The sequence below is a fragment of the Camelus ferus genome, chromosome 27, assembly GCF_009834535.1.
Source record: "Camelus ferus isolate YT-003-E chromosome 27, BCGSAC_Cfer_1.0, whole genome shotgun sequence".
Taxonomy (NCBI): domain Eukaryota; kingdom Metazoa; phylum Chordata; class Mammalia; order Artiodactyla; family Camelidae; genus Camelus; species Camelus ferus.
Genome location: NC_045722.1, coordinates 300300 through 441415, shown reverse-complemented (window position 1 = coordinate 441415; position 141116 = coordinate 300300). Strand labels below are relative to the sequence as shown.

Sequence of the window (141116 nt, the reverse complement as noted above, 5' to 3'; positions counted from 1 at the left end):
AAGTGGACTGACCAGGCAGCAGGGCCTTGGAGACGTGATAGTGACAAAAACAGTGAGGAGCCACTGATGGACTTCAAAGACGGGACACAGATGGGTAAACACATTTACATTTCAGAAAGAGGGCAAGGGCTTCCTTGTGGGAAAGAGATGGAGAAGAACCAGCAGGGATGTGAGTAGCCCTGCAGGGAGGTGACTGCATGGTCCAGAGCCATCGCCATTAGAGATGAAGGTGACAGATGCCAAGGCCTTTAAGGAGTGAACACCAGGCCCTCACCACCCGAGCCCTCAGCCTCTTCTGCAGGGCACTGGGGCCCAGGGTGGGATGCTCAGCTTACTGGCCCACCTAAGGATGAAACAGCCACCTGGAGGCAGCGAGAAGTCCCTGCTTTGTCCTCCTAAAAACCACCTCCTCTTTGGCTGAGCTCAGACGTCTTGCTAAGTGGTGGGGGAGTCGGGGAGGGTGAAGAAGGGAGGCAAGTTCTCCTATTTCTGGGACTTTTTCCCATTTTTTTTTTGTGGGAAAGTGCCCTGCAGTTATCTGCACAGATTGTCCGATTGTCTGGCAGGAACCCCAGCTGGGGCCCTTTGGGGAGAAGAAATGCATGATTCAGCCAGTGAGATGGAGCCAGAAAGGTCTGCAATTGATGAAGGAGGCTGGAGGGAGGCTGGGGGTGGGGGGCGAGGAGTGAGGGGCAAGGATTCGTCCAGGCAACAGAGCTTTGGAGACCAGAGATGGCAAGGAGGCCAGAATGAAGCTGGCCAGTGCCCCGGGCATGCCAAGCAGAAGGCAGGCTCCTGTGCGCACTTCCTGGAGGCAAAGCTGCTCGGACAGAGAGCCAAGAAATAATAAGATGGGATTGATCGAGTGACTGATTCAGCAGTGGGCTTGCTCTTGGTCCAGGCCCAGTCTGGAAATTACAGGCCTGGGTTGTAGCTTCCGGGACAGCTACTGGAATCAGGGGCCTGCCGGTGACTGCGGTTGACAGCCGCATGGCCCTGCTTCATCTTCCTGCGCCACGGTCACCCACTGGAGGAGGGGCTCTCGCTCGCGGTCCAGGCTGGAGAGCTGCTCCCATGAAGACACCACCAGGGGTTGCCTGAGCAGCACAGGTGTCAGAGAACACTGCCTCTGCAATCCACTGCGAAGATCATCCTGGTCTCACCTGCGCCCACAGGACAAGGACTGATCCCAGTTCTACCACTGCTGTGTGGCTTGGAAAGTTCACTTCCCCTTTGTGAGCCTCAGTTTCCCAACCTGAAAATGGGGACAACAGCATCTGCTCTGGCTCACAAGACTGTTGTGATGGCCGAGGTTCAACACGTGGAAGGAAAACAGGACAAGGATGTAATGACCACAGTGTCTCAACTGCCCTTCACCTTGTGAGAAAAGGGCCTTTAACCCTGTTTTAGAAACAAGAAAGCAAAGGCTCACTGAGGCGAAGTATCTGACAAAGACCTAGTGGACGGTGAGCGGCTGAGCCAGCATTCCAGCTGCATCCACCGACCCCAAGACCAAGGTCTCCTCCATCCCCCACCCCGCAGCTGCCTGCGGGTTAGTCTGGAGCCAATCTGCATTTACAAAGGTTTTTAAAAAAATATTAGTCCTGAAATTCAGAACCAGAGACCACAGCTGCCTTGTTAATTTTCAGACTTAAAAGTAAGCAAGACTGCTAGGGTCAGCTCATAGCAACCTCTCCGTGAACTCCAACTAAATAAAATATCTGGAGATTTGTGTCCCCAAATCTGTGAAACAGGAGTAACATGGTTACAGTTGATTTTTTTTTTTCACAGAGATCACCAAGTAGCCGGAACTTTAGCGATCGGGTATTTCCCCCACCCCCATCTGACAGATGAGGAGACTGAGGTCCCAGAGGGGAGGGGCCAGCGCTGTGTCGTCACTTGTCCAGTCAGAGGCAGAGCTGGGATGAGAGCTTGCGTCTTCCTTCTCCGGTGACGGCCTTTCCAAAATAGCAGCTGCCTCACGGATTCATCTCCTGTGACTGGGTGATCTCAGCAAGTGAGGGGTGAGACTTGCAAGGAGCCATTCAGTAGGTCCCAGGAGTCCTTGCCTCTGCTAAGGTGCTCGGGGCTCTGTAGACGAAGGTTCAGGGCTCACGCTCACCCCCACCAGCTCCCACCAGCTATCCTTCCTCAACCCTCGCGGCTCCGCAGCTCCATCTTTGTGCTCTGGCCTGTCCGTCAGCTCCTCCTCCACCCACTCCTCCCTGGCCCCCGCCTCAGTTTCCCCCACTGATGCCCTCCTGTCCATGTGACCAGTTTTCACGCTTCCTTTAGCAGACTCATTCTCCCTGCTCCATGCAGCTTATCCCAGGCTTTCTAGACCTCTCTTCCTTCTCTGAACCAGGATAATAATAATTATTATTATTATGACAATAATAATGGCCGTGTGTATTGACAATTACTGTTACAGTAACTAACATTTACTGAAGTTTCACACATGCAAATGCTGCGCAGAGACCACCTCGTGCAAACCCCAGGGGCATCACTGCTCCTCAGCGGCTGCTGCGTTTATCCCCATTTTGAAGGGAGGAGGATACAGGGGATCTGGGGTTTAAGGGACTTACCCAAGGTCCCACGGCTCGTCAGGGCTGGCTGTGTGAGTCGGGAGCCTTGCTCTCACGTCTGCCTGCCTACCTCTGGGGCTGGACCTGCCGCTCCTCGGTCTCCACCACCCATCCTGTCCGACCCTCTCGAGGGAAGAACAGTCAAACACCTGCTCTCTCAGTCTCACCAGTTCTGGAGAGTTAGGCAGAACTGGCTCTCAGAAAAGACCGTCTTTGACTTGCCTTTCAGAGAAGGACCCTGTGCTTCTGAGAATCAGGAAGACTTAAGTCAGCCTGGTGCCTCTGCTAGACAGTTCCACACTCTCAGAAGACCAGGGTCTCTTTTTGTAGTAGCCGAATAAGTAAATAAACGTAATTACTTTCCCCCCAAAAACATAAACAAACAAATAAATAACAACGGAGCATTTAGGTTTATCTGTGAGATTCAGGTCTTTGTCATGAGAACCCGTCCCCCCGCCCCCAAGGTAGCACGGGGTGGGGTGCAGACAGCTTCAGGGGTCTGCTGTGCCTGGCTGAGAGCCCCTTGAGACATTCTGGGAGCTGGCTAGAGCAAGATCCCCAGAGGCCACACTCAAGGTCAGCCTAGGAGACCTCCTCTGCACTTGAGTGTCCTCCCCAAGGACAGGTGCTTGTGTCTGCAGCACCATCACATCTGTGCTTAAGAACTGCCCCTACTCCTCGTCACGTCCCCAGTGCCAGAGGCCATCTGGGCAAAGAGGACTCTCAGAGGTCATCTGACCCAGCTCCCTGGCTTTATTACTTTTACTTCTTGTAACACGTATCACATACACAGAAGTGCACAAGAGATGTGTGTAGTTTATGGAATTATGAAAAGGGACATCATTTGCACATCATCCACACTCAGAAATGACCATTACCACTCCATTAGAACTGCCCACCCCATTCCAGGTGCACACACTAGAGGTGATCGTGTCCTGATTTTTTTTTTTTATTGAAGTACAGTCAGTTACAATGTGTCAATTTCTGGTGCACAGCACAATGTCCCAGGCATGCATATACATACATATATTCATTTTCATTTTCTTTTTCATTAAAGGTTATTACAAGATATTGAACATAGTTCCCTGTGCTGCACAGAAGAAATTTTTAAATCTATTTTTATATGTAGTGGCTAACATTTGTAAATCTCAAACTCCCAAATTTAATCCCTTCCCGCCCCCTTTCCCTGGTAACCATAGATTGTTTACTATGTCTGCAAGTCCGTTTCTGTTTTATAGATGAGTCCATAGTGTCCTTTTTTTGTTTGTTTGTTTTTAGATTCTACGTATGAGTGATGTCATATGGTATTTTTCTTTCTCTTTCTGGCTTACTTCACTTAGAATGACAATCTCCAGGAACATCCATGTTGCTGCAAATGGTGTAATGTTGTTGGTTTTTATGGCTGAGTAGTATTCCATTGTATAAATAAAGCACCTCTTCTTTATCCAGTCATCTGTTGATGGACATTTAGGCTGTTTCCATGTCTTGGCTGTTGTATATGGTGCTGCTGTGAACATTGGAGTGCATGTGTCTTTTCGAATTAGAGTTCCCTCTGAAATCCCAGAAGCGGGATTGCTGGATCATATGGTAAGTCTATTTTTAGACTTTGAGGAATCTCCATACTGTTTTCCACAGTGGCTGCAACAAACTGTATTCCCACCAGCGGTGTAGGAGTGTTCCCTTTTCTCCACAGCCTCTCCAGCATTTATCGTTTGTGGACTTTTGAATGATGGCCATTCTGACTGGTGTGAGGTGATACCTCATTATAGTTTTGATTTGCATTTCTCTGATAATTAGTGACATTGAGCATTTTTTCATGTGCCTATTGGCCATTTGTATGTCTTTATTGGAGAATTGCTTGTTTAGGTCTTCTGCCCATTTTTGGATTAAGTTGTCTGTTTTTTTGTTATTAAGTTGTATGAGCTGTTTATATATTCTAGAAATTAAGCCTTTGTCAGTCGCATCATTTGCAAATATTTTCTCCCATTCTTTAGGTTGTCATTTCGTTTTGCTTATGGTTTCCTTTGCTGTGCAAAAGTTTATCAGTTTAATTAGGTCCATTTGTTTATTTTTGCTCATACTTCTGTTGCCCTAGGAGAACATTGCTAAGATTTATGTCAGAGACTGTTTTGCCCATGTTTTCTTCTAGGAGATTTATTATGTCTTGTCTTGTATTTAAGTCTTTAAGCCATTTTGAGTTTAACTTTGTGAATGGAGTGACGGAGTGTTCTAATGTCATTGACTTACATGCTGCTGTCCAGTTTTCCCAACACCACTTGCTGAAGAGCCTGTCTTCTCCATTCTATATTCTTGCCTCCTTTGTCAAAGATTAATTGACCATAGGTCTGTGGGTTTATTTCTGGGCTCTCTATTCTTTTCTATTGTCTGTTTTTATGCCTTGATTTTGGATTAATTGGTCTACCTTTGAAAATGGTTTAACCACCTAATATGTATTTATTATTATTATTGAGATATAATTCACATACCATAAATGTTGTCCTTTCAGAGTTAACAATCAGTAATTTCTTGCGTATTTATACGGTTGTACAACCATCATCTAAGTGCAGAACATTTTCCTCATCCCCAAAAGAAAGTTTGTACCCACTAGCAGTCACTCTCCATTCCTCTCTCCCCACAATCCCTAGACACCATTAATCTACTTTCTGTCTCTATAGATTTGCCTATTCTGGATGTTTTATGTCAGTAGATCATACAGTATATAACTTTTTGTGCCTGGCTTCTTTCACTAGCATAATGTGTTCAAGGCTCAGCCACTTAGCATGCATCATTTCTTCGTTCCTTTTCACGGCCCAGTAATATTCCACTGTGCAGATATACCACATTTTATTTATCTGTCCATCAAGAGGTGACAGATATTTGTGTTGTTTCCATTTCATAGCTATTATAATAATGCTGCTGTGAGCATTCATGTACAGTTTACTTATTCTTTATTGAGGTCACACTGGTTTACAACATTGTATCAGTCTATTGTGGTCAGAATCACACTTCCACTTCTCTGTACACTACTGCTTCCTACCACCAAAAACCTAACTTCCATCCATCACCTACAGCTGATCATGTACAGATTTTTGTATGAACATATGTTTTCAGTTCTCTTGGGTATATACCTAGAAGTGGAATTTGGGGGTCATATGGTAACTCTGTGTTTAATCATTTGAGGAACTGCCAAATATTTTTTTCAAAGTTTCTGCACCATTTTGCCGCCAACCATGTATATGTTCCAATTTCTCTCTAACATTACTTATGGTCTTTCTGTTTTATTATAGCGATCCTAGTGGCTGTGAGGTGGTATCTCACTGTGGGTTTGATTTGCATTTCCCTAATGACTAATGATGTTGAGCATCTTTTCATGAACTTATTGGCCATTTGTGTGTTTCTTTGGAGAAATGTCTATCCAAATCCTGTGCTCATTTTTTTAAAGTCAGATATGTGTTTTTAAAGAAAAAATTTCCACATGCAAAAGAATGAAGTTGGACTCCTGCATCACAATATATGCAAAAATTAAACTCAAAATGGATCAGAGACCTAAATGTAAGAGCTAAAATTATAAAACTCTCAGAAGAAAACATGTATAGCTCTTCATGACCTTGGATTAAAAGTGATTTCCTAGATATGACATGAAAAGTACAGATGACAAAAGAAAAAATGAATAAACTGAACATAATCAAAACTGAACTTTTTGTGCTTCATAGGACACCATCAAGAAATTGAACAAGGGGGAAATTTTTTTCAAATCATGTATTTGACAAAGAACTTGTATCTGGAACATATAAAGAACTATCACAATTCAATAATAAATGAGCCACTCAATTTTAAATAGGCAAAGGATCTAAACCTTCTGTTACTGGTAGACACTTGAGTTTTTGCACCTTGGGGCTACTACCAAGGGTGCTGTTGTGGACAATCTTGAGAGTGTTCCCTGACCCGCACGTGTTATCTGAGAGTGGGATGTGAGTTACGGGATTTGCACATGTTCAGCTCTGCTAGGTAATGCTAACCTGTTTCCCGAGTCACTTCTGCGGTTTGTACCCCCTCCAGCAGTGGAAGAGCTCTGTGGCTCCATATCCTCACCAGTACTAGGTATTGTCCCACTTTTACTTTTTGCCCATCTCATGAATATGCAATTGTGTCTCATTTTAATTTGTATTTCGCTAATGACTAAGAGATTGAGCCTCTTTTCCTCCACTTATAAGCCATTTATTTTTATTTGCCTATGAAGTCATTTTTTATAACGTTTTGTTTTCTGTGTACATTTTTGCCATTTTCAGTTGTTTGTCACCTTGTTCTTTTGTATTTATATGTTCCAGGTGTTTCTCCATCCTTTGTTAGTGTACATGCTGCCGTTACCTCTGCCAGTGTATAGTTTGTCCTTTTACTCCCTTTATGTTGTCCTCTGATGAACAAAAATTCTTAATTTTAACATAGTTAAATTTATCAATCTTTGTCTTTATGGTTTGTACTTATTGTATCTTATTCAAGAAGTTGTTTCCTACTCTGAGGTCATAAGGATGTTCTCCTATATCATCTTTGAATAGTTTTATAGTTTTTCCTTTTATATTTAAGCCTTTTTCCATCTGGAATTGATTTTGTGTATTCTGTAAGGTAGGAAACTAATTTTATTTCTTTCCATATGGATAACCAGTTGCCCTAGGACAGCAGATCTGCAATGTCTGGCCCGTCATAAATCAAGGCTGTGCACATGTGGGAGTTTATCTCTGAGCTCTTCGTTCTGTTTTATCTCTATGCTAATATCAACTGTCTTTATCACATAGTTGTGATGAACTCTGATGTCTGGCATGATGAGTCCTCCACCTGGTTTGTTGGGGTTTTTAAAATTGAAATGTTCTTGGCTCTTCTTGACTTTTTTGCTTTTCCATATAAGTTTGAGAATCAGCTTATTAAATTATTTTTTAAAAATACTGTTGGGATTTTAATTGGAATTATATTAAATTTGCATACTATTCATAATAGCCACAACATGGATGAACACTGGAAGTATCATGTAAGTGAAAGAAGCTACATTTATGGATCCATGTTGTAGTGTATGTCAGCTGTACATGTCAGTTTTTGTTGCCAAATAATAGTCACTGTATGGATGATAGTGAGTTTAATTTATCAGTTTATCAGCTGATGAACATGTGGGGTTTCCCCCCATTTTTTGGCTGTTACGAATAACGCTACTGTGAACATCCACTTACAAGATGCGTGTGGACGTGTGTTTTCATTTCTCTTGGAGTAGAAGTGCTGAATCATGTAGTAACTCCATGTGGCATGGTGGCTGTCCCATTTTCATTTTGCATTCCCACCAGCAGTGACGGAGAGTCCCAGCACTTTTTATTGTCTACTTCTGTTTTTTAATTTTAAACGTTATTATTCTGGTGGGTGTGAAGTTGTATCTCACTGTGATTTCAGTTTGCGTTGCTCTGATGGTTAATAATGTCGAGCATCTTCTCCTGTGCTTACTGGCCATTTATTTACATGTCTTCTTTGAAGAACTGACTGTTCACTTCCCGGCTCATTTTCTGTCGGGCTGTTTGTCTTTCTTACTGTCAGAGAGCTGTGATAGTTCTTTGTACTCTGGGTGCAAGTCCTTTATCAGATTTATGACTTGCAAAAATTTTCTTCCATTCTGAAAACTGACTTCTGCCTCCTTGATGGTGTCCTTTGAAACGCAGAGTTTTTAATTTTGGTAAGATGCAAGTTAATCTTCTCTTTTTATCACGTCTAAGATACCATTTTTTGACTCAAGGTCATGAAGATTTACACCCATGTTTTCTTCTAAGAGTTTTATAGTTTTGAGTTACACTTAGATCTATGATCTATGTTTTTAAACATTTTTATTGAGTTATAGTCATTTTACAATGTTGTGTCAAATTCCAGGGTAGAGCACAATTTTTCAGTTATACATGAACATACATATTTTCACTGTCACATTTTTTTTTTGCTGTGAGCCACCACAAGATCTTGTATATATTTCCCTGTGCTATACAGTATAATCTTGTCTATCTATTCTGCATATGCCTGTCAGTATCTACAAATTTTGAACTCCCAGTCTATTCCTTCCCAACCCCCTCCTCCTTGGCAACCACAAGTTTGTATTCTATGTCTATGAGTCTGTTTCTGTTTTGTATTTATGTTTTGTGTTTTTTTTTAGATTCCACATATGAGCGATCTCATTTGGTATTTTTCTTTCTCTTTCTGGCTTACTTCACTTAGAATGACATTCCGCAGGGACATCCATGTTGCTGCAAATGGCTTTCTCAGTTTTTATGGCTGAATAGTATTCCATTGTATAAATATACCACATCTTCTTTATCCAGTCATCTGTTGATGGACATTTAGGCTGTTTCCATGTCTTGGCTCTTGTAAATAGTGCTGCTACGAACATTGGGGTGAAGGTGTCATTTTGAAGTAGGGTTCCTTCTGGATATATGCCCAGGAGCGGGATTCCTCAGTCATATGGTAAGTCTATTCCTAGTCTTTTGAGGAATCTCCACACTGTTCTCCACAGTGGCTGCACCAAACTGCATTCTCACCAGCAGTGTAGGAGGGTTCCCTTTACTCCACAGCCTTTTAGAAAAGTATATTAAATTTTAGTCTTTTTTCTTTTCTAAGGAAATAATTTAAAGCCAGAAATTATAAATCAATTTTGTAGGGAAAACTCCCTACAAGTTTTTATACATAATAGTTTCACTACTGTTCAGTTATAAGTGTTTTATTTCCATTGTAATTTCTTTGTTGACCTATGACTTATTTAGTAGCATGGTATATTTAATTTTTTTAATGTATGGGTTTTCTTCTAATAATCTTTTGTTCTTTTTTTCTAATGCTATTGCATTGTGTTCAGAGAATATGATCTTTATGATACCAACTCTGAAACATTTTGAGACGAGTTTTGTAACCTGGTGTATGGTCAGTTTTCATAAATATTTCCCATATGTGCTTGAAAGTTTCTGTATTCTCTAATTGTTGGTTACAATGTTCTATATAAACCCATTAGATCAAAATTTGTACACTATACTATTACTGATTTTTAAAAAATTTTATTAGAAGTATTTATTAGAAGCAGTGTTTAAAAAATCTTTCACTATAGAATGTATTTGTCTATTTTTCGTTGTAGCTCCATGAATTTTTGCTTTATATGTTTTGAGGATATGTTATGTGCATACAAATGTAGAATTTCATATTTACTTTGTAGATTTTTCCATCATTATATACTATACCTCTGTAACTCGAAAATACTTTTGATCTTAAAGTTTGCTTTTGCCTTTTATTGACATAAACATTTCACATTTGTGTTCAGATTTATGTGCCTAGCATATTTTTTTCCACGCTGAGACTTGATTTTCCTTTGTTCTTTGCTTTAAATACACCTGGGGTAAACAGCGTATGATTGCCATATTCCTTTTTAATCTAGTCTGACAACTTCTCTCCTCTAACTTGAGTTTTGTCTGTGTACGTGTATTGTGTTTCCCGACATAGACTTGCTCCCAGTGTCTAATTACGCACTGTTTATTTCTCCTGCTTTGTTGTCTCTTTTCCCACTGTTTTCTTGCTTTCTTTCCCACTTATTGAGGGTTTCCTCCTTTTCCCCTTTACTTTATTAGAAGGTGTGTGTGCTTGTCTGTCTGTTTAGTGGTCGTCCTAGTTATCTGCACATGCGCATTGAACTTAACACAGGCTAGAGGTATTTTCTCCCTTCCTTCCAGGTAATCTAGAGCTCTTAGAATTCTTTACCTCTAATCATCTCTTCCTAATTCATTTGCTATTACTGTTCAGTATTCTAGTTTTAGCTGTTTCTTCTCCTACATAAATTAGTCTATATTATTGATATTTTATGCAGACAATTGTTTTCTGTTTACAAGTTTACAAATATCTTTGCTCATCATTCCTTCTCGAGTCTTAACCCTTCCATCTAGAACTCTTTTCTTCCTGCCTGAAGTGCGTGCTGTACGGTTTCCTGCAGTGGAGATTCTCAGCGACAAGCTCAGCTGTGTCTGCTGGGAAGTGACTCACGTTCCCCCGGCTCCTGGAGGGCGGCTTCCCGTGAGCAGGAGTCTACATGGCGGTTGTTTTCCCTCGACCTGTTTTTCTCTGTTAAAACACGAGCTGCCAAACTGTCTTTTCTCTCTGGCTGCTTTTGCAATATTTTCTATACATCTAGGCATGGGGTGTGTGTGTGTGTGTGTGTGTGTGTGTGTGTGTGTGTGTGTGTGTGTGTTTATTCCTTTGAAATTCATTAGGTTTTTCTGGATATAAAGAACAGAAGCTTTCAGCAATTCTGTACATTTATTGGTATTTACTCTTCAAATATTATCTCTTCCCATTTCCTCTGTTACCTCTTTCTGTAAACCAATCCAAAGTACGTTAAAACTTCTTGTTCTGTCTTCCACGTCTCTTATTACCTCCCTCTTCTTCATATTTTTTAGCTCTTTGTGTTGCTAGACGACGTTTGGCTGTTCTTCAAAACTATTTTCTAATTTACGAATTCTCTCTTCAATGTCTAATCTGCTCATTAACCAACTCACTTGGGTTTTTAGTTTCAGTTCTTACATTTTTCAGTCCTCAATCTAGTTGATTCTGTTTCAGACCTGCTTATTTCTTGCTCATATTGATAATATTTTAAATTTTCTTTGAACGTATTAAACTAGTTTTCCCGTCTGTCAATTCTGGGTTATGATGTCTTTATAGATCTGCTCCTGCTGTTTTTCCTGCTGCCCCTGCCTCTTGGTGCCTTATTTCCTTGCGTGTCTTGTTCTATTTTGTTTCTGTTGTGAAATGCTCGTTTTCCTTGGACGTGTATTTGTGGGAAGTCTTTGAGGGCTGGGTTTAAGTTTAGTTCCTCCAGAGATTATTTATATTTACTTCTTCCAACGTGGGACCACTTAAAATTAAATTCTCCATTTGAGGGTTTTGAACCAAACTGGGTATGAATTTGGACGTCAAAGTCACATAAAGTTCAGCTTATAGTTTTGAATTTTGAGAATTTTTCCCTTTCCAGCCACAATCAAGATATTTTAAACGCTAGATTCCATGTTCAACCCTCTTTGCAGAGTTCATTTCTTGTTTACAATGAAAATAAGCTTTTATAGGGATGTCCTAGCTTTATGCAAAGCGATCTGTCATTGTATTTTCCACCTTGGGTGCCCCTAGGCTTTCTGTAGTCCTTGCTTCTGTAAAACCATGAAACAGAAGCTCAAGATCCCCACATCTTCACAGAAACCCACAGTTCAAAAGAGAGCTTTGGCACCAATTTACATCCAAGGATTTGGGGTTTCATCTCATCTGTGATTTCTTACCTTTCTGCCAGCTCAGTGCTACAGTTTAAAAATTTTTTTTCTTCTTTGCATAGCATTGCCCATTACTTCACCTGATAGTCATTCATATTCTCCAGTTTACCATCTTGCAGGAGAAAGCAGTCTCCATCACTTTGCAAAAGAGGACTCTCAGGACGAGGAAGAAGCAACCAGCTCCCAGCCACAGATGCTGTGAAATGGGTCCACTGACAGCAGCGCTCACAGAAGGACCCCCAGGGCCAGGCCTGGCCTGGCCTGGCGGATTGTTTTCCGCGGCCACTGGGCAGCGTGGCCAGGAGAAGGCTCTGAGTTGTTGTTAAGGAGGGCCAGGGGTCCTTCCAAGCCTGCTGTTTCCCCAGCAGATTTATGTGCTCCTGCGCACCCCCGCCTTTCCCTCACCCTGACTCCCGAACACCTTGCTGAACACTCTCCCGTCTCTGCCCAAGAAGGAGAGAGGAGGCTGAGCTGAGCCTGCTGACTCGTCACCTTCATCACCTTGAGGGCTCGTAGCCACTCACTTCCTCTGCAGCCAGCCCTGAGCCGCACTCTTAGCTGCAGTGGCCCGTTCCATTCTCAAGCCGACTCCGAAGTGAAGAAGGGTTAGCTCACTCACCCAAGGTCCTCTGGGTAAGTGGTGCTGGGAATCTGACTGGCTCCGTCTGATTCCAGAGGCCGTGGTCCTAACCCCCTTATAGCACTTTATGACCTGAGTGACCGTTTGGATACTCTAATACAATGCTCTCCTTTTGCAAAGAAGGAAAACAGACTCAGAGAGGTAAAGCAATTGGCCCAAGGTCACACAGCCTATCAGTGGCAGTGCCAGGCTTGCATGATTTTCCCCTTGACGCCCCAGGAGCAGTAGGCAAGTGCGAAAGCCCCCCCCCCCCATACCTCCCAAGTGACCGCACTCTTCGGCCTGGACAGTTTGAAATCTGTTTCAATCACCCCACTTCCAGGAACCTGAGTGCTCTCAGTGGTGAGGAGAACCAGGGAGAGGAGAGAGCACAGGCGGGGGGAGAGCCCCACAGCAGCACCCCGTGAGGCCCTGACACCGGCCAGACTTTGGACACACAGGATCGAGAGGCGCCAGGCGCTCCCTGCACACCCCTGCACGCCCCGTGCGAGGAGGAGGCACACTCCCTGCCTCCTTCTCTGGGTCCTGCCCCAGCTGCCAGCCAGCTGCCTGCCGGCCGCCTGCCCACAGGGCTGCGGTCAGGCCAGCCTGGGAAGTATCGATGCTGCTGGATTTCCATCTTCCCGGCCAGCCTTGGAAGGCCCCCTCCCAGATCTCTGGGCTGCAAGCGAATTTGGAGGAAACTGCAGAGTTGGCTCTCTTTTCTGAAATCCTGTGGTGCACCAAGGCTGGAATGAAAGGCAGAGCTGCCAGGCCATGACACAGTCTCATTTAAAGACGAGAGCCCTTCTGGGCAAAAGTCAAGCTTCCCAAATGAATGAAGCATGCCAACGTCCAAAGACCAATGAAGGGGCAAGCGACGGCCTTTTCTCCCTGCTGGGCTCTGTTGTTCGTGTTGATGCTGCTTCGTTACTTTCCTCCTAGAAGCGATTATCTGAGGAAGTCGGTCCCTGCCCAGAGGAGGGTGTGGTACAGACCAGAAGAATAGTGTAGCGTTTGTGTGGGGTTGGGGAGGGCAAATAGGAGCCAGCTCAGGGAATAGCAGTGGTTCCAGGGAGGAGGGATCTCATGAGACATGATGTCTAAAAACATGCCCTCAGGCAGAGCTCAGGGACCCTGCTGACCGCCCAGCCCAGTGCCCTCATTCTACAAGCAAAGAAGCCAAGGCCAGCGAGGGGACCCTCCTGGGAGCACATCTCAGCGCGCGGCAGCTACAGCCTCCTCTTCCTCAGGGAAAGTCTTGGTTTGTTCAAAGTCTGACAATTGTCCGTCAGGAACCCCAGTAGGAAGTTCCTCTCCAGGGTGGAACACAGGGTCGTCAGCCCCAACTGTCGTTGGGGAGGGAGCTGGACATATTTCAGTGGGTTTGGGCATATTCCCAATGTCTTTATGGTCCACCCCCCACCCCTGGGGTTCTTCCCTTGATTTGCCCTTGGCACCGACCTCCTGTGCTGGAACAGCCCTCACCTCATACTGCCTTCTCCAGTCAGACTGCGACCTAAAGGCCATCTTCATGGTGCCAGCACCCTGCGACACAGTGACACTCAGTACGTGTCTGTTGAATGAATGAACACATAAGTGCATGGACGCATGTGTGTTTAGATGGATGAATGGACAAGCAAACCAGCACTTACCCGATGAACACAATCTCAGGTCAGCATCGTGGAGAGCTCCCAGCATCTGGAAACAAAAGGCGGATATTTGAATCTGAGCTCACTGTTGACCAGCCACAGGGCCTTATGCTGGCACTTGGCAATGGCTGCACTAGCCACGTGCCAGTCCCTGTGTTTAGTACTTAACCCACATTGCCTCATTCAAAACTCGCAAATAACCAATAATTAAGCGCCATTGTTCCTATTTTACAGGTGAAAAAACAAAAGTACAACAAGGTTAAGAAACAGTGACAAAAGCCCTGAAATTAAGGTCAATGTTATGTACCACCTTGGTGTCTGAGAAATTTAAGACCTCAAGTGTCCAAGCAGCAAGCTCCACTCTCCACTCTGCTATCACGGATGAGGTTCTCCAGCCAAACAAGTCTTCCTGTCAGATGTGCAATTCCAGTGTATCCCTGAAAAGCAGGTTCCAGTTCCCCACCAGCCCACAGAGTCACTCACACAACCATCACATCCTCCATACGCCCAAGCTGCTCCCGCAGCTCCTGCTGCAGAGGCGCTCGTCTGCTCCTGAGTGAACCCCCGTCTGGCCCGGGGTGGTGTGTCCTCCCCAGGCTGTGAGCAAAGATGACTAGTAGACAACTGCTGATCTCATCTGTCTCGTGGCAGGTATTGTGTGTTCCCCTATCCCCACAACCCCCCGACGGTAATCTCTCCCTCATGATGGGGTGAAGAGGAGGTGATTAAAACAGACACTTGGCAAAGATCACACAACCAGTGAGCCACAAAGCTGGGACTTTAACCCTAGCATCTGATGCCAGAGCCTCCAGCCTTTACTTTTGTGCCAGATGGCTCACAGTGAGCATTTGATAATTATGATCCCACTAGTCTGTAAGTATCACAGGATGAAGGTCAGTGTCTTGTTCAGAACCACATCCTCAGCACCTAGCAGAGCACCAGGAATAATAAAGGACTCAATAAGGTTTTGTCAAGTGATAAGTGGATGAATGAACATCACATTTCTAAACCTGTTTCCTCATCTGAAAAATGAGAATAATCATATCCATTTATGTTGCTAGAGACAGTTTTTATCAAAGAGGGTAAAATCTTTAGTTTTGGAAACAGATGACCTGGGTTTAAATCTAGGTTCGACTAACCATGTAACCTTAGATAGCCCTCAACACTCTGTAACTCAGTTCTGCCGTTGTAAAATGAGGATTATCATAGGCCCCACCTCATCAGGCTGTCATAAGGTCTAAATGAATTCGTGTATATGAACACTGTATGATGTTAGCCATTACTGTTGGTTTATGGGTTAGAATGCACGTATAAAAGACTCCAGGGGAACTGTGGAATGAATGGCTTGTGTTGTGGTGACCTCCTTACTCTCAGCCCACTGCGGTGGACACTATGGGCTGTCTGCCCAGCATCCATTCTGTTCCTTCTTTCTTCCTTCCTAACAGAACCCCAATTTTGTTGAGGAACTGGCCTCTCCCATGCATGAGCCAAGGGACGAGGGCCCCATTCCCAGCCAGGAACAGGTTATGACTAGTATTGTCCACTGTGGTCATTCTATTCCCTTTGCCAGTGACTGGTGTAGGAGAGGGCATGGGATCCAATTCTGCCCAATGGAAAATGAGGAGAAGTGCTCAGGGGCTTCCTGTGTTTCCTCTGGAGGTTTCCAGGGCTGGATGAGATAGAGGGAGCCTCAGCTGCCACCTGGTACCAGCCTAAGGATGATGAGGGAAAGAGGGAGGGGAGCGGCTGAGTCGTGATGGCCTCCGTCTGACATTCTTCCACCTCTAGGCTTAGTATTTTGTGATGGATGATACACTCAGTCGCTACTTAAGCCCATGTTGGTCCGGTTTCTACTGCTTGCAGACAAAGCATCACGGCTGATGTGATTCTTCTTGTACTTGGCATCCTCTGGCTCTTCCTGTTTTCGGTCAATTGTTCTCAGGTTTCTTCTCAGTCTCTCATCACTTTGAGTGCAGCTCCAATCTCTCTCTGTCTCTGTCTCTCTCAGCCTTAAGCTTTGGGAGAAGGGAAGGTGTCTGCTCTGCTTACCATTGTATCTCTAGGGCCTAGATCAGTGCCCTAAGCAGGACAGAGCAAATACTCAGTAAGTATTTGAACTAATATTTGAACTAATCTCCTAGGTAAGACGATGAAGTCACCATTCCAGGGAAGTTACTTTTAAATAGGAAATTCTAGGAGGCTCATCAGAAAATTCTTACTAAGTTTTATGAGATATTATTAAAGGTCATCTTGAGGAAATGATTTTGTCATATTTTGGATTATACTTCCAATATTGGCAGCTTGAGGAATGTAGACAAATTTTCTGTCTGAAGAGAATTCAAAAAACTGGACAAAATATTTTCCAAAAATCAGCTTGAAAGTATGGAAAAGCTATTACGGTAGTAAAAAAAAAAAAAAATGACTGGACTGAGGTGTGAAAGGGGAAGGAATCCCAGAAAGGGGAGCTCGGCTTTTGAGGCATCTGCAAATCCAGAAGATGCAACTGAGAAACTGGGAAACATTTTCTACAGTGTTTGTGGGCAGGAAAAGGGTTGTGGTTCAGGGTCTGCAAAAGTGGGGATCGTGGCTAACATCTAACACTTTTACACCCTTGTACATGAAGAGCTATGCCCTAAGAGTAAGGGTGAACTGCCAGGAGACCAGCCCTCACACAGACGGCAGCTCAGCTCCCAGACATCCGGGTATCCAAGAAAGTCTCGAGCCCAAAACATTACTAGCAGTAGTAACAATGCTCATGTGATCTGAATGGCCTTGGGAGCCGGGTAGAAGCAAATAATCCTTTTTGGAAGATAAACTTGAAGCTCTCAATTTATTTTTACAAACAGTTTTCAAGGACAATGAGCTACGCACAATCAAAGACAACCAGTCTTGTGAGCAAACAGGACGTCAGCTGTGAGGCTCAGGAGAGGCGACACACGATGGAAACAGACTGTAATGACTCCAGCTGAGCGAACCCAGGCTTCAAAATAACTATGCTTCTGGCGTTCAAGGAGATAAGAGACAAGATTTAACCTTTTAACGGAGAACTGTAAAGAGACAAATAGAAGTTCTCAAAGTAAAAAAATTAAAAAACCAAAAGTAAGAGCGTAAAGAATAGGTTTCGAGTCAGCTAGGGAAAGAGTGAGTAAATTGAAAGAGGAGGCAGAAAGATACCCAGAATGAACCACAGGAAGGGAAAAAATAACGGAATAATGCAAAGAGAGGATAAAAGATATGAGGAATGCTGCCTTAGTCCATTCAGGCTCCTATAACAAAAGTGCCGTAAGTGGGGAGGGTATGGCTCGTGGTAGAATGCATGCCTAGCATGCACAAGGTCGTGGGTTTGATCCCCAGCACCCCCATTAAATAAAAATAAATAAATAAACCTAATTACCTCCCCCCTCAAAAAAATAAAAATGTTTTAAATACTATAGACTATCTACATACTACTGTATATAAAAATACATAAACAACAAGGACCTGCTGTACAGCACAGGGGGCTATATTCAATATCTTGTAATAATTTATAACAGAAAGGAATCTGAAAATAATGTATGTGTGTATATGTACAACTGAATCACTTTGCTGTACACCAGAAACTAACATAACATTGTAAATCAACTATACTTTAAAAATTTTTTAAATACCATAGACTGGACGGCTTAAATAACAAACACTTGTTTCTCACAGCTCTGGAAGCTGGGGAGCCCAAGATCAAGGCCCCAGCGGATCTGGTGTCTGGCGAGGACCCACTTCCTGCTTCACAGCTGGCGCTTCTCGCTGTGCCTCACGTGGCAGAAGGGGCGAGAAGGCTCTCCGAGGTCTCCTTTCCGAGGGCACTAATCCCACTGGTGAGGGCTTCAGTTTCACCTCCCAAGTACTCCTCCTCATAAAGCCATCGTGTGCGGGGTTGGGATCTCAACACAGGAATTTTGAGGGGCCACACCGTTCAGTCTACAAGAGACACACTGATAAATTCTAATAAATGCTTCCTGGGGCCCCAGTGGTAAAGGAGAGAGAAAACGGGATGGACACACTGTTTGAAGAGGTAATGGCTGTTTCCCCACACTGATGACTAAATCCATAGGTAAAAGAAGCCAAATTAATCTCAGGAGGATAGATTTTAAAAAGTCTGCATTGTAGCAAAACTTCTTAAAGCCAAAATGAAAAAGAAAAATCTTACCGGCAGCTGTAGGAAAATTAGACATTTTAGCCGTCAAAGAAGTAATGGTTAAACTGACAGTTGACTTCTCATCACGACAAGAGTCAGAAGACAGTGGCGTCATGATTTCAATGTGATGGAAGAAAGACTACGAGCCCAGAGAGAACGTCCTGCAGGAATAAAAATGAAATCATGTTATTTTCGTGCAAACAAGAACTGAGAGAATTTGACACCAGAAAATCCATCCATAAAGGAAATACTAAATGGTATTCTTCTGGCAGAAGGAAAATGATTCCACATGGAAAGACAAAGATACGGGAAAAGCAACAAAAATGGTAAATATGTGGATAAGTCCAAATACTGACTGGCTGTAAGAAAATAATGAAGTCTCATGATGTTTAAAATATAAAGAGAATTAAAATAAACAAAATCAAATGCATCTAAGTCAGGAGAAGAGCAGCTGCAGGGCAAATGTTCCGAGGCCCCTGTGCTGTTGAGGAGGGGATAAAAGCACTTTGCAATGTTGGGCTTTCCTGAATCACAGATGCATGCTGGAGTCTCCCTGGAATCATTAACAAATGGCAAATGACTATATTACTTCCCGCCTAATGGAGGGGGAACTAGAATAAATACAAATAGCCTATGCAAAAGAAAGCAAGAAGGAAAAAAGAAAAGGAACATAAATCAGAAGGGACAAACAGAAAATACCAAGACAGCAGATTCAAACTCAAGCATAGTGATAGTTAAATTAGATGTAAATGGACCAAGTGCTCCAATTAAAACCGGTTTAGCTTATTAACCTTAAAAACAGCTAAATACTGCCGACGTGAGATGGGTCTAAAACACCAAGATACAGATGGGTTGAAAGCAAAAGAATGGAAAATGGTATTCCATGCAAACACTAGCCCAAAGAAAGTCTGCAACTATGTTAATAGCAGACAAAGTAGACATTAAGGCAGAAAGCAGTCCTGAAGGCAAAGGCCCACGTCTCTAGGGAGATACGACAGTTCTAAACGGGCGTGCAGCTGATGACGCAGCCTCAAACCTGATAAAGCAGACAGTGACAGAACTGCATGGAGGGACACAGGCTTCTACAGCCTTCGTGGGAGATTATTTTTGTTTTTATTTTTATAAGAAGAAATAGCACTTACTATGTGCCAGGAACTTTTCCAAACACCACATGTGTTAGCTCATTTAATCCTCACAGAAGCTGCATGAGGTAGATATTCTCACTTTGTAGGTGAGAATTCAGAAACACCAGGTGCTTAAGTAATTTGCCCAAAGTCGCCGAATTACTAAGAGTCAGATCTGAAACCAAGCATTCCAGCTCTAGAGGCTCACTGAAACGTGGTGGGAGACGTTAACACTGACCTTTCAGTAGCTGACGAAGACACAGGCAGGACTCCACGCGGGAGGCTGGCGTGCAGTCACGTGACCCCCTCTTCAGTGGTCCTGCGGAGCCCCAGTTTCACGGCGCGGTCTCGGAGCGGTGCTGTCTGGTAGTGAGCTGTGGGGAGGCTGGAATGCGGCCACACGTTTATAAGCTGGAAAATGCTGTACAAGTATTAGCTCTATTGCTTGACTCTTGGTCTTCTATGTTTATTTTTTGGTGATTTTATGGGTTTGTCATACCTACTTTTATTGTAATCTCTTCAGTCCTTATTATAAAAAAGACAGAATATAAATTAATAGGTGGTGGTGGTTGTGTCACAGCTTATACGGTTGGGTAAAAAGTGTTTGAGTAAATAGAATCCAAATTAAAGTTGATAAAAGGTCTCAGGCTGATGGTTCTTCGGCATGTTTCTCAGCCCACCGGGGATGGAATTCAGGAGTTCAGGCCCTGGGACATCGGTTCAGGCTTGCTGAAGGATGTATGAGCACAGAGCTGGGGTGGGACCTTGTGCAAGTCACTGACCTTCGGGCTGCTGTGTCCTCACTCATCCAGCAGTCACGCCACGCTGAATTGCCCCACTGCTCTCCCAGGGTGTCAGGGAGGGTTGCAGGGGACATAACTGGGAAAGTTCATTGAATTATATACAGGGCTAAACAAATGTCAGGCGTTGTTAAGAATCTCAAATGGTGTGGATAGCTCAACTACTCTGTTTATGCCATTTTGTGTGTTGTTAATAATAGAAGCTGACACTTATTGAGAGCTTCAGTGTGGCAGGGCTGTGCCAAGCCCTTTCTAGGCTGCATTCTACCCACTCCTCCAGCAACCCCAGGAGCAGACTGGTCCAGGGTGCTGCCACCAGATTACCTGCAAGTGTCCTTGAGCAAGTTATGACCCTCCCTCCTTTCTGCCTTGGTTTCCTCATCTGTCCAATGGGAACGATGAGGGCAGCAACTTCACAGAGCTGCTGTGAGGCTTCAGCGAGTTAATACATGTCAAGTGCTTGCAAGTGTGTCTGGCACTTGGTAAGGGGTCTGCAGGAGCTTGTTCGACCATTTTCATTTTACAGGTGGTGAATTGGTTGCAAGTAGCAAGTCACCCAGCTGATGAAGGGCCAGGTCAGGATCGTCAGTTCTCCCTGAGCCCAGGGCCCATGTGTTTAACCGCCTCACTCCCTACCACCCAGGCTCATGAGCAACTTCTGGGGCCACCAGCTGTTTGCAGAGCCTGTCCTGAAGCTGCTGTCTCCATTTCCCTCGCAGTGATCCTCTGCATAACGCTTAACTTGGGGCCTTCGCTGAGGTGGAAGTTCTTAAAAGGCCTTCAGCCCAGCACTTGGATCCACATTTTTCTCATTAATGCTCAGCAGAGAAGAAAAAAATGCTCACATTTTTGCTCATATTTGTTATCCAAATATCAGCTAAAACATCCACACTCACCATACCTGTCTCTCCATCCCAGCCCACCCTGGCCTTCTGGTACATGCTGAGGACAAGCAGCAGCAGCTGGGGCAGCCTGGGGACCGTGCCCCTGGCAAAGCAGGAGGTCGTTCTCTTTGCAGAAAGAAGCCTACACCAGCCACTGGTGGCTGCCCCAGCCTGGCAGACATTTGATCACAGGGACAAGGCCAGTCCCTCCAGCCTGTGGCAGAAGAGGAGGGAGAGGGAGGTAGCATCCTCTTAAAATTCTAGTCCCTGGGTTGAGCGAGACTGGCTGGAGATGGAGGTTAGACAGCGGGTTTCGTCAGTGATCACATTGTCAAGGGTGTTTTTACGGTGTGTCTTGGGCTGTGATCCCCTATCTCTCCTCCTCGACTTCCAAGAGCAGTTATGCAACTCGTGATGTCCAGAAGCCCCTGCGTGCTTTCCAGGCTGAGGACGTCCTCCCAGAGGCTAGAACGGGCTCCCCGCTGAGGTGGGAGACAGAATGCGCTCGTTTTTATCAGCCTCTCTGCTGCCTCTCTGAGCATCCTCTTTCTCCTCCTGGGCTCTCCAGCAGCAGGAAAGCTGGTGCCCTGACTCCCTGCACAATCACGTTCCTTTCTCCTTCTCGTCCCTGTGAAAGCTCCTACTCTGTTCAGGGACCCTGGGGAAGAGGGAGACATGGTGACTTCATACTGCAGGCACATGACTGGTTTTAGCTAGTAGGTTAATCTACTTCCCAAAGGGAATTTTCTCTTTCAGTGAGTGTACCTGGAGCCAGAAATTCAAATGGCAGAATCTCTAGCATCCCAGACACTCCAGGTGCCTGGACAGATGTGAGGAAGTTACTTCCTTCTCTGACCCTCCTCCGTGCCCCCCGACACTTGGTCACACTCCTGTTGTAACACGTGTCACAGTAGCATCCACCACCCAGCACTGAAAGCCAGTGACGCCGAGGGGCTAGGAGCTGGGAGTCTGGGATCAGGCAAGACGAGGTTCAGCTCCCAGGTCTGCCTTTCACAAGTCCGGGACATCACCTCTCTGAGCCTCGCGTTCTTCCTCTGTAAAAGGCAGGGAGTAATTGTAGCGCTTTGTCAGATTGTCATGAGGATGAAATGATAAATGTCCAAGGCAGTAAGTGGGCAGTGAGCGGTTGCTGATGATTATTGTATGTGTTTGTCTCCTCCCCTAGATCAGGAGCTCCGTGGGGAGGCAAGAACCTCACCTGGTCCGTCACTCCATCCCTAGCATGGCGCTCAGTGGAACACCGATCGGCTCAATGTCTGATCCCTTGCCCCTGGTCCGTGCGCTGTGGGAATTCCTTTCTCTGCTGCAAGTCTTGGTTTCCTGTCATGACTCTGCTTCCTGAGAGCCCCCAGGAACCCATCTTTACCCCTGTGTACTCCATCCGTACCCCAAGTCTCATGGCCTCTCCCTGACACCTCAGCCCAGCCAGGGCCAGGGTGAAGGTCCGGGACCAGCACCTGGGCTGCGCTGGTGCCTGGAGGAAACGCTGGGGGAGGCACCTGGCCCGCACCAAGGGCTCCGCTGGAGGCTCCGCTGAAGCTGCTGCTGGGCTGCTAGTCTCTGACGTGGCCCCTCCAGTCTGGTGCAGCGTCGAGGGTTTAGCTCTTCTGACTTCACCAGAAATGGCCGCTCAGCTGGCACCCTGTCTGCCACCCCAAGACTCTGAAGGCAGTTTGTGCTCTCTCATACTCTCTGACATACGTTTTCTTCAAAAGGATGTTTCGTGATCCATCCTGCGTGTCTGTCTGTGCTGTGGCCACACTCCTGCCCTTTGATATTTTACTGCGAGTGCTGTACATTCTTGTGGCTTGAGAAACGGAGATCAGAAAATAACTTCCTGGATTCGGTATAGGTCGGATCCAGGGCTCGATCCTGGTAGAAATCCCAGCCACTGACCCTTGGAGACGGGAAGCGGGCTCAGGCACGGCCTGTGGAAGATGTCTGGGATCAGACTTGCTGCTTCAAGTGGAAAGTGCCTGAGGCAGATGCAGGCTGCTGGTGCAGACACACTTGCTCAAAGCTGACGTCCTTCACTTCGTTGGCAGGGATGAGGCCCGGCGTGACAAACAGAAACCCAGGGAAGCCCTCCAGCCCCTGTGTACTTGACAGATGCAGTCACCCCCCATCGCCACGTTACTGGCCCAGGACATTGGCGAGTGCCATTCAAACCCCAGATACCAAAGGCAATCTTGTAGCTTCTCCACATCTTTTAAAATTTGTTTTTTAAATTGAGGCATAGTCAGTTTACAATGTTGTGTCAGTTTCTGGTTCTACATCCTTTTTGTTCTTTCTTTTTGGCTTTGGAATTTATTATATCATTTTCTGGCAGAAGATGTGCCTTCCCAGTAACTGTAAGTTTACTTAAGTTTATCTTAAAAAAAAAAAAAGAGAGTTTGCATTTTTCTAAGCACAAACCGACAGAGAAAGCATAGGGAAGTGGCTGCTGATGATTAGTTTCTCTTTGGGTTGATGAAAACGTTCTGAAATTAGTCGTAATACTTGCACAGCCATGTGAATACACTAGAAACTGCTGAGTTACATGGTGAATATTATAGTATGTGAGTTACATCTCAATTTAAAAAATACACATGCTATGTACATAAAAAGGATGTTTGTTATTGTTATTATTCAACACAAATCCCAGCGCTCACAAAGCCGTTCATCCAGTTCTCTGATCCTCCCCGGGCTGAACCCGGCTCTCGTGTTTGTCACGCACATGCTGCCACCTTGTGTGATTTAAATAATGTTCAATAATCATTAAATAATAAATGATGGTCACGTCAATACAGATGAGGTATGTCTCAGCTTCTCCTGTGCGACTTGCAGAGCACGGGGGCACAGGAGGCACTCAAGTACGTGCTGAAAGAATACGTGAGGGCACGCCCCTCCCCCTCCCTGCCCCCCCAGGTTACACAAAGACACACAGAGCATTTGGGACCCACATACCCCTGATGAGGGCAGTGTGAGTTAACGAAAGGCAGGATTGTTAACTGAAGACCCACAGCAGCACGCCCACCACGGAGAGCCCCTTCAGCAAGCAGCGCAGTCTCAGACTGGGGTCCTCAGCCCACCTCTGCAGCAGAGGGCCCGGGTGCCCATCAGGCCTCCCTGATCTCCAGGAAGCTTCTCCACAAGTGCTCCAGGCAACTCCCATGCACCTGGAATCTGAGAACACTCGGGGAAAATGCGAAGTTGTGTGAGGCAGGGAAGTGGTTTGCTGCCCACTGGATACCTGTTATCAGTTAGGATGTTCTCAGGTCAAAGCATCCTGACTCAAACCTGCTTAAACAACAAAGGGGACTCATTGGTCACATAACTGGAAAGTCTTCAGGGGAAGAGATGAGAGGGTGGCTTGATTCGGGGAACCAACAAGAGCCTCCTGGACTTGGTTCCTCTGTCTGTCATCCAGCATCTACCTCATCCCAAGGCCATGTCTTCCTTCCCCACCCCCACCCCCATCAAATTCCGGGCCTACAGGAGTCTTTGTCCCAGCCAGGGAGGGGACGTGGGGATAGGAGAGGGGAGGACAGAGTTAGTTAGTTAAATTCTAGGGGCTCTTTTAGAAGAACAAGAGTGCTTATTTCCCAGAAAACTTTCTTCCTTTTTGTCATGTTGCCCTTTCTCAAACTATGGCCAGGGGATGGCAACACTGATTCATTTCAGCCTAAACCACAGGCCTCCCCCAGCGCGCGCGCGCGCACACACACACACACACACACACACACACACACAAATCCCAGAGGCAGAACCAGCTTCCTCCAAAGACTCTGGCTGACTGGGAGAGGAGAAGACACCGGAATAAAAACCAGGGCAGCCAGCAAGAGGAGGGCGGCGTTGGGAACGGAGGCACAATGCCCACTACTATACCTGATTGAACCTTCTCAAAACCCACCTCACCCTCCAGGACCCAGCCTGAACTTCACCACCTCTGGGAAACCCTCCAGTTCGTCCCAGACAGAAAACTCCACCCTCGTACTCCCACCACCACTTGCCGTCCTCTGCCCACCCGCTCCCTGGGTTCCCGGGGGGCTGGGGGCTCGGTGCTCTGTTGTGAACCCAGTAGAGATTTCCAGCCCCATGGTGCTTTCAGTCTCGGGAAGGAGAGAAAAGTTAATTAGGTGATTACGCTAATTAATGTCTAGTTTCTCTACTAAGTACAATGAGCAAATGAGAGAATGAGTGTGTGTCTGGGGACCTGGTGAGGACGGCGGAGGGTGTTGAGGGAAGGTTTTCCTGAGAAGGAGGTGGGGACCGCTGCCCTAGTGTTCCCCACACTGACCATCCTGTCCTCTGCCTCGGCTTTCTCCCTCGCTAGAAGGGCCAGCCTCCACACCCACAGATTGTGGTCCAGGGCCTGATTTAAAGCCTGTGCAGCAAATGTGCATTGAATTTAATTGTCAGCGGTTAGAAGAGCTGGGAAGGAAGGTGGCTCAGCTCCAAAAAAGAGCTTCACTGCTGTGGCAGCAGTGGACACAGGGTCCGTCTGGATGCTCCAATGCCTCAGGTGTGAGGGGTGGACGCAGTGGAAGTGGAGGGGCATCTGCATTTATTCCAGGCTCAGGAGAAGCACTGTGGCCTTTACATTCCAAGCCCCAGGGTGCAGGAAAGCAGGGGAATGGACCTGGGAGGGACACCCACTCCTCCTGGCCAAGGAAGACCCGAGTCAGGGCCGGTGTCCCTCGGTCACCTGAGGCACCTCTCTGAGCTTTCTGAAGCTCTTTCCTCTGGGAAATTAGAATACAAGCCACTCCGAATTTGGCGGAGGGGGCGGGGTGAGGCGGTTCCCGGGAGCGGCTCTCCGGGGTTTTCTCCTGGGGCAGAGGTGGAGCGGGGGCCGGGGGGCTGTGGAGAGGCGTCGAGGCCGCAGCCCGCCGCCTGCCCAGGTGGCAGAGGGGCAGAGACGGGACCGCGGCCGGAGCCTCACGGCGTCCAGGCGCCCCTCCCCGCCGCTCGAGCCCTCCCACTTCCTCTGAGGGAGCCGGGCTGTCAGGGCGCCGCGCGCAGTGCAGGCTCCGGGCGCCGCGCAGAGGCTGCCGCTCTGGCTCGCCGCCCCCTGTCGCCGCTCCGCACCGGGTCGCCGCCGTCGCGCCGCGGGCCATGGACCTGCCCAGGGGTCTTCTGGTGGCTTGGACCCTCAGCCTGTGGCCAGGTACTTGTCCCCAGGACCCCCTGGCCTCCGGGAGCCCCTCCCTGGCCCGCCGAGGCCTCGGATCCGGCTGCCGGAGCCGGACGCGATGCGCTCCCAGGGTCGGACCTCGGCGGCTCTGGGGAACGTGGGTCCCCCCGGAACTAGCCGCAGTCGACCGGCTCTGCCGAGTTCGGCGCAACAGGGGGACGCGCGAGGCGGCTCGGAGCCGGGACTTCGGTGTGTGTGGGAGGAGCTGAAGCGGCTCCCGCTGAACAGCGGCGAGGCCGGGTGGCCCCGCAGGACGCCCTGGGGACCTCCGAGGGCCACGCAGGGCTCCCCGCGCCGCCGCGGGGAGCACTTGGGTCCCGGGAGGCGGGGAGGGGACGGGGCGCGCGGAGAGAGCACCCGTAAGTGTGGAGGGCCGGCTGCGGCGGCTCCCGGGGGTACGTGCGGGGGGGACCGTCCACCGAAAGCCACCCAGAGTCCCTCCGGCTGGGGGGGAGAGGAGCTGGGGCGGTCGCGGCCAGGCTGTGGCGAGCCGTCGTCGCCTGCCGGGCCGAGGGCGAGGGGCGCAGCCCGGCAGTCCAGGGCCCGCGGAAACCTTACCTGACCCTCGAGGTGGGGACAGGGCACCCCCACCCCACCCCCGCCCGCCCTCGGAGTCGTGCGCTCTTTCAGTAATTGGGGGGACGCCGCCGCCGCCGCCGAGACGCTCGCCGCCGCCTAATGCGCTCCAGGTGTCGGGCGCGGCGTGGACCCCGGGCTGGGGAGGCGCCGCCGGGAGCGAGAGGCCAGCCCCGGGCTTTCCGCACCGGGACACCCGGCCCGGAATTGCCCACACCTGGCATCCCGCGGGGACGGCGGCCAGCAGCGCCGTTCTACGGGTCGCAAAAGCTTGCTGGACCCCTCCTCGGCGAGGCCAGGTGCCCCGGGGTCAGGGGCGGACCGCCGAGTGGGGCGGGCAGCGCCTCAGGGACTGGCCTCCGGGCCTCACGTCCCCTTCCGCGTGGGCTCCAGGTCTGGGCTGGGGCCGATAGCAGGGGTCAGATGAGGTGGCGGGGGGGAGAGGCGCCCGCACGGAGCACAGGTGAAGGTCCCCCAGCCCACGTTCGCTCACTCCAGCCCCGGGGTACCACGGAAACAAGCAGTCCCCCCGCCCCGTCGGTCCATAGCGGAGCTTCTAGCAGGACCTGTCGTCGAAAGGGCCTCTGCTGGAGGGTTCAGTTCAGATCCTAGAGTCACAGCTGAAAACAAACATTGATGCTTAAGTTCAGGAAGGCAGGGGAAGACCTGTGACCAGGCCAGAAAGTATCTGGAAACCAGCTGCTAAAAGAGGTGAACCCACTCTAGGGCATTTAGGCCGGAGGAAGGACAACTTCAGGAGCGGTCTTCAGATCAAGGGGAGACCCAGCCACAGGGAATGCAGTCCTGTGTGACTCCAGATATGTGGACCTACCAGAACCTGAGTTGGAGTGGCTGCTTTAGGGGCTGGAGACAGTCCGACCTCAGGAAGCTAGGAGCAGAGGCTTTGAAACCAGACCTGGCTTCCCATTCTGGTTCTGCTGCCCACTAAGCTGTTCCACCCTGGGCAGGTTATGCAGTCTTTCCAACAAGCTTCCTCCTCTGTGAATGGAGACACATATTCTGAGACCATAAAGTTGTCAGTGTGATTCAGTGAGGCTGGCGCTGTATGGAAAGTTCTTAACACAGGGCTTGATGCACAGTAGGGCTGAATCGGTGGTTGATAATGATAAAGCAGGGTGGATAGGGGTAGGGGAGAGGGGTGAGAGACAGGGACAGGGTTTGTGACTGAGAGCTCCCTTTACATGGAGAAAACCACTCCTGAGTTATGTCTGGTCAGTCTGGGTTCTTGAAATATGGCATTCATTAAACATATCAGTCAATGTTGGAACGACGTCTGCTTGCAGGGAGCTGGGGGTGGGGCCCAAGTGCATACGCAGTCTGAGCCCTGCCTGTAGCTGAGGAAGAGGCAAGACCAGGGAGGCTAAATAGAAGTGCTAGGGGAGTGGTGAATGTCATGGAGAAGCTGAGGGCTGTGGTCAGCTCTGCTTCAATAAGCAAGGGAGGCTTCCTGGAGGAGGAGGTACTGTTTGAACTGGGCCTTGAAGGAGTGTATAAAGTGTGGATAGGCCTTAAAGTGGAGCTGTTTATACATTAGTGTTATTTCCTGGAATTAAAGAACAAAAAGGTGCATATTTTAAAACCACAAAGTTGACTCTGGTCAGTAGGGACTCTGAAGATTATAAGGGTCACAGAGGTCATTGGGTCCACTCCCCTGGCTCCAGAGCAGGGTTGATGTTGGCCTCTCATTTGTGCCTCACATGGAGTCCATGTGAGGATCACCAGGAAGCTGCGACGGCACAGTTTGGCTGGGCAGGGGCCCCGTCACAGGCCAACTTGGGGCTGAGTCCTCATTGAGCCACAGTCTTTGCAGAGCTTCTGCTGCAGGCTGGGCAGGGTGATGAGGTGAGCAAAACTATCAAGAAAGCCAGGAAAAAGTAGAAAGTCCAGAGACTTGTATAGCCGATGTTCAGAGGGAGCCGGTCCATCAATCAGCTTTCCTCTCAAAACCCTCTAGTAAGTGCTCATGAGCTGACGGTTCCTTAAGGACTCAGTCTTTGCTGAGCACCTGTTACCTGACAGGCGACACAAAGACACACGGGGAGATAAGACACAGTTTGGGGGTGAAGGTCCTGGAGCCTCACTGCCTGTGCTGGGTCTGACTTCTGTTCCCTGGGACTCTGTTCCCTCGGCAAGTTATTAACCAGCTCTGTGCTTCTGTTTTCTCACCTGCAAACAGGGATGATAATGAGAGAACTTAGCGTTTCCCCAAGGTGTATAATGCATGTAAAGTGCTTGGAGAGTTGCAGGCACACATCAAGCATTTAGGAGGTTGTCTTTTCTCCTCCGTCATCCTCAGCAGTGCTCAAGGTGCTGGCCGCTTGGTGAGGGGTCTGAGGATACACAGAGATGTAACTTTCAAACTCGAATCCATAAGAAGAGTCTAGAGGAGGTCTTGAGGCACTGGCGCCTCGGAGGAGACGTAGGTATCAGGGCCCCTCCTCCCAGAGGCCTGGCCCGAAGTCTTGATCATAATGGGAACTCAGGGGGTTTTTGCCCTGAGGCTGCCTTGAAGTCAGCATGATCCTATTGGAGAGGAGCAGAGCCATACTGTCATCATGGTCTCTGTGTGTCCATGGGGCTGGGGTCTTAGTCAGCAGAGAGACCTTGTTTGGAAAAGGCCTAGTACTAGGCACCATGGGTGTGCGAAGACGAAAAGGATCCAATGCCTGCTCTCCAGCTTGGCAAGAGCAGAGAAGGCAATAAACTTTGCCTCCCCAGTGCCCAACTGGCTGGGAGTTTGTCAGCCAAGCCTCTCAGCTGCCTTCAGCAGAGAAGCTTCTGGACCCTTCCGCAGGCAGGCCCTGGGGGCCCTAAAGAGATGGGAGTTGAGTATGACCCTCTTCTTATTCACCGTGCCCCCATCTCTGCCTGGCTTGTCTCCCCCCATCCCCCGAGATGGGATGTCTGTCTCCTTGCCATCCTCATTGTGCCCAGCCATCCACATGGGGCTGTGGGCCCCTGCGGAACTCAGACAGCAGCTCACCTTAGTTCTACCCTCTCTGAACCTCTTTCTTCTCCTCTAGTGGAAGCTTCCTCCAGCAGCAGGGAACTCCCCTTCCATCCTCTCCCCTCATTACTTAGGACAAAACTATGTTCCGAGCTGCCCTGGCTTGACTCTTGCTATATAGAGAGAAGTTTGGAGAATTCAGAAAGCCCTTTTTTCTCTCCTTAATGCCTGACTTTGGAAATTGTTGGCCTCCAGATCTTAGCTAGCTTGTTCGATTGAAACTGCAAAGAGAAAGGATCCATCTTCCTCCTCCCCAGGCAGTGAGAGCCTCTGGTTGACTCCGGGAGGGTCTGCTGCAAAACAAGCTTTAAGCATGCACTGAAGAGGGAAGGGTACAGCTCAGTGGTAGAGGGCATGCGGTCGTGGGTTCAACTCCCATTTGAATAATAAATAAATAAACAAACAAACCTAATTACACCCCCCCGACGAAAAACAAAACAAACAAAAAAGAACATACACTAACACATTTCAAAAACGGTATCTCTGCTGGCCCTCATAGCTTGACGCCCCTACTACCCCCGGAGCACTCCATGGGCTATCACCAAGGATTCATAGCCATTTGGAACTGTTTTCCCCAAAACAATTATGAGCTCCAAAGTCACCCACATGCCCACGGTGTGGAGTGCATGCTCTAGGGAGCTGTGGTCCAGGCAGGGACTGTCCCCACCCTCCAACATGTAAACCCTAGCTGTACAAATTCTTGGTTGAAAGGCCAGAAGTCTATTACCAGTGAGGGGAAGGCGGCGGGGAAGAGACTGAAGTTGGTCGTCTTGTAAACCAAAAATAAATAAGCCCCCAAGAAATTCCATGAAGGGTTCTCATACTGTGTACTTACTGCCTTCACAAGATGAATAAAATCCCATCTGGAGGAAGAAGTTAGTGAAACACGCCCCGCCTTTGTCCCTCACTTATTTGACCACCCGCTCGTCTTCTGAGTAGGACTCATGGTCAGCACGGGTGTGGTCTTGGAGCCCAACTGTCTCAATTCAGATCTTTTTCTACTTGGGTAACCTTGAATAAGCCCTTGTGGGCCTCATTTCCCCATCTGTAAAATGGGCAGGATAATGACTTCACAGGTTATCTGTATGTGGCTCATTCACGGCGAGTGCTTGGGACAGCATCTGGTACCCAGCAAGCCCTCGACAAACAGTAGCAGCTCATTGATCACCCTCCCCATTTGGTTGATACCAGCACCGTGTCAAGGACTTCCGCACATCTCAGTCAGGCTCGCGTGGCTGCAGGCAGTCACTACCACAGTCGCCTGATTACACGTGAGATGTTAAGTGGCTCGTCCAAAGTCATGCTGATGGAGTAAGAGGCGGTGCTGGGCGTTCGCTGTCTTCAGGGAAGGTGAGATCTGTACACAAATGGCCGTGCTCACAGGGGCGCCGGTCCAGGAGAGGCAGCTGCCTCCTTCAGACTCAGCTAGACAGTGATTTCTCAGTCAAGATGCTGGCTTGCTGAGAAGTGGTCCTCACAGGGTGCCTCATACTCTGGGAGCCTCTGTCCCTCACTTGCCTCCCAGCTCAGGGCCAGGTGAGACTCTACCATCTGTCCCCCGACTCCCGGTGCTTTGGACACTCTGACTCCCTCTCCAGCTCATCCTCAGGTCCAGGCTGGACATTCCTCTCCTCCCTTCCCTGCCTTGGCTCCCATTCCCCTAGGCAGAACCCGCTCTGAGTTCTAAGCCTAATGAGTTAATTCATGCTGAACAGCACTGACCGGTAAGGACGGCTTCGTGTGTCCTGCCCAAAGGGATTTGCACGCTCCCTGGGCTGTGCCTTGAGCCAGAGGAACAAGGAGCTGGTGACGGGATTTCAGGTACCACAACCCGAAACAGGTGCTACCGAATAGTTGAGGCAGGGAACCAGCCTGTCGTGGTCCAGCTGCCTAGCCCACCACTCCGTCGGACACTTTCTGCCTGGGCCCTCGTGGATGGCAGGCGGCCTCGTCCTGTAACATAGGAGAGGCCAGCCTGTGGCTTGGATGATGCCGCTGTAAAGTGGGCAGAGGTTTTTTCCACGTGGCATGTGGGGTGAGTTAGGCAAGTTGCTATAGCAGTGTGCTCCCGGATTCCAAACAGGATGACACAGAGAAGGGGCTCCTGCCTCTGCAGCTGGGGCTGACAGCTTTCTTCCCCCAGCAGCATCACCGAGCTGGGCCAGGCTACTAGGAATCCTGACCCTGCAGATTTCCGGGACCTGTTTCTTTGCAGACTGAGCCTCAGGAAGGCCATGGAAAAATCATGAAATGAGCAAGTGGGTGCAGCTCCCAGCAGTCTGCAAAGAACACTCCCATATATTTGTCCTATCAGGACAGGCCAGTTGAGGTCAGAGACCGAGTTAAGGCTGCTCTGTCCGTTAGATAGAGTGGGAAGCTGAGGCTCTTCAGAATAAAGTGATTTCCTGTGATTTCCCCAAGATCACATAGGGACTCAGGGATCAGATTAGGAACCTAATTTGCTGCACTCATCAGAGGAACTTAAGGAGCAAGCAGTGCTTCAGCTAAAGGAATGATGTTCTAATGGTAGACTTTCCACATCTGTGGCAGGCAGGTAGGACAAGATCATTGAAATCATTCTCTGCAGACCTCTGGGGGTGTCTCCAGTCTCCACCACCCATCCTCTCTGTCTCGCCCATCCCCAGGCCTTCCCACGCCTGCCTCCCCCTCCTTCCAGGAAGAAGACCACAAAGCAGTGTCCATCTCCTCCCCTTCTGCTGGAATGGCTCTTTTCCTGGAGCTCATAGCCCCTCATATTCAGTGGCTGGTGGCAGACATAATGTCCCATAAATAGTATGTAGACAGAGCTCTCCTCTGAGTTTGTTCCCACCACTCACCACACATGCAGGACCAGTCACATAATCTGTGGGGCCTAGTGGAAAATGAAAATACAGGGCTCCTTGTTTAAAAACTATTAAGAATTTCAAGATGGCCACCGCAGAGTGTTAAACCCAAGCAGGGGCCCTTCTGAGTGTGGGGCCTGTGCGACTGCTCGGAGTTCTCCTCGCAGGCTTGCACTTGGGCTGGGAAGGCACCAGAAGCCCTCCTGACACGTGAGGAAACCGAGTGGCTTGTCCATGTGGCCAGTGTGTACTGAGTATCCACTAAACCCCGGGCATCTCCAGGCTCCGGAAATGCCAGATCAGGCTCAGCCTCGGCCTCAGGGACGACAGTGGGGGCGAGAAGGCCCAGACCACACAGGCCGCAGGGCCCATGCAAAGTGCTGGGGTCCAAGGTGCGGGGGCCCAGTGCAGCAGTGCTGACGGCTCCCAGCCAGGCCTGGGGGGTGATGCTTTTCCCTATTACCTTTTCTCTTTTTTATTTTTCATTTTTTATTGCCAGGCGGTTTACAGTGTTGCATCAGTTTCTGGTGTGAAGCATAATGTTTCAGTCATCCACGTGCACACAGATATTCCTTTTCATATTTGTTTTCATTATAGGCCGTTAACAAGGAATTGAACATAGCTCCCTGTGCCCCGCAGAAGAAACTTGTGGTCTATTTTATATATAGTAGTTAGTGTCTGCAAATCTTGAACGCCCAATTTGTCCCTTCCCACCCACTTCCCCCAGTAACCATAAGTTTGTTTTCTGTGTCTGTGAGTCCGTTTCTGTTTTGTAAATAAGTTCATTTGCATCTTGTTTTTTTTTTAAGATTCAAGATATAAGTGATACCACATGGTATTATTTTTCTCTTTCTGGCTTACTTCCTAGAATGACTATCTCCAGGTCCATCCATGTTGCTGCAAACGGCATTATTTTATTCTTTTTATGGCTGAGTAGTATTCCATTGTGTGTGTGTGTGTGTGTGTGTGTGTGTGTGTGTGTGTGTGTGTGTGTGTCACATCTTTATCCTGTCATCTGTTGATGGACATGTAGGTTGCTTCCATGTCTTGGCTATTGTAAATAGTGCTGCTGTGAGCATTGGCATGCATGTGTCTTTTTGAATTAGAGTCCTGTGGGATGATTTTTAATCCATGGAATTCAGAAGATGGTTCTGTCTCCAGTTACTGCCTCAAGACTGCTTTGAGTATATTTTGGGAGGACCTTCAAGCGCTGGATGCTGGGCTCTGGAGTAGCCCCTTTGGTGAAAGCAAGAGGCCCAACCTTGAAATGCTAGCTTTTCCATAGCCGTGGTCATTTGTACTGCTGTGGTCCTGCTGGGCTAGCACTTCTAAATAAGGGTCCCTTCTCAAGCTTTCTTACCTGCCCGCTTGAGCCTCCCCTCTTGATCTATCACAGAATTGCAGACAATCAGCAAATCCAGCAAGCCTCATTCCTAGGGGAACAAGAGAATGATGGTGCAAAACAGAACCTTTGCCCGCCCCCTCCCCAGAACACACCACCACTCCCCAGGGTGGAGCCCAGCATTGGCATTTTTCAAGCCCCCTAGTCATTCTAATGGGCAGCCAAGACTGAGCATCCCCAGTGTGATCTAAACCCAATCCCCACTCAAGCAGAGGAGAAACCGCCGTCTGGGAAGGGAAATGACTTGCTCAGGGTCACACGGCAGTCGGTGGGGAAGCCAAGATTTAGCCTCTTCTGACTCCCAGTTTTCCAGTCCACTTCCGCAGTCTGCCGTTTCCCCAGAATCACAGCCCAGCTGTGCTGGAGACACAGTGTGGAGTCAAGAGTTTGAGAGGCAGAGGCACAAGAGGGAATTTGGGACGAGAGTTGGTGGTTGCAGGGTTGTTCAGTGGTGACCCTGTCTTTGTCCCCCATGAGGCCATAAGCTATTGATCACTGTGTGGCCCCAAGTGGGAGAACCAGGAAAGCCAAAGAGGGGGTACTGGGACATTGATTTGGCCAAGGATCCCAGGCAGACCTACTCACAGACACAGGGATTGGCACAGTGGGAGGCGTCTAACAGGAGTTAGACAAACCCTACGATTCTAGGCCCCACTGAAGCTGCTGTGAGTGTTCAGGTGAAGGAAGTCCCCGACTCAGGATGGGGACTGGCAAAGAGAAGCCCAGGTCAGGTGGGGAGGGGATGCTCCATCGGGGGAGAGAGGAGACTGGGCTGGGAGCAGAGCAGGAAGCCCTGGGACCAGCCTGGGGCCCCAGCCCAAACTCAGGTGTCGTCCTCCCTCCTGCCCCTGTCCATCCAGACCTTTCTCAGCAGCAGACCAAGTGAGACTAAAACACAAACCGAGTGTGTGGTCACTCCTCCAGCTTAAAACCCTCTGTGGCTCCCTATTGCCATTAGGCTGAGTCCAGCCTCTTTAATCGAGCTAATCAGGCCCTGAATAGCTGGCCTGGCCTGCACTCAGGACTCAGCTCCAGCAGCACCACGTGCATGGGCACCTCCCCTGAAATGAGCTGCTTAGTTCCTCTCTGCCCTTCACTCCTTTGTCCCCTGTGTCCCATTCGACCTCCTCTGTCCCCCTGGCTATTTCCCACTTATTCTTCTGGTCTTCCTTCTGAAAGCCCCACCCGACTCAGTCAGACCTCGGGTCAGTCCCTTGAGGGATCTCGAGATGCTCTGCTTCCCGGTGTTGCAGCTGCCCGAGCGCCTTCTCCCCCTGGAGCAGAGCGGGGCCACGGCTCCTCTCAGTCTCCGCATCTGCAGCTCTCCCGCAGCGCCTCACGTAGCAGTGCTCAAATAGCGTGTGTTGACTGAATGTCCGAGCTGTCTATCCAAGTCAACTGAAAGATGTGTAAGGGCAGGATAGGTGTCGTAAGTTTCTTTGCGCAGCCACCCCAGGAGGCCCTGACACGGTGGCCTGCGTGAGCCAGGCCCTCTGCTGGGCACTCTGGGAAGGAAAGGTAAGCATAAGTCCCGTCCCTCGAGGAGTTGTGGCCTAGTAGGAGGGAGAAACTCTTGGGACAAGTAATTCTGAGACAAGGGAGGAGGTGCAGAGGCTGCGGGAGAGCCACAGGTGGAAACTCCGGGATTTGCCGGGAGAGAAGAGTGGGAAGTGGCCGAAAGTTTGGTCAGCAGGACGCTGGTGTAGGTGCTTCGGGGAACTAGAAGATGGATCATGGGCTGCGGCCGCCGAGAGAGGACCTGATGCCAGAGAAGGCGTTTGGATGTAGCAGATGGGAGCCATTGAAGGTTTCTGCCGGAGGGTCGAGGCATGTCCTGATCTGGTCGGGCTGTGACAGGACAACAGTGCGAGCGAGTGGGTTGCGAAGACGGCTGCTGCAAGAGGAGCCAGAGCCTAACTGACATGCCACTGGTGCCAGGAGAGCGGAGGAAGGGACCGAGGGGCAGGACGGGACGTCCTTGGTCACCAGGGAGGGAGAGGTGCCTGGGAGGCCAAGGGGCAGTGCCACAGACCTGAGGAGAGAATATGGGGGTTTGAGGACAAGGATGCTGGGTCAGTCCTGGACGTGTCAGCGCTGTGGGGCTCTTGGGCGGGCGGAGGTCACCCTGGGGCCGTTGAAATTGCTGGCTGGGAGCTGGGAAGCAAGTCTGACTTGGAATGTTCTGACTGGGAGCCTGTCTCGTCCATGCGCCTCAGTGGCACACGGTCCGGAGTGAGAGGGCGCACCGGGGGCGTGGGCGCCCCTCCCCCAGCCCCTTTCCAGGCCCAGAAGCAGTGATTCATGCCCCAAACATAAAGAGAACCCAGATTTTGATTTTAAAAGCCTTTCAGAGCAGAAGAAACCAACAAGAGGGCCAGGCCAGACCACAAGCCAAACATCAGCTGTGGAATGTGCTTGCTCCCGACAGTGAGGCCAGCCAGGGGCAGAGATGCTGGCGGGCTCGGCAAGCGGCACCCCCGGTTGTCCTGACTGTGTCCCCGAGATGGTCCCGCTGTTTCCTCGCTTCTCAGGGTGGATCTGCCGGCATTCAAGCACATCTTACAGCTAGAGTCCCACCGTCCCCAGCCTGTAAGTTCCTCTGGTCCCAGTCACCCTTGGTGTGAAAGCTCGGGTGTGAGAGAGGTCCATCTTCCCACCTCTGCTCAGCCCGGAGGACCGGGGCCAGGAGACACGCAGGGGCCTGGGGGCTGTCCTGGGGGCTCCCAGAAAGGCTCCCGTGGCTCCTGGCGACAGCTGGTCTCGGGCATCTGCCCTTTCCCTTGAGCTCTGTGCCCCCAGCCAGAGGGCTGCTGTGAGAGCGTGGGTTGGGTGGCGTCCTGGCCCCCTGCTTCTTCTCAGGCTGAAGGGCCTGTGGGATCTGCCGCCCCGCCTTTCCAGCCCCGTCCTCTGCCCCTCCCCCACTGGCTCCTTAGTCTCCACCCACAGTGTCTCTGGAATCTTCTCCAAACACACCTGGGGCCTTGGGCTTCACACTTGCGGGTCCTTCAGAATGGGGTGCTCTTCGCGAAGAGCCTGCAGGCCTTTGCTCCGACGTCCCTCTCGGGGAGGCCTTCCTGCACTGTGTGACTGAGATTTCAGTCTCCCCTGCGTGCACTCCCTGCCGTAAACACCCTTCCCCCTTCGGCCCCACTGAGGCGTTTCTCGCTGTTCAGCACCGTTGCCCATGTGCTCACGCCCCTTGTTTGGTACCTGTCCCCTCCAACAGAATGCAGTCATGAGAGCAAGGGCTCTTGTACGTTGCTTTACGTGTGTGTCCCAGGGTCCAGAGCAGTGTCCGGCCGGAGTGGGCAAGTAGTAAGTGGCCGTGGAACGAACGAATGAACCGATAGAAGCCCCCCCCCCCAGCCTGCGGCAGCCTGGCCGCCCGTTAGTTAGTCCCCTTTGAGGGAAGTTCCACCCCCTCCCCGTCACCTTTCTTAGGATGCCAGTCCCCTAGGCACTCAGTCCTGACACTTTTGAGGCCACTTGTGAAAGGCTTTCTTTGCAGACAGGAGGAGGTGGGTGGTCCTTGCAGGTGGGCTGGGCGAGGAGGGCTGCTGAGGGGAAGGGGCTCTTGCAGGGGGAAGGGCAAGCTGTTCACAGCAGGCAGCCAGGCCTCCGGCCCGCCCCGTGCTGTTTGCTCAGGGTTATATTCTGTGACTCAGAGAAGGCCCAGGAGACACGGGACAGGCCTTGTTTTCACACAGCGAGAACCCGGGTAGACATGGGGCTTCCCGGGGAGCAAGGGGGTGGTCCAGAGGCTTCAAATGCCTCATTTCCCACAGAGGAGTGGCGGTCCGGGTGTCATCCATGGACTGTGGAATATGCCCTGTCGTCTGGTGCCCCAGAAGGAGCTGGGAGTGAGTGCCCAGAGAAGGTGGCAGGGCTGAGCAGTAGATCCCAGTAGTGGAGCAGGCTATGGCCCAGTCCCTGGGAGCCGCCAGACCGGAATCTGCCCTGGTTCTCTGGGAGATGACAGGAAGCCCGTTGTGCAGGTGGAGAGACCGCGTCTGAGCCCAGCGTGGTTCATATGAGGGGCGTGTTCTGTTGGCTGGAGGTTTGGATGCTGGTCCTGGCGCATATTACGTGTGTGACCTTGGGCAGGTCGCTTTCTCTCTCTAGAGTGTATAATGCAAAGTCTAATGCCTGCCTCATAGGCTTAGTGTGAGCACTGAGAAGTAATCCTGACTGCCAAGCAGAACATCTGGCAGAGATGAGGGTCTCAGTAGATGTGTGATACTTGCTAAGAGTCGTGGAGGGCTTCCGTGAAGCCGGCTGCATTCTCAACACTCACCTCAGTAATCCTGTAAGACGGTGCTCTTACCTCCATTTTAGAGACGAGGAAACTGAGGCACGTCACTAAGTAACTTACCCAGGATCACCCAGGTGATAAAGTCACAGCCTGGGTTCTGAACCCAGGGGACCTGCCTTCAGAAACTGCAGTTCCCAGAGGTCATGCGACTTGCCCCAGGTCACACAGCTGCTGCTGAAACTGAGAGCCAGACTTCCAGACCCAGGTTTGCTCACCTCCAGAGCCGCCTCCTTGCCTGCTTTCCTTGTGCCATCCAGCCAGCTCTGGCCAGATCTAACACCTTGACTACTTTCACTTGATCATTTTCGTGAAACTGACTTTAAATCAACTCAGTCTTTTCACGTCCCGTCATCCTAAGCGATGATTGATTTGCTTACAACTTTTTAATATCCGTTAAACATAAGTTGTCAAGTTTTAATGTTTACCCTTATCCCGCCTAAACCCTTCTCACCCGCTATGCACCCGCTGTACCTGGGGGCGACTAGGTCACACCGTGCATCCCTCGGGAAGGGCAGAGGACCCCTAGTCCCTGCTCATCCAGAACTGAAATGCGACGGGCCTCAGGTTCATGCTGAAAGTATAGTTGATTTACAGTGTTGTGTTAGTTTCTGGTGTACAGCAGAGTGATTCAGTTATACATGTATATATTCTTTTCCATATTCTTTTCCTGTTTTTAATTGAAGTACTGTTATTTACAATGTGTCAGTCTCTGGTGTATAGCACAATGTCCCAGGCATGCATATAGATACATCTATTCATTTTCATATTTTTTTCCATTAAAGGTTATTATAAGATATTGAGCATAGTTCCCTGTGCTATACAAAATAAACTTTTTTAAAAATCTGTATTTATATATACTGGCTAACATTTGTAAATCTCAAACTCCCGAATTTATTCCTTCCCACCCCCTTTCCCCGGTAACCATAAGATTGCTTACTAAGTCTGAGAGTCTGTTTCTGTTTTGTAGATGAGTTCATAGTGTCCTTTTTTTTTTTTTTTTTTTAGATTCCACATATGAATGATATCATATGGTATTTTTCTTTCTCTTTCTGGCTTACTTCACTTAGAATGACAATCTCTAGGTCCATCCATGTTGCTGCAAATGGCATTATTTTATTCTTTTTTATGGCAGAGCAGTATTCCATTATACAAAAATATGACAACTTCTTTATCCAATTATCTGTCAATGGATAATTTAGGCTGTTTCCATGTCTTGGATCTTGTAAATAGTGCTGCTATGAACATTGGGGTGCACGTGTCTTTTCTAATTAGAGTTCCCTCCAGATATATGCCCAGGAATGGGACTGCTGGATCATATGGTAAGTCTATTTTCAGTCTTTTGAAGAATCTCCATACTGTTTTCCATAACGGTTGCATCAAACTACGTTCCCACCAGCAGTGTAGGAGGGCTTCCTTTTCCCCACAGCCTCTCCAGCATTTATCGTTTGTGGACTTTTGAATGATGGCCATTCTGACTGGTGTGAGGTGATACCTCATTGTGGTTTTGGTTTGCATTTCTCTGATAATTAGTGACATTGAGCATTTTTTCATATGTCTGTTGGCCATTTGTATGTCTTCATTGGAGAATTGCTTGTTCAGGTCTTCTGCACATTTTGGGGTTAGGTTGGGTTGTCTGTTTTTTTTCTTACTAAGTTGTATGGGTTGTTTATATATTCTAGAAATTAAGCCTTTGTCAGTTGCATCATTTGCAAAAATTTTCTCCCATTCTGTAGGTTGTCATTTTGTTTTGCTTATGGTTTCCTTTGCTGTGCAAAAGCTTATGAGTTTAATTAGGTCCCAATTGTTTTATTTCGTTTTGTTTTGTTTTGCTCTTATTTTCATTGCTTCAGTAGACTGCCCTAGGAGAATGTTGCTAAGATTTATGTCAAAGAATGTTTTGCCTGTGTTTTCTTCTAGGAGATTTATTGTGTCGTTATAGGTTGTTACAATATATAGAATACAGTTCCCTGTGCTGTACAGTAGGACCCAGTTGTTATCTATTTTATATATAGTAGTTAGTATTTGCTAATGACTGGGGGCTTCTTGATGAGACAGATCTAGACCCCAGTTAGTTGTGGCATGATTTCTCAGTTGCCCTGGCCCTGTCTCCGTGGTGGTTTGGTCAAGGCTTCCCCCCAGGGTTAGCACCCACTTGGCACACATTGGAAAGAGTCTGGAGAGTTGGCAGGTGTAGCCACTTTCTCTCATGCTCAGTCCACCCTAGGGTGAGGCCCAAGAGAGCACTTTCCCGCCACTGGGCAGCCAAATCCCTTGTCAATTCTGCAGTGCTGTTTGGCTTGGCAGTGGCCCCGCTGGATTGGTGCCCATTGCTGATGGAGACAGGCCAGGGAAGAGGGGCCTGCCCCGGGCACCCCACTCTTGAGGGCAGAGGGAGCTTTTATGTGGAACCAGAGGCCAGAAGCCCCAGATCAGAGCTTTTCTCAGCTTGGGGCTGGCCTCGAGTTGGGAGGGTGGAGGAGAGGGGTGTGGTGGAGGAAGTGAGGAACCGCTGGGGAGGGCAATCTGAGTAAGTCTGTTGACTCCATGAAAGAAGAGGAAACCTCCAGTCCTCTCCCTAGTAAATGTCCTTAGTGGATGTAGGTTACAGTGGAGAGGAGCTCGTTGCCTTCTCTGGGCCCTGCCAGCTCCAAAAAGCCTCCTCTTCCAGGAAGCCTTCCCAGACCACTGCCAAAGTGCTGACCGTATTTCTGCGAGCTCCTCTCTCACATGAGCTGCATTTCGTCAGCTGTCGTCCCATCAGCTGTACCTCAGCTCTCCACAAGGCTGCCTGGTCCCTCAGGCGGTGGGCGCTGTTCACTTCCTTACTTCCTTACCTTCTCCTGCTCTGTGGGGCATCACAGCATCCTGCCTGGCCTCTGCCCCTCAAGGTCTTGACGCTGACACTCAGGGAGTTCACGCCAGCCAGCACCCTCTTCTTCAGACTGACTCTGCTCAGCTTGCTGGGCAGCAAAGCAACTGCAGCCTGACTCACACAGAGGCGTTCACGGCTCATAGACTGTCAGACCTGCCTCCCGCTCACTGACTTTATAGGAGAGGCTGTTCACGACCAGCCATGACTTAGCCCAGATGGGCCAATCTGGACGGCCCTGAATGTTACAGACGTGGAAACCAAGCCGGGCCTGGATTGCATCTCTCACTAGCTGGACTCTCCAAGCCTGGGGTGATGGAGAAGCCCTGGACTGCGGATCAGCACCTCTGAGTCAAGCTCAACTTCAGTTCTAAACTCAGTTGAGCCACGTGCCCTCGTACGAAGTCCTTTCGGTCACTTCTCAAATAAATGTTTGACCTTCGTGTTTCTAAAAGCTCTTCGGGGGCTGGGCTCCCATGCTTCTGTGACCATTTCCTGAGCCAGAACCTTGACTCTGGTTATAAAGCCACATATAACACAAGAAGGAGGTTGACAACAGGAATTCTGCTTTAAAACAACGTCTTCTAGAGCATGGGTGGACCCAGTGCATGGCTGGCCCTCCCTCATCCACAGGTTCATGAGGAGACCTGGGCTTCAGAGGCCTGAGCGCCGAGTGTCTGCCTGGGAGGGAACTTGGTGCCTGAACATTCCCAGAAGAGTGGGTATCCTTGGCTTGCATCCCCCCAGGGACAGCACGCTCACCACCTCACGAGGCCTTCGTTTTGAGCAAAGGCAGATGGAGTCATGAGCCCTCAACTCTCCTAAGGACCTGACAGTGGGGTTAGGTGTTTGGGATCATTTTGAAAGCCTGAGTAATTGACATATACCAGAAACCAAAGGGCTTCCTGCATAACCCTCAGGGACCCAAAACACTTCCACTCCCCAGCACCCTCCACCCCCACGAGCCCAGCCAACAGCATGCAGCTCAGCTTGGGTCCTGGTGGGTCTGTGCTGAGCTCTGTGCAGACGGAGAACTTTTCAAATGGGTGTGGGTGTATCCACTGTCGGGCGGGCCCTGAAGGCTCGGAAGGGCAGGCCCCCACAAGTCCTTTATTTAGTCCACACTCAGAGACCGGGGCACACAGGCCAGCAGTTCTCCGGGTCCTCACGGCCCTTTTCCGCTCCTCCAAGGGAAAGCCTTGCCACAAATTGCATAGCCTGAGCCATGTCTTGCTCTTACTTTGCCCAAACACTCCCTGGGCTGGGGCTAACCCTGGACGCTCCAGGCTCTTGATCCACACATGCATTACAAGCAAGAGACAATCTTAGGAGGTGGAAAACCAAACCCAAACTGTCTGAGCTCTTTGAGCTGGTTAGTATGCCAGGAAAGGGAGGGACTCACTGTCCAATTTGGCTCCCCATAAAATGACCAGTGGGCAGGGCCGCCACGTACAGCTATGCAGGTTGTGCACTGCATAAGTCAATCACCACAGCGTAAACGGCCCCTCCTGCAGTTGTGTAGTGTGTAGCGCTGTGACCCCGGGAGTGGGAGGGTGGAGAAGCTGCGTAAACGGGCTTCATTAAATCCCACACAGGGTCTCAGAGATTCGGCATCTAGTCCAACGTGTGCTCTTTACAGACAAAGACACTGAGGGCCAGGAAGAGGAAGACATTGGTCCAAAGTTGTGAAGCAAGTTAGAAGCTGTGCTGGGATTAGAACTAGGGCTTCTGAAGCCAAATTCTGTGCTCCGAGGTCCCGTCCCTGATGCTCCAGCATCAGTCTCCTTCCACTCCTTGTCGGCAGTCGGTGTGTGCGGTTCTTGGAGGCCTGAATATTTCTGTTCTCTCTCTGTCTCTCTTTCTCTCTCTCTCTTTTGGTCTCGACGGGTCTTATGTGTCAGTAGGTGCGTATTATGTACCTACTGTGTTAGGCACTGTTTTGGATCCTGAGGGTAAAGTGGGGAGACAGTACAGTCCCTTCCGGTGGAGTGCTGGTAAATGTTTGACAGTCAATTATGGCTCGGGGGGTCGGGTGGGGAGAGCCCTTCTTTGCCGTGCTTGCCAGTTACCGTGGTGTGAACCCTACCACCACGGTCGGCTTTAAGCTACAAACATGGGATCACGGAACAGGGAAGACGACACACAACCGTCTCTTGTTAGCAGGGTCCAGCACACCGCTCGGCCCTGCCTTGTGGGGCTTGAACGCCCGGGAGAGAGTAAGCCAACAGCCCGTGTCGCCTTCTGTAGTCATCTTTACCTGTAAAAGAAATGAGGGAGAAAAACGCTTTCTCCATACCATGGTCAGGGAAGATTTCTTCCAGGCTGTGGCATTAAAACTGGAGGTTGAGACGGAGCCAGCTGAGCAAAGATTTGGGGAGGGACCTTGAGTGGAAGGAGCTTGGCTTGAGGAGCGGGGACGAAGGCACTGCGCCAGGAGCCATCAGGGATGCAGTTTGTGCACAGGATCAGACAGACCCTGCGGGGCCTGGTGGGCCCCGGGGGAAAGGGTCTGGGAGCCGCCCTGAGTGCAGCGCGAGGGCCCCGGAGGATCTGAAGCAGGGACGCACTGGGTCTGAGAGGCATTTTTAAAGATGACTCTGGCCGCTGTGAAGAGAGCACAGCGTGCAGCTGAGCCACAGGAGAACTGAGGGGCTGTGAGACGCCTCCTGCAAGAGCCCCGCAGAAGAGGGTGCCGATGACTTGGGCTGGGCGGTGCCAGAGGAAATGGGGAGGAGGGGACGCACTTGAGAGGGGCGGAGGAGGGGGAGCCTGCAGGACCTACTGGTGGGAAGCGAAGGGAAGCCCTGAGGAAGGCCCTCCGAGCTTCTGACTTGAGCAGTCGGGTGGGTGGCAACGCCGCCGAGGCTGAGATGGGGAGACGAGGGGAGAGGCAGGTTGGGAGGGAGAGCCTAGGGCCCCTCTCCGGTCACGGGGAGTGAGGCATGCGGCAAGACACCCAGGTGACATGCTCTGTGGGCAGCTGGGTGCTGAGCAGGGGACCCGGAAGGCGGGGCTGGGCTGGGCTGGGCGTGGGCTGGGGTTCTCAGGAGCTGGGCCACTTGGAGGCGGGTGGAGCGAGGCCGCCCACGGCGCCACACACTCAGCCGGTCCTAACGCAGGTATCTGAAGTCACGTCTCTTGACCCCCGTTTCCACACAGCTTGGCTTGTGTGTGTATGTGCTTTAGTTACTAATCAAGACTTCATTGCGCTTTGAATGAACTTACAACACGAGATTCATACTATCAGGGTTAGTGTGTTTTTAAACCCTTTGTAGCAGCTCTTGAAAGCTTAAGGAAGGAGCTCCATTTTGATCAGCGTCCCTGCCTAGAGAGAAGGCTGACGATGTGAGGCGGGACGGTGCTCTGGCTTCATGGGCCTGTGAGTCTCACTCCTGTCGGAGGTGACCGTCGTGTTCTCTGAAGGCAGGAGACGGCGGTCCAAGGCTGGGAGCGAGAAAAACAGCGTTAATTACAGCAACTTCCAGCTTGGTGTTTCTGTTTTCAGTTTTTAGGCCTGTTTTCCATGAGCTTGACATCTGCTTAACCAGCGCATTGGCAAACTCTTGATTTCTTAAAAAAAAAAAAAAAAAGAAAAGAAAAGAAAAGAAAAGAAGGGGGCAGCTCTCACTCGGTCTTTCCATCCCCCACCGTGTGCTTTCACTAGTGTCTCTGTCGCAGCCCACGTCCACCTGCCCAGCACGCGATGGTCTCCTCCACAAACCTCAGGAATGGGCCTCACCAGTGCAGCAGGCTGCCCAGCCCATGTCTGGCTGTTTCTGATTTAGACAATTCTTCCCTGTGTTGGGCTGCAAATGCTTCGGAGAGTTGAGGGGTGTTGTGATACGTCACACATTGGCAAGCATTTGTTTATCTAGCTCAAAACAGGACACCAAAGGAGCAGAAGCGTGTTTTGAGGAGACAAGGACACTGGAGTCAGGGAGAGAGGCAGCAGACCAGGGCAGCGGGCCTGGGGGTCATCAGCACCCAGCATGCACTCTGAGGGCACGGCAGAGCCTGGCAGGAGAGCAGAGGTGAGCGGACAGAGGGCTCCCTGTAAGGGCAGGCCGCCCCGTGTCCCACCTGCTTACATCCTCCGCAGACAAACCGTGTGTCTGTGGTCAGCCACTCTTGTCCGTGCGTGCGTCTGTTCTGCTCGCTTTGTAGGGAGCCTGTTGTGTTCCAGACACTGTGCAGGGCGCAGGGCTAGGAGGGACAGAAGCCCCTTGGCTCGGTTGAAGTGGCCCAGCTCTTGGCACCAAAGATCAGGTTAGCAAAGACTCTTAACGCTTTGCCTCAGATAAAGGCTCTGCAGACAGGGCTGCCGCTGGTCCAGCTGGAGCGGGCATCCTTGTGCAGGAATGGAGGGCCTTGTCCGACCCCGTGGAGCGGAGGTCTCCGCGGCCCCGCCTGTCTTCTCAGTCACTGCCAGCCTCAGTGAGAATGCTCAAGGGCTGTGTGCCCGGGAACAGACCAGATGAAGCCTCGGCACCAGCACCCGGGCTCTGGGCAAGTCAGTCTCAGAGCTTCACGTTCCTCACCTGCTCAGTGGGGATGAAAATCCCCAGTCACTCGGTAGAGCTAAATGGAGCCCCGCTCCAAGGCGCTTGGCCCGCCCGAGCTCTGGGGAGGCGCTATGAGGGTGGCAGCTGAATCCCCCTGGGAGATTTGGGGAAGGAATGGCACAAGAACACGGCCCGGTGACTGGGGAGGGCTGGAGTCCCCTCTAAATGTGCCCTGCCAGCTAGGAGACCCGGGTCCTGCAGGTAACCTTCCTGAGCCTCCGCTTCCCCAAGCCTGCTCTTTGTGTGTGTTGACTTTCCGCTTGCCGAGCGCCTCGTTTGTAACTCTAGGCACCAAGGGGTGCAGGTGCAGGACGCGGTGTGGCTGCGTCCCCAGGACTCCCCACCCCACGTGAGGAGGGTTGGGTCAGCAGGCAGGACAGGGAGAGGCGCAGGGTGGGGGCCATGAGGTAGGTCAGTGGGCAGGGCGAGTGGGACGTGTGCTGGCCCCCGACAGGCGGGAGTGGGCTGGGGACAGACAGTGCGGAGGGAACTGCCCTGGAGGAGGGGGGAGGCAGGGCGCCCTCTGTGTAGACAGCATGAGATGGGCTTCCTCGAGACTCAGCTCAAGTGCAACCGAGCACTCGTCCAGCCGTGACGATCCCCCCTCATCACACGTGCGGAAGCTTTCTGATTCTAATGTGTTCTCTTCACACGTTTAACATTCAGGGGACGTCAGAGTCCACGCTGATGCGGGCCCTTCCTCCCGGGAGGGTGGACGTGTGCCCACAGTCCCCACAGCACAGCCGGCACGCCCTGAGGCACGCGCTGCTGGGAGCCTCAGCGGGTGGGGCCAGGGACGCGCCGGCTCCCAGATGAGATCACTTCCTTGGGACTCCCCTAGGAGACAAGCACTGTACTCACTCCGTGGGGAGGGCCGACACCTTTCCATGGAAGCCTCGCAATAATTCCCTTTCTCTTTCTCCTCCGTCCGGTCTGGGGGTAGAGCTGGTCCTTCAGACGGAAGGCACCTCCCTCCCCCGAACCCTGCTCTCTGGACTCCAGTGGGGAGACACCTTCCCCCTGTCGTTACCCCCTCGCCACCCCACTCTCTCTGGCTGACGCACACACACGCGCGCACACACACACGCACACACACCAGGCACCCCCAGTGAGTCGTGTTTTGAGCTGCACGAAACCAGGGAGCCGAGGATACGAGACTCCATCCAGAGGTAAGTTCCTCTCCTGCTGCTTCAGGGAGGAGGGACGGAGGAGGAAGGGCCGTGGTGGCTGGTGATGCTCTCGCCCGGAGGAACTTGAAGGAGGGTGTGTTCCGCGGTGTTTCTTTCTGAGGAAAAGGCCTGGGGTGGTGACCAGTTAGCAGAGAGACGCGAAGCCGCATCCAGAAGGGCAGTCGTTTGTAAAGAAGTGAGATGCTCATTAGAGAAGCCAGGAGCCAGGGGGCTTTGGAAGAGCAAAGAGGTGGGACTGGTCCCGTTCCTGGGGAGACCAAGGGTGGGCAAGCCTGCTCTAAAGCACAGGGGGCCGCAGGGGCTGCAGGGGGAGTCAGCTGGGTGTCACCAGACCTAATCCCACCCGATCACAGCCACCATTCCAGCAGCAGGGCGGTACCAGCTCAGGGCTGGGCCACTGTGGGGCAGGCGGGAGGCTGTGACAGCTCTCCTGCGTAAACGGCTTGAAGCTGAGGGGCACTTGTATTGGACCCAAGGTTAGAGCAGACCCCAGTCCCGGAAGCTACCCTGACAGAGACCTGCGGAGGCAGCGGCCATCTGCTTGCCCGCCTGGGGTGCCGAGTGCTAACCTGCCTACTCCCCCCTCTGAAGGGAGGTAACTTGGGAATAAACCCCGAGGAGAAGGGTCGTGCAGGCTCGGAGCACCCTGAGCGCGAAGGGTCTAGGCCACCATTTGCTGCAGTGGAGACTGAGGCCTGGCTAGAAGTATCTTGTTCAAGGTTCAGCCAGTCAGTGTCAGAACCCAGGGGACGACCCAGGGCTCCTGGTGCCCAGCCCAGTTCTGCTCAGCACAGCAGTCCTAGCTCTCAGGACGTGGGCATTCTATTCCCAAGCTCCCTTTCCTGAGCCCTAGAACCAGCTGTCCTCAAGTCAGGAGTCCATCCTCTGGCCTTTGACCTTGGCAGTGGTCCTCCAGCCACTCCTCCTGACCTAAGGGATCACGGCTTCCACGCCTAGAAGATCCCAGGGGGAGAGAAGCCTTGGTCATCCCAAGCCCGCCTAGCCGTGTACTCAGGGAGTCAGTGCCAGCCCCCTGGTGGCCTCAGTTTTTGAAAGAAGAGGGCTGTGAAGGGTATCATGGTGCCCCCTGCCCACTTGCTCTAAATATCCTCGCTGAGGTTTTGGGGCAAGGCTGGGCTTTCTTGGAAAGGTGACCACATTGCCTGGATCCCCACCAAGGCCTTCATCCTTGTCAGCTGAAATAAATGCGCAGCCTAAAAGTTGAGTTATGTTTTATTTGGTGAGTGGACTCGAGCTGGGAGGACGGCCTCTCAGATCTCACCCTGAGGGGCTGCTCCGAAGAGGTAGGGGAGGAGCTAGGATATATAGGAGCTTTACAGCAAAGAGCAGGGAGTTGGAACAATGAAAGATTACTTGTTATCCAAAGAAAAGCAGGCATCTCATGTTAAAAAATTTAGTGCTTTTCTATGTATGGGAGGAAGCAAACATTTGGGCTCAATGAATTCATTCCTTTGACAAGCACCTGGCTATCTAGGGCCAGTGTCCTGTCCTTTCTTATTCTGAGTCCACTCAGAGGGCACCACTGTGAGTGGCTGCAGAGGCCGGGCTGCAGGCCTGTCTTCACTGCGGGGTGGCGGCATAAGCTGATGACTTGATGGCTTCAGCATTCTTTGCTTACTGATATGGTTTGCAGTATTTTTCGTTCACATCCCTCTGACATCTGGGTGTGCCCAGAAGCCACAGCCAGGAAAGCGGGCCCTGGGGCCAGGTCTCCACAGCTCAGGCAAGGGAAGAGGGAGCTGCGGCCTGGATAATGCAGAGCATTTGGTGGCAGTTCTCGTCAGTCCTTCCCTTTGGCTTAGGAATGCAAAAATACGATCACTTTTGCCTGGAGAGTTCCCTTCAGCCAGCGTTAAGAGGAGCTTGCCTTCCTCCGCACTGCCTGGCCTCCGATTCTAAATTTTTGTGGAGACTCAAGACAGACACTTGCAGGCCGACAACCGGGAGCTGGCTGTGCGTCTGCTGGAGAACCTCCCTGACGTGTGCCTTAGTAGCAGAGAGCTGGACCCTCTTGTTTGACAGCTGGGGACAGGGCCAGAGAGGCGGGGTGGCTCTCTGTGGACACAAGACCAAGTTAGTTGCAAAGCTGAGATTAGAACGCAGATCACCCTGCCCTGGTCCAACCTTCTCTTGTTTCACTTTGGGCTCTGGGGACGTGCAGATGTGTCTGTTGGCTCCCTGTGTGGCTGCAGACGCTGAAGACCACAAGTCATGTCTTACCTGACTTGGTGTCCCCACTACCCAGCATGGAACTGGGTGCACCATAGCCCCAAGTAGACGTGTGTGCAGTTGAAGGACTGTAAAGGAGGGTTATGTGGAGGGAGTGGTGGTGACTCAAGATGGGTGTGGAGAAAAGCTGGTGACCTTGGACAAGTCCCCGCACCTCTCCTAGCCTTAGTTCTCTCACTGATAACAAGGGTCTTAAATCCCATCAAGTGGTTCTCAAATTATGTTCCAGGGCACCCTAGGGTTACAGGAAGTGTCTTAGGACTTCACTGCAGGTAGGGAGTTACTCCTTGTCCCGTATCCCTAACCCCAACCTCAGCTTCCGGTATCTGCTGTCCATTGTGTAGATTTTGTTTCAAGAAGGTAGGATTCACTGCAGAACAAAGTTTGGAGACCACCAGACTATTTGATCTCTAAGATCCCTGTTGGCTCTTAAAAATAAAACCCTAAGTTACCCTTCCCTGATGATATATTTGCTGCACATCATTTTTAACCCAGTGGGAGACTGGGGAAGGAGAGGTTTCGTGTCTCCTGGCTACAGGGAGGAGAGGAACTGGGGTACAAGAGGGCCGCAGGGAGGAGAGGGACTGGGGTGCAGGAGGCCTCAGGCTCTGCTGCTGCGCGGGGCCTGCCCAGAGCCTGGAATCGGTGCTAGAGGTCTGTCTGTGCGCCTGCTGTCCCTTGTCTGCCATGCCTGCGTCCTGACGAGGCAGGACGGCCCAGCCCTAGGGCTCGGTGCGTGGCTCAGGCAGGAGAGGTCATGGCCTGCTCGCTTGCTAGACCACACTGCTCCCTAACAGGATAGGTCCAGGCCTCCCCATGAGCTCTTGAGAAGGGGATTGCTGGGTTACTGCCCAGAAGCCATCATTCCTGTAGCCGTGTGATTGTTCCTCTTCCTCCCTGATTGTCCGTCATTTAAGAGCTAGACTGAATCAGTTACCAACTGCTACAGTAATGCCATGTAACAAATAACCCCTCCCAAATATGAGCGACACACAGTAGTTATTCAGTTCGTGTGACTGCATCAGCAGGATGCAGTGGGATGCCCCCTGACCTGCTGGTCCCGTGGGGCTTGCTCCTGCATCTGGGGGTGGCTCACCTCAGCGGGGTGGGCTAGGGTGGCTCAGCGCCAAACGTCTCTCATCCTTCCCTGGGGTCCGTGCGCCAGCCTGAGCGAAAGTTCTCACACTGATGGTTGAAGTGCAAGTCGGCGAGCAGAAACAGACAAGGCCTCCTGGACAGAACCTGGGGCCTGATGCGGCCCAGCCCAGCGTCAGTGGGGATGCTTCACGGTCCTTGCTTGCCGTTGTTAGACAGAGCTGAGTCTTCTACTTGAGTTCAACACATTGTCCCCAGCCCTGCAGCAGCGATGAGAGAAATGAAAGACTGTGCTTTCTCCATGCCTGGCCTCGCCCTCGGGGAGCCTGGCAGGAAGGCAGGAGGACCCGGGCGGTCCCTGGACCGTTGGCCCAGGCAGGCTGTTGTCTTCTTTGCTGGCCCGCTGATCGCACTGGGAATTCCTGCCTGTCACCCTGGGCCACCTCACCGGTCCCTGCGCCGCACCCTTCAAGGCCAGACATAGCTCCAGAAGCTTCCTGACACCCCACCACAGCCTCCTCCTCCCAGCTCCGCACCCTCGTGACTGCTGCACAGTCTCCCAGGCCACGCCCCCACACTGGCAGGGTCCCTCCTGTCTTCTTGTCTTGCTTGCCCCCAGCAGTGTTGGAGGCCAGCCCCTGGCTCAGTGCTGGATCCAGCAGTGACCACAGAGACTCCATCGTGCCCTCATGGAGCCACTGTCCTGAAGGGGAGATGGTACTCATCAAATGGTCACACCTGTTGTGTATAATTAACTGAAAAGGAAAGGAGGCGTCCTGGGTCACCTGTTAGAGAGTACAGGGGTGATGAGGTCATTAGGCAAGATCTGATGTAATGGGGGGTGGGGGCAGGGAGGCTTCCTGGGGAGGGAGGAAGGATAGGACCTTCGTGCTGAGACCTGAATGTGGTAGGAAGTTCCTCAGAGAGGCTCAGGCAGAGGAAACGGCACATGCAAAGGCCCCAAGATGGGAGGAAGCAAGCCAGGTGCCCCCAGGGAGCAGAAGGAGGCCCTGGCACCTGGACTGCAGGGAGCCAGAGGGAAACTTGACAAGACAGGCTGGGAGGCTCGGAGGGGCCTGGGGCCACGTGGAGACTTGGGGAACTGGTGGCAGCAGTGCGGGTGGGGCTGGGGCAGGGGGGAGCCGCATAGCGTGGCGCCAAACGGAGGCTCCTCAAACTCGAAGGCACGTGGGGCGGCCGCGTTGAACAGGCGCGCCAGCCAGCGTGCCTGGGCGTTCGGGACTGTGCCCGCCCCACCTGGCGACAGGGCGGCGGCCTCCGCCTTCGCCTGGAGTGGTAGGTTTGAGACCGAGCGATGCTCAGGCTCCATGCTGTGGTTTTGGTGCCGTCCTGGGACTGGTAGATGCTGTTACAAAAGACAGATAAGGTTCTAGACAGGGACTTTGGCCACGGTCCACAGGAGCGCAGCCCAGGAAGTGTGGCTTTCCGCCTCCGTCATCAGCACGGAGGACGGAGAAGTGGCGGGCACCCACCCAGGCCCTGGTGCCTCTGCCGTCGGCTTGTTGACTCTCATCAGAAACAGCTTTGTTTTGTTTTGCTGGTGTTCGGGGTTCGTCAGTCTCCAAGAAGGGTACGTTCCCCAGGCATGAGAGCCACCCGCCATCGGGGGGAGCCAAGGTCAGCGTGTCAGTTGACCACACTTTTAGGAAGTCCACTCTCTGTTTGGTTTGGTCATAAGTGAATGCCGACTCAGGGAAGAAGCCAGCACTTTGTAACTTAAAGTCCCAGTCCTGAGAGCTTTTGTCCCCTTCCCTGTGGCCAGATCCCCTGTCCCCAGGGAGTCGGGTGAGGGCGCTGGGGCGGGACTGGTCCTAGCGGAGCCCCCTGGGTGAGGGAGGAGCCTGCTTGCTCTCCTGGGTGCTGCTCCCAGCCACACCCACAGGCGGGGGTGGGGGTGGGGGTGGGGGTGGGGGGGTGAGGGGCCTGCGGCAAGAGGGAAGATCCCTTTCTCTGAAAGGAGTGTTCCCCGCCCCTGGCGGGGCCTCCTAGACAGGCTGCTCTCCCAGTGGTCACGCGGCACCCCAGTGCCCCCAGACTGCCTGCTCATGGACCTGCACTAATCTCCTCCCAGCTGAGTGATTGGGGGTAAATTGCTTAACCTCTCAGAGGTTTATAGTAATGTCTGTCTCACAGGGTTGGTGTGAGATTTAACTAATTAATACAAAGTTAATGATCAGATCCCGGGAACAGTGCCTGGAACATGCCAGTGCTGCCCAGGGAATGTTTTTCGTCCTTCTCTTTGCTGAGGGGAGACAGCATCGCAGCCAAATGCGGGGTCGTCGTCTCTAACCAGTTAGCTGATATCTGTTGACCGCTACCAGGTGGATCTTTATTTGAGTCACTAAGGACGCAAGAGTGAGGAGACAGCTGTGCCTCTGGGCACTTAGAGGACACAAGAATGTTATGGAGTATCATCCGTGTGACAATAAGCCGATAAGTGTGTAGCAAGTCAGTGATAAGTGCCATGTGAAGAGTAAAGAAGTTATGGGGGGTGAGAGTGACATGGTGTCCCGGTGACGGACAAGGTGGCGTTGAGACAGAGACACTGAGGACTTGAGGGACTGAGCCCTGCGGGAACCCAGGAAGGGGCGTCCCAGCAAAGACGTGGAGTGGAGGAGGGGGTCCGGCACAGCTAGGAGCAGTGAGGGGGCGGTGTGGCTGGAGGGGAGGACGGGGAGGGAGGGGCAGAGGGAATAGGGCGGGGCTCACGCAGGGCCTTGCAGGTGAAGTTTGGCTTGACTGTGAGTGGGAGGGAGTATGGAGCTAAGGAGTGACAGGATGTGGCAGGTCCTGGAGGGGTGCTTCTGGCTGTGTCTGCACAAGAGGCACTGATGGTGAAGAAGTCCCCAGAGACACAGTTTATGGCCTCGGCTTCACTAGCACTCACCCTCTGCGGGCCTGGGAGTGGCTGGTGGGTCTGGACTTGCCGACTGCCCAGCATCCCGTCCTCTTGTTCAGGACCACCTCCCTCTGCTGGGTTCAGATGCAGGAAGGGGAGGGCCAGGGATTGCCAGGGGACATCTCCGGGGGCACCAGCGAGCCAGAAAGAGTGTTGCCCCCAGGCGGGGAAAGTGCGTGTGCCTGTGTGTGCAGACGCGAGTTGGAGTCTGTGCGGGCAGGCGTGCCTGCCCGTGTGCCTCTCCGGGAGCGTGTGCACACGTGTGTGCATGTGCGTGTCCGTTCGTAGGACAGAGCTGGCGAGCGTGCTCCTCATCTGCACTGCACTTCCTTTTGACCCCTCCGTCACCTCCCAGCTCTGCACAGGGGACCCTGGTGTCTCTCTTCTCTGTGACACGACCTCATCAGCCAAGGACCTGTGCTCCTCCCCCCCGCTGTGTCCACTCGACCAGGCCCCCTTCCCCAAGGACGCCTGCTGCTAAGCAGTCTGATACGCCCATTCGTGGGCTGGGCTTTGTAAATAAGGCAGTCGTGGTTAACATTCCCTCCTTCCCCACCCTCGCTGAGTGCACGTGGCAGATTCGCAGTCCTGGAGGCAGGGTTGGCAGCCACATAGCCACTTGCCCCGTCCTCTCCCGTGTCCCCAGCAGGCACTGCTGCTCACTGATCACACTGGTCTTGCCCACTGAGCCCATACTTGACCTCAGGATCTTTCCTAACTCAGCACTCCAGACAGCACTAACAGGCAGTGGTTAAGCTAAGTGGGATCTAACGTGCCTAACACCCTAATCTGAGGTGTTCTGGTGTCACCTCTGAGGACTAACTCTGTGACTCTGATGATGGAACTTTTGGCCACTGTATCCATTTGCTGAGCAAAAAGGAAGCATAGAAGGAAGAAACTCACTGTTTCTGTACCAGAGGCCTTAATCACAGTGCCCCAAGGCTCTCCACCAGGTGGAAATGGTTAATTGACATGTGACTTGACCACACAGGGGAGACCTTGGGGGCCAGGGTGAAAGGGTTACAGGACTTTCTGCTTTGCCTCGGCCGCCCCAGCCAAGCTGTGGTCCCAGCTGAAGCCAGGCGGAGCTTTGCAGATGGGTTCAGAAGGAGGTGGTCAGCCAGGACCCCAGACTTGGGGGTGGGATGGGAGACGTGGGAAGTCAGCTCCCCAGCCCTTTAGCTGGCAGAGGTAAGAGAAGAGAGAAGGAGAGGGAGGAGGAGGAGACGAGGGAAAAGAGAGAGAAAAGCAAACAGTAATGGAAGAGGAGACCAGCAGAAGCTAGAGGCAGCAAAGGAGGAAGGAGGGGACTGCCTCTTCCCCGGGAGACTGGGACTTCTCTCAGGGAGGGACTGGGGCTTTCCGCTCGCACCTGTCTGGTCTCTCTAAGAGAGTGTTTTAGACCTATGCCTCCCCCATCAGATTGGCTTCCCCAGGGCAGGGCTGGCCTTTCCCATCAGAGTGATGGCTCCCCCAACAGGGACTACGTCATCCAACCTGGGGACTCCCCAAGGATAGAGGAACATCCTCTGCCACAGCCGAGACCCTCCGATATAGGTGACTGGCCAGTGGGCCGGAGCTCCGCCTGCCTGACTCCTCTCCTCTCCCCTCCCAGGGCTCGTGGACACCTTCAACGTGGACACCAGGAAGCCCCGCGTCATCCCTGGCTCCCGGGCCTCCTTCTTCGGCTACACGGTGCAGCAGCATGAAATCAGCGGCAAGAAGTGGTGAGTGAGAGCTACTGCCCCCCCAGCCCTGCGCCCCCCAGCCCTCCATCGGCTGCTCGCATTGGCCCTCACACGCAGACGCCCCTCTTCCCAGGGGCTTGACTTCTTGTCCTGGCAGGTCAGGGGCTGCCTAGGATCTGCCATCTGTGAAATCTTGAGCCTCGATCTTCTCATCTGAGAAATGGGAACACCCCTCCTCCTCTGGCAGCACAGGTGGCAGGCACTGAGAACCAGTAGTCACTCTCCCATCCCTTCTCGGGGCCTCAGGGTCTCATCAGTGAGAGCAGTGCCTCTGGTCCTGGCTTCTCGGAGAGCCGTTGAGGGGTGTCTCTCAGGGGATGGGTGTGAGTGTGCTCAAAGCTAAAACACAGGCACCGTGAGGCAAAGGGAAGTGAGGACAAGACTGAGAGGGGGTGAGGGCCAGAAAGATCCCTCTGGACCCCTCTGGGGTGGGGGGTAGTCAAGACGAGAGAAGGGTCTGCCTCCGATTTTCTAAAATAACTTTGGGTTACATTTTGCATATTATATAATGTACTCATTTCAAGGGTACAATTCAGTGATGTTTAAACTTTTTGTTTCTTATTATTTTTTAAATTGAAGTCTAGTTGGTTTACAACGTTGTGCTAATTTCTGGGGTATAGCACAGTGATTTAGTTTTACATATATATTCCTTTTCATACTCTTTTTCATTACAGGCTATTACAAGATGTTGAATATAGTTCCTTGTACTATACAGCAGGACCTTTTGTTTCAGTGATTTTTTAAAAAATACATTTACCAGGCTGTGCAGCCATTCCTACGAATCGGTTTTAGAGCATTTTCACCCCCCGTACGAGCCCTCCTGCACGTGTGCTGATAGCCACTGCTCTCCTCCACCGGTTGGCTTTACCTGGCAGGGGCAAGGCCTCCCTTCCTTCCTGAGATGGAGAGGCTGCTTGGCCCTCTTGGAAGCCCTTGCCAAGTCAAGGGGCCACGTGGTCACTGGCCACGGGTCCTACCTTTCCGCTTCCCACTGTGGCTTCCGCCTTCTCCTCTGCTTCCCTGCCTCCTTTCCTGCCCTCCACACGCTACCAGGTTGCAGAATTTCTGTTTTCCAGTTCTCCAGACCTTCTCTGCACCCACGGTTCCCTCCGCCCATGCTGACCTCTCCTGCCTTCCCCATGCGCCCTATCACTCCAGTCTGGCTAATTCTCTCATGGATTTTTTTGTAAAGAAATACCTTCCTTATTATCTTTCCATCAGGGTAGAACTTAGATACAGTGAAGTGGAGACATCATACGGGTTCGGCTCAGTGAACTTTTATGCATGTATATGCCCACAGGATCACTTCCCAGAAAGTGGTATAGGACGTGGCCAGCTCCCCCCGAAAGTTCCTCTGTGCCCTTCCAGACTCCTATCACCACAGATTCATTTTGTTGTTTTTGAACTTCATATAGGTGATATCACACAGTAAGTCCTCCTTTGTACCTGACCTGTTTTACTCAGCATTTATGTCTTTGAGGTTTAACATATTGTTAACTGTTTCGTACCTGATGCTTTTTCACTGGTGTGTAACATTCCACTGCAGCAATGCACCACAACTGGTGTATTCATTCTACCATTGATGGGTCTTTGGATTGTTTCCATTTCTGGCTATTTCAAATAGAGATGCTGTCAACATTCTTACACGTGTCTTCTGATGAACATATGCACTCATTTTTATAGGTATGGACTCAGGAATAGAATCGCTGAGATAAAGGGTAGGTGTACGTTTAGCTTTCGTAGGATCTGCCAACATTTTTTCCAAAACAGTTTACCAATTTAAACTCTCTCTAGCAACATAAGAGCGCTCCAGCTGCTTCCCACCCTCACTAGCACTTGGTGTTACCAGTCTTACTAATTTTAGCCGTGCTGGTGGTATGTGGTAGTATCTCACTGGAGGTTTAATTTGCATTTTGCTAATGACTAATGATGTCGAGCAGCTTTCTGTGAATTTATCGGCCATTTTGGTGTCCTGTTTTGTGAAGGGTTTGATGGAGTCTTTTGCCCATTTAAAAAATTATGTTGTGTATCTTTTTCTTATCGATCTATAGGACTTTAAAAGTATATTCTATATACAAATCCTTTGTCAGAGAAAAATCATTGCGAAGAACTTCTTCCAGTCTGTAGCTTGCCTCTTCATTCTCTTAGTGGTATCTTTTCATGAACAGAAATTCTTAGCTTTAATAAACTCTGATGTATCTGTCTTCTTTATGGTTAGTGTGTCTTGTGTCCCATTTAAGAAATTGTTGGCTCTCCCAAGATCGTGAAGATGTTCTCCTCCAGCAGTTTGATGCTCTTGCTTTTTCACTTAAGTCAGTAATTCATCTCAAATTAATTTTTGTGTGAGATGTGAGATAAAGTTCAAAGGTTTTTTTTTTTTTTTTTTTTTTTTTTTTTTTTTTTTTAATGTGGGTGGCCAGTTGATCTGGGACCATTTGTAAAAAGACTATTACCTCACTGAATTGTAGTGTTGTCTTTGGTGAAAATCAGGTGACCCTGTATGTATGGGTCTATTTCTAGCCTCTGTTCTAGTCCATAGAAGAGAAAGCTGCCTTGGTTACTGTAGCTTCAAAGTAAGTCTTGAATTTAGTATGAGTTCTCCATATCTGTTCTTCTTTGACAAGATTGTTTGGCTATCCTGGATCTTCTGTATTTCCTTATGAATTTTAGAACCAGCTTGTCAATTTCCCTTAATCAAACTTGCTGAGATTTTGATTGGGATTACATTGAATCTATAGAGCAAGTTGAACTGGAAGAAATGAAATCTTAGTAATATTGAGTCTATTGACTAAACTTCAATTTTGAAAAATTGAGTCCTCCAAACCATGAACATATATATTCCTCCATTTATTTAATTTTTTTAAATTTCAAAAATTTTCGAAGCAATAGTGCTTTGAAATTTTCAGTATAAAATTCTTGCATATATTCTATTACATTAATTTCTAGGTGCTTGATATTTTATGCTGATTAAAATAGAATGTTCTTATTTCATTTTCCACTTTTTCCTAGTATAAAAAATACGAATTATTTTTGTGTATTTATATTATATCCAGGAACTTTACTAAATTCATCTATTATTTCAAATAGTTTGCTTGTAGATTCTTTTGAATTTTGTATACAAGCAGATCATCTGAAATAATTATAGTTTTATTTCTTGTTTTCCAGTCTTCATAGCTGGTGTTTCATTTTTTTCACCTAATTGCAATAGCCAGGACCTTCAGTACAAAGTTAAATAAAAGTTGTTATACTGAATGTGCTTTTCTTATTTCTCTTATTGGAGGGAAAAATTTCAATCTTTGACAATTAACTAAGATGTTAACTGTAGTTTATTCATTTGTTTACTGTAGATACCTTCAGATTAAGGAAGTTTTTTTCCTATTCCTAGCCCTCTGAGAGGTGTGTGTGTATGTGTATGTAAATTGGTATTGAATTTTACCAGATGCTTTTTCTGCAAAGATTGAGATGTTATATGATCTCCTTTATTATGTTAATATTGTTAATTATACTCATTGATTTTTTTGAATATTAAAGCAGTATGTATGCCTGAGAGAGACTTCACTTGGTCGTCATGTATTCATATATGTATGTATAGGATATATATATGTATAGGATTTTATTCATTAGTGTGTTCTCAGGAACTTTGTCTCTATGTGCCTGAGGTGTATTACCCAGATAAATGCATCCAATGTGATCTTTATTTATTTTACAACTCATGAATTTCCATTTCATTCTTTTTTTACAGACTATAATTCTACTAGAATAATCTATATTTCTCCCATTTACCCATCTTTTACTCCATTTTAAAAAGCATATTAATCAAAGGGGGAGGATATGCTCAGTGGTGGAGCACATGCATAGCGTGCACAGGGTCCTGGGTTCAGTCCCCTGTTCCTCTGTTAAAAAAAAAATAAATAAATAAACCTAATTAACTCCCCCCCGCCAAAAAAAAAAAAAAAGCATATTAACCATAGTTGTTTTGAAGTCCTTCTCGGCTGACTCCAGTATCTCGATCATCTCTGGGTCTGCTTCTAATGATTGTTTTACCTTATGGTTGTCAATGACTTTCTTTCTGACTCTTTGTCTGTTTTATTTCATTCATTCATTCTATGCTGAACATTGTGAATAGTACACGGCACAGGCTGTAGACTATCACTTTCCTTTAAATAATGCTACTTTTTTAAAAGTTTTAATTTTTAGTTGTAGTGAAATACACGTAACAGAAAATTTACCGTCGTAACTATTTTTAGGTGTACAATCCTGTAGTGTATTATTTTATGATAGTAAACAGTACCGCTCTCATTGCTTCTCAGAGAGGAGAAACCATTGGGGCTTGGTGTGCCTGTGTTCACAGGAGTCCACAGGAGGTCTGGTCCCCAGGAGGCTGTGTTCTGTGCTGGCCGGGGCCCCACAGGGTGTGTTTGCTGCCCTGGAATCAAGGCAGAAAGAGTCAGCCTGATTTTGGCCGGATGAGGAAACGGCTTCCTTCACCCTTGCTACCTACTCACCCCGGGCACTGTACGAAAGGCTGGTTTGGCTGATGGAGGGTGAGAATGGGTTAGGCTCCTGAGGCCTGGAGCCCCAGCGCGGGTGAGGGTGCTGTGCGTGGTTACAGGGAGATGTGTGCCCGCGGTTGTGTAAACCACGTGGGATGGTGGTTCGCATCCAGCTCCTCCCGTGTGCCAGCTGCTGGGTGTGCTTGTCCTGTTTCAGCAGAGTGCTGAGTGGGGCACCTGCCGCCAGGCTCGGGCTACAGCGGGCTGGTTCCTCAAAGTGGTGGCATCTGGTTTCGTGGGGCATGGGCACCCCGTATCTTGTCATCACTGGGAAGCCAGGGCTGGGAGACCGATGCTTCAGAGACAGCGGCCCAGATCACTGCCCGTCCCAGACAGGTGAAAGCCAGCACTTGCTTTCTCCCAGAGCCGTGTCTGCTGGAAATAGAGCAGTAACAGTCCTCCCACCAAGTGCACACACGGTCTCCTTGCTGGTGCCCAGGCAGTACCCGCGGCATCTGCCCAGGAGTCAGGTGGACCAGGGGCTGGGGGGAGAGGCAGGGAGGGACGGCCCTGCCGGGCCCTGCCTCCTGGGCACTCCTGTTCTCTCTGCCTGGCCTAGCAGTGCTGCCCGCAGGAGTGTTCAGGTTAAATAATGCTACATTTTGTGCTGATAGGCAATTAAAATACTGGTGAAACCACCTGGATCTTACACAGCTTGGTTTGGGCCTTGGTTAGGGCAGGTGTCATCTAGCTGTGCCCTTACTCCTAGGGCATGGTCTTTACTCCTAGGGTGTGGAATTTTGGGGGGGTCTCGACTGAAAGCCCAAAGCATTCATTAGAATTTCTCTATTCTGACGGGGCAGGAACCCGCAAATCTCCCAACCACTGGGCAGCCTCTAAAACCTCTGCCCCCCATGGCTCTTCTCTGACAGGTTTCCCAGAAGCTCACACTGTGCAGGCACAGCTTAGGGGTCAGCCAAGGACCCTGAAGGAAGGTTTCAGCAGAGTTTCACGGGCTCCTTCCTGTGGCCCCCCCATTCTGCCCGCTCCCAGCAAATCCCAGTCGTCTTTGCCACCCCAGCTGCAATCGATCGCTGCCTCCCCCACCCAGCAGGACTGCCGCTCTCTGGACTGTGCCCCTGAGCTGCGGGGAAGGGGCCCTCACAGAGGAGCCTGGGTGCGTGCGGGCTTAGTTCCCGTGCCCCCCTTTTCCCACGTACTGAGCTCTGCGCTGATTCCGTCCAGAGCCTGAAGATAGTTGTTTCCTGTGTTTTATTTAGCTTTCACAGTTGTTTATAGCTGGGATTGAAAGTCATGTTCTTTTACCACCTTAAACATCACTTCTCTGGGAAACCGCTGACCACCCCCTCCCATCAGCAGATTAGTTGTCCCCACAGAACTCGGGGCTTTCCGCTCCACGACAGCGATCAGAATGGATAGTAATTGCCATTTCACTGTCTTTCTTCCTGACGTCAGGGGTATGCTCCCTGACAATTCACAGGTGCTCAAAAGAACATGCTTTGAAAGACTGAGTTAATGGTTTGGGCCTTTCTCAGCCAGCCCAGGAATAAAGCACGCAGCATCCATATATTCTGCCTGGTAGGAAGGGTTAAAGATTAAATGGAACTGACTTTTCCAAGACTGAATTTTTTCTACCAATATTTGTTTATTAAGCTTATGTTAATAAATTTTACTAGATTCTGCAAAGCACTGGTATGAGTAAGACATGGTTCCACTCTCAAATAGCTCACAGACCAGTTGAGGAGGCAACACTAATATCCTTGAAATAATTTAAAAACAATGCAAGACACAATGTGACAAACACAGCCTGGGTTAGTTACGCTCACCTTCGTGGGTTGCTTCTTCTGTGAGGGCGGCCTCACCTCCCAAGCCCTCTCCCCGACGGCCTCTTCCTGCCTTGTCTTGGAGTCACGTGGGCCCAGGCTCCACTCCCCATTGGACACTAGCCTCGTCTCCCACTAGCCTCTTGCTCACGGCAGAAGCTCAGCCTGTGGCTGGGGGGCTCCGGAAGGGCTTCCGAGGACGGGGGGGGGGGGGCTTGAATGGGGTCTTGGGTTTAGTTGGGCCGAAGGGCGCAGTAGGATTGACTCGCGGCCGCTCTTGCCGATCTGAGAGCAGCTGGGGGCATGCTGGGGGAGGGCTGGCGTGCACTGCAGCCACTGGCCCAGCGTGTTTTCTGCCCCGACTGGGCCAAGGGAAACAGAGGCCTTGGAGACCCAGGGAGCTGCACCTCATGCAGGACAGATGGGCGCACACAGGGCCTTTCAGGAATCCCTGTCCTCACCTGTGTGGACCCCGCTGCACATCCTGCTTGGCTGCTTCCCTCTCTGCTTTCTCCCCAGCCCCTGTCTTTCCTGTCCTGCAGGCAGCATTCCAAGAGTTCTGTTCAGACAAAGGACCCTGTGGATGTTGGTCGTGGGAAAAGAGAAGTCTGGGGGACACTGGCTGGCAGTTGTGCGCAGGGAGGACTCCAGGGGTGCGTGTTGATCGATGTCCACATCAGGAAGAACCTCAGAGGAAGGGCAGGAGCAGGGGTTTGAAATCCAAAGACTGCACCTGGAGGAAGACCTTGGGAGAAGCTCATTCAGCCTCCTTGCACCTCTGTTTGCTCATACACAAAATGGCTATGAATTTACCTTTCTCAGGGTGCTAGGAAGGCTCAGATAATACCCCGGACTTGCATGTGTTTTGTAATCAGTAAAGCAGGAAATGGAGGACTGAGCGGCTTGCAGCCAGCAAGCACCAGACCTGCGGTCAGGCCTCTGGAGACTTGGTCCAGAGGCTCCCTCTGACCCAGGCTCTTCTCCCTCCTGGGTGTGGACCTGGCTTCCAGCGCTTAAGGTGGAGCTGGCACACCTGGGTCTGCATCTCCGGGGCCTGCAGCGGGGCCAGGGGATCTGTGTTCTAAAGAGCGCCAAGGAGACTCTGGCAGGGAGACTGGGGCCTCCTGAGGACCACCATCTCCACCGAGGGTAGGGAGATGCCAGCGGGTAACAACCTCACCCCCCAGGCCCTGCCCAAAAATCCAGGTCCCAACACTGCCACAGAGAAGGACCCACCAGCTGTGTCCCAGGGAGGTCAGGCCCCCATTCATCAGGCTGTGAGCCTCCTTTTTGTTTTCAGTTTTTATCTTTAAGGGACGAGTTTATTTTATTATTTTATTTTATTTTATTTTATTTTATTTTAGGGTTTTGTTTTTGGAGGTGGGTAGGTCCTTAGGTTTATTTATTTATTTATTTTAAGGGAGTACTGTACTGAGGGTCGAACCAGACCTCCTGCATGCAAAGCAGTCACTCTACCACTGAGCCTTGCCCTCCCCCACACCTGCCCCCAGCCTTTGAATGTTAAGTGCACCAGACCTAGATGCAAATGTGGGAGGGTGAGGGGACAGATCTAGTGGGGCTGCTGCTTTATTTTCTTAACCCTTCACCTCCTGCTGGCTGCGTTCCCAACTCAGAGCTCAATCTAAGCCAAACTGACTGTACACCAGTGCTGCAGGTGTCTTGAACAGTTTTCCACACGCCGCCTTGGTTTTAGCAACAATAACAACACTCACAGACGCACAAAAAGAAAAAGAGAAAACAAATTCCCTCGGGCCGAGTATTCTCCGCCCCTGCTCTTTAAGTCCTTGTGTGTTTTCAGGGAAGTTTCATCCACGTGACTCTAACACACGTACATTGAAATCGTTAAGTCGGTTAGTTTTTAAGACCATTTGATGTCCCAGAAGCCCTGGTGTAGGGTTTACAGAGGGCGTCTCTGAGCCTTTGGTCTGCTGGAGCAGGAAGCCTCCTGGTGCTGAGAACAAACAGAGCTGGGCCCCACAAACCTCGCACTTATCACTGAAGCTTTCACCCGGGAGAGAGAAGCCTCAGCTGTCAGCGAGGCAGAGCATTTCGCCACCTCCCCTCCCGGGTGTTGGGAAGCAGAGCCGGATCGCCTACTGGTTCCGAGAGGGGACCCCTGGGGACCTTAGTGGGCTTGGAGAACAGGAGGGCGTGGTGAGTTCCCCGGGCTACAGGCTCAGGCACATGAGCAACTTGTAAGGGAAGCAGGCTTGTCGCCACCTTACAGATGAGGCGGCCGAGACTCAGAGAGAGAGAGAGAGAGAGAGAGAGAGAGAGAGAACATGACCAGTAGCTGGCAGAGCCGGGTCTGGGACCCAGATCTCCTGAGGCCCAAGGCGGCACAGCGCAGAGGCAGCCCCGGGCCCGAGGCTGGCCAGGGAACAGTCGTCCACGGCGGGTCTCTCCCCACCAGCTACACTGCTGGCCCCACAAGAGCCGAGGCTGTGATGTCCCAGGACCCCTCACTAGGAGATTAACATAAAAATGCCGAACCCAGCCAGCAAGAGAGGACACATGCTCACAGAGCCCCAGTCCCCAAAGATAAATACCAAGACATGCAGACAGGACGGCAGGAGTTCATGCAGAGGGAGAGTGGATTTCTCATTCAGCAGGACTAGGTGGGGGACTGTTCCAGAGACTGGCTGCGGGGCTGGGGGCGGGGGCTACCACAGAGGTTCTTAAATACCAAAGACAGGGGATTGTATCTGGGAGGCAGTGGGGAGCCACTGAAGGTTTTAGAGCAGGAGAGTGGCTCACCAGAGTTCTAGTTTTTAGGGTGATCACTTTGGCTGCCATGTGGAGGATGGGCTTGCGGGAGGAGACCCTGGAGGGGAGAGTCTGGTGGGAAACTATAGACGTCTAGGTGAGTGGAGGGCCTCAGGGGTGGGGCTTGGAGGAAAGGGCCTGTTTTATGAGTGTCCGTAGTTCATTCATCCGTTCTTGAGAACCTGTGCTAGGTCCTGGGAATTCAGCAGTGAACAAAACTGAAAGTCCCTGTCCTGATGGGACTCCTCTTCTTCTAGAGGGGCAAGCCCCAGGATTGGTTTGCCCCTCATCTGTCAGATGGCCTTGCGTGCAATGGAGAAGCATTGGGCAGGAAGGGGGCCTAGGGAGCAGGGAGTGTGGGCGAGTGCTGCTGTCCTACACAGGCCACCAGGAAAGGACTTGGTGCTGCTGGGGCGACAGCGGTCAGAGCCCCGAAGGAGAGGGAGAGTCTGAGGCATCCGTGGGACTGGCCAGTGCAGAGGCCCTGGGGTGGGAAGGTGCTGAGATGTCCCAGGAGCAGGGAGTGTGGCTGGAGTAGAGTGAGCAGGGCAAGAATGAAAGGGCTCAAGGTCAGAGACGAACTGGGTGAAGGATGGCTGAGGACTTGTCTTGCTGACTAGGAAGATAGTGAGAAAGCAGAAAAGTAAAATCCAGCAACAGGAGAGAGACTTTGTGCTAACAGGTGACCTAAGTTTTGGCCCCACTGGTTGGAAGTATCCAAGGGTCATCTGAGTGCCCCGGGACAGCTGGCAGCCGGGGACTGGGGGCTTCAGCTTGAGGGGAGGTCAGGGCCGAGACTCTCAGATCTGTCCTAGAGGGCAGAGGAGGAAGGGGGGCTGCTCATCCCCAGCTGGGGAGGCGGGGTGCACCCTGAGGGCTCATCTGTGCGTACCTTTCCCAGGAGCAGCCCGAGGGGCCCAGCTCGGGAGCTTGCAGCTCCGGGCAAACTCACAGGCCTGGAGCCCTTGAGACGTAAGTCTCGCGGCGCATGTCCCCGCGCACGGAGGAAGCACAGAGTTCTGACGAGGACTCGTTGCAGCATTGGCAGTTTCCACTCACGCACTGGCTCTCAGGACTCGGCTGCATCAGAATCCGCTAGCACCGCCGGCCCACCTCCAGGGTTTCTGATTCCCGTTGCTCTGGGGTGGGACCGGGGAGTCTGCTCTTTGAACAAGTTCCCGGGTGGTGCTGGTGCTGCTGGAGACCACAGCCTGGAGATTCTGTTCTTGGTTTCTTAAGCTGGTGACAGCAGGCAGAAACAACATGACCTGAATTGTGTCGTGGTCCCCACGTATGGGGAAATGGGGAGGAGGGAGCCCGGGGACAGCTGGGGACGGCGGGAGCAGGGGTTGGGAGGACGGAAGAGGGCCTGCTCCTTCATCATCGCCATCCACCTGAAGGCGCTCCCGTCTCTCTTTGCTCTTCCCCTGCCTCCTCCCACTTTTAAGTTTTCTTTTTTCTTCTCTTTGCCTGTTTCCTCTTCCTGGTTTCTGCAACCATTACCCTGCGCCTTCTTCCTCAACTGTTCTTCCCCTCTGTCCCTTCAGCCCCGCCCCATCCCCATCCCTCCTCCCCTCCCGACTTCTCCGCTCCCCTCTGGGCTCCTGCTCCGGAGTCTCTGATGGAAATGGCGAGAGAGGGCTTTGGAGGGGAGGGTGGCCAAAGCCAAGGAGGCTGCCGGTCCCGGTACCTTGCTGGCCTCCTGGCTCCTGCACGGAGCTGCCGTGTGTTGTTAGTCTCGTGAGCCCGACTGCACCCTTGCGGGGAGAGCAAGGAGCCTGGCCCAGGCCGCCTAGCCTGAGGCACTGCCCTCAGGGTACCACCCAGCTTGTGCACAGAGGGACAGGGTAGTGAGAGGCAGGTCCTGGAAGCCAAGGGAAAGTGGAGAAAGGACTTCCAGACTGAGAAGGACGTTAGACTTGTGGGTCGCTACCAGAGCCTTGGTTTCCCCAGTTCCGGGGTGTCCTGATGGGAAACAGAGGCTTCTCTTGGGGAAAAGGGAGCATCTTAAACATAACTGTGTCTCCCTGTGCCATGGGAGGACAGACTTTGGTTTATCCAAACTCACAAGGAGTCCTAGACGGCCTCCCATCTTTTTGAAGGGTCCTTTTGGATTCCTTTGCAATAATTGAACTCAGAGTTTGTGTGGTCAGATGCTGAAGGGCCTGTGTGGTTGGGTGCCCTGTGGTGGGTGCCCTGCAGACAGACCTTGAGGCAGTGGGGAGGGAGACCCAGAAACCTGCTGGGCTTGGAAGCAAAGTGCAGCTCCTGCCAGCACCGCACACCACCTCCACCTCCTCTCACAGGCTTGGCGTCACACAGGATGGGTACCCTCAGTCTCTAAGCTGGCAAAGTTGGAAGGGACCTGCCTGACACAGATTCACCCCATCTCTCCCCAGAGGCCTCACTGAAGACGTGGTGTCTTCACACTCAGGACTATCTCCTTAGCCTGAAAAGAGGGTCACCTTTGCTGGGGACTTCAGGGGACCGTGATTCTCACAGGCAGAGGTGGGTTGGGAAGGCCCAGGAGGTGCAGGTGGACATGCAGTGAACATGGGTGGGGTTGGCCTCCAGGACTGCTCCCCCTGCCTGGGAGGGGTCTTAGAAATTATTTGGCCCCAATCCCTTACTTTACAAGCAAGGAAACAGAGGCCCAGAGATAGAAAGAGACTACAGCAGGGTCACCCTGAAAACCCAGGTCTCCCGACGCCCAGTCCAACATCGTTTCCACCTCCTGTGCGATTTCCACCTGGTGCGTGTGTGAAGACTGCCAAAGGGTCAGTTCTCCCACCATCCCGGGTCCCTTGTCTCCAGATCACTAGGTGACATCTGCTTAAACTAAACTCTGATTTGAGTGAGGCATGACTTCTCCTGCCGTGCCTTTATGTACTGACCTTCTCAGGTCACAAGTTGCATTTTCACTTGGCTCCTCCATATCTAAACCCAGAGGCCCACTGATGGTGGAAGTTGACTGGGAGGAAAGCCCTGAGGAGTAAATCCACAAAAACTGGCTAGGAAGCCCGGGCCAGGGGGATGCCCACAGGCCCTGCCATTCCCTCCTCTTCAGCCTCTCATCTGCAGCCCTTTTCTGCAAGGTTATAGCAATGTCAAGAGATGGGCACAGATCTTCTGCCTCAGCAGATAAGTGAAGGCGCCGGAGGGTGGCCCCCTTACTGCAGGAAAAGTCTAGGCTTTCAGAACCACACAACCCTGGGTTCCCCTCCTGGTTCAGCCGTTTTCCAAGCTGGGAACCTGAACACATGACATCCACTGCCTGGACCACAGTTTCTCCATCTGTAAAATGGGCATGATGATGCAAATTCCTGGGAGTTCTTAGAGGAAGAAAAAGGAGATGGTGTGTGGAGTGTCTACCATGGGTAGACGCTGGGTAAGCTGGTTCCCTGCACAGCCTCTTTTGCAAGAAAGGATACGGTGTCCCTGGGGGGTTTCCAGGAAAGGGCCCTGGGACCTGTTCTTTGGGCAGAATGACAGATCTTGTCCAAGTTGTCCCTCCTCCTCGGTGACGGTGCGTTATCAGGCCTGGCACAGCCTCGGCCATCGCTGCTGTGGAAACCTCGTTCAGGAACACCCTAAGCTCTTTTCCTGGCTTGGGCCCCCAGAGTGGGCTCCCCACACTGCAGGGCAGAAATGCCCTCTGCTGTTTTCTCTTGGAACAAATAAAATGCAGCACTGTGACTCATGCTGGTTAGAAAAGAAATCACTACAGAAGCAAAGCCCAGGACGAGATGAGCCCACCCAGCACACGCGCAGGAGGGAGGGAGGGAGGGGCACTGACGGGTGGGTGGACTGGAGCCGGTTCAGCGGCTTGGGATGCTCGCACAGAGGCAGGGGTGAGGGTGCCAGGTGTGGTGACAAACGGACTGTGGCCCTGTGAGCCTGGCGTCTGAAAGCGAGAAGGGGCGGGGCGTTGAGCTAAATGGCGCAGGCTGGCCGCTTTCTTTGTCATAGTCAGTGGGTCAGGCTCTCATTTCCCTTCAGATGGGTTGAGCGTGTCCTTTGCGGTCACCTTCCCTCTTCTGTTCTAAGCACTTCTGCGCATTAGGAAAACACACTGTTTGGATGTAAGCTGAGGTGGACCCAGAAAGTCCCAGGAGCAGAGCAGAGCAGAGAGCCAAGCGTGTGGGGTCCACAGCTGTGCTCGTGAGCAGGCTCGGTGCCCGAGACGCCAGGGCACGCGCTTGCTGCCCACTCCTTGCACGGCTCCTTGTGCACAGAGGAGTTTTTATTTGTTAGTATTGATAAAAGTCTTGTGAGATGGGACAATTTTTTTAAGGCACCTAAAAATGTATCAAGAGGAAAGGGGAGGAAACAATTTAAATATCCGTCGGTGAGAGAATGGTTGAGAAGGAAAGCAACCTCTACAAAGGATAAGGCAGAGCTACACCACGTTCCCCTGAACGTCTGGGGGGCCTGGGCCAAGAAAACAAATGGGGGCTGTGGCCCACGGCCCACAGGTCCCTCTTGGTGATCAAGGGTCTCACACGTGTGGACCCCACACCCGACACAGCTCTGTCCACACCCCAGCAGGCAGTGGTGTGATTCACCATCAGAAAGACAGATCCACAGATGAGGGCTGTCCTGAGCTGTTGGAGCAGGAGATTCTGGCATTCCAGTCACCCAGAGTCAGCGGATGCGGGCTCTAGGTACCTGTTCCCTTGACCCCTAGGACTCCTCACCCCATAGGAAGGGACACAGCCAGAGAAGGGTCAGCGCAGAAGGACCCAGGGCAGGGGCCCCAGTGACCAGGTCTCAGTGTGGCATTGATATATAGTGACATGGAAAGTACGAAATGACGAAGAGGAAGAGGTGCACTGCAGAGCCATGTGTGCAACATGAATGGTTTCATCTTTTAAATTGCCTGCAGATATGCCGACCGTCTTCTGCATGCCTGCCGCTAACGGTAGTTATTTGCAGAGGACTGGGCTGAGAAGGGGAGGGAAAGTCCTTGCACGATATAGTTTGCACAGTTCTGTGCTATGAACATTATACAAGCATGTATTATTTTTATAATCTAAAAAAAACTTAAATAATATTTTTTAAATGTTAGTACTCTTTTTATACCAAAGTAAGTATTTCTTGTATTTTCTTGTGACCTAAAGAAGCAAAAGAAATTTTTTAAAAACCCAATCCTGGATCATTCCTGGACAGTCAAGGAGGCTACCGTGGTTGTGATCCCCAGATGCAGTAAAAATTTCCTGAATACACGTTCTTTTTCATCCGTCCAGAGGGCCTCATATCTGCTTCTTCAGCAGATCCTTCACACAAGGGCTCCCAGTCTTGCCTGCATATCTGGAAGCTTCTAACGATAGATTCCCAGGTCCCATCCCCTGACTGGCTGAATTAGAATCTTCTGGGGGATGTGCCCGGGAATCTGCATTTGTAGCTCCCCAGGTGATTCTGATGACCAGCAAGGGCTGGGTCCCACCGCCCTCCAAACCCTGGGTGGTACGGTCAGTCCCATTTGGCAGAGAGGAACACTTGAGGCCCAGGGCAATTAGTAGCCTTGTATCAAGCCAGGGTGTGGAGCCTGCTGGTTCCTCTGCTACAGCTCAGTCTACTCTCCCTGCTGAGTTAACAGGTGTTGGGAGACAAAGGAGGGCCCGCTGCCAGGGGTCCCAATTTGCAGGCTATCACATCACAGTGGTCCTCCCAAGCCAGGTGATTAGCTAATTTGTTCAACAACTATATTTGGGGTACCTATTCTATGCCAGGCGCTGCTCTGCATTCTTTCTTCGGGTACTTAGAGCCACAGACCTGACCGACAAGGTCCTAACTCCCCTGTGGTTCAAATTCTACTGAGAGATAAAGATGATTAAAAGGCATAGGGAGAAGACAGCACCCTAGAGTGCAGAGTGCTATGAGGAAGGTGAGGCGGGGTGGTGGGTGGGGAGTGACAGGTGATTAGGAAAGGCCTCTTTGGGGAGGTGACAATGGAGCTGAGCCCTAACTGTGCACAGCATTCATAGCAGCCTTGGTAAAGTGGGCAGACAGGTGAGCAGCAGGTAGGTGATACACAGCCTCAGGAGATATGGTGAAGAAGGTGGGCTTTGCTGCAGGGGATCTGGGCTCTGAGCCCAGGGAGGGTGGCCAGCCACCATGCCTCTGCCCCCCCACGTGGTGCTTCCCCATGAGTGTGTGGCAGCAGCCCGGGAGGGCTTGTTCACCCTCGGATGCTGGGCCTCCCTCATTGGTCTCAGGTGGGGCCCAAGGTGCTGCGTTTCTAATGAGCTCCCAGGAAAGGCTGGTGCCACTGGGCTGAGAACCACTTTGAGAACCATGCTGTGCTGTAACGGCCTGTTGACCTGCCTGTCTCCTCTCCTGGCGAAGGCGAAGACCACGTCACGTTCACCGCCATGCCCCAGTGCTTGGTGCATTTGTAGGAGCACAATAAATGCTTGAGAATCAGTGGGTGGCTGAGGCTGCAGGTCACCAGCAACATGAAATAACGTCTGTAAAGGCCTTGGAACCTACAAGCGCTGTGCAAACGTCAGCGGTCCTCCGAGAAATGGGGCAGGTAGACATAGAGCGAGAGAGAAGACTTGCAAGGCTCACGTGATATGGAGGCTGGCAAGCCCCAGAATCTCCAGTGTGAGTCAGCAGGTTGAAGACCCAAGATTACTGATAGCGTAGTTGTAGTCTGAAGGCCAGCAGGGTGGAGTCCTGCAAGGAGCTGACATTTCAGTTTGAGTCCAGAGTAAGAGAAAGCCAATGTCTCAGCTCACAGGCAGTCAGTTAGGAAGGATTCTCTCTTACTCCAGGGAGGGTCAGCCTTTTTGTTCCATTTGGGCCATCAACTAATTAGACGAGGCCCACCCACATTGTGGGGGACAATCTGCTTTACTCAGTTACAGATTTGAATGGTAATTTCATCCAAAAACACCCTCACAGGCACACCCAGAATACTATGTGACCAAATACCTGGGCACCCCTTGACCGGGCACCCGGTCAAGTTGACACACAAAATGAACCATCACAGTGTACGTGGTTATTCAAAATACACCCCATGGGTTCTCACCTCTGACAAGGGTTTTCTAGAGGCAAGGAGAATAAGGACTGTACTGGCAAGCAGAGGAGTTCTCATCTTCCTAGCCCCCTGAAGTCCAGGCCTGCCAGGCGTCTGAGCCAGGGTGAACCACAGGCCCCTCCAACCAGCCCAGGAAGACGAGGGGTGCTGCTCCCCTGGCAGGCCCCACGTGGGCTCTCTCTCCACACCCCACCCCCAGCCAGGACCGGGGTTTGCTGCACTCAGCACTTCCCTAGCCCCATCTTGAGCACATTAGCCGTCGTCCTCAGCTGGCTGGAGGGGGTTACATTTTCCATGGAGAGAGAGAGAGAAACAGCCTCGCTAGAGGAATAGTCTCTCTTTGTTCTCTTGAGCTCTCTGCTTCTCAGTTGGAAGCCCCTCCCCGATGCCTCTGTCTGATTCAGGGGAGGAAATGAGGCCAGGAGAGAAACGGAACAAAGGGCCTGGAGTGGCTTTGAGTGGAGGAAGGATGTAGGGAGAGGGGATCGGGTGAGGAAGGGAAGGGCCCCCAGTGGGGCCAGGCCCAGCTGGCCCGGGGAGGGCGGCCCTCTCCCCATGCGGGGTGCGGCCCAGCCCCTAGAGCTGGGCTTTCCGAAATTCCCAGTTCTTCACCGTGGTGGAAAGAGCACTGGATGTGGAGCCGCAGATCTGAGGCTGACCAGTGTCTCCCCACAGGCTTGTCCTGTCCATCTTCTGAGCCTCAGATACAGTCTGCCCTTCCAGCCCCAAAGCTATTCTGGTGACCAAAATCGAATGCAATTCAATTGCATCAAAAGTGATTCATTAAAACGAAAAGAATAGTTGGTGAGAACTGGGTGTCCTGGGGTGTGAAGTCCGGGTCTTACAGAGAGGGGCAAACGGGCTGGCCAGGGCCGGGTGACCCACACTCACCTTTCCTAGGCAGGCCGTGCGGGCCTCTGGGCTCAGGACCTCCTCGGGGGCAGGCCCAGCAGTGGGGGCTTTCCTCTTTCCTTCCGCAGCAGCTGATGGCCTTTTCCTTCCCATGGCTTCTGCTGGCCCGTCTGCTGGGGAGCTGCTCACTCCTGCCTCCCAGACACAGCCAGCAGAAGGCCAAGCTGAGCCTAGGGCCCCAGCTTCCACCTCCAGGCTTTCCACCCTCTGAGGTTTGGGGTTGGTGGGGCACTGCCCTGTTTGTCAAGACACCTTGCACCGGTCCTGCTCGCCCGCATCTACTCTGAGTCCTCAGACACAGCACTTCCCTGCTTCAGGCCTCCAATGCCTCGTTGGTGCATGATGAGCCTAGCCCGAGGACCCTCCATGTTTCCTCCCAGCTCTGGGGGTCTGCAGGGCCAGTCACCAGGAACCAGAAACATCTGGAGGGCCAGGCTCCCTGTCCATGTGGCTGTGTGAGAAGCACACAGAACAAAGGGGTTTCTGTCCCCACCAGGCTGGGCCGGGGGGCAGGTTTGTGCATCCAGTTAAACCAGAGAGAAGTAACGTGTGTGGTGCCGGCAAGTCAGCCCACCACTCACACAGATGGAGCATGAGCTGGGGGACATGTATCTGCTCCTCTCCTGTTGGTCCTGGCTGCTGTGTTCCTCTCGCGGTAGGATAATATATGAAGTTTCCAAGGATAATTTTAACTATGTGCTTTTTTTTTTGCCTTACACACTCTAATTAGGATGTTTTCAGTTATAAATACTCAGAGCTATATAGCAAAAGGTACTCATTGCTTATATAGCTGAAAAATCCAGCAGCATTCACACTTCAGACATAGTTTGATCCAGGGGTTCACAGTATCATTAGGACCTCAACTCTTTGTATCTTTAATTTTTTTTTTTTTTTTTGATAGAGGTGCTGGGGATTGAACCTAGGACCTCGCACGTGCTAACCACTCAGTCTACCACTGAGCTACACCCTCCTGCCTCCCCGGGTTTTCCTCTCGAGGCTTCTCCCAGTCCTCCCTCTGTCGCTGCAGCGGCTCATGATGCTCACCATTGCACGGTGGCTGCCAGCAGTTTCAGGCCCTGCATCTGCACACTATGGCATCCGGGGAAAAGGGACCACGTGACCCCCTAAGTCCCAAGTGGAAGTCCTGAGAGTCTCTCTGACTGGGGCGACTTACGTCCCTGCCTGCCCCGACGCGATCACTTCAGTCCAGGGGTAGCACCGGCCTGGCCTGCGGCAAATGCTCAGTCCCTACGACTGGGAACGGAGTCAGATTTCCTGGTCCCGGAACAGAAATGAGGAACTGATGGGAAGAGGGGAACGGAAAACCAGGGAAGCAACAGCACTGACTTTAAATGGAAGCTGGGTCACTGCATGGACCCTCTGTGCACAGAGAATACTCGATTTCTCAGCCACCTTTTCTCCAGACACTGAGTCTGGAGGCTTCTGTCACACCCGAGGCGAAGCCACTAGCTCTTGAAGCTGCTGCTGCTGTAGACTGTCAGGCAGAAGGGAAGGTCAGCCCCTGGGGACCCAGGGCTTCACGACCACCCTCCGCTAGTGCGGCAGGGCAGACACGGGCGTCTTGGCCCCAAGGAATTACAACGCTAAAGCACTGGCCTCGGCAGGCAGCAGGAATTAAGTGCTGGTTGGTGTGGGAAAGGCTGGGCTAATCAGTGAGAGTTTCCTGGAGCAGGTGGGAGTTTGTGCTCGCTCTTAAAAGGATGGTCTCTAGGATGGGTTTGCACAGCACAGGGGATGTCCAGGGCAGTGCGCTGGAGTCCAGACAAGAAATGGCTCAAGTTCTATTCAGGGCTGTCTTTCATCTGAAGAGGACGGGATTGTGATGTTCAGCACACAGGCCGACAGCTGCCCACGGGTACAATTTACATGAAAGTGTGCACGTGTTGGGGTGCATGCTACCTTTTATCCTGATAGGGGTGTGCCGTTTAAAAGGCTTGGAGATTAAACTGCCTTGAAGGGTGGAACCAGGACTAAGGTCCCCATGGGGCCTTGTTGGAGAGGGTGTGACGTAGGGATCCAGGGGCCCTTCCCTTAGTCTGTGTCCTTCTGGGATCCCAGGAGCCAGCACGCAGAGAGGCCACATCCCACCTTCCTCAGGTGGCCATCTCCACGGTGCGCCTCCTCACTTGGGAAGTCCCTGCTTAGAAAGCGGCCATCAGGGAGGGGTCCTCCAGGGCTGAGGCTGAAGCCTGCCGCCAGTTCTCCCATCCACAACAGCCCTGCTTCCCGCCTCCGTGGGAGGAAGGCTGGGAGCCCACAGCCGGTGAGTCACGGCACACAGCCCGCGGAAAGGGTTCAATGCTCGCCACAACCTTCGGGGTTTGCCATCTGGTGCCCACGCCAGAGGGTGTCGGGTGTCCAGCCCCTGAGAAGCACAGGGGGCCTGGAGGCTGTGATGGCTATATAAGGCTGAGGCCACAGGACGTGCCCAGGCTGCCAGACCCCACGAGCAACTTGGCAGGTCTCAGTGGTGACGCAAACACTTTCCCCACGCTCAGTCACTTACCCTTCACAGAGAGACTGAATCATGTCCTCAAAACCTCAAGCCCGACAGGCACACGCAATGCCGAGAGTCAGGAATGGCAGAGAGCGCTGCCCGGGCCCTCCCTTCATGACAGAGAAACATTTGGGGCAACACAGAGCAAGTTGCCCCCGAGAGCCAGTGCCAGCTCCACCACAAACAGACTGGGGCTCAGTCAGCTCGCCTCTCCGCGCCTCAGTTTCTGCATCTGTATTATGGGAATGGTAAGCCCCGTCCCGCTACCTCGTGAAGTGCCAAGGACCCCGAGAGGAATCAGGTTTGGGAGAACGGGGGTGGGACAGAGGGAGTGACCCTTAGTCTTTGAAAAGGACACCACCTGGTCTTGAGGCAAACTGGGGGCCACGACAACTTGGTGTACTTACTGCAGGACAGATGCCGTCTAGGAGGCCTCCGGTCTTTGTGTGCAGCTTACCTACGTAGACGCCCTCATGCTTCTCAGTGCCTCCCCACCCTGACCCTGGAGGTAGGCGGGACTGGAATTGTTAACCCCATTTGACAGTCGAGAAAACCCGGGTCAGTGAGCTTCTCCAGGCCCCACAGCAGGCTGGTGACAGAGTCAGGATGAAGACCTAGCCCCCGGAATCTCAGCCCAAAGGTCTTGCTCTGTGACCGGGGCCCCTCCAGGGCCTCAGAGCTCCACTCTGAAGAATGGCGGGTTGTGAGGGGTCTGCTTGGTCAGGCTGAGGGGGCGTTTTCTAGAAGACACAGGGGGTTAGCTTTTCTAGAAGACGGCCAGGTTTTGTTTTTTCCTAATCTAGAACCTGCTATGCCTGATTGTCTGAGAGGCACCCTGCGAGGTTTTCCCCCAAGGCACTCTTTCCAGAAGGCACTCGCCGGCAGTGGTGTCCCAGAGGGGATGTCCCTCTGGAACACTTGGTCGCGTGCCAGGTTGACCCTGAAAACAGGAGCAGTCAAAAAGCAAGCCTGGAGCCCAAGCCTCGCTTCCTGACCGCCCCCCCCCCCCCTTTTTGGCTGGAAGAATGGAGTGGCCTCAACCACACAATCACTCACAGAATTAAGTAGCCAAAAATCACGTCGTCTAGACAAACAGATTTTATGGGTCCAATTAATTCCTGCCAGTCAAAAATAAGCTTGCTTAAGAAGTGGATATATTTAGAACCTGTCGTTACCCGGTCCTCAGGGGAGAGAGCTCCGTGATTACTACACAGACCCTGATTTCAACAGAGCCCTGCTAACTCCCGCTTTGGACCGTAGTTCTTTCCTGACAGCACAGAGGTGGGTGGGAGCCGGGCGGGGGGATGCTTGACCGCAAGGAGCCACTGAAGTCCTCCAGGTCCGTCCTTCTCAACCGTACTAAGCCAGGAAAAGAGCAGTTGCTTCTTCTTTGGTCACGTTGCCAGGGGGTGGGAAGTTGCTCGGAGAGCGGGCTCCCAGTGTGTCATCTGTCCCTGTGCCCCTCGGGGTCTGGGAGACCGGCAGGGCTGTGTGAGCCGTGTGGTACCTCCTGCACGGCTGTCCCTTGGAGAGTCGTTCCTGAGTCACTGTTAGAGCCCAGGCCTGAGCAGGCGGTTGGTGGCAGAGAGCAGGACTGGCACCCAAGGCCTAGAAGTTTCCAGATCCACCCGAGTGGGTGACACCGACGGAGTGGGGCAGGCACTGACAGGAGACAGCACCTGCCTTCAGGGTTTGGCTTCGCCAGGGATGAGGCATAGAGAGGGCTTTGGGGCACTCAGGGAAGGAGCCCGGGGGCTGTGCAGGCTGCAGGGGGGTTCTTCCTGGCCTTGAGGGAAGTGGCAGTGCCGGGCTTGGCCAAGTCCGGAAGCAGTGGCCACTCATTCTCCAGAAATACGTGTGCATGTAAGCAGAGTGCATTAATTTCCAGTGGGTACGTAACAAGTCAGCACAAAGTGGACGGCTTATACAAAGACAGAAGTTTATTCTCTTACACTTCTGGAAGTCAGACGTCCTAAGCCAACGTGTCGGCAGGGCTGTGCTCCCTCTAAAGGCTCTGGGGGAGATCTTCCATGCCTCTTCCGGCTTCCTGCGGCCCCAGGCATTCTCTGCCTCGCGGCAGCTTCACTCCTAGCTCTGTCCCCGTCTTCACATGGCCTTCTCTTCTCTCTGGGTGTCTCCTGTAAGGACATGGTGTTGAATTTAGGACCCACCTGGATGATCCAGGATGACCTCATCTTGAGAGCCTTAAATACAACTGCAAAAACCCTTTATCTGAATAAGATCACAAAGGCATAGGCTCCCCTGTGAGGGGACCCAGCTGGGTGGCTGCCCCGGCCACTCTTCAGCCCAGCTGGCCGCCTCGCCCGCCCTGAGGAAAGACGTGGTGGCTCAGGGACAGCCATGAGCACGGTGAACGTGCCCCAGCCCCGGGTCACCAGCTGGAAGATTCTTACAAGGCGAGGAATGGGCCCTCCCACCCAGCATGGTAGCGACAGACGGCCAAGACTCAAAATCACCGTTCCTCCGCCTTAATGACCACTGTCACCGTCCCAAATTCACGCCCACCCACTGAGACCCAGGTCAAGCACATCTCCTCCATGATGTCCGCCTGCCCTCTTCTCGCAGGGACGGCCTCCGCCCCTCAGTTGCCAGGCTGTGTGGTCTTCATCCCTGTGTCTCCAGAGCCCGCCAAGGGCCTGCATAGGCCACAGCACCCCGCTTCCAGGGAGACGAAGGTCAGAGCCTGGGCGTCTGCACGGGCTGCCCCCTCCAGGGCTCCCTCCTGCCCTCCCCACCACGTCCTCGCCTCAACACTGCCCTCCAGGCTCCGTCCTTGCCAGGAAGGGGGACCTCCCCCAGCATCTTCCCTCGTCTCCTTTTCCTTCCCAGGTTGGTCGTCGGGGCTCCGTTGGAAACCAGTGGCCACCAGAAGACGGGAGACGTGTACAAGTGTCCGGCGACCCAAGGGAACTGCACCAAGCTCAACCTGGGTAACTTGGGCTGCTGGCCCCTCCCCTAGAGGCGCCACCATCCGGGGCAGGGCATCTCTGATCCATGCCTGCCGTCACACCAGCTCCTCCTGGCTGCCCTGTGAGGGGACCCAGCTGCTCCCCATTTTACAAATGAGCACTCTGAGGCCAGAGAGAGGCAGCAGCTCTGCCACAGTCACACAGCTTGTCAGGGGCCAGCCAGGATTCATGCCCAGGTCTCCACTGTGCCAGGCTGTCGCTCTTTCTGACTCATCCATGGCCCCTCAACAGAGTAGAGCAGGAACATTTCCTATCTTTCCTTCTGACTTGGAGATAATAACAATGGCCAACATTCTTACATAGTTTTACCACGCGCCAGGCCCTGGTTTAGGCACGTTTAGATATTTTGACTCATTTCATCCCCACAACAACATGAGATTTAATCGTGAATGACCTCCTGTGGCGGTGAGGGGACCTGCTTGGGTCACCCAGCTAATGAGCAGCAAGACCGGGACCCCCACCCAGGCAGGCCATAGCCACCCTTTAGCCGCCCTGCGGCCCTGCCTTTCCGACATGACAGCTCTTTCCTCACCGGGAGCTTTTGGGGCACCGGGGAGAGGCTGTGAGCAAGCCCTTGTAAGTCTCGGTGCACCTGCACGTGTGTGTGCACCCAGCCCGCGTCCACGCAGGCACACATGCTCCTCTAAAGCGCTGCTGCTTTGTCCTAAAGGTCAGACAGTGGCCAAGCCATCGCCTTATTGTCAAAAGGGAGCAGAAGTCCCATTTGGGCTGAGAAGCCGCGATTCCAGGCTTTGCCCTAGAGGATGGGTCTTCCCCAGGGCAGGACCCTCAGTCTCGCCCTCTTCTAGGAGGGGAGCCTCTGTCCTAGAGCAGTGCGGTGGGGCTCCCCGGGGAGGCCGACAGGGGAGCAGCCTGGTGGGGAGACACGGCAGAGCTTCAAGAGACAAGCAGCTGCATGGAAAGGCCACATCAAAGAGAAAACCCGAGAACCCGGATCCCCAGGCAGCCCGCTGTCCGAGCGCTTAGTGCTGGAGGCCCCGCCGGTACACCGGTGTCGGCGCCGCTGGAAGGAGGCTCAAACCCCAGCACAGCCGGGCCCAGACTTCAGTGAGAAACCGGTCTAGGGAGGGCAGGAGTCCGTCTGGGGCCTCGTGGGTCCCGGTCATCACCACCCTGAGAGCAGTCCCCCAAGCAGGCCAAGCTGGATGCTCCTTCCACCTGCGCAATTCCCTCGCTGGGTGTCCAGGAGAAGCCCACATTCTCTCTAGGAGCCTCCGTTCACTCCTGTGTGACCCCAGGATCCATTCCAGGTCTGATAGGTCCCCTAGCCTTTATTGGGCACCTGGTACGTGCCAAGCACAATGCTAGCACCTGGAGATACAGCAGGGAACAAGGAGCCAAGGGCCCTGCTGGGAGGGCACAGTCAGTGAGTAGACACACTGGAAGGCAGGATCATCTCAGGTGGGCATAGATGCTGTGTGATAAACCAGGTGCTGTGATGAGAGAGGCTGGTGGGGAGGAGGGAGGGAGAGGGTTCTACCTTAGCACAGTGGTCAGGGAAGCCTGACACCTGAGCAGGTAACTTTTGAGCAAAGATTTGATGGTGAGACGGAGTCGGGTGGGACCAGAGTATTTCAGGCAGAAGAGAAGCAAGTGCAAAGGTCCTGAGGTTGGGAAGAGCTGTGTGGCCGGGGCAGAGGGAGAGAGGATGGTGGTGGGAGGCATCCACACTGGGCTTGGGGACTGGGCCACCGAGAAAAGCTCCTGTCCCAGTGGGGACACAGACCCACGAACCCGTCATTGAGTTTCCTTTGTCACTCCGGTTTCCAATGTGGACCCGCTTTCCCTCTGAAGAAGGGGAAGCTCCTGCTTTCAGTGAGAGACATGAAGCCGTCAGAGCCTGAAAACTTTCCTGAACTGGGGCTTCAGCCGGGAGGCGAGTGGGCAGCAGAGTGAGCGGGGGCCGAGGAGAAGTGCTGGTCAGGAGGCTCCTCGTCTGACAAGGGTTCCTTTCCCTCCACGGAGGTTCAGCCCCACAGTGGGGATGCACGGGAGGGAAACCCAAGCCCCGAGTTTTCCTGTGGCCTCTCCCACCGAGCCAGGAGCACTCTTTCCTCCCTCTCCAGGGAAGTGGGTGTCAGCCATTCACACCTCAGTGTTGAAGAGTCCACCTCAGATGCTTTCTTCCCAACAGCTGGATGGAGTTAGGGTTTTAATGAGGGGTTGGGGCTTGGGGGAGGGGATGTGATTCTGGAAGGCAGATCCTAAGTGAGGGGGGGCTTGTGCCCCAAGAAAGGTGTCGGTCTGTCCTGGTCACAGAGGGGAGGTTAGTCACTGCCCCAGATCCATGAACAGCAGGAGCAGGACTTGAGCCTGAGTCTTTCTTCCTCCAGCACAAGGGTCTTCCCCACCAACCGTCGGGCTGCCAGTCTCACTAAGGACTTCAGTCACTGGGACAAGAGATAAACAGAGGGGGCAGGGTGAGGCGAGGGACCCACCCCTTAAATAAACGAAGGGCAGAACTCTCCAAGCTGCGGAGGGAGGACGTTGCCCGGCTGGGGCTCGGAGCCTCCTCTCCAGGTGTCTCACTCCATCCCACGCCAGCATGGCCCTGCCGCCGGGCGGGAAACCTCGGATGTAACATTGGACATTCCTGGGTTCAAGACCCCGCATTATCGTTTACCAGTGACTGACCTCATGGAAGGCACTAACCCTCTGTGCACCTTGGCTTTCTTGTCTGTACGATGGACATGGTGACTCCTGGGCCTCTTGGGAGGGCACGTGTGGGTGGCACTCTGGGAATGAGACACCAGAAGAGCCCCGGGTGACTCCTGTTGCTTTCTCTCCGGTTTGCTTGGACAGACAAGATGGAAAGCAATCCCAGGCCCAAGGGGGCTGGATTTCAAAAGGAGCCTTAGTACGAACTGAAGGAAACCAGAGGGAAGAAATGAAACAGCAGACACAGTTGCCCCTGCCCCAGCCCACAGCACGGCCAGGCGTCTCATGCTCTGGCCTCTGTCCAGCCCAGGCCCCACACCCTGCCGGCCTGGGGCCCCTGAGGGCAGGCCAGTTCTACACACACACACGCACACACACACACGCACGCACGCACGCACGCACGCACGCACGCACACACGCACACACGCACACACACACGAGCGCGCGCCTGGGGAATTCAAGCTCCCTCCCTCCCCTCAGTGACCTGATGGGATGATCCAGTAAAAGCTTCCCTGATACACCTGTTAATTATTCTAACCCGCCGTGACCCTCCTCCTCCGCCCAGTTGGCTGATAATGTTGGTGATGTTCCTGGGCGAGACCCTGTGCTCTGGAAGGCTCTTGTGAAGTTGTCAGCATATGTCAGTTTATCAGGTGAGCAGAGAACCAGGCCCTGAGAGTCGGGCGGGGGACTGGTAAGTTTCAGTGGCAGGTTGCCTTGAAGAAGAGTGCAGAGGAGACACTGCATGGAGAAGCCACCCTCACCGGGGGGGCCCTGGGTGTGTGGGGTGGGGCACAGAGGAAGGGCTGGTGGTGGGAAAGGTCTGGACTAGGAGACGGAAGGCTCTTCCGTGTGCTTGCTGTGTGACTTTGGGCAGCTTGCTTGGCCTTTCTGAGACTCTCATTCCTCATCTCCGAGGGAGTTGAGAGGAAGTCATTAGACCACGTCTGGGCAAGGCCTTAGGAAACCGTGAAGGGCTGCACTGACATGCAGACAAGTGAAGCATCCAGAGAGGCCAGGAGAGTCAGGGAGGACTCTGCCTGGTGCCAGGAGCAGCGGCAGACTATGGGCAGAGGGCGGGCAGGAAGGGGCTGCAGGCTGAGCTTCTCCCTCCTACCCCAGGAAGGGTCACCCTGTCCAACGTGTCCGAGAGGAAGGACAACATGCGTCTCGGCCTGAGCCTGGCCACCAACCCCAAGGACAACAGCTTCCTGGTAAGAGCCACCCACCCTCTCTCCAAGCCCTTCCTGCCCACGGGCCCTCTGCTTGGGGCTGCGAGGGGCATTGGATGGCTGAGTGAGTCTGCCCACCAGGCTGCCTGTCCGCACGCGCAGACAACCTGAAAAGGAACAGGAATAAATACAGACATTCAGCAGTCCAAGGGGGCGGGGGCGGGAAGGCCTGTCCCTTCCTTTGGGGAGTCAGACTTCCAATGCAGAGGCCAGACCCCTGCTCCAGCTTTGATCCAGGAAACAGGACACATCACACACTCTGAGAAGACTTTGTGGGGAGCCACACACGAGTGAGCACAGGTTTGCTGCAACCAAGGGGAGGGTCCGAGCGATGGGCCACCTGGGCCGCACAGGGTCAGATGGGAAGGCTTCCCAGAGGAGGTTTCCGTCTTGTTTTTAAAGAAGAGACTGGTCTCAGCAAGGAAGAAAGAGGAGGGTATTTGGGCTGAGGAGGTAGAGGCATTCATTAATTTAAACTATTTTTTGAGCACCTGCAACACCCTAAGCCTGATGCCAGGTGCTGGGGACTCAGCAGTCGGCAGAGCTCCTGCCCTCCTGGAGCTACTGTTCTGGGTGGGGGAGAGACGACATGTGATGCTGGGTCAGAGGGGCCCCGGTGGCTGTGCTGGGAGGCCTCTGCGCCCACCCAGGTGAGCGTGTCCAGGCTTCGCACACAGCGGGCGAGTGCAGGTGGCGTGATGCACTGGTGCTGCCTGCTCCTCGCCACCAGGTCTGCGTAAACCACCACAGATGTGGGTGAGGCTGGGCCTGACAGCTCCTAGAAACAGCTGCCGGGAAGCTTTCAGAGGGAAAATGACCCCAGAGAGCCCAATAAGGTGCATAACTCATTTTAAGATGGGAGGGCTCGTGTCACTCTCTGTTCTTGTCCATCAGTCCATCTGTGTTGACAGATGAGCCGTGTGGGGTGTGAGCACAGACACCAGAGCAGTGAGAGGACTGGGTGCTCGGAGACCCCAGGAGAGCACAGTGGCTCGGCCAGGGAGTGTCCTGCGGGACCTTGATGCGTGGCCAGACCACAGCCCTCATCTTCCCCAACCAAGGGCAACAGGGCCCCTGGCCCTGTCCACCCGTGCTTGTCAGGGGCTTTGCTCTGACTCCCTTTTTCTCCCGAGGCTCCTTGTCACATTCCTACTAACTTGATTTCACCTACTTCACAAGGTGGAGTGACCGTTCAAGAGGGATGGTGTGATACCATCCCTGGGGCCTCTCTGGGTAGTTTAAGACCTTAGTTTATGAATAGAAGTTTTATTAATTCATTCACTCATCCATTCACTCATTAGCACATCCCCCAACCAAATGTCTTTCCCTCTATTCATTCATCCATCCATCCATCCATTCATTGATCCACACATCTGTCTGTGTATCAGACCAACCCACCTCCCCATCCATCCATCATTCACCACCCATCCACCCTTCCATCCATCCATCATTCACCACCCATCCACCCTTCCATCCATACCTTCCTACATCCATAATCATCTGTCCATGCACCTACCCATCCTTCCATTCACCCATCCATCCATCATGCACCATCCATCCACCCTTCCATCCATCCATCCATCCATCCATCATCCATCCATCCATCATCCACCATCCATCCATCATTCACCATCCACCCTTCCATCCATCCAGCCAGCCATCCACCTATAGTTTATCCATCTGTCCATCATCCATCCCTCCATCTTCCTTCTATCCCTCCAGCCACCATCCGTCATCTACTCACCCATTATTCATTCTCCCCCACTTCCAAAAATAATTTTCAGAAGCTTCAACAAAGGACACAGATAACAAAACCTTTAAAATCTGAATTTAAAAAGAAAGCTAATTTGAAAAAAAAAAAAGAAAGAAAGTGAAATAATTATTCCCTCCAAACCGAAGGAAATCACAGCCCAAAATGCAGTCCTGGACTTCCCGGCAGCAGGACAACCCTGGAGGGTTGACGCTGGGCTTCTTTTTTATGACCCTGACTGAGAGGGACTCATCGCTCAGCCTTTAGAAGGGGCTGACATCAATGTTTTTGGTCACAAATTCAGAGAAATACCAGAGACATTCTTTTTTCTTTCCTTAGTAAGAGTCATGGACATGTTAGTCAGACCCAGTCCTGGACGTTTGCCCAGTAGTGACCTTCAGGTGACCTCTTCAGAAAGACCCTTGAAGGGTCCAGTCCCGTGGATGAAAGGCTTCCCTGGACCCTGAGGTGGGGGTGCTGGCAGGATGAAGGAGAGCCACAACCCTGATGAGGGGGTGGAGAAGGGGACCCTTGAAAATACCACAGAGGAGGACTCGAAGGTTAGTTTTTCTCCATTTCCCCTGAAACCAAGGGAACTGCTGCACACTACAGCAGGAGAGAGTTCAGCTAGACTCAGAGAAGGCCCGCTAGATCCTAGGGCCACCGGCACGCAGACGGAGGATTCTGTCCTGGGTTGTGCAGGTTGGGGCTGGGCCAAAGGCTGTTGCGCCTGGACCGTCTCTGGGGCCCCTCACTGACCGGGGTCTGTGCTGTGCTTCACAGGCCTGCAGCCCGCTCTGGTCTCACGAGTGTGGGAGTTCCTACTACACCACAGGGATGTGTTCACGAGTCAACTCCAACTTCAGGTTCTCCAAGACTGTGGCCCCAGCTCTCCAAAGTAAGTGGCTACAAATCTGCAGGCTCAGGCTGCATCTTTTGGGGGGGGGGGGGTTCTGAATCTCTGATTTATTAGACAGCATGGAAATAACAGGTTTAGGTTATTTTACAAAAAGAGCTCAAGCCTCATGGGAGGCTCTGGGCTCTGATCACCACTACCCTGCGGCGACAGAGCAGCACTTGGACTCTGACCGCGCCCTGTGGGGTCCTGATCCTGGCCCACCCTCCCCCACAGAGTGAGGGTCCGGGCAAATGAACTAAGGTTATGAAGACCATCCTGGCAGCCAGAGGGGCTCACTGAAAACCCACCTGAGTGAGTGAGAGGTTGCTGGGCCGCCGTGTACAGTAGGCATGCTGCGCACTGCACGATTCTGGGGACATCATTCACTTAGACTACAGTGTGAACGGTGCCCTCTGATACTATGCAGTGTGGTTGCTCTGTAGGTGGAGGGCCCAGGAGAATAGACCTATCCCTGGTAATGTTCCCATCTAATTGGTGTTCCTGGACATGAGGAAGCTCTGCCTAGCCTTCCCAGAGCCTCATGGAACGCAAAACCTCCCACTCACTCCCCACCTGCCAGGAGGATCCGGGAAGTAATGCTCAGACCTTGCCTCCCACGAGCGCAGACTGCCTGGCTCCGAGCCTCCCTGTTTCCTCTGGGCTAAACGCCATCATCAAGCAGCTACTGCCCGCTTTACTGAGGGTGAGGGGATTAGCACCTCTAGCTAGAGGCAGCCCCCCTCCAAACAACAGGGCCGTCAGAGATGGGGCGGGTGCTGGGAGGGAGGAGGCAGCATCAGTGCAGCAGGGGCTGGACGGGGCTCCTCTGGGCGCCGAGGAGGCCTCAGTTCTATTCTCACAAGATGCCTGGGGCTGGGGAGGAGGCCCGTGGCCAGGAGCTCACTCCCTAGGGCTGCTCTCTCCTCCAGGCCAAGGTGTGACCATCTCAGCCTCCCAGAACCTCCTGTGTGGAGGCTTCCTCACAGGCTGACCAGCAGCAGTGCCCCAGGAGCTCCGCAGGTCCAGATCCCAGAGCAGCCCCCACAACCCCTGCCACCACCATGGAGGTTCTAATTCAGCAGGTCCGGGATAAGCCCCAGGGTGTGTGTTTCAAAGGCGTGTTCAACTATGTTTAGGAGCCACAGACCAGGTTCTCCCCAAGGTGTCTTAGAAAGAAAAATTTGAAATTGTAAGAAAGAAATGAGTAATAATAAATTCATTCTAATAATAAAACTGGCTTTAAAATCAAAGAAACCTGGTCCCTGCCACTAGATTGGAAACCCCTCCTAAACAAGGAGTTTCATCTTATCTCCATGTGGCCGGCGGCACCACGCAGCACTGCAGCACGTGGCGGGAGCTCAGGACACAGGTGTTGGGCTGAAGGACACAGGAGAAGGACAAAGCTACCAGGTGCCTGCCGTGAGGCGGGAGGTGTAGGGCGATCACGTGCTGTACACAGCAGGCGGAAGAGACCCGAGTACCCACACAGCCTCTCCTAAAGTGGGACCTCCTCTGAGACACTCAGCATCTCAGTCACCCAAACGCTTGTAAAATGCTCTGTCAGACGCAGGACTGCAATGGGCGCCCGGGCTCTGAGCCACCACCGTCCTCTCCTGGGAGCTCTGATGTCAGCATGCTACACCCTCATGATGTGGTTACTTCAGGAGTGACCGGAATGCTTAACTCACAAAGGCCCCCACTGCTCTGCTGTGAAGTAGATTGAAATCCGTTGTGAAAACTCTCCAGCAGAAATAAGCAGATGCCCGAGATTTCAGTGCGATACCGTATAGTATATATCACATCTGTATTGTATCACATCTTATTTCAAAGTAACCCCAGCTGTTTCACAAACAGAAGTAAACTACTTAGATGTTAAAAGAAGTTTTCTACTTTTGCTATGGTGCCAATGTTGGATTCATTTTCTTTGTTGGTTTCTATTATTGTTTTAATTTGATATTAATATTACAAGAATGCAGAAAAACTTTCAGGCTTGGAGCACAAGAGTTTGACCTGATGGTGTCATTGCCACATTAACAAAGTGGTTTGTTTAAAAAAAAAAAACAGAAAGAGGACCAGCTAGAGTCTCGAGCACCTGCTTGTGCTCAGACCTGGAAGCACCGTTGCGCTGATTTCTCGTGGCGACCCCCCACGATCACTTCGCCTGTTTTACAGAAGAGAAAACTGGTGCCAAGGTGTTAAGTAACTTGCCCAAGGTCAAAGCCAGGAGTCAACAGTCTGATGCCTGATTCCACATCCCTGACCATTCTACCGTGCCTCCCTCCTAAGAACTGAAACCCGTTCAGTCTGGTTGAACATGGTACCTTGCCAGCCTGCCCACTGCAGTAAAGTAGACAATAGCGAGGTACTGATTTGGGCAGTGTTGGCTGCATCCCAAACAGGGACCAGCTGACCGTGGTCGGCTCCAGATGGGGAGCAGGGGCAGTCGGGCTTAATCTACACTCTGCTCAGACAGCCAGCGCAGAGCTGGGGAACACAGCCAGGAGTTCCTGGGCTCCTTATTCATGTTGCCCAAATAAACGTTTAGCCCGAGGACAGCTCCCCATCCGTGCTTCCTTGGACAGTCATCCAGAGAATCAGAGACTTGCAGATGCTGGCTCCTCGGGTGGCTATGACCATGTGCCTGCTTCCCAGGGTGCCAGACCTACATGGACATCATCATCGTCCTGGACGGCTCCAACAGCATCTACCCCTGGGTGGAGGTCCAGCACTTCCTCATCAACATCCTGAAGAAGTTTTACATCGGCCCTGGGCAGATCCAGGTGAGCACGGCTGGGATGGTTTCCTCCTCCGAACAGGGCCCCTCAAGCCCATGGCAGATGCCGCCTGGGGGTTTGGGGGAGCATCTTTGCAGGCACCAGAGAGGTGTAGGTGACAGGGCCAGCAGGAGGGTCCTGCAGCCCAGGACACACATCTCTGCTGGGCACATCAAGGGACAGCATGGGGGAGGCCTCCTGCGTGGGCAAACACCGTCTTCTGGGACAGACACCACCTAGTAACAAAAACTTGGATCAGCCAGAGAGTGAGGAGCAAGGCAGGAAAGGCTGAGTAGGCACTGGAACCCTGCTGGGGGAGGCACGGGGAGCATCAGACACGTTGATCTCAGGGAAGAGACAGGGAGGTCAGTGCTGCCGGCGTGTCCTGAAACGCTGCCGAGCTAATGAGGGGATAGATTTGTCCTGTGTTGTCTCGGCAGGCCCACCAAGGACCCAAGAATGGAAGTGACAGAGTGGTGGAGTTCAAGTCAACCTAAGAAGTCACTTCGTAACAGTTAGAGCTGTTAGAAAGGGAGGGGACTTTCTCCTGGAGTAATGAGACCCCCCGAGAGATCACCTGGCGGGGAGGGTGGAGGCCCAGCCGTGGAAACGCGCTTGTGCAGAACAAACTCTGTGGGCCCACCCAGCCGTGACAGTTTGTCATTCTAGTCCCGCTCCAGGTCTTCCAGGTTTTCTGTTTAGTTTTCAGGCTGTTGATATTGTTGGTGGTTTATCTACTTGGGGATAAAAGAGCCTCTTCTCCAAATTGGACGGAACCTTAGTTCCAGCGTATGGTGAACAGTGCGGTGGCCCTCCACCGGTGCTGCTCCCGAGACTGCAGGCTTCAACTCCGTGCTCAGCTTTTGTCTTTTTAAGTGAGAAACTTAATCTGCTGGGCCTTTCTTTGCATCACGGTCTCCTCTCTCGATGTACACCTTCCACTTGTCTCATGACGTCTTCCGTTCATTCTCAGAGCTTTGCAGAGCCTGCTTCCCTTCTGCTTAGTTCCTCTCCCTTGGGACGGTCCCCAGCACTCCTCTCTCCTGAACAGTCACAGACAGAGAGATGACTCTGGGGAGCCTCACCACCGAAGGGCCAGCTTTCAGGCGTCACGATGTCCCTCTGCCCTCCCCTCTAACTTGCAGGTTGGAGTTGTTCAGTACGGAGAAGACGTGGTACATGAATTTCACCTCAACGACTACAGGTCCGTAAAGGATGTGGTGGAAGCTGCCAGCCACATTGAGCAGAGAGGAGGAACAGAGACCCGCACAGCGTTTGGCATTGAATTTGCTCGGTAAAAAAATAATAATTTTTCTAAATCTCAGATACTGTTCTAAGTTATCTATTGCTGTGTAACGAATCTGCACAAAATGTAGCATCTTGAGAGACAGTAACTTATTAATCCCTCAAAGTTCTGGGCTTTCGCTGGGCTCAGCTGATCAGTTCTCCCTTGGGTTCTCTCATGAGGCTGACGTTCGGTATCAGCTGGGGCTGTTGTCATCTGTAGGTTGGACTGGGCTGGACATCTAAACAGCACAGCCCGTGGCTGGTGGGGGGTGCTGGCAGCTAGCTGGAAGCTCAGCTGAGGCTGGGGATCTGAGCACCCATGCGTGGCCAGGTGGCGTGGCTTTCTCCCTGTGTGGCACCCGGGCTTTGAGAGGAAACACCCCCAGAGTGAGTTTCCCAGCAGACCCATGCTCCGTGCAGGAGTCCCAGGATGTAACTTCCACACAGTCTGTTGATTGAGTGAGTTGCTAAGGTCAGCCCAGGTTCAAGGGGAAGAGAACTTGATCCCCTCCCCTGATGGAGGGGTGGCACGGTCAGATTGCAGGAGAGCATTTGGGGGATCAGGGGTATTTTTGCAGCCAACTTTGGGAAGTGTGTGCTGCCACAGAGACCTGATAAAAAGTGTGTGAGTTCTCTGAGGGCAGAATCTGCCAGGGGGAGCTTGTCATCGCTGGAACTTTTGTGAAAAGCATGGTTGAATCTAGCATCTGAGATTATAGAGCAATGAGGCCGGTTCCTTAAACATCACACCAGGACTCACTGGGATGAGGGACGCTGTCTCAGCAGCCACGGAGGCCTCTACCTGCTTATCCCCAGGATGCTGCTGCTGCTCAGAACGCTGTGCTTCCCCCCCCCCCAGATTCAGGAAGTGATCTTACAATCAGTTCCCCAAGATCTCGCCAGCTGTGGCCTAACTCCTAAGATGACTATGTCCACGGCGTTTAGATTTTGAACGTATAAAATTTGCACCCATGAATAGGTGCTCTGCGCATGTTCGTGAGACCGCACAAATGTTCCCCGAGACCACAGTCCCATCACTTTATAATATGGTTGTAAACCCACCTCACACAGGGTCAGTGAGCGTGTTTAACAGAATTCCACAATGTGAGAACTATTTAGTAGTAACATGACTTCATGCGGTGAAGAGAGAAAGTCTTTCTCATCCACACAACCTGTATGGTTAAGTTACTGCTCCACCAGCATATTTCTGTTCACTGATAAAACTTGCTCGAGCTTTTTTCCTAAATGAGCTTCCCTCCGTGTAAGGATGGCTCTTATGCTCACAAAGGTAGACCTTTTTGCTGTTTTGTCAACATGGGTGTTGGCCCCTGAGACCCCGAGCAGGCCCTTGTGAGGTGACTGGCGGAACAGAGGGAGGCCCCGTGCACTGACCCGCACAGAGGGAGCCCTCTGTTTCCGGCTCATTTCCAGCCCATCTCCCCCGGGTCAGTGGTGACTGTGTGACCCATACAGGAGTTTGAACCATCGTGTCTTGTGAGCACTGCTACGGCTTACAATCTGCACCTCAGGTCAGCTCTGAAATCTGAGCTTCCCTGCCTGCCAAGTGTGGGTCCCAAATTACAGCCAGTGCCTTTTAAGGTGAAAGGTTTTCTCTCCTCACTCAGCTGTTCATAGTGCCTTTTGCCCGTGCACCTACCAGACTACAAAGGTCCAGGCCATGGATCTGAGGGGTTATAAGGATGGCCGAGAGTGGGAGGGCTGCCAAGATGGGGCATTTGACTTGTCCTAGGAAGACCCCAGGATTTCAGCAGGGAGAGGTGGCAAGAAGACATTCCACAGAAGACGTTCTGCCCTGATAAGGGCAGAGGAGATGGAGAGTCAAGGAGCATTTGTGCTCAGAGCCCTGCTCTGAGCATGGTGTGAGGTTCGTGGTGGGGGAAGTGAACCCGCACCTGGGGGAGCCAGACTGCGAGCGACGTGTTGTGGCTGAAGCAACCACGAGTGGGCGCTGAAGGCCTGAGGACGAGGACTTGCCATCAGGTGTGCAGGTGAAGGAGGACTTGGCGGACTTTGGGGGAAGGGAAGGGGACAGCGCTGTGACTTCACCTCGTTCACGCCGCACTTTTACTGAGCGCGCACTACGTGCCTCACACTGTTTTCGGCACTGGGTGTAGATCAGTAAACAAAACAGATAAATGTCCAGCCCTCGTGAAGCTGACATTCTAGAGGGTGAGACAGAGGCAGACGATAAAGCAAAAAAAGAAAGAAAGAAATAGTACGGTACACTGGAGGGAGACAAAGCCTCTGCGGGGCGGGGGGCTGGAGCCTGGCAAAGGCAGCCAGGCAGGTTGGAGAGGACAGACGTTTAGTCGGCACTAACAGCGTCGTCGGGGGAGGCTTCACCAGGGGATGACGTTTGAGTGGAGACTCGAAGGAGGTGAGAAAGTTGGCCAGGCAGGTGTCTGGCTGGAAGGTTCCAGGAGAGGGGGCAGCTCAGACAAAGGCCCTGAGACAGGAGCGTGCCTGGTGGTCCCAGGATCAATGGAGAGTCCAGCAGGAGGAGGGGTTCAGAGGGATAATGGGCCAGGTCAGGGGGCCTGGGAGAACTGGGACCCAGGGCAGGTTTAGAGCAGAAGGAGACGTGAAGTGACCTGCTTTTTCCACGGGGTCACACTGGCTTCCCAGTTCATGAAACCTGTTGTGAGTATAAAGCTCACACTGCTCTCCAGTAATTTATAGTCTGATTTACAAGGCAACAAATCTAAGTCTTTTACACAATGCAAATTCACAGTTTAAAATCTGATGACTCATGCCCGTATCTGCACTGTTACAGATCCACACAGACATGCACGCTATTCCACTGTATGGAAATATGATGCTGAAATGTCCTTTGGCTCCATGTGTAATAAATCCTATTTTCCCCTGCCGTATTTTGTTCTCATGGAGTTTTGCTCCTGGACCTGACCCTCCAGTGAGGTCATGTGAGCGCCAAGATTCTCCTTTAAGGGACTAGCGGTGCCCCCTCCCCTGGGTCGGGCTTCAGCCCAAAATATTCTCACATGTGCCTCTGCCCTGCTTCCGTTCATACCTCAGACTAAAATTAGAGCGTTTCTTAAGCCAGCCTATCAAGAATATCATAAAACTGCTAAGAGAACGAATAGCAAATGGTCTGTTTCTCTTCACTGGTAGCTTGAAGATGCTCTGAACTAACTTATTCCAAGTTCTGTGAATTCCTCCACATCTAAGTCACACACGTCAGCTCATCAGCTTGCTGTGTAACAAAAGGTACCTCAGGTAACCAAAGCCTGGGGCCTGGAGATGAGATTTCACCTGGCATCGCAGCGCTTAAATCTGTGGGTCAGACCCAGGAGGAATCACTGCAGAGTCTAAGGGTAACATGTATTTTCAAGTCTTTATTGGAAAATTCTACCTGCTGGGCCAGACTCTTGGCTAGACCACACCACTGTCCTTCTAAGGAGAGTTGGCCACACAGGCACCCAGAGCTGGTGATGGTTCAGGAGCCAGGCGTTCCTGCTTCGTAGATGGGTTGCCAGCTACAAGAGTCTCTCCCCTGGCTGGACTGCCCAACAGGCAGGCCATGCATCTGCTCCGGGCACTGAAAACGATAAAAAGCGAGACAGAGGAATATTTGTCACAGAGTTTGATATTTAATAGTTCCCAAAATAGGATCAGAGCTGTTCTCGGGGGGAAAATCAGAGCCTTGTCGAGTTTCGGCGTGCACACCCCGGGGTCAGTTGTCTGGGTGCTGAATCGCTCTGGCCCAGCACCTCTGCAGTACTGAGGCAAGTGGATCTCGGTTCTGAGGCTAGTGAGAACGTTTGGGAAATGCTGGTTTCCAGGCCACACGCCGGAGATTCTGATTTCGTAAGTCCAACGGGGCCTGGACCTCTGGACCTCATTTTTTTTTAACTCCCCAGGTGATTCTAATGTGCAGCTGGCTTTCTGAACCATGAAATTAAGGCCTCTAAGGGTCTCCACCTGACCCTGAACCCCCCTCCCAGGCCCAATCCATCCCCTCTGCTTGCACAAAACAGTGCGGTCAAGAGCCCAGAGGGGCTTTTGCAAGTTGCTTTTTAAAGACAAGCTGATTTAAGACCCATCTGAGCAGCGGGCGAACGAGTGGCCTCAGGGTCTGGATCCAGCTTCTGCTTTGGTTTGAGGTCCAGCATCTCCTGGGTTGCCCAGGGCTCAGCCAGGCTGCCCCACTCTCACCTCCCCTTTGTGACCTTCCCCTGCATCTGGGTTCCAGCTCGGAGGCTTTCCAGAAGGGCGGCAGGAAAGGGGCCAAGAAGGTGATGATTGTCATCACAGACGGGGAGTCCCACGACAGCCCGGACCTGGAGAAGGTGATCCAGCAGAGCGAGAGGGACAACGTGACCAGATACGCCGTGGCCGTGAGTCCCGTCCTGCCCCAGCCCACCTTCTGGAAGCTTGGCTGTCACCCCGCTGGGGACTCCGGGCAGGCGTTTACTGGGCAGTGAACTAGCCATCCAGGCCCAGGGGGCCTCCCCTTGTGCATCCTCTTCCTTCTGCACTGTCCATTCCTGTCCACAACAGTTGCAGGTTTGTGCTGTTTTTTCCCTCCATTGCCAAGGAGGTGCTGAAGCCTCAGAAAACCAGGAAACACCCGCAAGCCGCCCAACACTTCGTGCCCTGCCTTAGAACAGGGGCTCCGGCCTGTCCTGCAGCCAGGGTCTGGGGCCGTGGGTGTGTGGGGAGGTCCATGCCATGTCCTGGTGTGTGGCCCCGCCCCTGTTCCCTGGCAGGTCCTGGGCTACTACAACCGCAGGGGGATCAATCCAGAAGCTTTCCTCAACGAGATCAAATACATCGCCAGTGACCCGGATGACAAGCACTTCTTCAACGTCACTGACGAGGCGGCCCTGAAGGACATCGTTGATGCCCTGGGGGACCGGATCTTCAGCTTGGAGGGTGAGCGCGGCTGACTGAGAGGGGTCCACGTGCCTGGGCTCAGCAGGTGAAGCCCAGCCCCGTAGAGCAGGGTGGTTTGGCAGGAGCGCCCCCTTCGTGAGCAGCACCAGCACTTGTGGTCCCTGGGCTGGACGTGAGGCTGTGCTCTTTCCAAACAGCCCGGGAAGCTGGATCGTTGACAGTGGAGGAAACGGCAGCTTGAAGGGGTTAAGTGACTTGCCAGACCTCCCGCAGCCTGGGAAGGAGTTGGGGTTTGAACGAGGGTTGCCAGATTTAGCAGATATAAGATACAGTATTTGTGGCAGACATGCCCTAAAAACCCACTTGTTGTTTGTCTGAAACTCACGTTTAACAGGGCGTCCGGGTCTTATCTGGCAACCCTAGCCAAGCCGCTGAGCCCACCCCCCCACCCCCCACCCCGGAGCTGCTCGCTCCCAGAGCCCCACGGCCTCCCGCTCCCGCTCCGGAAAGCACTCTGTGCAGGGTTCCCTCAGGTTGTCTCTCTCCTTACGACTCTGAGTCCAGCTTTGGTTGGCAGGAGTCTTGTTTGCACCACGTATTGCTGCAGAGGGGCCTTGCTGTGCTGGGCTCCGCCACGTGGGGCGGTGGTCAAGGAGAGCACGGGCAGCATCCCAGAGCCCAGCAGGCTCCTCTGCGCCAGGGGTGACGGGCTGCAGACACAGGAGGAGAGAAAGACGGCCCTCGTGAACGGTGGCAGAAGAGGGGAAGGGGAACCTGGTGCTGATACTCTCGGTGGAGTTTAACACCCAAAACACTTGTACTCTAAGCGGCCGCCTCGCTTGGCAAGAACATTGCTCCAGGGACACGTCAGGGAGCCCTATGTTGGGAGGTGCCCTCCGCACACGTCTAACCCCAGCCCTAACCCTAACCCTCATGCAGAGCTGTGGTGTGACACGGCTCCGTCCGCAGGGTGGAGTCGATGTTTGGGAACTGTCCAGAGGCATCTGGAACCAAATCTGGTGAATAGTAGGAACGAACAAAGTGGGAAATTCCATTTCTTGCCAACAACGTGGACTGTTTCTTTCCGGGCACTTTTCTGGGTCTTTCTCCTGTTTTGACAGGCTTGTAGCATGCTGCCCTGTAATACAAGTTGTCTCAAGCCTTTCTCAGCAGGGAGTGGACTGCTGATAATAAAGCCAGGCGGCCGCCTGAAGGTGCCAGCAGCTGGGGCAGACGAGTTGGGCTCAGACCCGGGGCCCCTCTCGCCTCCCTCAAGGCGCTTCTGGATCACAGGCACTGGGGATGGAGCTGCAGGCGTGTCTGGCGCTAAGAAATCAGGTGCGGAGCTGACGTCTTTCTGTCCGTCTGTTTCAGGCACCAACAAGAACGAAACCTCCTTCGGGCTGGAGATGTCACAGACAGGCTTCTCCTCTCACGTGGTGGAGGTAAGCACACGTTAGAGCCCCTCCACACGCCCCCAACTCCAGGTGGTCGCCCACCATTCCTGAGCTGTCTCATCGCCCTTTCTCTCTTTCCTGGGGTCTCTGCCTCTCATCTTCTGTGGCCGGAAGACGGAAGTCAAGGTCTTCAGCTTACAATGAGCTGTCTCAGGTCCTCCCGTGCAAGGTGCTGATATGACGGTCACCCCCCCATTCAGTGCACAGAGCCTTGTGCAAAACTAGGCCAATGTGGCCAAACCCCTTGCACGTGCTCGTGCCTGCCCGGGTGGCCTGCGTGTGCAGGGTGCAGCTCGGGGGTGTGCAGATGTGCCACATGTGATCTGGCGGGCGGTCCATGTGCAGACGCGGCATCCCGTGCAGAGGTCCCGGGCAGACACGTGGTGTCCCAGATAGCACGTGGTGTCCGGGCTCCACGTGGAAGGCCTGGAGCCTCAGGCCCTCACTTGCCCTTCGCGCGTCACCCGGTTCTGAGTCTCAAGATGGGGCTCGAAGCCTCAGCAGGATTGCCGGACAGGCAGAGGGGTCCACGCCTGTGAGAACACGGTATCAGCTCTAAGGGAGCGTCCCTGCCTGGGAGCCCCTCGCGGGGAAGGCCTGCACTGCCGGTATCAGCCGTGCCTCGCGGGCCGGCTCCGGACACACGGGTGCCCTAGGGGTGTGTGCGCTCTGCCCGGCTATCCCCATGCAAGTGGGTTTATCCTCCTGATTTGCCAGAAAAGGCCCGTCAGTCCAGCGCACTTGTGTATCACGCTTGTCATCCCACAGGATTCTCCCAGCTCCTCTGAGGTGATGGGGTTGGAGCCCTTGTTCCAGTTCCCAGATAAAGAAACTGCATCCCAGGAGGTCTGAGTGACCCACTGAAGTGATGCACGTGAGATATTAGCCTCATGCCGCTCCCCCCAAACCGAGCAGCTGCCCCGTAAGGGTGACAGAATCTAAGGGGGGGCTGAGTCAGAGATCCCTGATCGGAGGGGAGGGGGGCACGTGCACAGCACACCGCAGCAGATGGGCGGGAACGCGACTCATGCTCAGCGTTTCCTGAGCTGCATCTGGACTTTCGGGACCGCCTGGATACAGTGGGATAGAAATACGAGTGCACTGTGTTGAGAGCAGTCCTGTGAGATGTGCAGAGCACGTGCAGTCCTTCCAGGAAACTTCCGTGCCTCGTTCATGCTCAGAAACAACCTTGCAAAGTCAGCTGGTGACAAGAGTTGTCCAGTTTTAGGTGGTCACACCAGCAAGTTTTTTCAGTGCCTGTTCTGTGCTCAGCCCTGTGCTGGGTCCCAGGAGGTGCAGAGGTGAGTGCCCTGCCCTCAAGGAGCTCCGAGCCTGAGGGTAAGGGGCCAGGTGCCAAGAGGGACGAAAGCTTTCCTTCACACAGGTCAGGCGTCCAGCCCTGGACTCGTCCCTGTCTCCTGACTCTGGGTCAGGGCTGATTAGAAAATGCAACAGGAAATTCAATTTCATGAAATCATACAAACATTTGTCAAATGCGACTAAGGCATTAAAAGGAAGCGGAAATTATTCTTGCCAAACAGGAGTCAACGTGCAGGCGATGCCCAACGGCAGTCCTCAGCTTAGAGAGGAGATGACAGAAGCTGTAGGCTTCTCCTGGTACAGGTGTGCGGCTTCAGGAGGCCCCTACCCACGGAGCCCCTGTGGAGACTGCCCCCCACCCCTGCTCAGTGGGAACCGCATGCGCCCATCTAATGCTAATCAAGGCAGCGGGTGATCATGGGCTGGGGGAGGTGCACCTGGGCAGCCCCGTGAGGACGAGGACTTCAGCAGCCATGGGGGACAGCAAGCAGGAGCAGAGAGGGAGTTGTGCACCCAGGACCTGGGAAGTCCGAGCACACGCAGGGCAGCCCTGATGTCAGGGGCAGTGAGGGGGAGAGGATGTCTCTTGTGTCCGTCATCCATTCCGCAGTCATTTTTCCAGCATCTCCCTGTCTGCCCAGCTCGGTACAGGGCACTTGGGATGTGTAAAGAGATGAAGGAAACATTTTAGCTGACAGCTGCTCACAGTCTGGTTAGGGAGAAAGATTTAAATTGTAAGTTCAGTCTTCTGCTTTCTAATACTGTGATCTGTGTGTCCTCAGGAATTGGGGAGCCTAAAGAGAAGGGCAGCTAAGACAAGCTTCAGGGATTTGGGGAAGTTTAGCTGAATCCTGGTGATGGCCCCAGCAGCTGAGTGTGTCAAATAAGATGAGTCCCTGCAGGGTCCATGGGTTCCCCGGCTGCAGGGGGAGACCAGCAGCTCAGAGCCCAGCTGGCTGTTTAGGTCAAGGTCGTACGCTGCTCCCTGCAGCTTCCTCCCCTAATCCGAGAGACCGAGGGTGCCTCTCCCCATCCTGGAGATACAGACCCCAGTTCTTCTGTTACCCTGTGTCTTGTTTTCAAGTGACGAGCATCTGGAAGTTTTTATCTGATAAGACTTTGAAGGAGACAGTGATTATATTTAAATCTGAGACTCTTTGATACTTTTAAACAAATTTTAAATTAATAAAACCCTTCCAAATCCAAAGGAATGGTGCAATGATGGTGGGCTGTCTGGCCCTGTGACAGGCCACTGGGTTGCTATTTTAGAGCACAGAGGCTTTTTGGTGCCAGGCTGCTGATACCGTCATAATTGTCCACAGCCATCTCGAGTCCCTGGGCGTGCAGCCCTGCAGCTCTCCAGGTCTGTAAGACCTCTCTGGGGATTGAGGGCAGGAGGGTCTGGCCTTTCAACTTTGCCCAGAATGGATCTTGAGCCTGAGTCAGTCCATCTCCTGGGTGAGCCCCTGGACGCCGTCTCCTCTGGAAATGCTCCACAGACAGCTTCCGACAGCTGCTTCCTGCATGTGTGCTGGAAGAGCCTTCATCTGCCCTGGGCCCGTTGAGTGATGTCAGAAGGAAAGACCCCTAGTCCCACGGGAAGGACCCCGCAGGATGTTCCCAAGTGGCAGAGGAAAGACCAGGCCTGATCGCCTGGTCTGCTGCCATCTTACCTAGCGAGGAAACCAGCCTTGCAGTTAGGAAGGGGAAAGAGGGGACCAAGAGGACAGGGGGACCAGAACCCAGGTTAGGAGAGGAGACCCCCAAGACATGCCTTGGCCCCTGGAAGAGCCAACGCCTCAGGCCACAGGCATTACATCCCAGGCTGATGGCCAAAGGGCAGAGCTGGGAAAACCCAGGGATCTGGAGCCCCAGGAAATTCCAGTCTTGATTTGCAAAAAGGGGAAAGAGAATAATCTGGAAATTACCATCAGGAAGACCAGCTGTGGATCCTTGGCCAAATTTTAGAATGGATTTGTAAGCCAGTGGCTCCGTAGTGTTTTGAAATGAATGCAAAGACCGTTAAGAGCTGGAGTGGCTTCTGTTAGTGCTGGCTGCCTGCTGAGGTGGTGAGCTCCCTGTCAAGCTGAGAAACCAAGATAAAGCTGCATGCATTTGCTAGAAAGCTTGCAGAAGGGATCCATCCATCCCTCTAGGAGTCTATAACCCCATGGGCCCTGGGGGAAGGTGTAGAGGAAGGAAGAAGACCATGGAAGCTGATGCCAGCGGTGACGGACGGAGCCGCAGAGGAGCCCCACCCGCGATGGGCCCTCCTACAGCACACTCCATAAATCTCCCCAACACCAGACGTTTACAGAAGGAAGCAGTTTTATTAGGCTGATCTCGTCACCCTAATAAAAGGCTTGGCCACTCACCCAGGACGGAAATAGATCGTTTTTCCTTTAAATCACACACCGTGGTCCGGCAGGACCAGCTCTCAGCTACATTTGAAACAGGCCAATGTGGAGGAGGGGAGAGCCTCTTGGCTCCCAGACCAACAGCCCCAGCCACCCCTGCCTCTTCAGCCTGTGCCCTTTGCACCAGCCCTCCTGGGGTTGTAGACTGGATAGCTCAGGTTACTGGCTATTCTATAAGGTTCTCGGCTGTTGAAGATTTACAGTTTTCATCTTTCCTGAGAGTTTTGCATTTGAACTAAGTCTTATGTCTTTCCTAAGAGTTTGTGTCCGTGATTCAATCAAAACTAAAAGGTGCTCGTCCATAGTGGTACAAGGAGTGGCGATACCGAAAATCTGCAAACCCTGGCTGAGCCCCCTTTGCCCTGAGCGGTGGACTCCTGCCCCTGCCAGCTCTGGGGCGGGCGGTCAGGGCTGTCCGGGGGCCTGCCCCAGGAGGCCAGGCCAGGCCAGCACAGCCAGGGTCTCCGCCACGCTGTCCTGGGCTGTTTGCATGTGGACTTCTGGGGGCAGGACTCGTTTCTGGTTCATCGAGGTCTCCCTAAGCCCAGCCCCAGGTCCTCAGGCTGTGCCTGGAGCCCAGTGCCCGACTCCTGGGCCTTGTTCGCAGACCACTGAACAGAAGGGACCAGTCCTCTGATGTGGCATGAGCAGTGGAGTACAGCACGCCCTTAGCCCCCGTGCGCCCCCTGCACCACCCTGCTCGCCAGCTTCCAGCACCGCAGACGGGGAGGGACCCCTCTCCCCAGAAAGGCTGCGGGCTCGCTTCTGGGTCTTTCCTGGCCAGCCCCGTCTAAACTCCCAGACACCCCTTCCTCAGGCTCTGCTCTAGACTTAATGAAAACACGTCTTCTACCGAGAGCACCTAAGCAGCTAGTGAAAGATAATCCACCCTCTAACAACGCATTCGCCTCAGAAGGGTTCCTGGAGCAGGCTCCCACCCCTGCTGTGGTCCCTCTGGTGATGGACGTGCAGGCAAAGGAGCCATGGGGGCATCGGGGGAGGGGGCCAGTGCTCAGTGCCCTCTAGGTGGTCTCCCTGTGCACGGGGCCAGCGGCGGCCACCTCCACCTGCCCCGCAGCCCTGCCTCACCAGTGCCAAGAACTGCTGGCACCTGGGGTTCTCGTTCCGTTACTGCCAGGCAAGAGGAAGCACTGCCTGGCTGTGTGGCCTCAGATGAATCATTTAACCTCTCTGAAACTCGGTCTTTGAGCAGATGTCTGAAAAAAATACGTGTGGAATTGAGTCTTGCGCCTTGGAACTGGAACTTTGCACTTTGAGACTTACTTCATAATAAATCAAGTAAGGTTTTCTTCAAATCCTTTCCTAACTCCACTGCAAACTGACCCACCCCCTCAGCTGGTCACTCCCTCCTGTGGGCCCTCAGAACAGACTGTCCTTGCCTCTGTCGGATCATTCCTCATGGCTGCCTGCTCTGTGACTCACCTGTAGGCCCGGCTTGACTGTGAGATCCGACTCTTTGACTCCTCCTCCCCAGATGTGCTTTATGCAGGAATTTATGAGTGAGAAGAGCTACTGTGTCCTTAGTCCTTATTGGCTGCCAAGCGCCCTGTCAAGGATTCCAAATGCTAATTCTCACGGCAAAGCTATTGACAGCTGAGGCCCCTTCAGCAGAAAGAGAGAGAGGCACTTCCCCAAGGTCACACAGCTAGAAGCTTTGGAATTCGAGCTAGAACTCAGGAATGTCTGACCCCAGAGTTCCTGCTCTAACCCCCCCCCCCCCCGGCCGGGGATTCTCAGCGTGGCCCTGTTGACCATCTGGGCTGGCTCCACCTTTGCTGCTGGGTATCGCAAGTGTTCAGCATCCGCCCTGCTTCCACCCACCCGAGGGCGCAGCAACCCCACCCCCGCCCCAGCTGTGACAGCAGAAACTTGCCTAGGCATTGCCAAACATTGCCCGGAGGTCTAAAGCTCCCAATTTGGGAACCGCTGCCCGAGACTACGCTGCTTCCCGTGGTGGGGATGTGGCCAGACCCCGGCTGGGGACAAGGGCTGGCTGGAACTCCGAGTCTGGGGAGATATGGTCGCAATCCAGGAGGCATTCCCTCGACTGGCAAGGCTGCAGGGTGGGTCAGAGGGCAGCTGAGAGCCGAGCTGGCAGCGTCCGATGGTGGGCGCCACACCTGGGTGAGTGCAGGTGCAGGTGGTTCTCCGGGAGGCCATGGACTTGGCCTTAGGCCTTTGGAGGCCCACCAAGCCTGCGTGCTCACTTCGGCACATAGCACCAGGAGAGTCAGCCAAGGGGCTGCCTTGGTGCCGATGGTCCATCTGTGCAAGGCCACCAGGCACACCCTGGTCATATCTGGTGGGAGCCCGGGTGGCCTCGTAGGAGAGGAGGCCGTGAGTCAGGGAGCTGGTGCCAGGCCTGCAGTGTGGGACCCGGCTCTTCCCCAGAATGCCCTGTTTGTTTTCCAGCTAGGCTTGCAAGCCTGGCTGCTTCTGTCAAAGCTTTGGCCCTTGTTTTGGCCCCACCCTTCCAGATTTTTTCCAAACTCAAAACGTCTGGGCTCCCCCAGCTGGGAAAACCTTGTGACATACTGAGGTTTGCCTTGGTGGCCTTGGCTTGCCCTCACAGCCAGCCCACTCCACACAGGGCACACTGTCCTAGGTGGAACTCCCCCCAGCCCCCAGCAGACCCCACTCAGGAAAGGGCCTCTCCCTGGGAGCTCAAGCCTGCAGCCACTGCAGGGGTAAGATGGCCCAAGGTGAGCCCGGTGCTTCCAAATCCAGAAACCCCGGTGGAATTCCCAAGCCCCACATGGGGTGAGTCAGGTCTCCCTCAGCTGAACCCCAGGCATCCGGGGTGACCCAGCCCTTCTCAGTACATTGCTAAGGCTTCTGGTCATCTGCAGAGCCAGACATTTATCTTCAAAGGCCTCTCCATGAAGCAAAGAAGCCTGGTCTGCAGTTGCATCGGAAGCAGAATCCAGGGGCTTCCAGGAAGCAGATGGGTATTTTCTCCTCTGTCCAACCCACCTCCCTGGTGGAAGTCCCAGCCCTGCCTCTGACCTGCTGTGTGACCTTGGGCAACTCTCTTTCCCTCTCTGAACCTCAGGTGCTTAGTTGTCTAGTGCAGACAATGAATATCTGTCCCACTGGTCCCATACAAATGGGTGACTGGATGAGAAAGGATTCCACAAAGAATGGAACACATCCCAAGTGCGGGGAATGTTGGCGGTGAGTCTCTGAGGCCCTGACCGGGATCCTGGCCCCGCCAGATTGTCAGACTCTGCCAGGCGGAGGCACACAGAGTAAGAGGGAGAAAGCTAATCAGAAAGTGCAACATGAAACACAGCGAAGTCCATCAGACTCACCCAAGACCAGCTTACTTATAGCTGTAAAAACATTCTGTCTGAACAGTTAGTTCTACCTATGGAATATTAGGGCTTCTTAACCCTTACAGAAGATCAACTTTACTCTTTAAAGTGACAGCTTGGAAATGAGAAAAGGAAGCTTAGCTTATTAAGGTTTCCAATCTCACCCCCTCCACCACCACCAAAAAAATTAGTGCATGGGTGCTCTGCCTGTGTGTCTAGTTGTGGCTCTGAATGTCCCCAGGCCAGAGTCACATTTTTCTGTTGGTACCGTTGCTTCGGGGGCAAGGAGAAATTGAGTGCCTTGGTCCCCAAGTGGTGGGGGAAACCTCAAATCTCACCAACCAGCTGGGCCGAAGGAGGGCTCAGTGGGAGAGAGGTGACCTTACCAACGTGTGCTTTTACAGCCCAAAGCTGGGATGCAAAGCTGGATGCTCCTGCTTTGGGATGGCCCGTGGTCACCAAGGTGGCCCAGGAAGGTGGCCCTTGCCTGCTTTCACCCCGCTCCTCAGCCCCTCACTGTCCCTTGTCACTTCTCACCCTCTTCTGAGTGCTTGCTGTTGGTCTTCCCGAAGTACCCACTAGTTGTGTGGGCAGTTGTGGAGGGGGCCAGGATGCAGGGGCAGCCCAGAGACTGAGTGGACCCAGTCCTTGGAAATGACCTTGAAGACTTCCCCCTGGGGAGCCCGAGTATTGCAGCATCTGCTGCCCCTGCAACTGAAGACAAGCTCCTGTGCTTAAGGTGTTGTCCAGCCTCACTAAGCCACCCTGCTCCTCTCACTCAGGGCTCCAGCCCCATCAGCTTTCAGTTCCTTAAAACCAAAGGCTCTGAACTCTCTCCAGCCTCAGGGCCTCTGTACAAGCTGTCCTTCCCCTCCAGGCATCTGGGTAAGCATCACTTGCTCAGAGCGCTTTTCCTGACCCCCATCTCAATCTGAACTAACTCTCACCATGGCATTTATCACAGTTTGCAAGTGTTACATTTATTTGTGTATTTGTTTGGTATCTACAAGCTCCCTGAGAGCAGGGATGGTATCCCCAGCAACAATCGAATGTCTGGCACAAAACAGTGCATTTCTCCTGAAGAAACGAAGAGGGAAAGCCACCCAGACACCGCAGAGGAGTGTCGAAAGGGGAGAAGCGTAGGGGCAGCGCCTGAGGGAGTGTCAGAAGGAAGGGACGGAGACAAGAGGTTTCCTGGAGGGTCTGAAGCCCAAAGGGGAACAGAGCTTTGGTCTTGGGTTTGGAGTTTGCTTCTAGAACATTCCTTTTCCCCCAAGATCCCATCCTTGGAATCAGCTTGACCCATTTTGTGCTAAGAATAGAATGGAGCGAGAAGGTCCTCAGCTCATTCAAAGGCCGAGTCCTGGCTGGAAGTTGGGCTGGTAAAGGTGCCCGAGGGGGCTGGCAGTTGCTTCAGGGTTGTGGGGCCTGGGGCGGCTTCCTGGCGAGGGGCAGCTGGGGGGCACGAGCTGATGTGTGTCCCTTCCCCAATGTCAGGATGGGGTTCTGCTGGGAGCCGTTGGCGCCTATGACTGGAATGGAGCTGTACTCAAGGAGACCAGCGGCGGGAAGGTCATTCCTCTCCGTGAGTCCTACCTGAAGGAGTTCCCTGAGGAGCTCAAGAACCACGGCGCGTACCTAGGTAAGAGCCAGAGCCGAGGGATGGCTGGCAGTCTCCAGGGCTTGGGTGGTTGTGGTCCAGCGAGCGTGCTGGTGCAGTCTGGCCCCATTGTGCCAAAGCCGGGGCCTACACTGGGTCCCCAGGGCAGGAAAAGATTTGAATCTGCCAAGAAGGGCCAGACAAAGAGGGGAGCTGTGGGAAGTGCCGGGCGGGTCAGGACACTGAAGCAGATCTGTGTGCTGGAGCGGAGGGGAGGGGCAGGTGGGGGCAGGTGGCAGTGGGACACCTCGGATGCCAGGTTCTGGGGGCTGAGCTGCTTCATGTGGGCAGTAGGGAGATAGTGATGTATCTGTACGAAATGCCTGCAGGAGCAGCAGGCTGAACATTCTTCCCATCCCCCCGGGCCCAACAGAGGCTTCCTTGTCCTCCCAGGAGGCCCTGGTGGGATGGAGCCAGGCTCCAGCCATCTTGCCTCCACCCTAGTTACCGCCTTGGGTGGAGTCCTGAGGGAGGGCCTTTCCCCTCCTCCTCCTCCTTGGGGTCACCAGTGAGGGCAGTGTCTGGGGTCTCTGGAAGGTTCCTCCCGATGTTCCCTGAGGGAGAGGGGAGTTTGGAGCAAGGAGACTGGGAGGTCAGGCTCACCGCCTCCATGCTGAGGAAGCTGATGGACTTCTGGCCACGGGACCTCTGGTCAGGCTGTCAGGGCGGCTGTCCAGCTTTCAGGGTGGCCCCGCCTGCTGGTCAGAGAGCCACATGGGAACTGAAACCACAGCCAGCAGACAGCTGGGAAGCAGGAAGCTCTCAGCGCTGCTTGGGGCTGTGAGAGTCGGCCCACGCCTGCCCCCAAGACCCTCCCACGACCACCGTCCCTCCTCCTGAGGAAGCCCAAGGCCCAGGGCCAGCTGAGAACATTTTCAGAAGTGCCACTGAGGGCTCGACTCAGAAGAAAGCTTTCCTCCACGCCACAAGGCTAACCCCGCCCCACCCTCACATATTTATTTTTTTAAATTTTTTCTCAGGACTTGTTTTTTTGAAGTCTAGTCGATTTACAATGTTGTGTTAGTTTCTGGTGTACAGCATAGTGATTCAGTTACATATATAGAGATTCTCTTCCTATTTTTTTCATTATAGGTCATTACAACATATTGGATATAGTTCCCTGTGCTGTACAGCAGGACCTTGTTGTGTATCTTATATATGGCAGTTAGTGTCTGCAAATCCCGAACTCCCACTTTATCCTCCCCATCCCCTTTCTCCCTGGTAACCGTGAGTGAACTTATTTACAGAACTGAGGCAGGCTGACAGACATAGAAAACAAATTTATGGTTACCTCATCCATTTATGGTTGCGCAGGACAGGGCCATGGCAGCCCCACCCCCGCCCCGCAATGTGGCATCCTGGTCTTACCTCCCTTTCAAGCCCCGTTTCCCAGAGCACACTTCCAAGAGTCAAAGACGTTGCGTCTGGGACCAGAGTAGCCCACCCTACTGCACCCACACTTCCTGCCACGGAATCAGCTCTTCTGTGCACCCTGCAGCTACTCTGGAAGCAACTGGCAGGGCCCAAGAGACAGCGTTACCCACATACACGCAGGCACGCACACGTGGCAGGAGACACCCGTTCCCCAGAAACCACCCAGGAACTGCCAACACAGCCTGACACCCATCTAAACACTGGGATCCAGTTTCCAAATTGTCTGGCAGAAAGTGGGTCTCTCAGCTTTGCACACCTGCTGGGGCCCTGCCTTCAGGAAAGCTGCCTGAAGACACTGCAGTCACTTCCTAGAGCCGGGTGGGTGGCTTGAAATTCACAGTGATCAGGCACAGATCTTGAGAACACAGGTTGGTGGCCTTTCCCAAAGAGCCCCTGGGTTTCCACGCCTTTCTCTTTCAAGTTCTGTTTGTGTGGACTGAGAAAAGCCTGGGCGCTCCCTCCTCTGAGTCTGCGAAGCTTTGGGACTACAGGAATCCCTGAGACCTTTGCCCCTGCACAGTCAGCACCTCAGTTTTCAGTGGACCGCTTGGCAGGGGTTCTGGGAATGAGAGGACACTGATTGGTCCCCAGGGAGACAGTGGGGATCAAAATCAAAGCCTGCCCGATGTAAGAAGAGTGTCTGGGGCCCCCTCCTCCTCCTCTCTCCTGTGCTCACCTTTGAGGTGGGTGAGGTGGGTGATGTGTAGGTTTCAGGTCAGCCATGCCTCACAGTGGCCCACCTGGCTTCCTTGTAGGGGGTGGCACAGGGAGTTCTCCCCACCCTCCACTGCCCCCTCCCAAGCCAGGCTTCGTCCAGGCCTCCAGGCCTCCCCGGCTGAGCTCAAGTATCACTGCCCGGCTTTGCCGCATCTGCTGGGCCTGCTCTGAACGCACCCCCTTCGCCAGCCACCCTCCACGCAGCTGAGCCGCACACCAGGCCTGGCGAGGTCAGCCAAGGCCACGGGGCCAGAGACCAGCCTGTTTCCCCCTGTGGCAGGGTACACGGTCACGTCGGTCGTGTCCTCCGGGCAGGGGCGGGTGTACGTGGCCGGAGCCCCCCGGTTCAACCACACAGGCAAAGCCATCCTGTTCACCATGCACAACAACCGGAGTCTCACCATCCACCAGGCCCTGCGGGGCGAGCAGGTAATGCAGGGGAGGCTGGGGGTGGGCAGAAGTGGGGGGCCGATGGGAAAGGCTGGCTAGAGGGGACTGCGGCTCAGCTCCTCCCTTTCAGGACTGTCCGCAGACCCATAAACATCCTTGCTGATTGGGGGTTGTCTATCTCCTTCACACCCGCCTTAGAGCTGATGTCCACTCCCCAGAAAGCCAGGCCCTGGTCCTGCTGCAGCAAGGAGAGCCCAGAATCGCTTGTCCCCTACTTCATGGGGCCTTTGTCTGCATGCATTCGCCCGAATGCTACCTCTGAAGCAGGAAAAACGGATGTGGGCTGTGAGAATGGCCGTGTCCCAGGCTTTGGTTGAGCCCCTGGGACGTGCCCCGCCAAGTGTGGGTCCTTGGCTTCGCGCAGGAAAGAATTCAAGAGTGAGCCACAGTTGAGTGAAGGTAGATTTATTCAGAGAGACACGTTGAAAGGCAAGAGAAAGGCCACGAGGTGTGGGGGTTGGGTGCTACATTCAAAGTAAGTACACACCCCATAGACAGAATGTAGGCCGTCTCCAAATGGAGAGACAGGGAGAGGCGGCGAGACACCATGTTGCCAGTTTTTGTGGGCTCAGCGGCTTCACATGCTAATAAGTGGAAGGACCAGTCTAAGTACCTGGGGAAGGGGCTGGGATTCCCAGGAAGTTGGCCATTTCTCACCCTTTGACCTTTCGTGGCTAGTCTTGGGACTGCCATGGTGTCTGTGGGCGTGTTATTCACCATGCTAATGTGTTACAATGAACGTATAAGGAAGCTCAAGTTCTACTAGAAGTTAGATCTCCCACCATCCTGAGCCAAGGCCTACTGGGGGTTGAATCTTCCGCCATTTTGATGTTAACTGTTGTATCATTCCTTGAATGGCTGGCCTGCCCCCTTCCTGTCTCACCTCCAACCGCCAGCCCCTCTCTGGTCATGTCTAGAGTTCAGGGCCAGAGGCAGCATCCAGGTTATAGCCACTCCCCCCCCCCCCCCCACTGGGACTTCCAGCCCCCGAGGTGTCCTGAGGAGGCACTCCTGTTCCTCAAGCCACCTTTCTGCTGCCAGAGGTTAAAGTGCAGCCACCCACCCCGAAGCCCTGGGTTCACCGAGATGCCAACGTCCTTCCTTTCCTGGGATGGGACTGTGTGGCTGCCAGTATCACCGCCTGCCTGAGACGTGTGGGCAACCAGATGGTGCTGCTAAGGTCCCGTGCTGGACAGTCATGAGTGCAAGCTGGAGAGCTATGATAGCGTCAGTGCTGGTGAGAAAAATCAGACAACAGGATTCTGCTGCCAGTCATCCCAATCGCCCTGGAAAACTGGCCCTGAGAAGCAGCGTAGCTTTTCCAGGGTTAGAGGTAGATTCATGGCTGGGCCAAGTTCAGAATCCAGGACTCTTGGTGGGGCTCTCAACATGATGCCGAACCTTGGCCCCCAACAATCCCCAAACCAGGCCTTCACCCCTCCGGCCTGGCAGCATCCATGGCACCCTCGGCCTGACCCCTGGCCTGGCCAGCCCTTGGTTCTCCGGAGCCTGGGAGCAGCCCTGTCTCCTGTGTCTTCTCTTGGCTTTGGCCTGTCAGCCCGAGGACCGGCTCTTCACTGGGTGTAACCTAAACCCCTCCAGCTGTAGGATGCCATCCTTCCACCATTCCTCTTCACGCCCCGAAGGCACTGAGAGAGCCCGCCCACACTCCACCCAAGGCCAGTTCCTCTGGGAATCCAAGGCTAGACCTTGAGAGCTGGAGGGAATTCACTGGCGAATTTATGACATTTTTACTGCCCAGTTCCGCCTCCAGCATCTGAAACCACAGTGCTGAAGGCAGCTGAGTTAAGTGGATTCCAAATCACAGTGACCCGCAGAGCTGAGGCCACGTACTTAGACAACATCTCCCGCCCCCTCCCTCTTTGCTGTCTGCCTCTTGGTTACTTTACGCAGGCACATCTCTGCCCCCAACCCCACCGTGTTTATGAGTTCCTTTTTCTCTCTTCTGTATTTTTATCATTCTCCTCAGCTTAGAGCTTTTAATGCTTGCAGATAGATTTCTTCTGAAAACACCCTAAGCCAGGAGATGGCCCAGGGAGAGGGAGTCCTGGGCTCAGGTGTCAGGCAGCTCAGAGTTCCAAACGGCCTGGCTGTGACCAGCCTTCTGATCTCGGGCAAGGGGCTCGACTGCTCTGAGCTTCACTGCCTTCTTGTGAAATAAGAACAATGATGTCTCCTGAGGCAGCTGGGGGCTCACACAAGCTTGCCCGAGGCTGTGGAGCATCTCACACAGAGACTGTCCTTGGGGAGGGCTCCTTTCCTTTCCTAAGCGACCTTCTGCTCCTGTGAACATCCACTGAGTGCCTCCTGCGTGCTGGACATCCAGGCCTGGAGGGGACACACAGGGGCAGCACGCAGGGTTCTGAGATGCCCCGTGGGGGGAGCAGGTGCTGGAGGAGGAGCACAGGGCTGGAGGAGCGTGGAAGAGGCCCAGGTTGCAGGGAGTGGGGTGGGGAAGGGCAGGGGCGGCTTCCAACAGGAAGTGACCTGAAGGCAGTTGTTACCTGGGGTGGGGAGGAGAGGGGTGCAGGCAAGAAAAAAGTTTGTGCAGGGGAAAGCTGCCACCCAGCCAGAGCCTGGGGCTTTTGGATAAGAAAAGTCACTCAGGTGTGTCAGCAGCAGGTGTGGGAGCCAGAGGGTGGAAGACAGAGGCTGGGGAGGGAGGGTCAGACTGAAGAGTTTGGACATTTTCCCCAGAAGCAAGGGAGCGGTGTGGTCAGCAGCTGGAGGCCACTCCAACCCCCAACAGGGGTCAGTTGGAGGGGCCAGCCTGGAGACAGTGGGGTGCCCTTTGGAAGGTGCCTCACCCAGGAAAGAAGCCTCGGAGGAGGGAGCAGATGGATCCACGAGGTGGACTTGCTGGGGTACTGCGGGTGGGACAGGAGGAGGGTGCAGCCAGGAGGACCTCTGGTTTCTGACTGATGTTGCAGACGGTGCCTCAATTAAGTGGAGATCGTGGTGCCCAAGGTGGGAGAGGGACCCAGTGAGTGCTCAGATTCTGAAAAGAAAGTATGTCATCATCCAAGGTGCTAATCCCAGAGTATCTGCAACATAAAACAAAAATTGAAACGAGCTCAGTGTCCAACAACAGAGGGTTGATCAGACACGTCTGGCATATGCACAATCGGGAATATGATAGAATCACCAACGATCATGTTGTAGAAAAAAATACAATACGTCATGGAGAAAATGCTCATGGTCCATTGTTTTATTTTTTAAAAAATCAGTATGTAAACTACATACCCAGTATGAAAATAAAACCATGAACACACACACACACGCACACACACACACGCACACACACACCCCCTAGAGAAAACAGCCCAGAAGAAATGACGCTGAAACACTCATGGTGCAGGTGGATGCTTGGACCACGGATGACTTTCGTTTTCTTTTTCGTTTATCGTTTTTATTTTGCTCACTCCTTTGCCATTGTATAACTTACAGACAGAATAAATGGCCATCACTAACAGTAAATCATGGAGAGCCGAGTGGGGGCAGGATGGATCACAGAGGGAGGGAAGAGGGAGACCCTTCTCCTGTGTTCACCAAAATTTCCGAGGCAAAGGCTGCCCTGGGTTTGCTCCAGCGGCCCAGCCCCACGCCCCTCCCGCCCCTGTGCCGCAGATAGGCTCTTACTACGGGAGTGAGATCACCTCAGTGGATGTGGACGGCGACGGGGTGACGGATGTCCTGCTGGTGGGCGCACCCATGTACTTCAGCGAGGGCGTGGAGCGCGGCAGGGTGTACGTCTACAATCTGAGACAGGTACCAAGTGCCGGGCGGGCGGGCAGCCTTCCCGGGGCACCCGCCGCCCCGGCCTTGACCAGGCGTCCGCGGGAAGCTGAGGGGCAAGGGAGAATAGGAACCTCCTCTGTGGCTGGGCTTCTGTAGCAGGAGAGGAACAGGGAGGGGGTGCTGCAGGCCAGAGGGGTCACAACCCCGAGAGCCCTTGCCAAGAGCAGGTCCCCCCACCTTTTCCTGCCCCTGGTTTTGCAGGACTGGTTTGTTTACAACGGAACGCTGAAGGATTCCCACAGTTACCAGAACGCCCGATTCGGCTCCTCTGTCGCCTCGGTCCGGGACCTCAACCAGGACTCCTACAATGACGTGGTGGTGGGAGCCCCTCTGGAGGACCACCACAGAGGAGTCATCTACATCTTCCATGGCTTCCAAGGCGGCATCCTCAAGACGCCAAAGCAGGTAACACTCACCCTGGTAGACGGGTGGGGCTGGGACTGGGAGCCCCAGTAACTCAACTGTGTCCACGCACAGGAAAGGGTTCCCGTCTACCCTGGCTCTGCTTGCCTCAAGTTGAAATTTTGAAATGGGTGCCTTTGTCTTCAGGACCTTCCTGAGAAGAGGGAACCCTCTGACACTGCTGGTGGGACTGTAGTTTGGTGCAGCCACTATGGAAAACAATATGGAGATTCCTTTAAACTGAAAACACACTTACCCTCTGTGATCCAGCAGTCCCACTCCTGGGCATATATCCGGAGGGAACTGTAATTTGACAAGTACATGCACCCCAATGTTCACAGCAGCACTATTTACAAGAGCCAAGACATGGAAGCAACCTAAATGCCCATCAGGTGATGACTGGATGAAGAATTTGTGGTATACATATAATGAAATACTACTCAGCCATAAAAAAGAATGAGATAATGCCATTTGCAGCAACATGGTTGGACTTCGAGATTATCATACTGAATAATGTAATCCAGAAAGAGAAAAAAAATACCATATGATATCACTTATATGTGAAATCAGAAAAAAATGACACAAATGAAATTACAAAACAGAAACAGACTCACAGACATAAAAAGCAAACTTACGGTTACCAGGAAGAAAGGCAGGGAGGAATAAATTGGGAGTTTGGGATTTGCAGATAAAAACTACAATATATAAAACAGATAAACAGGGTCCTACTGTACAGCACAGGCAACCATATTCAACATCTTGTAGTAACCTATAATAAAAACAAATATGAAAAAGAATATATATATATTTGTGTGTATAACTGTATCACCATACTGTATACCAGACTAACACAACATTGTAAATCAACTATATTGAATTAAAAAGGAATACCTTCCCATCACCCCTTTAGATACCCTCTCCCCCACTGACTCTATCTCCCCAACAGTAACAACGAAGTCCCGAGGACCCAAGCCTGAATTGGCGCCCCATAGAGAGCGCCTAGTTGAGCTTCCTCGTCCCTGGCTGGAGACCTTGCTCTCCCCAAAAGTGACCCGCCCTGAGTCCCATCCCCTCATGGTCATCATTTTCCCCTCCCTCTTTTGTCGGTAAGGTGTTCTAACATCCCACAGTCCAAGATGCTGATGGGTTACCTGCCAGGTGATGTGTATTTACACTCAGTGGGCAACTGCTTGTTTAAGTGAAGCATAGTTGATGTACAACATTGTATAAGTTACAGGTATGCAACATAGTGATTCACAGTTTTAAAGGTTATACTCTATTTAATTTCTATAAAATATTGGCTATCTTCCCCGTACTGTACAATGTATCCTCAAAGCTTATTTATCTTATGCATAGTAGTTTGTACCTCTCAATCCCCTGCCCCCGTCTTGCCCCTTCTCCCTTCCCTCTTCAGTGGGGAACTCTGATGGCACACTGTTCAGTCCAGAGAATGACGTGGTGGTAGGAATCTCAGGCACCATAATAGACCAGGAGAGGAGAGAGCGCTTTGGGCTGGGGACGCTTCCTGATGGTTTCAGACAGGCTTTCTCCAGGGTTCCGAGTAGTGTTCACCCCTCAGGGTGGCCCTGCCCCATCCCGTGCTAACGGGGCCCATGCTCATCTCTCTCCTTCCACTCCCTGTAGAGAATCGCCGCCTCCAAGCTGGCTCCAGGCCTCCAGTACTTTGGCTGCAGCATCCACGGGCAGCTGGACCTCGACGAGGACGGGCTGGTGGACCTGGCGGTGGGCGCCCTCGGCAACGCTGTGATTTTGTGGTTAGTTCCCCCACTTTTCTTAAACCTCTTGGGCTCTCCTGAGGGTCATGCCGGATGCAAGGTTTCAAAGACACGCTTTGGAATCTTTGTCTCTTGTCTTCCATCACTGTTGGCCCAACTCACCCCACTCTCGTCCAGTCACGAGTACAGATTTCCTTTTGGCAGAATCAGTGTGAGTTATTTCGAGAATCCTTCTTCTCAGTGGACTCTTAGATGCTCTCCTCTGAGTTCTGGCTACTTGGGCACGTCTTAGCTTTTCAAGCTGCATCAATGAGGGGCAGGCTAAGGGCATTCTTATCAGTGGGAGCATCGCCTTCCCCCCTAGTGTGAGAGAAGATTGCTTTCCTCCAAACCCCTTTTCAGTCCTGGTTTCCCTTTTCAGGGCCTCCTTTCTGCACCACCCACCAGGTATTTGTCATGCATTTGCACTTGGGGGGTCTCTGTTTAGCAACAGTTTCCAGCTTAAAAAAAAAAGTCTGACTACTTCACCATGTGATGTGTTGGCTACTTTTTGAGCCAAAATTTTTTTTAATTTCAGCTAATTTTATACACGCTGATGAGATATTTTTCCTTATAAATACAATAATTTGAAGAAAACTTATAAAACTTTCTTTAAGTTATTGCAAAGAAAAAATTACTCAGGGTTTCATCACCTTAACATTACCACTGTTAACATTTTGGCGTATTTCCTACAACCCTTTTCCCACCTGCATGTCATTTCATACAAACACGATCACAGTCTTCATACAACTTTAAACAGAGATAGCCTAGGACTTCCCCAGCGGGAGCCTTTCTGTTCTTGGTCCTCAAGACCATCACAGTCCAGTGGGGAAGTGTCTTAGTCCAGGTTCCCTACGAAACAGAGCCTGAGGCTACAGCTTCAGTGCCAGCGCAGGGAGGCAAGGGTCCCGGGAAAGCGGGGGAGGAGGAGAGCGGGAGGAGGGGCTGTTACTGGACACGCTGCGGCCTCACCGTCTGAGCAGCTCCTTGCTCCAGCCTCTCCAGAGAGGCAGAATACTCCTCTGCTTCCTGCAGGGGCCCCTCCAGGGGGTCAGGGAGCAGCGGCCCCTCGGGGGAGGGACAGGGAGCAGTGTGTCTTCCGGCTCCTCATATCCCCCACGTGCTACTGTTGCCAAAAAACTGACCTCTGTGCTCCGATAACTGAATTGAGAGTCGGAGGCAGATTCTGGGAGGATGGAAAAAAGCAGCTTCATTGCTTTGCAGGCAAAGGGAGTCACCACAGGCTCATGTCTTAAAGACTGCGAGCCCACCTTGGGTAAGGGGCCTGGAGTTTTACAGAAGAGTGGGAACAGGAGGGTGACAGTCAGGTGTGAGCAGGGCTACATTCCTTCCATCTTGATGGGAACTTCCTGTTGTGGAGGAACTGAGGAAGGTCTGCCCGTTTTCTTGAGTTCAGTCCATGACCTTCTTTCAAGACCTCTAGGGTGAGAAAGGATGAAGTTGTTCCTAAGAAAAGAGTGCCCAGGAAGGGGCGTGTCCATCACAAGGTCAGTTTGGCTGGAGGGGCCGGCCTGAGCAGCTCAGCAGCCGTCTCCGTAGCTTTCTACTCACCACGGCCACCGCGTGCCTCCAAGCGGGGCCTCCTGGCCCTCCGGGCAGCGCTGGGAAGCAGGGCCTTGCGGGTCCAGCCTCACTGTTGCAGTGGCACCACGACCTGTCCGCTCTTTGAAGCTCTGCTCCACTTGTAGGGGCAGCAACCTGGGCAAAAAAGTCTATTTTCTGCCCAAAGGGTGAATAAAAAATGAAGCCATTGGTTTACTCTCTTCCCACCTGAAAGGGGATGACTGCATTAATGCATGCGCTTTACCTATTCTTACCTGTTTTAGTAAACGTTCAACCTCTGTGCTTTTTGTTTCAAGCAAGCCAATGAAAATAAGAGCCACGACATCATACAACTAGCAGGCTGTAGAAATAAGCAGTTCTGTGTTGAAGCGACGATGCACGGTACTGATACATACACCCATGGGAGCAAGCGAGACAAGCACTGTTCGTCTTAAGCCAAGCTGGGTGAATTCCGGCAGCATCGCATGGTGGCACAGGCTGAAAGAAATGACTAGAACTTGAAGGGAATGTGAAGTCTGCAGGCCAGGGGTTATAGATGAGGGATGTCAGATCTGTATGCGGAAGCAGGACAGGTGAACAAGATGCAGGGTCGGGTAGACATGGCCTCTCGGGTCTGCAGGGCGACGCGTAAACCGAGTCCTTTGCAGGAGACAAGATGTGCACACGTGTCAGAAGAGTCCGTCTCCCGGAAGGATTCGGTCAAGCCCCAGCTGGTGAGGTCTAACCTGAATGCTGCCCGAGTGAGCAGCGCTCACACTGGGGCTGGAGCCCTCTGGGAGGGCTTTACAGCCAGACTCGCTCCCAAACACGGCTGCCATTGGGGTCACCAGGGATCTGTTAAAACGCGCGTTGTCCAGGCTTCACCCAGACCATGTAAAGCAGAATTTTGAGGGGAGCGGCCCAGGCGGCGGTAATTTTTAAAGACTCCCCAGGTGTTTGTTTCCAAAGGCCGGTTAAGTTTGAGAACCACTGACATAAGCTATTATGTTTACACAGCAACCTACACTGTCAGAGGGTGTTCTCACTTACCTGCTTTGACTCTCACAGTTCCCCATCAGAGAGGCCCTGTGACCTGCCCAAGGTCCCGTGAGAAACCAGTGGAGCCAAGATTCAGATCCACCCTTCCTGCTCCTCAGCACAGAGGAGGCGCCATCCCCCTTATGCCAAGAAGAGCAGCGTATTATTAGCGCAGAGAATCACACGAAAAACTGAAGCATCTAAAATCACACTGCACTTCTTTTTATGTAAATGCGTGGTTTGGACAGGAGGATTTTCCTTCCCTAACTCTGACTTAGACAGGAGAACGTAAATCTGCATTTCCTTGGCAGCCTGAGTGGGGCAGGAGCGTGGGTGGGAAATCTCCGGAATCACCTGGGGAATTTTATTGCCCGTGCTCTCCCAAGCGTGGTCCAGGGACCGGCGGCACCAGCCACACCGAGAACTCGATAGGAATTCAGGATCTGTATTTTAACCAGGTCTCCAAGAGACGTGCAAATGTATTAAAATCTGAGAAGCACTGCTTTCAGATATGTTGATGCCCACTCTGATTTGATTGGAGCTGGAGAGCAGTTTGGGCATCGGAGTTTTCTGAAGCTCTCCAGATTGCTCTAATGCACACGTGGGGTTGATGTGATGAGAAGGCAGGACGTCAGGTGGTCTGCAGCAAGTGCAGCCCCGAGGGAACTAAGAAGGGCTGGCTGCAGGGGCTGTAGGTTGCCGAGCCGAGCCGAGCCGGCTCTTCACCCACCTGTGCACTTTTTTGCCCAGCCTCCTGCCCTGCCCCATCTCACCCTCCAGTGCTGGTTTTGCGGGTCACAGTGCATCTGGCGCTCCACCTTGCATCCCGCCCACCCTAGCGTCTGTCCCTTCTTCCCCAGGTCCCGCCCTGTGGTTCAGATCAACGCCAGCCTCCGCTTTGAGCCTTCCAAGATCAACATCTTTCACAGGGATTGCAAACGCAGCGGCAGAGACGCCACCTGCCTGGCTGCCTTCCTCTGCTTCACACCCGTCTTCCTGGCACCCCACTTCCAAACGGCAACAGTGGGTAAATCAGACCCCTCCCCACTTGCCTGACTCAGTCTGCCCCAGGAACTTTGCAGTCGCTCTGTTTCTAAATCTAGGCTTTTGCTGAAATGGGTTTAAGTGCCAGGTCGCACCTGGAGCTGCTTTGATGACTCCTGGGTAGCCATTCAGTGCTCTAACTCCAAGGGGCAGAGAGGGGCTCTGACTCCAGGCAGTGTGGTGCGGTGACCAACACAGGAGAGGCTGGGGAAGAAGGAGACAGAGACAAAGTTTGGATCAGAACAGGGACTGAGAAGCAGTGGAGCAAACTGGGATGTGGAAGCCATGAAGTCAGATGCAGAGCAAGAGTCAGACCCTGGAGAGGAGCTGGGAGCCAGAGGATCGGTGGTATTTGAAGGGGAGGAGACTGCGGGCCTTAAACCCCAGAGCAGTCTTAGGTTTAAGGAGCTGGTGGGCAGGGCCTGGCCAGCCCTCCCGGAGGATCTGACCCAGACCTGACGGGGTCCCAGAGCCGAGGGCGAGACCTGGGGAGGTGTTGGGAGAGGTAGAGAGCTGTGTGGTGCTCCATGAGGGGCTCAAACAGGGCATCACCCTGACCCCTCATCCTGTCTCCTCTCCTCTTCCACTCTGTTCACTTTCCCCTCCATTTCTTCCCGTTCTTCTCCGTTTGCTATCAGCTCCATCTTTGTTTCTCCTTCTTCTGCCTCCCTCTTCTCTTGAGGTCCTTCCTTTACCCTTTTTCACTGCATCACTCACTCTCTGTGTGAGAGTTTTGTGCCGACACTGAGCCTTATGAGGGGAAAGGAATAACTCTTCCCTGGCCAGCCTGGAGGGCTCCCTGGAGGAGGCTGACTTTCCAGAGGCTATCTTTAAAGAGTGGCAAACAGTCTTTCGATGGAAACATGGCTCCACCTTTATAGTCTTGCCCTCTCCTTCCTCCAGGCATCAGGTATAATGCCACCATGGATGAGAGGCGGTACACGCCGCGGGCCCACCTGGATGAGGGCGGGGACCGATACACCAACAGGGCTGCCCTGCTCTTCTCCGGCCAGGAACACTGTGAGCGGATCACCTTCCATGTCCTGGTGAGCCTGGTGTCCAGCAGCCCCACCAGCAGAGCCCAGGCCCCTTCAGGAAGGAGATACAGAGGTGGAAGAGGTTCCTCCCCGGGAGAGGCAGAGAGCTTAGCAGGTGCCGGGCTGGTTCTGAGCCCCCAGCAGACCTCAGTGTCCTGGACTTTGGCCACCCCACATTCATGCCCCAGGGCAAAGGCCTCTGGGACAGGCTACTTACCATGTCACTGTCCCCTCCTCCGAAATCCCCTCTTTGCCAGCTCTCAGAAACCCACTGTTTCTTTAGCAGAAGGTGAAGGCCAAGGAGGGCATGGGTTCAGTGACGTCTGGTAGAGAGGACAGGTGTCAGTCAGCCAGCAGGGGCCATCGCTCGGGAAAAAGGGATAAGCTGGCATCGGCTGAAAATGAAGACCAAGTAAAGCAGAGCAGGGCATGGCCAAGCTCGAGGGAGAAACAGAGAGGCCAGCCTGGTGGAGAGGGAGACCAGTGGCGGCCTGGAGGCTTCGTCTGGAGACTCCAGACACACTGACCACAGCTCCAGCCTCCAGGAGACACAGGCAGGGGGCACTCAGAGCCCACCGGACCCCGGTATTCAATGAGCCAAGCTCAGAAAAGCAAGAAGTCATGGTGTCTGTTAATATGTTGCCCTCTGATGTGTTTATGTGCTGGTTCTCAAACTGTGGTCCTGGGACCAACAGCATCCTCATTGCCCGGGAACGTGTTAGAAATGCACATTGTCGAGCTCCATCCCAGACCTACCGAGTCAGAAGCTCTGGGCGTGGGGCTCAGTGCTCTAACAGGCTCCCCCAGGTTCTGATACAAGCTCAAGTTCCAGAGCCACTGCCTTCACACAAAGAGGCCGCTGAGATTTGGTACCTTGGGGGGGATTTTTTAGGCAGCTCTACACATAGGACCAACCTGAATCACCCCTATTTTCTTCACATTTGTTCACTCATTGACTTACCACTTTTCTCAAGCCTCATCAAAGCGCCTGGGCTCCTGAGGGAGGAAGGCTGACACATAATTTGGACGCCACATGAGAAGTGGCCAGATAGGTCTGAACAGAGGGTGGGGATGGGGAGCTGCCTGGCTTCCTGGAGGCTGGGGTGCTGAGGGGATGGGCTTCCCACCTTGAAGGGCGATCCAGGCAGTGGGTTGGTGTGCGCTGAGCCAAGGGCGCTTTCCAGGAGGCGCTCTCCAGCTAGGACACATCGGGGAACCTCCACTCACCTACAGATGCTAAAAGCTCCACAGATTCATGTGAAGGGCTGGCGGAACAGCTGCCCTCTGGCTTAGGGAGGTGGACGTTCTTGCTCAGTCGTCCTGGCCCAGACCCAGATGTCCCCTCTGCCCTCACACGTCCTCACCTCCTCCCACACAGGACACTGCTGACTACATAAAGCCAGTGACCTTCTCGGTTGAGTATTCCCTGGAGGACCCTGACTACGGCCCCATGCTGGACGACGGCTGGCCCACCACCCTCAGAGTCTCGGTACGTCCTGGCACATGGCGCGGCACGTACCCTACCCCTACCCCTCACCTCCAGCCGGAAGCCCAGGCCAGAGTGTACCAGGCACAGAGGAGTTCTTCCTCTGCGACACCTTCCTACCTCCTGCCCTGCAGCCCCGGCGGGCTCCTCCCCTCCTCCCTGGGGACCCACGCAGAACAGTTTCTTCAGGGTAAGGACCTGGTCTTCTCCTGGGCAAGGTTGCCCATAACCTCAGTGAAGAGTGAGCACAGAGTGGGTCCTGAGAATCACAGGACTGGAAGGGACCTTAGTTCTTGATCTCCCACCTCCGTCCTTTACAGACAGGGCACTGGAGGCCACAGAGTGATTCAGCCACTAGAGCCTACTCCGTGCATCTTGAATGATCGAATGATTGACAGTCCTCCCAGCCAAATCCAGGTGTTCCAAAAATAAGTGGTTTTAGCCTCATCATTGTCTCTATACCACCCTATCCCCCCAAATCAAATCTTCTAATCACTGACTCCAGGGGCATCCAAATTTTCTGGTGTCTGCTACTCAGATGTTCCCTGCCTCTGCAACTCCATATAAATCCCAGGCAGAGAAAACGTCACCCATTCTGTCTGAGCTGTGTGAGGAGAGCAGGCAGAATAAACCCTGGGAATTTGGCAAACAACTTGAAAATACACCACACTGCTCTTAAGACCATGACGTGTGAGGTCCAGCCTCTGAGCAATGTCTCTGAGAATTACGTGGAATCCAGGCAGCCGACAATTTCAGAACTACTTGTGTGCTTGCTTGTATTTCTCTGACATAAAAGCCCCGTATAGTCAAAGCAAGGCTTCTGAAATCCCCCTCTGCTCTCATCACCCCCGTCAACCCCCTCGGCTCGTCCAGCATCTTTCCCCCAGACCTCCCACATCCAACCGCTCACCCCTCAACCTTCACCCCGTCCCTCTTCTCCTGGTTCTGCTTCACAAATGCATAAGCGAGGCTGACTTAGAATGCAGGTCAAGAGAGGGGAGAGACGGCGGTCTGGAAAAGCTGGAATCCTCATTTGTGAGCCAGGAGAGGGGAAAGCTGGATCCACTGAGTCTTAATATGTTTTCCCATCACAGTAATCACAAAGCCACAATAGCAAGTGAATGAGTGCATGTCACTCATTCGATAAGCATATGGAAGCCCAGGATGCAGACTAATGCACAGGGTACTCTGCTCTGACACTGACAGTATGGATGCAAGGTGGTGATAAGGGTCATGGGCCAAGTCAGAGATGGGAGTGAGCTCACAGGAAGTGTCATCAAGCAATCAGATGATAGGCCAGGGGGACTGCCTGGAGGAGGTGGCACCGCCCTGGACCTTTATGATACCCATGATTCAGATACGCAGAGATGGGGAGGATGGGCTTTTATTCCAGGAGAGCTGATAGCACAGCCAGGGTGAGAAAAAAGCAGGGTGAAGGGAATGTGTAAAGAAAAGGTGAATAATAGAGTGGAAAAAGACAGCCTGGGCATAATACTGAGGGCTTTGGGTAGCAGCTAAATTTCTAAAAATCTTGTTTATATAGATTTCTGGCCTCCAGCAAATTAGAAGCTTTCTTCCCGTCACTCTGCTACAAATTCTTCTGTAGCTTCTACTCAGTACCAGCACTCTCCTAGCACTAAGAAATTTTGCCTCTTAGGGGAATGAGCCGTTCCATACAATGGAGCATAACGATTGCCAATCACGTTAAATTACCCCTTTAATCAAGTGGATGGGAAATTTTCAGAAGGCTATCATCTAGTTTTCCTACTTCTGAAGCAGCGCTCTGGGCAGCGGTGGGGCTCTTTCGTTAAAGACTTGAAATCACCAAGATGAACGTGGGCCCCGAACACAGTGCAGCCCTGGGGGCTTCCCAGGTGTCTGGAAGAGTGTCCCGTCACTCTGCCCTCCTTCACGTGGCTCTGCTGCCTTCCCTGCTGCCTGCTGTTGCAGCGTGCTGCTTCAAGCCGCAGATCCACCGTGTGGCGGGGGAGTCAGGGGAGCAGGCTTGATAGAAACATGTCTAAAATAAGAGCGCATGGATCTGAGTGAGGCCCAGGGAGCGCACCTTGGAGAAGTTAATGAACGTAAGATATGCCTGGCCTCGGTGACACGCAGTTCCCCTCCCTGGGGCCGGGGCTGTGCTCCCGCAGGGACGGTGCACTCCCGGCTGCTCTTGGACACCCAGCCGCCCCGAGTGCTTTTCCCTGAGTGGGCCACAGGCACTTCAAACTCAGTGTACCCTGAGCTGAACTCCTCCATGTAACCCCTCCATTTGTAAGTGAGTGGGACAGCCACCCTTCCAGACACCAAAAAGGAGGCTTGGCCAACATCCCCAGGGAGGAGGGGAGCACCTCCCGCTAAGGAGCTGTCTTCTCCCTTAGTCCTGATGAGCTCCAAGTCCCGCTGCTTGTGCCTCCGAGGCCCGTAGCCTGCTTCCCCTCCACACACACTGCCGCACCGACACCATTGTCATCTCTTGCATGAGGATCACAGGCCACCCCTCAGTGGCCTCTCTGCCTCTAGTCTTGACCCTTCCAGTCCATCCACCCACAGCAGCCAGAGGGAACCTTCTGTCTGGGAGTCTGGGAGGACACTCCCCTGCCGGAAGCAGTCAGTCATTCTTATCAGTTGCAAGACATGGCCCCCCGAGATCCTGTAAGAAGTGACCCCCACCCATCTCTCCATCTCCTGCAGCCCTTACCACAGCAACACTAAACAGCCATCATTTCCCAAACTGGCCACGTTGCTTCATGCCTCAGGACCTTTGCACGGGCTTGTCCTTCTTCCCAGACTCCCCTCTCCCCCTTGTCCATCCGGCTAACTCAGTCATCCTTCAGAACTCTGACCTACTGTCACTCCCCTGAAGCCTTCTGTGACCATCTCCAGACCAGAGTAATTGTCTCCTCCCCTCTGCCCCTTCTATTCCTCGTACAGATTTTTTGGGTACACTTCACACTGTAATTATATGTTCACATGCTCATCTTCCCCATGAGTTGAGCAGAAGCTGTGTCTTCCTCATCCCATGTCCCTAGTACCAAAGAGCTTAATCCCCACAGTAAATAAGTAAATGATCAATAAATGTTCACTGGAACTGGGTACATGGGTGTCCTGTGCTACTGGCTCGGTTAGGGACTGAAGGAGACCCAAGAGGAGTTGAGTTTTGAGCCATGTTTTGAAGAAGGGAGTATCTATACAAAACCATGAGAAAAAGCAGCATGGTGTCTGTGAAAAGGGCAGAAAAAAATGAAGCCCATGTCTAGTGCTGCAGAGAGGGGGGCTGGTGTGCAATGGGGGTGAGGGGTGGCCTGCAGCAAAGACGGGGGTGGAGGCTGTGGGTCACCTATCCAGCCACCCATACCTGTCTCTTCCTGGCCCAGGTGCCCTTCTGGAATGGCTGCAACGAGGATGAGCACTGTGTCCCTGACCTCCTGCTGGACGCCCGCAGTGACCTGCCCACTGCCATGTGAGCTGGCTTCGCCTCACCCCAACCCTGACTCCTTCCCCTCCCCTGCTGGTGGATCTGGGCTCCCAGGGCCCTGAGTAACAATCCTGCGTGTGCACTCATAGGCAGTGTGGACCAAACACTGAACTTGGAGTGTGGGTCTAGCTCAGGCTCTGCCTCTAACTCCTGTGCGACCTCAGGCAAGTCCCTTGCCCTCTCTGGGCCTCAGTTACTGCGTCTGTAAAATGAATACTAATTAGTCTAATCCAACCTCCTCAAACTTTGTTTAGAAAAGGGCTCCTTTCTTTGGAGTCCACACTACAAACCACAGAAAAAGGAAGGGGCTGAAGACCTAGAGTTCTGGGTGTTCATCCTCCAGCCCCCAGACTAGGTGACCTCTGAAGTCCATTGACTGACTGCATGGGCTCAATGCTAAGGAAATTAGTAAGGATGAGCAGGGTACCCATAATCCCCTGGAGGAAATAAAGTAGCAGACAAGGAGAAATAATGATCCTATTTTAAGTTTATATAATATATTTTCAAGTAATTTATACTCAATTTTTATCCAGCTATGAGATGATTAAATAGAAGATACATATACAATAAGTAGAAAGCGCACATCCAAACCTTGTAGAAGGGTGAAGAAGCAAAGAGTCTAACCATCTGGGCTAATGAAGAGGATTGTCTCCATATTTAGCTCTGAGCTTCCTGGCAGCCAAAGCCAAAAGGGAAACATGCTGATTGGTGAGGTGATACATGCACAGTGAGTTCTCTCCTGCATTCCCCACTCCATCTGCCTGATTCCTGCTGGTCTCCTTCCTGCAGGGAGTACTGCCAGAGGGTGCTGAGGAAGCCTGCCCAGGACTGCTCTGCGTACACGCTGTCCTTCGATACCACAGTCTTCATCATAGAGAGCACACGGCGGCGGGTGGCGGTGGAGGCCTCACTGGAGAACAAGGGTGAGAACGCCTACAGTACCGTCCTCAATATCTCTCAGTCAGCAAACCTACAGTTTGCCAGCTTGATCCAGAAGGTAAGACTTTGGTGGCCTGCCCAGCCTGCCTGAGGGGAAGGGCAGAGGCATGAAAGGAGGGGTCCAGGTAGGGGGCCTGGCTATACATCATGATCACCTAGGAGCTTAAAAATGCCTGTGTCCAGGCATCTCCAGGACGTTCTGATTGATCTGGGCTGGATGGGCTTGGATCAGTGTGCTTTTAAAGCTGCCCAGGTGATGTCAGTGTGCAGCCAAGGCTGAGAACCACGGGAAGAGGGAGGTCTGAGCCTTTCAGAGCCACAGAGAGGAATATCCTTCTCCCGGTGCCCTTGGCCCTTGTCAGGGTCGCGCGTGCACACAGGCACGTGCACTCGTGCACATACGCGTGCGTGCGCACACACGCACGCTCACGCACACATCCCCTGCATACACACCCTCTGCCTCCAGCTCATTCTCCAGGCTTTCTCAGAATGGTCCTTCTAACAAGATTCAGAACCGATTTCTCTCCACTTTAAAGCCTCCCAACATTCCCAGTTGCTTTCCAAACTCCTTCTTGTGGCATTCAAGGACCTTCCCTGCTTCCCGTCCCACACCTGCCGCTCCTGCCCTCACCCCCCACCCTTTGTCCCATGGCAGCCCCGCCCGCGCCCTATCTCCCAGCACACCTGCCCTTTCACACCAAGGCCCCACCTACACGGCCCCTGCCTGAGACCCTCTCCCTCCTTTCCTATTTTAAACTTTTGTTGTTGTTGAGGAGGGAGGTAATCAGGTTTATTCACTGACTGATTTAAATGGAGGTACTGGGGAATTGAACCCGGGACCTCGTGCGTGCTAAGCATGTGCTCTACCACTTGAGCTATACCCTCCCCTCCTTTCCTGATAGGCTCCTGCTCCTTCTGGGTAACCCTTTACAATGCCTGCCTTATGTTTCACCCTCACAACCACTCCACGAGGTGGTGGTGGTGGTGTCCCCCTTTTACAGAGGAGGAAACCGAGGCAAGAGGGGGTTAAATGGACTGAACAGGACCACACAGCCAGCAAGTGGCAGAGCAGGAGTCCCGCCCAGCAGCCGGCTCCTGAGCCCTCACTTCCTGACAGAGTGTAGCCCCCATGCCACACTCTCTGGGGTAGCTTCCTGAAGCCCCAAAAGGCCACACAGGGCCTCCCAGCCCCCACAGCTCCCTGCTGCAGCTGTGCGTGCTCCGTGGCAATCACTGCTGTCTGAGCGCTGCCCTGTTGTAGCCCTGAACTCCCAGAGGGCAAGTGCCCGTCTCAGCCACGTCTGTCCCCAGGGCTGGGCCAGGGCTGGGCAGGTGGAAGTCCCTCAAGACACGCTTGTGGAATAAACCTAGGGCTTTGTTGCCGTGTGTGGGTGCTGGGGGATCCCAGGGCCCTTCAGACACCATCTCTGTTCTCATGATCTCCGAGTGTCCGTGTGGAGCCTGGAGTGCAGGGTGGGACAGCTTTCGGGCCTTCTGTCCTGACTGCCACCTCCCCTTCCTCACTGGCCTGGGGGAGGCAGGATGGGCCCCTCCCCAGCCACACGTACACACAGTGCAGGAGTGGGGCCAGCCTGCAGCCTGGCTCCTTCACGGATACCACATCCATCCCCAGGCCAGGAGATGCTCACAACTGGGGATCAGCGCTCCCCTCCCCCAGCCCAACTCCTACCATCAAGCAAGGGGACCCTGAGTGGAAAAGGCCACCTTCTGATGGTCTGAGCTGGTTACCCCCACTCTGGGTCTCAGCGACCCCACCTGTAAGCCGGATGACAAGCCCCGCCGCCGGGGTTGGTATAGAGGGAGTGACAAAGCGCCTGCCCACTGTCTCCACGACCCACGCCGCCACGCCAGCCCCCAGCCCTGCACCCGCCACGCTCTCCACACGGGGGACCCAGCCGTACCCCAGAGCGTCCAGGGCCCCTGGGGCCCCGGCACCCGCAGGCTGTGCAGCGGCGTTGGCCAGGGTGATGGGGAGGCGGGCAGGGCAAGGGTGGCCCCAGGCCTGGGGGTCGGGCTCCTTCTGACTGCTGCCGGGTGTCCCCTCACCCCCAGGACGACTCGGACGGCAGCATCGAGTGTGTGAGCGAGGAGCGGAGGCTCTGCAAGAAAGTCTGCAACGTCAGCTACCCCTTCTTCCGGGCCACGGCCAAGGTTGGGGCTGAGGCGCCGTGGGGTGGGCCGGGCAGCCTGGGGATGCTCATGGAGGCAAGAGAGGTGGAAGTGAACAGATGGGGAATGGAGAGGCCTAAGGCTGGCTTTTAGCTAAGTTTCTTTTTCTCCTACAAAAGGGCATTCAAATGACCTCAGTAGCCAGCCACCCCAGGGCTGACAGCCCACCCCAGGAGAGGGCCAGGCCCCGTCGCCTCAGGGGGGCTCTGCCACCCCCACCCACCTCTCTCCCACCTCCTCGTGGCCGAGTGTCCCACTCTCCTGTGTCCTGACATGTAACGTCCAGCCTCTGTTGTCATGCTGTGCACGGCGGGGGGGGTGGTGGTGTGAATGTTTCTTTTGAGCACCTACTAGGGACTTAAGAGCCCGTGTAAAGGGTGTAGGGAAGGGAGAAGCCAATTACTGGGAGAGGGAGGTGGACTCCAGCTTGTGGGGGCGTCTGCCCCTCACCCCTGGGCAGTAGGCAGCCACTGCAGGTTCTGGAGCAAGAGGAGTCCTCACTGAGGCCAAGCTGCTGGTAAAGTGGGAGTCAGACAGAGGGCAGCCTGAGGCAGGGGCCAGCTAGAGAGCAGCGGTGTGCTCCCAGGAGCAGGGTCTGCAGGGCTGAGGGAGGGGAGGAGATGGGGGAGGGAGTGAGGGCTCCTCATAAAGGAACCTCCTGGGGGATGTAGGTCAAGGTTGTAGTTTTTGGGGTGAGGTGCTGACGAGCCCAGGGGCTCTTGGCTAAAGATCCAGGGGAAGCAGCACACAGACCAAGCTTCCCCCCACTACCCTGCTCAGGGAGAATGGGGCCTTGAGGACTCCTTGAGAAACCCTGTGAAGGTCAGACCTGGGGAGGGACACACGGGGTCTCTGCAAAGCTCCAGGATCACTGGCAAGTCACCAGAAGGCAGCAAAGAGGGTCAGATGTCACAGGGCGCAGTCTGGGGCCCAGGCCCTACTCTGGGGTGAAGGCCAAGGGGAACACAGGACCTGGGCCATCAGGGTGGTGGGAGGGCCGCTGGACAGGGAGACAGGTGGGTGGCCGGGACAGACGTCGCCCTTCTGCGGGCCTCACCCCCGCCACGCGCAAGAACGGGGGTGGATGAGGGGGTCTCACCACTTGCCTCCGGCCCCCACATCCTGCAGTGTGTGGTGACGGCCATCTCCCCTTCCTGCCCCCAAGTCCCCCACCCAGAAATCTCTGCAGAAAGAGTCTGAGGTCGGACTTCCTGCCTTTTAGTCGCCTGTAGTTAAAAACAAAAAAGGAGGTGGCAGAGGGCTGGCCCCACAGCCAAGGAGTTCCACTGGGAGCTGTTGACCTTGGCTGCGTCCCCTCCACAGCCCCCAGGCTCAGCGCATTCTCCAGCGCCAGGTCCTCCCTTCCCCCAGCCCATTCCCTGCCAGCGGGGCCCAGCCAAGGGGCAGGGCTGGAAGGCGTGGGCCAGGGCGGGTCCCAGCCACCTAGGCTACATCAGTTTCTTCCTTGCAGGTGGCTTTCCGTCTAGATTTCGAGTTCAGCAAGTCCGTCTTCCTGCACTACCTGGAGATCCAGCTCACAGCGGGCAGGTCAGGGCCTTGCCCACTCCTCTTCCCTCCCCGCTCCCTCCTGTGCCCTGTTCTACCCCTGGAAACTGCTCCTCCCTGCCCCAACCCAGTGGTTGGGTCAGTCCCCCAGTCCTGGCTGACCTGCTGCCCACCGTGCTGCTATTATTCTTATTCTTGGGCAGCTTGGATATAAGTAATCATACCCTCTCCTTTATATAGCAGCTTATGTAGCAGTTATTCAAAAGTCCCACAGTTACAAAGCACTGTGCAGGCAATTTCTCAGTCAGTCCTTATAGCAACCCTTTAAGATGGGTATAGCAAGGGTTATTCCCCACCCCACCTCCCAAGTTACCGGTAAGAAAAGGAGAGCTCAGAGAGGTTGAGTGTATTTCCCAACAACACACAGCATGTAAATCGTACCCCTGGGAGCTAAACACTAATTTTCCTCTTCCTTATCCAGTGCTCTTTCTGTCCTGGTCACTTCTCTGCCCTTGGAAACGTCCCATTTTAAAAGTCCTTCCCTTACTCTGTGTAGGTCTGTCTGTCTGTCTCCCAGGCCTCCCTGAGGCGGCTTGAATCATCCAAATCAGTGATAAACACACAGAGGCGAGGAGGGATTCTGGCTGCTCTGGGCCTTTGTAAGCCCAAACTGAGAAATAAATACTGTAGGCAAACTGAGCACCAAGATTCCAACACACACACACTCGCGCACAAACAAGTCAGCGGTCACGGGAGCCCCAGGAATCATCGTGCCAGCTCGTGCCTGTGTCCGGCTGTAGCTAGCCATGCTGTGCACTTCGGCGGAATTCTCACTTCACAGGAAGCGAAGTTTTTAAGCTGTTTTGATATCTTAAAGCCTCCCTCTTAGAAAACAGTCTATTCTCACTGAGAAATGAATGACCTTGGGTGCAACGGCCTGGGCAGTGTGGGTGTTGATGGGTGCTTGTGAGTGAGGCGGGTACGGGAGGGGACACTGGGCATCTGTGTGTGTCCGGTGTCCCCTTTCTAACTAAACACCTATCTGGGGTAAGGCTTCCAAAGGAAATCAGACTTAGTGTATGGAACGAGCAGAAATCGTATCTTTTTATGTCTAAAATTATTTTCCCCAGTAGTTCATGGTGCTCAGAAGGGATGCATTTTTGGCAGAACTCCCTCTAATGTCTCTGAATTTCACTCTCCGGCCTTCTCAAGGCAGCTGGGCACCCTCAGCTGCCCTACCCCAAGACAGCTCAGGAGGGACAGTTCAAGGGTAAATAGAAAAATGCTCCATTGTGAATCCCGCAGGCTCCTTCCCTTCCTTGGGCAGAGCCTCTCCCCACAGGCGTCATCTCCCCCAGCGAGGAGAGCACAGAGGCAGTCGTGGCCACGCTGGCGCGATCCTTCCAAATCCCAGCCAAAGCCTTTCTCTGCCCCCGGGCCGGCCCAGATGTACTGCGCCCACCAAGACGGCAGGAAAAGCGGAGGTGTCCAGCTCCCATGCCCCCATGCCCCCCTGCCCCCCGGGCCTCCCCTCCTGGGGGATGTGTCCATGCCCTCCTGGCTGGCTGTGCTGGTGCATCGGTCCCAGGAGAGCTGGGATGCTCCTTCTCAGCCTGACCTGGGTCCCTCTGGCTGCTCTGAGCCCGTCGGAGGCGCTGTGTGGAGGAGGGCTGCCCCTGCCTGACTGGGCACTGCTGGCTCTCCCTGCAGTGACAGTGACGAGGAGGACAGCACCAAGGGAGACAACACGGCCCTCCTGCGCTTCCACCTCAAGTACGAGGCTGACGTCCTCTTCACCAGGTGGGTCAAGGGCCCCAAGCATGTCCCTGAGAGCGCAGCCCCCTCATCCGTGGAGGGGAGGCGGTGTCTGCACAGAGGAGGGAGGAGACACAGACCTGGCCCCCGGGTAGCTCCCCGCAGGCTGAGGTGGGAGGGCTGGGGCAGCAGGCAGTATCACCCCAGGTGCAGCCTATGTGTGGGCACATGGTCTGCAGGGAATTTTAAAACAGTGGTAAGGCCTGCTCCTCCCCAAAGAGCAGACTGCTCCCACCACCCGCCCCCTTGGTCTGCATCTGGTCCCCAGTTTGCCCCCTGAGAGTTCCCAGGCAGATGGGGAAGTCAGGAGGTGACAGCAGACAGACCGACAGAAAGTTCAGGACCCCACGGCCACTGCTAGCTGCTAGAGTCTGGGACAGGGCACAGTGGGCGGGCTCATGATCAAAAGAGACCCTGTCCCTGTGCTGGAGGCGAGGGCAGGGGTGGCCAATGACTGGCTCTTCTGGCCCCGGCCTCGCCCACACACGAGGCAGACCTTGCTAACCGATCTCCGAGTTTATCCCCGCTGAGCCTCGGAGTCCTTCCCAACACAGCTCTCCCAGTGGACACAAGAGGAAATCTATCTTTTTATGGTGCAAGGGTAGGCAGGCACAGGCCCACAACCTCTTTCGTTCGTTTACCCATGTAGCCAACACTGACTGAGCTCACGGCGGCCCTGTCCTCTGTCCCCGCAGGAGCAGCAGCCTGAGCCACTATGAGGTCAAGCCCAACAGCTCGCTGGAAAGATACCATGGCCTCGGGCCTCCCTTCAGCTGTGTCTTCAAGGTGAGGCTGGAGGGGAGGATCCCCCACTGGGGAGGGGAGGAATCTGGAATCATTGCTAGTGTCTGGAGTTCTGCCCCACCCTGCCAGCCACTCGCTGTGTGAGTTTAGGCAGGTCCCTTCCCCTCTCTGGGCTTCTCAGTCCTCATCCAGAAAAAACAGGGCTGGACTGGGAGGATGTGTCAGTGAAGATTAGGCGTAGCTACATGTAATTTTTAAAACATTTTTTTTTTTTTAAAAACAGTGGTCTTTAATGCCCTGGGGTTTATTCTTTCCCATAAAAGAAGTCCAGAGTTGGCAGCTTTACAAAGTCACTCAGGATCGAGTCTCCTTCTGTCTGTTCCACCACCCTCAACCTGTGATTATCAGCCTCTCAAGTTTACCTCATCATCCAAGGTGGCTGCAGCTCCAGCCATCACATCCTCATTCTAGGAAAAAGGAAGGGCAAAAGAGCAGGCCAGGCGTCTCCTTGCTAAGGAACCTCCCTGACAATTCCTCATCCTTCCAGTTACCTCTCATTGTCCAGAACGGTGTGATTTATCAGCAAAGGAGGCTAGGAAATGTGCCTTTTTTTCTTTGTTTCTGTCACCAAGGAAGGAGGGAGAAAGAGAATTGGAGGCAGTTTAGAGTCTCTGCCACAATGGGCCCTGCAGCCTCCCCAGACCTGAGCTGTTGGGTGAGAGCTGGGAGCAGGCACAGCGGAAACATGCAAATGCCTCGATGGCTCACCTAGGAGAGGGTTAATCACCTGCCCAAAGCCACGCGGCACATCTGTGGCCGCAGCCCCGGGTTACGTGCTCAGACCTTCTGACTCCAAAGCCCCAGTCGTAATCACCGCGGCTCTAACGGCTTGAATGTGAACTCACTCACTGTTTCCATCTTTCATCAGTTAGTGATTATCTCTTATAATAAATTGATTGCTGTCACTGTCTCCACCCCAACCTCTGTACAGGGTGGCCACCAGCACCACAGCCCAGAGAGGTTAAAAAGGGAAGGAACCCTTGTTTCAGCCTCATGGCCCCCAGTGGCCCATCGCCAAGAGAGGGAAGAGCTTTAAAGCATTGACCATGAAAACACCAGGGGGCTTGAAGGGGCCTGCTTCCCAAGCCTGGCCAGGGTCAGGCGTGGGGTTCGCCCCCATGGACCTCATCCTCTACCCTCCAGCTTCTGCTGCGTGTACTGACACCTCCCCTTTTCCGGCCACAGATCCAGAACTTGGGCTTGTTCCCCATCCATGGAGTGATGATGAAGGTCACGGTTCCCATCGCCACCAGGGGCGGCAACCGCCTACTGATGCTGAGGGACTTCCTCACGGACCAGGTACCCAGGCCCCAGGGAGCCGACCGAGTGGAGGGGACCAGAAGGAGTCAGACATGCCCCTAGGCGTGTCTGCAGCTCCTTCTCCCAGGCCCAGGGCCAGCTGGGCCTTTTCCAGGGTGAGGAGGAGAAAGGACCATGTCTGGGACACCATGTCTGGGACGCCGAGTCTGCCAGTGCTGGTGGTGAGGCTGCTTGTGTGTGTCCTTGTGCAGGCGAACACGTCCTGTAACATCTGGGGGAACAGCACTGAGTATCGGCTTGCCCCAACGGAGGAAGACATGAGTCGTGCCCCGCAGCTGGTGAGTGTCCCCGGGGCCAGGAGAGGGGGGCTGCCTGAGCTCCAGGACTGTTTCTCTCCAACAGTTTGTCAATAAGAGCTTGTCGGGCACCTCTATGTCCCAGCCTCAACCCAAGAAGAAAGAGAGTAAGGAAAAAATTCTTCTTGCCCTTAGTGAGCTCACCACCCTCCGGGAGACACAGGATTGAGGGCGAAGAAGCCAGGCAACGAGGCCAGGATGTGTGTCAAGTGAGCGGCAGTGGAGCAAACCACCTTGAGTAAAGGACAGGGACCATGGACTCACACTTGTGCCTAAAGGGGCCAGTGGGACACGGACAGGCAGAGGGCAGGGGAGGGAACCAGACGGAGCAGCTCCATGGGGGCCAGACCACACAGGGCTTGTATTGGAGAACAGGGACCCCGTCAGCCAGGGCCACGCTGCCCCCGGAGGTGGAAAGCCGCCCAACTTCAACTCCCAATGCCCTCCCCAAGAGACCTGCTAGCGTCCAGGTTTCTGTTCCCAGGGCTGCCTCTGTCCCCACAGACCAATTTCTGAGCATGCTTTCACTATTCCTCACCCAAACAGAAGTCTTAGCTGTTTTCATTTTATTTTCCCCAAACAAGTGCCTCACACAGAGCATCTCTGGAGTGTCGGGCGCTTTGCTGGAGACTTGAGCTTAGGTGGGGTTGAGGTGGCTGCAAGAGAGCCACCCAAATATGCTTAACCTAATAAACTCTAATGATCTGATGATTTTCTATTAAGTGGCATCATCTGCAGGTAACCATAGTTTCGGTTTTACCACCCAGTGCTTTTACAGTGTTCCTCTCATCTCGCTGCGCTGGGCCTCCGGGGAAGTGGTAGATAGAAGTGATGACAGTCTTGTCTTGATCCTGACTTTAAAGAAACTGCTTTAATGTTTCACTATTAAATACGGTACTTGCCATAGGTTTGTTTATAAACATCCTTATTCCAATTCAGGAAGTTCCCTGGGCGTTTTTATCATAAACAGAAGTTAGATTTCCTAGAATGCTCTTTCTGCGTCTGTTGCAATAACCTTACCGTCTTCTCTTTAATATGTTCACATGGTGATGACATTTATAGGCTCCCTAATGTTGAACCAAAGTTCTGTTCCTGGAAGACGCCCAGTTATACACACTTCAAATGGCACATCGGATGTGCCATCCTCACCTTGTCCTCCAGCCATTCCCTGGCAGCCCCAGCCCCTGTGTCCCCCACCCCACGCCTCCTTCCTGGTCCCATGTCCTCTGCCCCTCCTTCCCCAGCAGCAGAACCCCACTTGGTCAAGGTGGGCAATGGTAGATGGCCATCTCTCTGCTGGCCAACCCCCCGCTCACCCCCGAGACTCACCTTCTCTTTCAGAATCACAGCAACTCTGACGTCGTCTCCATCAACTGCAACGTGAGGCTGGCCCCCAACCAGGAAATCAGTTTCCACCTGCTGGGGAACCTGTGGCTGAGGTCCCTGAAGGCAGTAAGTAGAGCTCCGGGGCGAGGCTGGAAGGAAGCGAGGGAAGGAGGCAGGTGCGGGGTGTGGGGTCTCCCGGGTAGAGGCGGCAGGTGGGCAGCTCCTGACCCGACCTCTGATCACACAGCTCAAGTACAAGCTGATGAGAATCACGGTCCATGCAGCCTTGCAGAGGCAGTTCCACAGCCCTTTCATCTTCCGCGAGGAGGATCCCAGCCGCCAGGTGAGCACCTGGGAACCTCTCAGACCCCGGGCTGGGCCAGGCCGGCTGGGGGGGGGGGTGGCCTCCTCCTCCACCATCCGCAGGAGAGAGACTGACGGGCCTGCTAGCAGTCAGCGCAGCATCGGAAGAGAGGGAGATGTAGATAAACAGGCTGCTGGGGCAAAAGTGGGAGAGGGCCAGAAAGAGGCACTCACCCTGTGCCTCGGGGGTGCCAGGCTCGGCTCCACAGCGGCCCCAGGGAGGCAGAAGCAGGAGGGACACTCGAGGAGGTGGAAATGCAGCCCAGGCAGGCCTGCCTGCCTCGCGGCGGCGACGCTGCCTGGGCAGTGGCAGCCTAGAATGACCACCCAACCCTCCCCTCCCCACCCACCCGCACCACAAACCTAATGAATGACGTCTAGAATGAACTGGGTTTGTGAAGGTTGGGGGACACTAGACATCTCTCTGTTGGGGCCCTCTTCCAAGTGGGTAAAACTGGATTGTCGCAGATCAGACTGGCTTGAATCAGGGTCCAGGAAAGGGGTGAGGCTCTGTGCAGTGCTCTCTGGGAGGATGAGAAATTGCCTCATGAAGGAAGCCTGGTTCCCTGGAAGGAGACGGGCATCTCGGGTGTGTGGCGCTGCTGCCCTCCACTGGCCACATCCCCAAACCGCAGCCCGGGCTCCAGGTGGACGTCCCATACGAGATGCTCAGTTAACCCCCAGCTCCACCCCAGCAGACTCTGGAGAGCAAAATGAGCCTGGTCAGGAAGACCTTTATAAAACACAAATATAGGTCACAAGCAGGGCTGGGGTGTGCCAGGCAGAGAGGTCGCAGGCAGAAGCCCAGAAGCAGCACTCAGGGAGCGCTTCGGAGGAGCAGTTTAATTTGTTTACCCTTCAGCATTGCTGGTTGTTCCTGCCATAGTTCCGGCTCCCCAGGGGATACAGAGATCCATTAAGCAGACAAGTGGGCGAGGGCAACAAGGTGTGGGTGCAGTCTGGGCTGAGCACAGGTGCTGGGGTCAGGGGCGGTCCTCTTGAACTGAATCCTGAGAGACATGCTGGAACTTTCCAGGCGGTCAGGTGAGAAGAGACGTGGGGCAGGCACACAAACCACCCTACTCTCCGCACTCGTTCCCGGATCATTTACTGGTTCAAGTGATGTCTCCTTCTCCCACTCCCACCACCAACCCCCCAAACTCCTCACTCTCTTTGGAAATCCAGAAACCCCCAATTTAAGCCCCTGTGGGCGTGGCTCTGTGCGAGGTACTGGTGTGGGAAGTCAGAGCAAGGTCCCGGCCTTCAGGGGCGGAGAGAGAGCATGTAAGAGACCTGCCATTCGTTGAGCCCTATCTGTGTGCCCAGCACGGTAACAGACGTGCCATGTGTTCTGCTCGCCCTCACAGCGCCGTGAGGCACGTCCCCATGCCCCTTTTTCAGATACGAAAACTGAGGCTGTGTGTGTAAGAGACGGCAGAAGGGGAGCAGACTTGCCTCAAGTAGGACAGAGGCCGTGGCCGAGCCGGGCGGTACCGTGCTGCATGGGGTGTGTTCCTTCAGGCACTCGGCGCTTGTTCCAGGCACTGTTTCAGGCGCTGAGGGTAGAGCACTGAGCAAGACAGATAAGCCCCTGCTCTCCCAGGAGCTGACCCCCTAGATGGGGAGAAAAGGCAATGAACATCAGTATGTATAAGGTCCGTGTTGATAAGGTCCGCCCAGCAAAATGCAGGCACACAAGCGGGAGAGCAGGGTGTGCTTTTTATATGGGGAGACTGCAGACAGCCCCTCCCATAAAGGACATGAGGCAGAGATGAGGGAGAATGCAGAGGTATGACCTGGTGACCAAGGGTGGGCTGGGAAGGGAGCCTGCCAGCAGAAGGAACAGCAAAGGCCCAAAAGCAGGAATATTCTGCACATGTTGGAGGACTGCAGCAGAGAGCACAGGCGGCAGGGCAGGAGCTGAGGCTGGCAAAGTAACGGGGTGGAGGCTGCCGGGCTTCGCCGGCCAGGACAAGGACTCTGTGTTCACTCTGAATAAGTGGGGAAGACATGGGGGACTGAGCAGACCAAAGACCAAGTCCCCTTGCCCTGGCAGGTGTCCCAAGAGCAGGCTGTAGGAATCAAGGCAGCCACAGAGGGGCAGCCGAACGGCTCCTGTTGGGGGAGGAGGCTGAGTCCAGAGAGGCAGCCTTGGAGGTGGGAGGAGTGGCCACGTTCTGGCCATTTCAAAGGTAGAGCACACAGACCTTGCTGGAGCCCATGTGGTGTGAAGGTAAGAGTCAGTGACCAACACAAGTTTCCTGGCCAGAGCAAGGAAGGACAAGGCCGCCGTTTGCTGTGATGAGAAAGACGTTGGAGGATGAGGAGTGAGATTAAGGGTTTGTTTGGGGACCCGTTAAAGATGCCAGGCAGGCCGAGTGGACAGTCGGGCATGAGTCTGGGATGGAGTGGCAATTGCAGGTAGAAGGTGGAAGTGCAGGCACGCCAGCCGGCCCGAGGTGGTCCCAGCCCCAGAGCTGCGTGAGCTTGCCCAGCCCTGCGCTGGGGCTGCCAGGGCCATCCTCCATAAACAAAAGCAAAACAAAACGAAAAGATGTTTTTAATTATTATTTCATAACTTAGTCTGTATAAAGACAAATTTAAGCCAGGCCAGACTACATTCACCTTTTGATTCTAACTTTAAAAGGAATTAGAACATTTTTGTGGACCCCTAAAGGCTGGGTGCTGTGCCCACTGTCCCTGCTCCATAAGTCAGCCCCAAGTTCACCAGCAAGTGATTGTAGGTAAAGAAAAGGGCCCAGGACGGAAGCATGGGGCACACCAACGTTTAGAGGTTTGGAAGATGGTGAGGAAGCAGTGAAGAAAACAAGAAAGAGCAGCCCATGTGGTAGGAGGAGAAACAGGGACGGGGGAGTGGCCCAAGGCCAAAGGCAGGAAGTGTCTGCAAGAGAAGGAAGGATCCAGGTCACCTACCTCAGTGTCCGCTGGGCTGGGCTGGGCGCTCTGAGGCCTCTCTGCAGGCTGGGTGCCACCCATCCCTCCAGCCTCTCCCTGAGGAAGGGGATGCAACTCTCCCACCAGGTGCCAACTGCCTGCTGCCCTCCCGCCCTGCCCAGGCTGCCCCCGGCCCTGGGACCCCAGAACAGTAGTCATGTTGACCGGGCCCCACCCTCCCCTGCAGGTCACATTTGAGATCTCCAAGCAAGAGGACTATCAAGTGCCCATCTGGATTGTCGTGGGCAGCACCCTCGGGGGCCTCCTGCTGCTGGCCCTGCTGGTCCTGGCGTTATGGAAGGTGAGGGCCCCGGGGCGGCATGGTGAGGGGCAGCCTCCTGGCTTTCCAGGCCTGGGCTCCAGCCTCTGAGCTCTGTGGCCCGTCCCCCACTGTTCTCCACATGGGAGCTGGTATCCACCCAGCCTCCTCCCCAGAACTTGCCAGCTCCAGTGGCTCCTCCACAGCAGGCAGGTGGCTAGGGCCAGCAGAGGGCACTCAGCCTGTGTATGGCTCCAACCCTTTTGTGGGTCCCTTTGAGAACCTGATGAAACCTAGGGTTCCTCTGGTAAGAGAAAAGCAAGCACACACAAACACAGAATTTCTCCAGCCACATCAGGCTGTTAACAAGCCCCCCAAAGCCCTTCTCTGTCTCTGCACCTCTGGTTAAGAAACCCTGGTCTCAACGCCCTATTGTAGATGAGGTGAGGGAGGGCCAGAGAGGGGTGTTGACTGAGGCAGTGTCAGACACCATGACTGCTGGACACGGGCTCCACCCACTCAGTTCCAGCCTCCCCGTCACCAGTTCAGAGGCCCCTTGTGCAGCCTGGTGGTTGGTAGGGCAGGACTCGGCATGAGCTGGGGTGTTCAGGCAAGCCTTCTGAGGAAAGAAGCCTTAGGAGTGTTAGTGGAGGGAGATCCAGGTGGGAGACAGACCTTGTCCACCCTGCCCACCCCTGAGACTTCTCCCTTTGCCTCCTCACAGCTCGGCTTCTTTAGAAGTGCCAAGCGCAGAAGGGAGGCCAGCCTGAACCCCACCTCCACAGTGCTGGAGTGAGGCTCTGGAGGAGGCTGTGAGTTGATGGGGGCCAGGACGCCAGCCCAGGCAGGGTGCAGGCCCAGGCCCGTGGCCCACCGAGCCGGGGTGGAGAGAACGCCAGCTCACTTTGCACTTGACCTCATCTCCTGAGAGACCAAGTCTGCTCCCTCTGAAAGGAACTCAAGCCAGTTTCAAGAGGGACTGTCCTACTGGGAGGCCACTGCTCCTCCAACACAGATCCCTTAGGATTTAAAGGGACCCTCCCAAGGCACACCCCAAAGCCACCCCCAGGCTCTGTGGGGGCGTTTGCTGTCCCCACTACTAAGGTGCTAGGAACTCACCACCACCCCACCCTCAGAAGACATGTGGAGAGGCCGACTCCAAATGCAAACCCTCTCTGCACTCTCCAGACCTCTAGCTCCAGCAGGACCCAGTGGGACAGCAGATCTCAATTCTGCGCTGTCCTCCCACCCCCATGCTGCCAATGGTTCCCAAGTCACCCCAGACCAGAGACAGGTCCCCAGAATGCCCCCTGAATGAAGGGCTTGGTGTTGACAACCACTGGCCCAGCATGCTCAGAGACTGTGACAGACCGGCCGCAGGGACCTAGGATCCCGGTGCCCACCAAGATGAGGGGGGTGGGCTCTCCCCCCCACCCCCAACCATGTGTTCACACTGATTGCCACCCACGTGCCCGCCGCAGGTCCGCCCCTCCTGCAGCTTTAGTTCCTGGGTGCCTGGTGGGAAGCGTGTGGATGACGCAGTCCCCAGGGCTCTGCGTTCCCACTTCTTCCCAGGCGGCCTGTCCCAATGCGCTGGTGTGGCTGCATGCCTGGCGGCAGTGAGGGGTGGGGAGACTCCCCCTCCCCTCCCTGCACCAACCCCTCCCTAGACACACACACACACACACACACACACACACACACACACACACACACACACACACACACACACGAGTCTCCCGCTCCTCCCTTCTGCCCACCCATCGCCCAGGCCCAGGAGAAGGGCTGGACCGGCGCAGAGGGGTCCTCTCTGGGACGCACCAGATAAAGCCAGTGCAGGCACCCCTGGAGCAACCTCAGTAACAGATGTCTGATCTGCCAGCCCATGGGACAAGTGGTACCACCAATGACAGCACCCCAGGACAAGAGGCACGCCTGGTGCCCAGCCGAGTAATTTATGCCTTAACCTTGTTTTGAGGTAGAAATGAAAGGGGGATACGTCAAAGGCATCTGTCCCCTGTCACATAGTACGACCTTTACTGTCGTAAATATTTTTAAGAAATTAAAAAAAAACACAATGTTTAAAAACAACCAAGAGGCTGACATCCCTTTTGTGGGCAGAGCGTGTCCTAGCGAGCCGCACTCTGAAGGCAGGAGGTGGATGAGGGGCTCCCTGCTTCCTTGCCGTTGTCTCTAAATGTTGGGAAGGGACTTGTCCCCCCTCTGCCCCCTGCAGCATCCCCTCCCAGTGGCTGCCTGGCCTGGATGGACATCTCCCACCCAGGCGACCCCTTCCATCTTTGGTCAGTTTGGATGTTTGAAACCCACATGTCACTGTAGCTTCTACCCACTAGTGTCTGTTCCCAAGCCCCCCCAGACTTCCCTAGGCTAACACTTCAGTACTGACTTTCAGGCCCTGACCGCAAGTTTCTTCACCTTTACACACAGGCTACTCTTACATTAAGTTGTCTCCATTCTATTCTCCTGCCATTGGAATCTCAGGAAGCCAGTAGAACCTTAGAAGTTACGTGGTCCAGTTCCCCCTTAGAGGAGGTGATCAGAACCGGAGAATTTAAGAGCTCGCCCTAGGTTCCACACCAAAGTCCAGACTAATCCCAGGACTGCTCTCTCCCAAGCCAGGCTGTCACTCTAGCCCAGCCTGAGGAGGGCTTAGTGAGGGCACAGAAGGAATTGATATGAAGTCACTTTTTATGGGAATATTTTTTCTCAAATGGTGAAACCAAAATGAGAGGGAAACATTTTAAAATCATCTTTCATCTGAGTCATTACCCATATGAACGGAGCAGCCTGGCTAAAGGAGGATCGCTAACATCACACCCCAAAGTGCATTGTGAGATCTGGCACCCAGCCTTCTGTCAAACAGCACCGACTCTGAGAGGATGCTTTCATGCAAAACCTGACCTTAGAGACTGGCATTCACATTTTAAAAAATTGCCATGTGTAGCCGTACTGCAGGCCAAACAAAATCTGTCTTCAGGTCAGATGTAGGCCAGAGGTCACCGAACTGCAACCTCAGAGCTCAGAGGCCGCCTTTATCCCCAGGACACCAGGGCCCTCCCTGCCCTCCCCCACCTGACCCCAAGAACAACTCTGCGGTCGAAAGGCTGAAGGGATGGGAAGCTTGTTTGCATCTTCAGGCCTTCAGCCCTCGCACTGTGTCCTCTCTTCTTCTGTCTCTCCTATCAATTCTCCCGTTTTGAAATTATTTGCCCTGGGGTATAAATGTCCAAGACTGGCCTTAAGAGTGCTGGCAGTGCAAGCAGAGAGGACACATTTCACAGGGAGCAAAGCCCCGTGCTGGGGCAGTGTTTCTCAGGCCTGGCTGCACATTGGAATCACCTGGGAGCTTTAAAAGCTACCTATGCAAGGGCCCACCCCGCCCTTGCAGGGGTCAGATTTAGTTGGTTGGGAGAAAGGCTGGGGCATCATTTTTGTTTCAAAGTTCCCTACATTGGTGACTCCATTGTGCTGAGAGTTGAGGCCAACAGGCAGGTGAATGTACAGGCTAGAACACAAACAAACAAACGGGGGCTTAACGAGCACAGGAGGCCTTCTGTGCTGATTAACGGTAACTGTGCTGTCATGGTAATGTTGTTCAGGTTTACTTGGCTCCAGCTTGGAGTTTGGAAGACTCTCATTCCGGCAGGTCTCCAGAGTGTAATTTGCTGCAGGAGATTTCACGCAGTTCTCCAGGGGCCGCAGAGCCCTAAGGGGGCTCTTGGAGCAGTTGGGGGCACACTTGCTAATGTCCAGGAGGGGAGATGGACAGCAGTCTCTGAAGCATTTTTGGCATTTGGTGGCAAGCAGCCCAAAATGCAACCTCAAATAACATGGAAATTCATATTATGGTTCATATTGCAATGGTCTACCTGGAAGTTAAGAATATTTATGGTGACTTAAGGGCTCTAAGAACACAGAGTGTTAACATAAAGCGTAACCAACTTAAAAACAGTTCAGTCTTTTAAAAGCATTATTGGCCCATCCTACTCCGAAACAGCTGCGCTGACTTCCAGGTGGCCTGGTGATACTTAAGCTAGCTCGTGGCGGGAAACACGCCTGGGGCAAGGTCTGACTCTGCAAACCGGATTGCCAGCAGAAGGCAGTTTTAGAATTTGGTCCATGGACTGTCAGAATTTCTTAAATTCTAGGCTCCCTGTCTAGTAGAGGGAAGAGACCTCCAACAAGGAGTTGTGAACTGAGATGTGCAAGGAGTCCCGGGAGGGGCTCACTGTTGATTCCGACACGGTGAGACCCCGTGCGGGAGGGTGCCGCCGTCAGAGCAGAACCTGAGGGGCGCACCATGGGTAGAGGCTTCAGGCCCTTGGGCCATCGCCCAGGGTTCTGTGGGGAAGTGGACATCGATTCTGGGGGCCCTCAGTTCCAGCCAGCTCAGAGCTGAAAAGGAGAAACCCAGGTAAGCGTGCTGCTTCTTTCTGGCATTAGACGGTGGGGGCATGCAAGCTCTGAGGGCAAACTGTGCCTCCTAAAGCGGTTATCTGTCCAGAGCTGAGCTGCTCAAAGTGGGGTCCCAGGACCACCAAGGTCAGAACCACAGACCAAATTCTACCCCAGACCTCCCAGATCCAGTTCTGGCGAGGTAATCTTAAGCACAGCAGCCTAGAGCCATGATACTCTGTTGTCTAGACTTCCACGTCAGTCCCTCATAGCACGAGCCTTCTCAGCTGCCCTTCAGCCTATCTTGGTGGCAGTGGAATCGGTAAAACCCCCAAAGAGGCGTCCTGCTAGCGCCCACAGTGGAGTTTCTGGGTTTTCCGTGTGCTAAGGGAGGTGGTATTTTTTAACAAGATGAGCACCAGGTGAAGGGGCAAAGTGCTGACACAAACACAAGAGGGAGGGAGACTAGCCCTTCGGGGACACCTGGAGTTCTCCTTGCTTAGAGGTCTTCAAAGGACCAGTCGCTCTCCGTCAGTGGTCAAGAGCTTCCAGTGTCAATACTCTCCCAAAATAAGACACGAGGCTTTTGGCTTGAAGCCCCAAGACGCCAAGCAGCCTAGAATAGGCTTCATCATGACATAATGACTCACTGGGACCACACCTCCCCCCGCAAGAGGTGGCCAGGTTTCTCCACCACCAGCCTCACCGCGGGAGACTTGACTTGTTACCACCGTCGGTAGTGGATGCTCTCGTTTCCACCACACTGGCATTTGTTTTTACCTTCAGCTAGTGTCAGGTCAGCCCTTTATTCTGCACTACTTCTTACCATTCAAAAAAAATCCCCCCCCCGAATTATCCTTATATTAGTATTAATGTCAACCTGATTCCTCTCAAAGGACAGTCAACCGCATTACTTTGCAGAGTGCTTTTGTGTCACTCTGATCCACTTGCTTTGACATCACACTAAAGTAGGACAGTGTGTTCCAAACAGAAACTGAAGCCAGAAGAGAGGAGCTCTGCTGGCTTAGTGTGAAGGGAGGGTTAGCAGCCTGGCACCTGGCCTCCGAAACTTCAAGAGAATATAGGCTGAAATGTACCCAGCAAACCCATGAGGTTCAAAGCAGGGTAGGAGCAAAAAATTTTTCTAAAGAAGAAAGTGGCACCATCCTTAAAGAGTCAGCCTTTCTAACCAATCCGGCGTTTCTTTGTTCTTATCTCCCTGGTACTACATAAAAAATGACGATGCTCAAGTTTTCCAAAACATTTTCAGAAG

General features: G+C 53.2%; 1 protein-coding gene across 1 annotated transcript; it reads left to right on the top strand.

The window, feature by feature from the left end:
* Positions 1–26006: 26006 nt before the first annotated feature.
* ITGA11 (integrin subunit alpha 11) lies at positions 26007–137518 on the top strand. The gene is made up of 30 exons (XM_032469393.1): positions 26007–26316; positions 55006–55117; positions 77588–77688; positions 81529–81620; positions 84172–84286; positions 86939–87066; positions 88206–88354; positions 92579–92723; positions 93096–93261; positions 94597–94667; positions 103249–103393; positions 105843–105991; positions 109661–109801; positions 110033–110236; positions 111878–112008; positions 115470–115636; positions 116557–116699; positions 118069–118179; positions 121554–121639; positions 122444–122651; positions 124667–124765; positions 126255–126331; positions 128000–128089; positions 128800–128890; positions 130094–130207; positions 130420–130506; positions 131866–131976; positions 132098–132193; positions 135356–135469; positions 136152–137518. The coding sequence occupies exons 1-30, from the start codon at positions 26265–26267 to the stop codon at positions 136221–136223; spliced, it is 3567 nt and encodes a 1188-aa protein (XP_032325284.1). The 5' UTR covers positions 26007–26264; the 3' UTR covers positions 136224–137518.
* Positions 137519–141116: the final 3598 nt, after the last annotated feature.

Excerpts from the sequence above, each read along its gene's own strand:
- ITGA11 (XM_032469393.1), top strand. The coding sequence starts at position 26,265 with ATGGACCTGCCCAGGGGTCTTCTGGTGGCTTGGACCCTCAGCCTGTGG. Across the intron at positions 88,355-92,578 it reads TTTGGCATTGAATTTGCTCG|CTCGGAGGCTTTCCAGAAGG; the intron begins GTAAAAAAATAA and ends TCTGGGTTCCAG. Across the intron at positions 105,992-109,660 it reads AGGCCCTGCGGGGCGAGCAG|ATAGGCTCTTACTACGGGAG; the intron begins GTAATGCAGGGG and ends CCTGTGCCGCAG.